We start from the raw sequence: 108,512 nt of genomic DNA, 5'->3' as shown, positions 1-108,512 counted from the left end.
GACTTTGTGCCAGGCCCTGTTCTAAACACTGCGCGGCTCAACTCATTCACTCCTCACAACGGCCCCACCATGCAGGCACTATTTTTAACATCCCCATTTCACAGATGAGACGGCCAAGGCACAGAGAGACCAAGGAACTTGCCCAAAGTTGTATAGTTGGCAGGTGGTGGGGGACAGCTTCAAGCCCAAATCAGGTTCCAGAGCTCACCGTCCTTCTGCCTGAGGAGCTGCCCTCCCCTTCAGGGGCAGAAATGTGGGCACTGGGTCAGCAGTGAAAGGCATGAGCTCCCAGGACTCTGGGCCTCACTCCAGCTACTCCTGGCTGGGTCCCAAGGGCCGCCTGCTCCATCATCCAGGGAGAGAGCTTCTGGCTGGAAGCCATCTGGAGCACTTTGGCCGCAGGTGCCTCCACCTGGCCGCCCCTGAGGGAGAGCAAGGTCTCCTGTACCACCAGGAGCACAGGCAGTGGGCCAGACCCTGAGGTGTCAGAAGGGTGCATGGCAACCCCCTGCCCTGGGAGCCGGAGTCCCACTGCCAGGGGGCCCAGGCTGGGAGGGGAAGAGGGTGAGAGGCTGGGCAAATAATGAAAGGTGGGGCTTTGCATTTCTTTTTGTTTTTTTTTTGAGACGGAGTCTCCCTCTGTCACCCAGAGGAGTGCAGTGGCATGATCTCGGCTCACTGCAACCTCCGCCTCCCGGGTTCAAGCGATTCTCCTGCCTTAGCCTCCCGAGTAGCTGGGATTACAGGCACCCGCCACCATGCCCAGCTAATCTTTGTATTTTTAGTAGAGATGGGGTTTTGCCATGTTGGCCAGGTTAGTCTGGAACTCCTGACCTCAAGTGATCCGCCTGTCTTGGACTCCCAAAGTGTTGGGATTACAGGCATGAGCCACTGTGCCTGCCTTGCATTTTTTCTTTTATTATTATTATTCTTTTTGAGATGGAGTCTCACTCTTGTCACCTAGGCTGGAGTGCAATGGCATGATCTCAGCTCACTGCAACCTCTGCCTCCTGAGTTCAAGCGATTCTCCTGCCTCAGCCCCCTGAGTAGCTGGGATTACAGGCGCCTGCAGCCACGCCCACCTATTTTTTATATTTTTAGTAGAGACGGGGTTTCACCTTGTTGGCCAGGCTGGTCTCGAACTCCTGACCTCAGGTGATCCATCCACCTTGGCCTCCCAAAGTGCTGGGATTGTAGGCGTGAGCCACCACGCCCGGCCTCTCTTTTATTTTAAAAGGCTTCCTTTGATAGTCTAGATACAATGCTAAGTTTTATATAGCAGGCTAAAGAAGGATGTGTATACAATGAGGCCATTGTTGTTAAAAATAAATAAGATAAATAAATAAAGGGAAAAAATAAAATAAAAAAAGGTGCAGGGCTGTGTAGCCTGCCCAAGAGAGTGCATTTGAATCCTGGCCTCTGGCTCTTCCTGGCTGTGCGACCCCGGGCAACTTACACACCCGCTCCAGGGTGGACATTCTTTCTTTGTTTTCTTCCTCTGGTTGAGGAAACAGAGCCCACCCCCCTTGCTGGAGTGGGAAATGCTGGACTGGATGGTAGGGGCTGTGGTGGGGAGGCTAGCAGGGGGTAGCGCTTGGGGTGAGGGCTGTGCCCAGGGCAGCATCTGAGGCTCTGGCTCTCCAGCCACCCTGGGCGGGATACTGGGTGCCCTTCCTGACTCCACTTTACCTCCTCTTTTTTGTTTTTTTGTTTGTTTGTTTTTGAGACGGAGTTTTGCTCTTGTTGCCCAGGCTGGAGTGCAGTGGCACAATCTCGGCTCACTGCAACCTCCGCCTCCCAGGTTCAAGCGATTCCCCTGCCTCAGCTTCCTAAGTAGCTGGGATTACAGGCATGCACCACTACGCCCAGCTAATTTTGTATTTTTAGCAGAGATGGGGTTTCTCTATGTTGGTCAGGCTGGCTCGAACTCCTGACCTCAGGTGATCCGCCCACCTCAGCCTCCCAAAGTGCTGGGATTAGAGGCACGAGCCACTGAGCCCAGCTGTTTGTTTTTTTGAGACAGAGTCTTGCTCTGTTGCCCGGGCTGGAGTACAGCGGCGTGATCTCGGCTCACTGTAACCTCCATCTCCTGGGTTCAAGGGATTCTCCTGCCTCAGCCTCCCGAGTAGGGGGGACTATAGGCGTCTGCCACCACACCCAGCTAGTTTTTATTTTTATTTTTATTTTTATTTTTTTGAGATGGAATCTTGCTTTGTCACCCAGATTGGAGTGCAGTGGCGTGATCTTGGCTCACTGTAAGCTCCACCTCCCAGGTTCAAGGGATTCTCCTGCCTTAGCCTCTCAAGTATCTGGGATTAGAGGTGCCCACCACCACGCCTGGCTAATTTTTGTATTTTTAGTGGAGACAAAGTTTCACCATGTTGGCCAGGCTGGTGTCGAACTCCTGACCTCAGGTGATCCACCTGACTTGGCCTCCCAACGTGCTGGGATTACAGGTGTGAGCCACCGCGCGGCCCACTTTCCCTACTCTTACCTTGTTCTCCTGACACGTGTCTGAGGGGTCTGTGACCCTTCAAATAATCTCCTCTGCCTCTTAAATCACCTGGTGTTTTGTTTTGGTGCTTGTGGCGAAGGTCCCTGGCCAGGACGCTTTCAGAGCCCTGGTGTGTGGAGCTGTAAGATGGCCATATTATCTTAATTGATCCCACGCTCAGCATCACTGTAGGGACCCTTGAAATAAGGCATGTCCAGCCTCAGTGCTAGGGCTTAGCAAATGCAGGGGTGGGGGGCGATGTCTGAGTGTGGGTTTTATTTTATGGAAAAACACTAGAAATATCTATCAGAAAACATTAACAGTTATGCTGGGCGTGGTGGCTCACACCTGTAATCCTAGCACTTTGGAAGGCTGAGGAGTGAGGATGGCTTGAGCCCAGGGATTCGAGACTAGCCTGGAAAACATAGTAAAACTCCGCCTCTACCAAAAATACGAAAAATTAGCTGGACGTGGTGGTGCACAGCTGTAGTTCCCGCTACTCCGGAGGCTGAGGTGGGATGATGGTTTGAGCCCAGCAGGTGGAGGTTGCAATGAACCGAGATCGTGCCACTGCACTCCAGCCAGGGCGACAGAGTGAGACTCTGTCTCAAAAAAAAAAAAAAAAAAAAAAAAAAAGTATTAATAGTTATTAGCTCTGGATGAAGAATTATGGGTGAGTTTAATATAAAAATTATTGTGATTTTGCTTTTCTGTATTTTCGAACTTTCCTACAAGTTGTGACATGTGATTTAAACGGAAAAATAAATAAGTAATGTTTTTCTTCCTGGGGCCTTTCCCTTAACTCTTCTGGCTGGGATGTGCCTGGATGGACCAGGTCCCTGGGGAGACAGGGAGGCGGGCTCAGGTCTGCCAGGAGATGCTGCTGGCTGCTCCCCAGGCTCCCATAAATGCCTCGTAACCCATAAAAGCCTCGTAAGGCATGAGCTGGGCAGGAAATGCTGATGCAGCAATTCTGCTTATTTAGGGGAGTGGGTGGGGCAGGGGAAGGGGACAGGCCATGCTGCCGCAGAGGGCCAGGGGAGGCGTTTCCCCTGACAGCAGAGTGGGGTTCAGATGAAGCTGGGCTCCCCAGGGTTCCTTGCTCAGCCTGACCTGGCTGTGGGCGCCAGAGGAGGCAGGCAGCTGGAGGCATGGAGGTGGGGCAGTGGATGCCTGATGCCTGCCCAGGGCTGCCTGGCCTGGGGGTGAAACACCGGGCTCTGGAGTCAGGCAGCCCTGGGTTCAACTCTCCCCTCTGCTTCTTAGAAACTGTGACCCCAGGCAAGTGACTTTGCCTCTCCCAGCCTCCACTTACCCTCTGTAAAATGGGCATGACCATCCTTTCCTCCTGAGGCAGCGAGTCTCAATCTAGGACGATTTTGCCCCAATTTGGCAATTACTGGAGGCACTTTGAGTTGCAACAACTGGGGACAGGGCACATTGAAGTGCCACATGGAAGCCAGTGATGCTGCTGCACATCCCACGTGCACAGGGCAGCCCCCACCCCCTGCCATGGAGAATTACCCAGCCCTCAAGGTCAATGGTGCTGAGGCTGAAAACCTCGCCCTAGGGTGCAGGTGAAGGTGAATGCAGTAATGTAAGCACGGCGCCTAGGGATGCGGTGATGATGATCCAAGCAGCACAATGGGAGCCTTTTCCTCCTCACCTCCCAGAACCAGGTGTCAAAATATGAGCTCTGGGGACAAGGGTGTGCCATTTGAAAAGAGGATGGTCTAGGACTTTTGGCTCCACTGACCTTGCTTTCTCCTTTTCCTGCTGCCTGGAAGATGTCAGAGTTTTTCCAAATGGCCACTGGCAACATTCCCTCCACCCTCCGGGGAGGTCAGGGCCGGAGTGCGTCCCCGGGAACTGGGGCTGCTATTCTGATTTACAGCGAGCTCCTCCTCCCCGGCCCTGGATGCACAGGCCGGTGCCAGAAAAGCTGACGCAGTGTGGGCCCAGCTGACGGAGGTCAAGGAGGACAGAGTGACTGCCCACAGAGGCCCCCCACCTCCCAGACCCCTCGAGGGTGTTTGGGGACACACCCAGGGTGACATAAAGAGGCATGCCCTCTGCACCACCGTGTGGGCCTCTTCACAGCCGCCAGCTGCCCACCTTCTGCACCAGGGGCTTCTACTGCAGCCTGCATGCCAGCCTGGCACTGGTGCCTGACAGAGGGTGGCCCACTTGCCTCCAGACAAGAACAGCGCTGGGATGTCATTGATGCTCCAGGGCCCCCAGCCTCGTGGATCTGGCCAGGGCTGGCCATTGGGGCTGGGCCCTGCTGGCCCTGTCTCAAGTTCTGCCTCTAGTTCTGCTTCTAGGTGACATTTTATCATCTTGATGACTAGGAGGAAGTGCCTACTGTTTACCGACTGCAGCCAGCGCTGCTGTTTCTCTGGGGTGAGTTCTGCTCGGCTGCCCTGTGCTCACTGGAAGGCAGGGGCAGTCCTGTTCTGGACAGAGGTGGACTCCTCGGCCTGACTCATGGACAGTCCTCTTCCTGGTGACTTGAGGGTCACCACAGGGGGCTGTGGCCAAGGAAGGGTGGGTTTCAGTCTCTCTCTGGCCTTAGAGGACTCAGGGGGCCTGGATGCCAATCAGGGAGGGCCAAGAACTTGGAAAGTGTGCATGGAACAGAAAACCCAAATTCTAGTATTTTAATCACATCAACGTTTATTTTTTTTCTCACACAGTAAGACAGGCAGGCGGTGCGGTGGCTCACGCCTGTAATCTCAGCACTTTGGGAGGCCAAGGCTGGAGGATCACTTAAGCCTAGGAGTTTAAGACCAGCCTGGGCAACATAGTGAGACCTCAACTCTATAAAAATAAGTAGATAAATAAAAGCAGTGCAGAGGTTGCAGCCAAGGCTGGTGTCCCAGGCTCTGCAACTTCCACCCGCTTCACTGTCCTGAGGGTGACACTCTTATGCTCAGTGTCTCAAGAAGGCTCCTTCCCCATCCTGCTGACTGAAGAGCAGAGGGAGGAATGAGAGAGAAAAACCAGAGCCACAAACTTGGACAACTGAGGCTTTGTGGGGCGTGGAGGAAGGGATGACTTTTAAGAACTTTCTGGAAGCCCACCCATCACTCCTGCTTACATCTCACTACCCAGAGCTGTATCCCCTAGCCACTCCTATCCACAAGAAGCCCCAGAGAGGTGTTTGATTTTATCTGGGCACTTTGGGTCCCAGGCAGTGGGGTTCTGTGCGTAAGGAAGAATGTGAGGGTAGAGATGGGCCAGCTGCAGGAGGATGCAGGGCCTGGAGGAAGGCACTTCCAGGTCAGCAGGGTGCTGGGGGTGGCAGCAGAGAGAGGAGGCCAGGAGGGGCTGGTGTGTGGGCTCGGGACCCTGTGAGTCCTATGCAGTGTCCCGCTGTAATCTCCTTTTCTGTGTTGTAATCTCCTGCTGTCCCCAAGGCCAAGTTTGTTCCACTTGGTCTTAGCTTAGCTTTGGGGACTCAAGGGAAGGACCCAGGTCTAAACCTTGCAGCCGGGAAAGAACAGGTGTGGTGGCAGAAGCCAGTGCTGGGAGCACCTGCAAGTGGAGCAGTGGGAGAAGTTAGCAACCGGGACCAGACCCCCGGCACTGCTCTGAAATACACATAGGTGGACAGGAGGCTGGACCGAGGGGGAAGTGTGGCCCCAGGGCTGGAGACACCAAGCAGGGCTGGGAGAACTGCTGGATCCCCCGAAGCAGAGGCCCCAGGGGATGAGCCCCGAATCTAGGAGCTTCCTCTCACCACTCCCAAGCTGCCCCTGTCCCCTCTAGCACCCCTCCCTAATATTGAGAAGGTAGGGAGGACAGGGCCAGCACGCCTGGGGTCTCTGCACTGCCCGCCTCTGCCCACCTGGCCATCTGAAACTCTGGAAGGAGGCTGTGGCTGAATTGTGGGTTCAGCTTCACCTGATATTGGACTTGAGGCTCCGGCTGCAACAGGTCTGAGATGATACATCCATCGGAGGTGGCCACCGAGACAGAGTATAAATCAGAGCATTGGATTCAACCTCTGCTAGGATCCTCCCTGAGTCATTTCCCTTGGACTTCTGTAGAAAAGGGCCAATACACTCCGGATTTCTTTTTTGGGAAAGGAGGGAGAGGCAGCCTCTCAGTGTGGGGAGGCTCCTAACAGGTGGGGCACCTGCAGCCTGGCCGCGGGGTGGAGAACTCTGCCAGCCAAGCCTGCGGGGAGGGGGGACTGCCTGCTGGAATCCACAGAAAGGCCCAGGGAAATGGTGGCCCCAATAGGGAAACCGTTTCTTTAAGGCTCTGTTGTGGATTCCTCTCTAAGCCCCACACCTGCCCAGCGTCCCCAACACAGAAAGAAAACAGGCCGTGGAGGCAGCAGTGAGCAAACTCTTTACTCCTCGGATTCTCCACCATCGGCCCCCGCGGTGACCAGCGCTCCCGCCCCGTCCCCGCTACAGGGGACAGTGAATACAAACAAAAATAGTTCTCTACAGAACGAAGTTTCCAGGCCCCCCACCCCTTCCTTCTCTCCTCCTCCCCCAGACGGTGAGTTCCGTGGCCACCGGGCGTCCGGTGAGGCCTGGGGTCTGGTGGGTTGCAGGAAAAATAAACAATAGAAAACAGGACCAAGTCAGCGACTGGAATTGTAGGCAACTGGAGGTCGGGGTCCGCCGCCCCCCGTGAGCCTGGCACAGGCCAGGGGCCGTCGGCCACAGTCCCGTGTGTGCAAGTGTGGTGGGAGGCAGGACGGGGTGTGGGGCCAGCAGCGTTTCTCCCGACCCTCTGGCTCACCGCCAGAAAAAAAAAAAAAAAGAGAGAAGACAAAAAAGGAACTGGGCGGCGGATAATACAAAAGAAAAACGAAACCAAATCGCAGGCGCGGGGACCGGAGTCCCAAGGCGCCCCTGCTGCGGGGGGAGGGCAGTGCGGGCGGGAGCGCGGGCCGGGCGGGGGGCCCTGCTGAGTAGCACCTGGGAGCAGCTCGGGCCGCACCCTTCTCGCCGCCCGGCCTCGCACGCCGCCCCCGCCCCGGGACCCCGGGACCCCCGGCCTCCGGGTGCAGGGAGCGTCCCCCGGGCGGGGCTCAGCGGCCCAGGCGGGCCGCCAGCCCCAGCAGCAGCAGGCAGCCGAGCAGGGTGGCGGGGCGCGGGGCGGCCCCGGGCGCGCGGTCGCAGTCCAGACCGCCGTCATCGTCGGCGGGGTCGCAGCGGGGCTGCTCGCAGCGCACGCCGGTGTAGCCGCGCGGGCAGGCGCAGCGCTGGTTCTGCAGGCAGGTGCCTCCGTTCTGGCACAGCAGCTGGTCGTCGTCGCACACGTTGGCTGCAGGCGGAGTGGGCGGTCAGCACGGGGCGTGGCCCGGTCCCCCCCCCCCGCACCTCCGAGCTCTTGCGAATCAGGGTCTGCGAGCTCCCGGGGGCGCCGTCTGGGCCGGGGGTGTAGGAGGCTCCGGGCGCGCTGAGTGCGAAACGTCCCCGCTCGGAGGGTGACGGCGCCCGGGCGAGATCTAGCCCCCGGCTGCCTGCCACCGCTGCCCCTCTCTCCCCGCCCCACTGGCCTCGGTGCGGTTCTTCAGAAGCGCCTGCAGTCTCCAGAGCTGTGCACGTGCTGTTCCATGCGCCTGGAGCCTCCTTTCACCCTGTGCCCGCGGCTAAGGCCGACTCGGACAGCCTCCCTCCCTCTATCCCCGCAAATACCTTTCCAACCAACCCCAGCTCTGTCTTTCTCGTAGTTCCCACCAGGCACCACCGTGCCCCGGGTCGCATCAGGCCCCGCCCCGAGCTCTTGGACCCGCCCCTCGGCCCGACCCCGGACCCCAGCAGCATCCTGTCCCCGCCCACCTGCCAGCTCCGTCTCGCTAGGCCCCGTCCACCGCCCCCGGGTCGGCCCCATCTCACGAGGCCCCTGCCAACTTCCCCAACCCTACCCTGCTCTCACTAGGCCCCACCCACTGCCCCGGCCCTGCCCCGTCTCGCGAGGCCCCGCCCACCGCCACTTCCCCTTCCCACTAGGCCCCGCCCACTTCCCCGGCCCTGCCCCGTCTTGCTAGGCCCAGTCCACCACCCCTGCCCCGTCCCACTAGGCCCCGCCCACTGCCTCGGTCCTGCCCCGCCTCCTTTCCGCAGGCCCCGCCCACGTGGGACCGGCGCGCACTCACGGTAGCAGCCCTGGCGCCAGTAGTGCGTGGGGAGGCAGTCGTCGCACTTGGGGCCCGCCGCGCCCTCGCGGCACTCGCAGAAGCCGGTCTCGTTGCACCGGTCGTGCACGGAGCCTATCTGGTTGCAGTTACACTCTGGAGGGACACGGGCACGGGCGCGCGGTCAGGGCTACCTGTGGGCGCCGTCTGCTCGGACCCCCACTCTCCCGGCCTCGCAGGGAGCATCTCCACACTCCCCAGAGGATGCTCCGCACACTGGGTTCACGTGAGCCCGCGGCTGGACGGCGGGTGGGGACTGCCCAGGGTGTCCAGGCCTGGAGAGAAGACTCCGGCTTCCTTCCTTGGGATCAAACGTGTCCCATCCCCACCTTCCCCTCCCTGGCAATGGTGTGGCCTGGGTCAGCCCCTTCCCCTCTCTGGGCAACTAGAGAGGTCGCTGACCCTTCCCATCTCCAAAGAGCTATGACTCAGACAGGTGGCAGAAGCTCAGCAGAGGCCACTGAGCATGTCTGGGGCTGCTGTGTTGTGGGGGTGGCCCCCCTCCATAGCTCCTTTCCAGGGGAGTGGAGGAACAGCCTATTCCTGCTCCCGGGGTGGGCCCAGTTGGTTGCCTTGGGTCTCTGTGGTAGAGGGTGAATATCCTCCACCCTAAGAAACCTTGCAGCTCAGTGCTGGGTCTGGGGGTGGAGGAAGGGAGAGGCAGGGAGAGGAGGAGGGTGCCAGGGTGGGGGAACCTCTAATTGGATCCAAAGGCCCTGCCCTGTCCCTGCAGCTGGCCCCCTGTGACGTCAGCGGCTTTGATCACTTAGAGTTGATGGAATTATCTGAAAGCTGCCGCCATAATTCAGACCGACAGCTCCAGCTTTGCAGGAGCCCCTCCTCTGTGCAGCCAGGGCTTCCTGCTGGGTGGGGGATGGGCGATGGTGTCCCAAGGAGCCTGGCTGGGCAGGGTTGGGGGACAGCCCCTGGGGCCAAGACCTGGCCTCTACTGATGACAGGGGCAACCATTCCAGGCTGGTGCGTTTTGGTTGGTGGCCATGGCTTTGGTCTTTGCCCAGGCCCAGGGCCCTGATGGACTTCCTTCTCTACCCCAAAGCCAGTCCTGGAGTAGAACTTGGAAGAAAGCAGACCGGGTGCCCACCAGGGGTGAAGAGCAGCTTTATAGCTGGACCTGGGCTAGTAAAGCGTTTGAAGAAAAGCTTCAGCCACAAAAAAGAGCTGAAAACCTTTGATCTGATCCACCTCCCGATTTGATGAATGAGGAAGCTGAGGCCCAGGAACGGGAAGGGACTTGCCCAAATGCACGCAGCAAGGCCATCTTTTGGCCCCCAACTGGGCCCCCCCAGGAGGAGGGATAGGCTGCTTCTCCACCTTTCTGGAAAGGAGCTGTGGAGGGGGACCACCCCCACCACCCCACCAGCCCCAGACAGATGCTCAGTGGCCTCTGCCACCTGCCAGAGTCACAGCTCTTTGGAGCCAGGAAGGGTCAGTGTCCCCTCCAGTTGCCCAGAGAGGGAAAGGCCACTGGGAACTTTTGCAACTCCAGTGCCTGCCAGAGAACCACAAGGGGAGGTTACTAATAGAGCAGCTTCTGGAGCTGGAGTGAGAATTCCCACAGCCTCCCCCAGGGGATTCTGATGCAGGGGGCCCCAGAGGCCACCTCGCAGTGCAGTGCACCCTGCACGCATTCCGGCAAGTTCCCTGTGCCGTGTCCGCTCCCTCTCACCAATGCAGACGTTTTCATCGTCCAGCTCTGCCGAGCCGTTGCGGTAGTAGCCCAGCCGGCAGTGCTGGCAGTGCTGACCTCGCGTGTTGTGCTTGCAGCTGACGCAGGTCACCACGTTCAGGAAGTCAATGTAGCTGCAGCGGTTGGAGTGACCATAGCATTCGCAGTCTGGGCCGGCCAAGTGGGAGAAATACCAATGGTCAGTGAGCATTCAGGGAAACTGAGGCACAGGGTGAGGAAGGACTCACCCCAGGTCATGCAGGGAGGGAGGAAGTCATCTTTGGAAAAGGTACCGGAAGGTGCCCTAGGCCTCCGACCCTTCTATCGGATTCAGGGAGAGACAGGCCTCCCTGCTTTGAGCCCGGAGGAGAACCTGAGTAGGCTGAGCCCAGGGATTCCCACCTGGCCCTGTGGGCAGGGAACCAGGGAGGACCAGTGGGCAGCACCTGCTAACGCCTGGCTGGGCACCAGGGCCAAGCGCTCGCTGAAGGATGCCCGCGTGCCGGGGTGATTAGAAAGTGATTCATGCAAGGAGGGCAGGGTCATGCCACTTGGCTGTGCACTGGGGGAGAGAGCGGCACCTGGGTTCATGGCGCTCACCGTGGTATCCTCGGGTGGATGAATGCATGGATGGACGCTGGACAAGAAGCAATGGGCCAGGAGCTCCTGCCCATGCTGCTTTGGAAGATGGTTGGGAGGAAAACGCCCACCTGCCAGACCCTTTCTTATTAGCCTGAGCTTTCTGCAAAGTTTGGTTGTTTTGCAGGATGCTAAGAGTGAGTGCTACTTTAAAGCAGGAGCCCTGGGAAACTGCATGCCTCCCCCTGGTCCTGGCCCAGCTTCTGACTCGCTGCTCCTGGAAGCACATGGTTTCATACCAAGGACCACCACCACCATGTCGTGCCACCTCCTGCACCCCACCCCTACGTGGTCCTCAGGCTGACCCCTGCCTAATCAGCTCCGCTCCGAGGACCAGACAAGCATGTGACTGCCTGGGGCAAGACTCTCAGGGATTGGAGGTGAACCCCACATTGTCAGTGGAGGATTTGGTGAGGAAGGTCACCATCCCTAATAATGGGGGGGCATCCCTAGATGTTCCTACGAAGGGACACAGTACTCACCCACCCACCCACCCTCCAGCAAGAAAGCCAATGTGGCTGCCCCTGAACAAGGAAGGACACCGGCCACCCTTTTGAAACACCATCTGTGTTATCTCTAGAGGACCCAGCTTCCCTTTTGTGATGGGATAAGGAGGGACTGACCCAGTGGTCAAGGGCATGGGAGACCCTGGAGAAACAGCCTGTGCCCAGGAGAGACGGTGGGCATTCCCACCTGTGGGCCACCTGGTCCTGCCCCCTTCACTTTGTCCCTCCAGAGACAATGAGGAGGTGAGGCATCCTCTAAGTGTCCCAAAGAGCAGCATCGGTGACCCGTGTGTCCCAGATTCTGCTTCAACCAAGATGAGCCCCTGGGCCACACCTCCCAGGGAAGCCGGGACAGGCTATTTCTGGCATCTGCTCTGCCTGCTGTGTGGCCTGCCCACTGTGCCCAGGTTGGCTTCTGACTCATACCTGCTCCCAGCTCCCTTGGGGAGAGAGGCCTGTAGGGAAGAGAGACTCAGTTTAACCTTGACCCAGCTACTCCGGGAGGGTTTTCTGAGCCAGGCATTGGTCCTCTGTCCTGCACTGTCTTTTTTCAGTGGCGGTTGGGGAACAGGTGTCGGGGAGGGCTGATGGGGCCCCAGGTCCATCCTCTTACCTTGGAATTCTTCAATAGGCATCACTTGAGGAGATTTGGGCTTGAGCTGGAAAAGTTTGTAGCCCTTGGCAGGGGCAGGGGCAGGGGCAGCGGCAGGGGTGCCCACAGCTTGGAGAGATGAGAAACAGGTTCTTTTGTCTGTCATGGTCCCGCTGCCCAGGGAAGAGCCCAGCAAAGGCTTCCAAGCCACCCTGGGCCAGCTCTAGGGCAGGCAGCCTTGTCGCCTGCTAAGATGTGAGGGAGGGAGAGGCCCCTCTGTTCTCAAATCACACAGCCCCTCTCCTCGAAGAGCCCAGGGAGGTGGGGCCCCTTCCTGAAGGAAACACAGCACATCCCGAGCTCGAAAATCAGCCCTGCCCTTGGTCCGCTCTCTGAGACCAGGGACACATCTAGCTGGATTAATCCTCCAAATGACTTCTGTAACCCCTGACACCCCCCGTGCCCTGCTAAGGCCTTCTTGGAAGCCAAACTGTTTTTAGATGGATTGACATCGCGTTGCACATCACACCCGTCTCTTGCTGTCCCCACCTCCTCTCCAAACTTCCTGGAGCATCAAACCCAGAGACTAAACCTGGCATTTAAGGACTTCGGCATCTCCCTTCCTTTCTGAAACAATCTTCCTGTTCCAGCCAAAGTGAATCCTTCGCTGTCCCTGGAGTCCCACTCGCAAGTGCTGTCAAGCCAGGAACATGGACGGCACCTGCCTTCCACTGCCCAGAATCCCACTGGGACCCCAGTGCCCTATCTGTGGGTGAGCAGGCCATTGTCCCGGGATCGTCACTGCCTTGGCTTCCCTCTGGGGGTCTGTGGTGCCGTGGTTGGCCTAGGGTAGGGAAGCGATGGCTCCCGCCAGCTCTGTCTCCATCACCACAGAGGACACCAGGCCCAGGTCCTCCAGGTTTCTAGGAACTGAACCTCAGACCCTCTCTAAATATGCGTCCAGCGCCAGAGCTTCCTGCCAGTAGAGGGCGCACAAAGCCCTGCTCGCTGCTCAGAGATGGGGCTGGAGGAAATTTGAACATGTGAGCTGGAAGAAACAGCTCACCTGTTCCCTAGACCTCAGGCCCTAATTCCCCACCCAGGCTTGGTGAGCTGGGGCCAGGGACAATTTCCCTTCTGGAGAGTCGGGCAGGCCTGCGCGTTTCCTTGGCATGTCTGTGTATGGCTACAGATGAGCTCTGTGTCTCCTCCCATGTAGCAGGAGGATGTCAGCGTCTTCTGGGACCCCGCCCTCCCTCCTTTAACCCACACATTTTCCACTTTGTCAGGCTCCCTGCCACCCCACTGCCAAGCCTTTGCCCCAGCCCTGCGGCCTGGAATGTGCCGCCTTCTCCCTTCACCCGCCACGGTCCACCCTCCGAGGTCTCATGGCCCCAGCTCCTGCAGGAAGCCCCCTCTGACTCTCTCTGATCCAGCAACTGCCCAGGTGTCCTGTGAGCAAGGGCGGCTGGAGAGGGGGGTTCCTGTCGTGGGAGGCAGGGTCTCTACCAGACTCCGAAGCCCTCGGAGGGAGTGCTGGTGGAAGGGCTTGGCATGGGGGTGCCACATGGAATCTCTCTAAGCAGGTAAGTTTTGGGGGCAGAGCCGGTAGACCTGCTCTACCAGGCCGCTCCCTCACCACTGTGCCCTAGAGCTCCCCAGGCACCGACATTCTACACCCGTGCCCTCGGTTGGTTCCTGCGGCCCCCCTCCAACCTCAGGTCCCCACCATACACACCTGCTACTTCCACTACAGAGGGAGGGGCCTATGAGTCTAAAAGGGCACTTCCCCGGGGTCTCAGGCCCATCACAGGCCTTGCCCCCCATACCTTCTGCACGGGCGGCCACCTGGGACCACCTGCTCGAGAGAGGGGCAGCTGTAGATGGCCTGGTCCACTCTTAGGGGAAAGAAGAGAAGAAACCAAGTTATGTGAGGGGGTGGTGCTGAGGGAAGCTGGGTACATACTGAGGCATCACAGCCTCGCACCCCACAGGCCCCTTAGAAGCAGCAGCACTATAAGGAGAGGCTCTGTCTACACTGGCCAAAGGAACTGGGTCCAAATCTACTACAGAGGCAGCATCTACACTATTGCAGCCTGTGGAGGGCACATGCAGACTTAAAGCCAGATAGATGAGAGGTGGCCCCATGCCTGAGAATCTGCATATTCTTCAGCGAGACCCTTCTACACTCCCTGTGTGGTCCCCATTCTGACTGAAGGACAAAGCTAGACCAGGTCCCGCCTCTGGGCCCAGAGCTCTCTGAGCTGATGTCTCTGGCTAACAGCTGCAAAGTGGGACATGTGTTCCAGCCAAGATCTTAGATGTGTCCAGAAGTGTCCTGGAAGGCCTCCTTCCTGTCCAGCCCCAGTCAGGGACCGGAGCCTCCCCCAGCATCTGACCCACTTCCCTGATCACTGCCCTTCTACTGTCCTGACCCCTGGCCTGGGCCCATTTTCACCAGGGACCCCAGCATGAACCAATGCCACAACACTCAGCCCCTAGACTAATGGGACACACAGCCAGGAAGGCAGGCAGGGCTGACAAAGAACTGCCCTGTGCCCAAATTTCAAAGGACAAACCCAGAGGGACAGGGGAGCGCTGCTGTTTTCCGCTTCTTGAAGGGATTATACACAACGGTGGCTGTGGGGAAAGTAAAAGGAAAAGCTACCAGCTAACAAGTGCGGAAGACTTTCCAGCTGGGAGCGGGGAGCTTCGGTCATCAATTGACTTTAATATGATGTTCAGTGGGAAGATGAGGCCGCCAGGCCCAAATTGGCAAGGGCTTAATTAGAGCCACGAGAAAGCCAGCCCTGAAGGCATTTGCTTCGGAGCCTGTCTTCCTCCAGCCCCCGTGGCCCAGCCCAGGAAAGGATTAGAGTCTCCAGCGGCGTTTTCTGCCCGCAGCGCTGTCCTCCAGACAGCTTGACACTGGCAGGTAGGAGAAACATCTGGCCCAGGAGTTCAGAGGCCCAGCTGGACTCCGGTCAAAGAGCCCGAAGCACCTGTTGGGAGGCACCCGGGGATATTCAGGATCTTTCAGGAACCAGGGTCTTGGGGAGGGAGAGAGTCCTGGCTGGGCTGCCCAGGGAGGCACTCAGGTGTGTGGGAAGCAAGTTCTCGCCATGGCCTGTGTGCTGTGCCAAGGCCCCATGGAAGCCTGGTCTGCTCCTTTGGAACTGGGAAGCTCTGCAAGCCAGGCCTTAGAGACAGCACTACCTGGCCAGGCGCAGTGGCTCACGCCTGGAATCCCAGCACTTTGGGAGGCTGAGGCGGGTGGATCACTTGAGGTCAGGAGTTGGACACCAGCCTGACCAACATGGTGAAACCCCGTCTCTACTAAAAAGACAAAAATTAGCTGGACATGGTAACGGATGCCTGTAATCCCAGCTACTTGGGAGGCTGAGGCAGAAGAATCGCGTGAACCTGGGGGGCGGAGGTTGCAGTGAGCTGAGATTGCTCCATTGCACTCCAGCCTCGGTGACAAGAACAAAACTCCGTCTCAAAAAAAAAAAAAAAAAAAAAAAAAAAAAAAAAAAAAAAGATAGCTCTACCTCATAGCCCCTGGAGGCCTCAGGGCAATAGCTTTGGGTGGCTGAGTTGGCGCGCCCTGAGTTCAAATCCTGCCTGTGCCTCTCCATAATCCTGGGACCTTGAGCAGCTGCCTCTTTTGTCTTCTGAAACAGCTTGACTGAGGTGTAATTTACATATCATAAAATCCAGCTGCTTCTTCCTAAGCCTCGATCCCCTCACCTGTGGGACTAGGAAAATAACGGCCTCCATCTCACGGAGCTGTGAGCCCAGAATACAATGATATGATGATACGATGATACGAGCACAGCCCAGGAGAACTCACCCTCAGCTACTGCAATGATCGTTTTTATTAATGGGGGCTCTGGACAGGGGCTTCAGTTGCTGAAGAGGAGGGAGGAACACCTAGATGTGGGCTGTGGGGGCCACTGCCTATCACATTGGAGCCACCTCCTCCCCTAATGTCCCGCTTCTTGACACAGGGCTGAGGGTGCAGAGCAGCACTGTCTTGCCGAGAGGGAGGGTGTGCCTTCTGCTCACTGAGGGGGTCCTGGGGACCCTCACCTCCCCCACATTTACCACTCCAGCCTCTGACATTTCCTCTTTAATTCCCAACTTTGCACAATTTGCCCAGCCTCCCACACGTGCCCTGGCACCAAGTCAGAAGCAGCTCCGCAAATGGATTAAAGGTTCCTCTGTGTGTGTGTGTGTGTGTGTGTATGTGTGCGTGTGCATGCATGTGTGTGCCTGTGTGCACTTGCACATGTGATATGGAGAGTATCTGGCCTCCCAGCCAGACCACTGTTTGGAGACAGGCACAGCACCCACCACCACTGTTTTTGCTTCTGTCTGCCCACCACAGGCTCAGCAGCAAAGCACAGGTCCCTTGTGGCTGGGCCAACCTATGTCTGAAGTCCAGAATTCTCAGAGTGACCCATGTCTTCCACCCCAAAGAGGATTCCTGGGCCAGGAGGCTTCCCCGAAATCCTCCAATCTTTTGGCTAGCCCCTGCCTCCTATAAATGCCTCCCGCAGAAAAGGAAGGATGTAGAAAGAGGCGGGGTGTGCTGCCCCCAGGGGAGCCGCTCTGGACGGCCTAGGAAGGAGGTGGTCTTCCTCTCAGCATTTGCCCCTGTCTGGGGAGCCTGAGTGTCCACCCAGCAACAGGCCGAGGCAGGAGCTGATGGAGGGGACTCTGCCCTTTAGAAATGCCACCCCTCCAGGGGGAAGGATCAGTGGGGCAGGTCTCCTTGGATCAGAGAGATGGAGGGCCAGGGCACTACCCAAGGGGCCAGGAGTCCCCACCAGGTCCTCCCTGCAGGGTGGTGGGGCACAGGGTGTGGCAGGCTATTGGAGCACCCCTCCCTGGCTGGGACCAGGAAGAATTCCCCTTGGTCATCGTCTTCCTGGTGCCCTCTGGGAAGGATAAATCCTTTCAGACCCCTGGCCCCTTCAGTGCACAGAGTCCAGGGACACTCCCCAGGTGAGTCCAGGCGAGAGCAGAGGCCCACCCCAGCACCCCCAGCCTTGAATACACACGAATCCCTCCTTTGGAGGGAAGTGAGAATCAGGTTTCCATGCTTGTCTGTGGCAGACCCCTGAAGGGGCAGGACGTCTGGCCCTGGCCTGGCCTTGCGCTACACACACAGCCCCCACATTCCCAGTAGCCCATGGTGTCCAAACCCAGCTCCAGAGGCTCCCTCTGCCCTGTTGATCAGAGACATTTGCTTTCTGGGCTAACCCCGCTCCATCCGTCCCACTGGTGTGCTGCTGAGGGGTTAAGGACAGAGAGGCCCTGGGGGCCAGGTGGGGACAGGGTGTGGGCGGGGCTCCAGGGACCATCGAGGCAGAAGCACCACTGGGAGACAAGGCCGGTCTTTGGCTGTCAGGATGGCCTCGCTGCCCCCAGCACCTTTCCTCCCAGTTCCTGCAGCCATCTGGCCACACTGGTCTGGGAGCCCTTCCAAGCAATGGCTTGAAGGGCAGGAGTAAGACGATTTTGGAAGCTGAACTGACCCTTGAATCCCCTGGCTGGGCTCAGGAACAGGTTGACCCAGGTGACCTGGAAGCCCCTTTGGCCTGTGGCCTCCCAGCTCTAGGATTCTAGTGTCTCCTATTCTAAGAGCCAAGCCCCTACTCTCTGCCCAGGGCTGCTGACTCTCCCACCCCAAGAGAGGCAGGGACCCAGGCTAGAAGCAGGAGAGGGCGGGATGACAGGGGTCACTGTACCCTGGCACCCACCTGTGGGCTGTGGGGTGCTGGGAGTCGTGGGGGCCCAGGCAGTGGACGTGGAGGGGACAGGAGCAGTGGGGGCCCCTGTCATGGCTGTGGTGGCCGCAGTGGCCACAGGGCCTTTGGGGTCAGGGTCTTTCTGGGACCTGCTGATGCCTGGTGAGAGACGGGAAAAGCAAAAGAGGGTTGGGGGGTTGCCGGGGTGGGGACACCACAGAGAAGCAACTTACGACGGCTGTGCAGACCGGCGTCCCTGCAGGGTCAGGCTTCTTTCTGGCGCCCTCTCAGCTCACTGGCTTCCCAGCCAGGGGCCCTCTGGGTCCGGAAGGGACAACTTGGGTGGGATGTGGGGCCCCACAGAGCCCTGGTGGAGGGTGATGGTGCACCCCAGAAGCATTTCTGAGATTTGGGGTCTGCTCCCGGCTGGCTCTTTGACATTGGCCAGTCCTTTCCTGCTGCCTCTCAGAGCAGATGGTGACCTTCCAGGGGAAGGGGTTTGCAAGGCTGAAATGAGAGACTGTGCCTGGCGCCCTGTGAGTGGGGACAGTCTCGATGACATTTACTGATAACCTGTGGGCACCATGTTGCCCTCACCCTCCTGGGGAACTCTCAGGACCCCCACCTCCTGCAAGATGCCCCTCCCTGGTCCGACTCCCCTGGGACCTGAGCTGACCTGGACGAGCAGAGCCCTGGGCCAAGCTGGCTGCAGAGGCTTCCCAGAGGCTGTCCCCACGGTTAGGCTAGGGAGAGGATTCTGCCCCTGGTAGGGGAAGCTCACCCCACTCTTGCCTGGCAGGAGAGACTGCTCTCCCAGATCCAGGTGAGAGAAGAGGCGTGGGTGGCAGGAGGAGCAGGGAGCCCACCCAGGGGCCAAGGGACCTGCAAAAAGTCCTGTCCCATTTTCCAAAGCAGCACTGATGGAGCTCCTGGGAGAGCCTGAGAGTTGCTGGGCTACAGGCCACAGCAAAATGACACATGACACATGGCATATGATGTGGAGGGGGTTGGAGGTGGGGAGAGGTGGAGGGGGAGAGGTGGAGAAGCAGATGGGGTGTAATTAGAGGAGGGAGTGAATAGGCCCAAGTCCCGGAGGGGCCACTGAAGCCCCTTTTTTCTCTCCTGCTTTTTCCAGGACATGCAAAGAGGCTCGTGCAGTGGGGGCCCTGGCCGCCCTCCCCGGGCGTGTACTTACTGCCAAAGGAACCTGCAGCAGCACCTGCGGGAGAGAGAGGGGCGTGAGCTGGCTGCCCCAGGGGAAGGGGCCTGGCTGTCACCTCCCTGCAGAGGGGCCAGCAGGGCAGGGTAGCACCTGGAGGTGTCCCTCCCTCAAGAGCACCCTCTCCACCACACAACTGCTAGCAGTGATAATGATCTGCAGGGTGTGGGGACAGGGGTGGATTATCCCGTTTCATCCTCACTGCAGCCCTGGGAGGGAGGAACCACTATTGGTCCATTTTGCAGATGGAGACACTGAATCTCAGAGCCGTGACTTGCCCTTGGGGACATGTTGACAGGTACCAAACGCTCCACTGGGAGCTTCACACGCACTCCTCCTCTTATTTTAGATTTTTGGGCCCTCCAGTGCGGGACAAGGACATTGTATGGAGTGTTCCTGTCTAAGAAGTGCAGCGTGGCTGGAAAACTCGCTGAGAAGTCATGGGAGCGGCTGCCGCGGGTGGAGTGCGTCCCACGTGCCAGGCACGGTGTCAGCATCCCCTACATGAACCGTGCCGTCCTCACAAGAACCCTATGAGGGAATTTCCTTACGGTCCTGATTGTACAGCTGAAGACACACGGCTTGGGGAGAAATATAGCTGGGAGTGGGCGAGGCCTGACCTGAATCCAGGTGTGTCTCTGCGTGTCCAGGGGATGGGGGAGGCCTATGATCCTGGTGTGACCAGGGGCCTTGAAATCCCGGGGTGAGATTCATCACAGTTGCAAAAGGAAGGACCTGGTGCCACAGCTTTCCCCACGGTGTTCCCAAGATAGGACGCTGTGGGATTGCCAGTGGGATGTGTGGCCCATGGGCTTCTCCTGGGCAAGCCAAGGCCGTGGCCAGCAGGACAGGCAGGGAGGCCTGGGAGGACAAGCCCATCCCCACCCACTCCTTCCTCCACCTCCGTGTCTGGGCAGGCACCTGCTAGACCTTGAGGACACCTCGGGGTGCAGCCACAGTAAGCAAGGGCCAGGACTGGGTGGTGACCAAGTGAGGCTCTGTGGGGACAGGCGGGACATCAGGCAGGGCACAGGGAGGTCCTGGGGGCTCCAAGTTGGGCCCTGGAGGGTGATGGGCTGGCCAGGTGGGGGCAGAGTGGTGAGGAGGTGGGAAGACATCGGGAGTGAGGGCTGCTGCAGGGCTGAGGATGGCACTGGGAGAGACTTGGGGGGGATGGAGGGAAGTTCAAAGAACACGGCGGGAGGAGGGTCTCCAGTCAAGGCGACCCCCAGACTTGCCCCGTGGGTGTTGATGCCACTTACTGAGGAGGGGTCACGGTAGGGGCAGGGTGAGGGCAAAATTAGCCTCTGTGTCTCCTTGGGCTGTTTCCTGCTGGCACCCCAGAGAAGGCAGGAGACGCGGGTGCTGAGGACAGCGGCGCCTCCAGCCTCACCTGCAAATGCCAGAAGAAACCCCTCCTTCCTGGGGCTTGGGGGCCTCAAAGGCAATTCCTGGGGACTCCCAGGGAAGCAGGAGGTGGGGCCAGCTCAGGAGTCTCCCCTAAATAAGGAAGCCCCAGCTGCCCAGCCCCTATAGGCCTGTCTATCCATCGCTGGCTAGACTGGAGGTGGTGACTGGGGGTGAGGGTGGGGACAGTCGATCCTCCTAGGTGTGACTTGCAGGTAAGAGTCTCAGGTGGCCAGAGATGGGCAGAACACTCCAGGCGCAGGGGGCAAGTGGAAGAAAAAAGCCAGACATGGCCAGATGTGGTGGCTCATGCCTGTAATCCCAGCACTTTGGGAGGCCAAGGCAGGAGGGTTACTAGAGCTCAGGAGCTCGAGACCAGCCTGGGCAACATGGCAAAACCTTTTCCCTGCAAAAAACACAAAAATTAGCTGGGCCTGGTGGCGTGCACGTGCGGTCCCAGCTACTTGGGAGGCTGAAGTGGGAGGATCGCTTAAGCCCAGGAGGTTGAGGTTACAGTGAGCCATGACTGTGTCACCGCACTCCAGCCTGGGCGACAGAGTGAGAGACCTATCTCTAAGAAAAAGAAAAAAAAAAAAAAAAAAGGAGGCGTGATGATGGAGAGAACAGAGGCAGAGAGGAGGGAAGAGAGAGAGGCCCTCAGGACAGACAAAGGGGCAGCAAATTTGTGAGTCAGAGAGAGTGACGGCCACTAAAGAGAGACCTCAGGCAAGGGTTTGGACCACAAACAGATGGGGACAGGAAGCTGGGAGGAGGCAGCGGCCGGAGTGGGCTGTCAGCCCCCGGAGTGTTCTTTGTGCCTTTGAAGACCCGAGAGTGCTATTGGGTGCCTGCCAAGTCACCCCTTCAAAGGCCTGTCTCACCGCCTGCTGCAGCACATGCGTGACATGCCTGTCATGGCCTCTGCACATGGCTCTCAGCTTTGATCAGCCTAAAGTCACATAAATCTTTCACCCGTCGAGGGAGGATGCCTAGATGGGGTGCAGGAGCCCACTGCCCAGGCCTGGTGTGGGCATCAGATCCAGTAGCTGCCCTAAGCCCTGGCGTCGGCATGCAACTCACTGTGAAACCTGGGAGGGCCCTGAGGTTTGCTGGGCCTCGGTCTGCTCATCTGGAAAATGGACCGTAATAAGGACTCCACCCTGCAGGGCTGCGTGAGGGTGAAGCAAGATGCACAAAGTGCCTAGGAGGGCCTCGGGCACCAACCACACACTTGAGAACGGCCGGCATCCGTAAAGTGGCAATGGTGGGGGTCAGGGAGAGCCCACCCCAGGGGCAGTCTGTGGTCTTCTCCATTTGTAGCCCAGGGGCTTCCTGGCATTCTGATTTCACGGAGACAGCGTGGACTACGCTGGGGCCCCCCTGAGTGGGTGGTCCTCCGAAGGGGGTCTATGATGCAGATGTGAGTGGGCAGGCCCTGAGGATGGTTCCCTGGCATGGCTGGGCGAGGACAGGACAGGGGTGGGCAGAGAGCACGTGCGGGGGGGACTCTGGTGCAGGCCATAGAGGACACATCTGTAAAAAGGGATAACAGAAGCTCAGCTCCCAGGGGTTGCTCTGAGGATGGAGGTGAGTGCTGAACACGCAGCACTTGGCCTTGGTGGCTCGTTCCAAACACCCCAGGGATGCTCATGATCAGGGATGATGCTACTGATCCCCTCACCTGAAGTGGGGGTCCCACCCCATCATTCCCTGCCATCCCACAGGAGCCGCCTCCCAGCCTTCAGGGTCAAGAAGGGGAAGGGTTGCAGAAATGCTGCTGAGCAGCTCATCTCGGGTTTCCCTGCGGACCAGGGCTGGAAGGGCAGCTTAGCATTCGGCAGGATGCAGGTATGCTACAGGGACTTGTTATAAGACCTGGCGTTTGGGAGCTGTAGAACCAGGTGTGTGTGTGTGGGGGCATGCATGCACGTGTGTTTCTGTGCATGCACATGTTTGTGCATTTATATGTGTGCCCATGCCTGTGCATGCATGCTCGTATGTTTCTGTGTGCACGTTTGCATGCATGTGCACACCTATGTGCCTGTGTGCAGGTATGTGTGCGTGTGTATGATCCACAGCTCCTGGGATTGACGGGCGGGGAAGACTATAGCCACGTGGGCTCGTGGCCCCGGGGCATGGCACGTACAGGCGTTGGGAGAGCCGTGGGGCAGCGGCAGGTAGGAGCCGGCCCGCCAGGACCGGGTGCGGAAATTCTTCTTGCACTTGCCGCAGTCGGGGCCGGTGGTGTTGTGCTCGCACTCGCACTGCAGGCTGCCCTCGCGCATGGAGCACAGGTTGGCGTGCAGGTTGCACTTGCACCTGGGGAGACACCGAGAGGGTAGAGATGTCAGAGAGCTTGCGGGCAGCCTGGCCTGGCCTCTGGGGAAAGGAGCGCCTCCCAGGAGGGGCCCAGGAGGGTGTTGGGCTGCCCAGGAAGAAACCCTGGAGGCCACCAGCCCAACCTTTAGGACAGAAACTCCTTGATTCCCCTTCCTGCAGAGAGATCAACGCCGTGTTCCGAAGGCCACATCTGCACTCACTGAGCGGCTCTCCTCTCTGCTCCGATGCTGGTTTCAAGGATTCCTCACATCTTAGTTGGGGAAAGTGATGATACTGCCTTGTCCCAGATGCTAGATTCTCAGTAATACAGCTTCTGATCACCCTAGCTTTTGACTGAGGTGGGTTGATGGGTGACAGAGGCTGCTGCCAGCACCTGGTGTAGACAGGGACCTGGCCATGGGCTGCACCTCATTGTGTAGAAAGGCACCTGGCTTCAGGCTGGACCCCTGCTGTCAGCTTGTGGTCCATGGCCACGACCTTGAGGGCAACAGATAGAACCCCCAACTCCCACACCCCTGTCAGTTCATTTACACGTGTATTATGCATCCATTCATTCAAATATTTATAGGCGATTCATTATTCTGAAAACTGGTAAATAAAGGGAAAGAATCAAGCATTTATCCTGCCTGTCCTATATAAACTGTACCTCGGGGTAACCGAAAGTTGATGAGGGGAACCTTCTTTTTATAGAAGCATTTCACGAGAGAATTCACAGTCCCTGATGAATGAATGGCTCCAGGCACTGAGCCACACTTGCCCAGAACTTCCCACTGAGAGGCCAGCAGACAGTGAGCGTCTCTAGAAGAACACACCCCCATCCGAAGCCAAAGCAATTGAACCTGAATCAGATCAAGCCTCTAGACCCAGCTGTGAGCACACAGGAAGGACAGAGGACAGAGCATCACCCTGAACAACACCAGGGGACGCCATCCGCAAGATCCGGACTGGAGGAAACTCCGGCAGTAATGACCCAGTTTTTCCAACGGATGAGTTGCATGGAGAAAAAATTGATATGGATAAAGGATGGACCTAGAGCAAGAGAAACCTCAAAAGCATACCAATTAATGGCAGACGTGAAGCTCCTCTGGCCCTTGGTTCAAACATCCTGTAAAATCGAACACACAAACAAATGGAATATATATTTATGAGATAACTGGAAATTTGGACATTGCCTATATTAGATGATATTAATGTTTACTAGGTGTGATGATGATATTGTGGTTATGTTTTTTAAAGTCCTTATCTTTTAGAGAACCACACAGGCCAGGCGTAGTGGTACACACCTACAATCCCAGCACTTTAGGAGGCTGAGGCAGGAGGATCAACTGAGCCCAGGAATTTGAGGCCAGCCTGGGTAACATAGTGAGATCCTGTTTCTACAAAAGATAAAAAAATTAGCCAGTGTGTTGGCACATGCCTGCAGTCCTAGCTACTCAAGAGGCTAGGGCGGGAGGATCCCTGGAGCCCAGGAGTTCGAGGCTGTAGCAAGCCATGTTTGCACCACTGCACTCCAGCTTTTGGGAGACAGAGCAAGACTCTGTCTCCGAAAAAAAAAAGGGCCAGGCGTGGTAGTTTATGCCTGTATTCCTAGCACTTTGGGAGGCCAAGGCAGGCAGATCACTTTAGGTCAGGAGTTCAAGACCAGCCTGTCTAACATGGTGAAACCCTGTCTCTACTAAAAATACAAAATTAGCCAAGTGTGGTGGTGCATCTGGTAATCCCAGCTACTGGGGAGGCTGAGGCAGGAGAATCGCTTGAACCCAGAAGGCAGAGGTTGCAGTGAGCCATTGCACCACTGCACTCCAGCCTAGGAGACAGAGCGAGACTACATCTCAAAAGAAAAAAAAAAAGCAGAGAGAGATACACACAGAAATATTTACAGATGAAATTATCTGACGGGCAGAGGTACAGATGAAACAAGAAGGCTCACTAGTTGGTAACTGCAGTCGGGTGAGAGGTACACAGAGGTTCATCATAGCAGACTCCGTCTGCTATGTTGGAAATTTTGTGTTGGAAATTCTCCATAATAAAAAGTGAAAGACAGTGTGCTCTATATTCTGATATGGGAAGATTTCCAAGATACATTATCAATATTTGGAAAAAGCAAATTGCAGAACAATGGGTTTGGTAGAATCCTATTTTTATTAAAATAGCAAAGAAAAATATTTATCAGGCACCTGTTATGTGGCAGGGGCTCTGAGCTGGGAACAGTGAGTATAATGTCAACAAAGCAGATGGCTCCCTGCCCTGATGGTGCTTCGGGTCTAGCAGGGAGACAATGAACAAAATCAGTGATTGGAGGGGACAGGGAGGGAGGATAAATAGGTGGCACACAGGGATTTTTAGGGTGGTGAAACCATTCTTTGTGATGCCACAATGGTAGATACGTGGCATTATGCATATGGCAAAACCCACTGAAGTGTCCAACACAGAGTGAGTCCTAATGTAAACAACAGGCTCTAGTGAATGACACTGTATCAGTGTTAGCTCATCATTGTAACAAATATACTCTAAAATAGGGGAAACTGTGCAGGGGTGGTGGGGAAATGGGAACTTTCTGTACTATCTGCTCAATTTTCTGTAAACTTAAAACTGCTCTAAAAATAAAGTCTATTCATTATAAAAATAAGAATCACACACCTCTTCCAGTGTTCAACTGTTAAAAGAGCCCACGGGTTGTGCAAAGAAGAAGCCATCACGGGAGTCCAGGGTTTCCAGGAAGAACAGTTTTAAACTAAGACCTGAAGGAGGATCAAGAGTTGCCGGGCCAGAAGGGGAGAACCTTCTAGAAAGAGGCAAGAGCATGAGGAAAGCCCTGGGGCTGAAAGGAGTTCCACCCCTGAGGTCTGCAATGAGCCTGGGGGTGGGGGAGGCCAGATCAGGAGACGGAGGCGGGATTTTACTCTGCAAGCCTTTGACTGGTTAGGCGTGTTCTGCTCTGGGCCATATTTTATATCGCTGTGGCTGCTTCATGGAGACTGGTTTGTCTGGGAGACAAAAGCCTGGGCAGGCAGAGACCAGTGAGACCCTGCGAATAGAGGCCTGGACCAGGGCAGGGCACCTGGGCCCACCCATCCCGCCTGGGGTGTGCGGCATCTTTTTGTTTTTTGAGACAGTCTCACTCTATCACCCAGGCTGGAGTGCCGTGGCACAATCTTGGCTCACTGCAACTTCCGTTTCCCCCTGACTGGCTCTCATCCATTCAGAGATTGTTTTGAGGATGTGTAACTGGCATTTTCTTCTCTCTTCATGCTCCCCTTCCACTGGGAGGGGTGAGGCTTTTTGTTTTCTCACCTCACACTCCCCAAATCCTCCCGGACACCACAGGCTGCAGAGCTCCCTCCTCGAGTCTGGCCTCCCTCATATATCAGTCCTGCCAGGCGCTTCATCTGAGCCCTCCTCCCTCAGCTCTGCCCCGCCTCTGTCCCCGTCTGACTGGGAATGAAGGGTCCCCTGGGGGCCGCCTTCCAGAGCAAGGATCTGGGTGGGGAAACAGTGGCCCCTGCGTCCACCAGCCCTGGGGCTTCCAGCTAACCCCCATCTGCCAGCTTTGGTAACCAGGGCTGCCTTCCTCCTTGGGGTCTTCTCTCTGTCCTCGAATTATCCTGCAGAATGGTTAGGGAAATTATGGTAAATCCAGGTGATGGAGTCTTTTTGTTTTTTGAGACAGAGTCTCACTCTGTCACCCAGGCTGGAGTGCCGTGGCACAATCTTGGCTCACTGCAACTTGCGCCTCTCGGGCTCAAGCAATCCTCCCTCCTCAGCCTCCCAAGTAGCTGGGACCTCAGTCGCGTGCCACCATGCCTGGCTAATTTCATTTTTATTTTTTGTGGAGATAGGGTCTCCCTGTGTTGCCCAGGCTGGTCTCAAACTCCTGGTCGAAGTTCAAGCAATCTGCCCACCTCACCCTCCCAAAGTGCTGGGATTACAGGTGTGAGCCACCGCGCCTGGCCTAAAGTCCAGGTTTTAGAAATGTTATTTAGAAACATGAGGTCAGGCCAGGGTGGAGAAGGCAGTGGGTTTCTGAGCTGACACCTTTCCTCCCAGGAGGAGGAGAGAATCCTGTAGGCCCTGGGTGGGCGGTGGGAGAGGGGGCACTCAGGAACCCACCGCTTTAGGTTACATGTATCCACTGTGCCGTGATGCTCAGTTCCCAGGATGAAGGACGTCTCTGGAATTCTCCGGAACAGAATTCCGAGGCAGAGCAAGAGCCCTGGCCAGCAGTGCTAGCCACCGCTGAAGTCTGTGTTATTTTAATTCCATCTTCCCCTGAGAGCCTGGAAACTAACCCTGCCGAGGTTTTACTGCAACACCAAGCTGAAATAAATAGAGCATTAAAAAGCTTGTTCACTCTTTCCCTGGCATTCCCGTCCCTCCACTGCCACATGCGTGCCACAGGACTGCTATGTGCTTAGCTTTGGGAAAGGCACAGAGGGGGACAGCAGGCACCTATTGGTACGGGTGTCCCTTCTTTCTGGAGATGCCAGATCCCAGAGATGGTCCTTGGCACAGAAAGTTCCTGTGCTTAAACCTTTTTGGTCAAGCATATGATGCTCTCCAAATCCCCTGATATCTGCTCCTTGATCCCACCTCACTCCACTGAGGGTCATAATACATCTCAGCAGATTAAAGGCTCTGACAAGATCTGCAGGGAAGAAACCTGTCTGACTTTGTCTAACAAGAGTTTGTCTGCAAAATCTGACCTGGGGAGGTTTTAATTCTCAACTTCTGAATTCCTGTCTAACACCCCCCTGAGCTGGCTGGAGAGGAACACCTCAGCTGTACGGAACCAGGGATGTGCTCTGCACTGCTGGCCTGAGGAAGGGATATTTTTAGATATCAGCTACAGAAAGAAAAGATTGCCATCAACTTTGGGTGATAACATTGACCTTGGCTTAGTAAAGATGCATAGAAGACCGGCTAAATCCAAGAAGCATATTGTAACAGTGATAATAGGTAGCCACTGGATGTCAGCTGGACAGGCTGGGTGGTGCAGGTGGGGAGAAGTCGCCCAAGGTCACACAGTTGGTTTCTCCTGACCCAAATCCAGACGTCCCTCCCCAGCTGGCTCTGCCCAGGCTCCATCCTGGCCAGCCCCTCCTATCAGTCCTGTCTTCCTCGGGAACAGGAGAAGGTATCCTGGCCTCTTCAACTCCCTGGCTGAGCCCCAGAACGAGCACAGTGCCTCCTCTTCCAAAGGAGAGAATTGCCCTGTCTAGCGGGGCTGCAGGGAGGAGCTGGCACTGTGTGGGGAGAGGCTGGCAAGGCTGGCACAGACATGGCACCTGGTCAATGCGGGTGCTTCTGGTCTCTCTGACTTTTGCAGGTCACTGTGGGTGGCACTGCCTCTGTGTCTGTGTGTGTGGACATGGTGTTTGTGTATGACCTCTTGGCCTCTGGCTCTCTCGGTGCCCCTCTCTCCATGTCTCCGTCTTCTGTCTCTTTGTCTCTCTCTCCATGTCTCTGTCCAGCAGATGTTCTGATCTTGCTTTCCTCTGGGCCTTTGTACATGCTGTTCCCTCTGCCTGGAATGTACTACAGGCTCCGCCCGTTCTCCTAGAGCTAATATTTAGAGGTGGTGTCAGATTCTAGGCCAAATGCCACTTCTTTGGGGAGGCCTTTCACAACCCCTACCTCAAATCAGCCCCTGCTACACTCTCCCTCCCCATAAAACTCATCATGATCAGCACTGGCTCCCAAAGTGGGGTGTACCAGATGACTGGGGGAGATGGGCGCATGGACTGTAAAACAGTTCCACAGGCTATTATTTGTTTTTGAATACACAGTATGTTTTTTTAAATGTCAAACTCATAAGACCTGGGATCACAGAACTACTGCCTCAGTGAGGCCAAATTTTTAAAGCATATTAATTTAAAGAAATTATTAGGTAAACAAATAAATCAATAATATGGGAGACCCACATAAAAAGAATGAAGTTGGACCCTTCACATCACATATAAAAATTAACTCAAAATGGATCAAAGACTTGCAAACTAGAAAACTCTTAGATGGAAACGTAGGGAGCCAGGTGCAGTGGCTCACGCCTATAATCTGAGCACTTTGGGAGGCTGAGGCAGGCAGGTTACCTGAGGTCAGGAGTTGAAGTTGGTCAACACAGTGAAACCCCGTCTCTACTAAAAACACAAAAATTAGCCAGGTGTGGTGGTGGGTGCCTGTAATCCCAACTGCCTGGGAGGTCTTGAGGCAGGAGAATCACTTGAACCCAGGAGGCAGAAGTTGCAGTGAGCTGAGATTGCACTTTGGCCTGAGCACAGATGAGACTCTGTCTCAAAAAAAAAAAAAAAAAAAAAAGAAGGAAACATAGCGGCAAATCTCCATGACCTTGAATTAAGCAATGGTTTCTCAGACAGGATGCCAAAAGCAAAAGCAACAGAAGAAAAAAAATAGATAAATTAGACTTCATCAAAACTAAATATTTTTGTACTTCAGAGGACACTGTCAGCAAAGTGAAAAGACAACCCACAGAATGGGAGAAAAATTTGCAAGTCATGACATAGCTAAAAAGGAACTTATATCTAGAACATCTAATGAACACTTAAAAGTCAATAATAAAATGATAAATAATCCAGTTTTTAAAATGAGGAAAGGATCAGCACAGACATTTCTCCGAAGAAGGCATACAAATGGCCAAGAAGCAGATGAAAAGATGTTCAACATCACAGCCATCACGGAAATGCACACCAAAGCCATAATGAGATACCACTTCACACTCGCCAGGATAGGCAGAGTCAAAAAGACAGATAATCACCTGCCGGTGAGGATGCAGAGAAATCAGAACCCTCATACGCTGCTGATGGGAATGTAAAATTGTGCAGCTGCTTTGGGGAGTGGTCTGGAAGTTCTGCAAAAGGTGAACTTAGAGTTGCCCAGTAATTCTACCTGGGTATATAACCAAGAGAAACAAAAATGTGTCCACACAAAATGTGTACATGAATGTTGATAGCAGCATTGCTGATAATAGTCAAAAGGTGGGAACAACCCAATGTCCATCAACAGAAAAACAAAATGTGGTATAAGCAGGCAATGGAATACTATATAGCCAGAAAAAGTAATGAAATACTGATCCACACTATCACATGGAAGAAACTTGAAAACATTATGCCAAGTGAAAGCAGTCAGTGATGAAAGACCACATATTGTATAATTTCTTTCTTTTCTTTTCTTTTTTTTTTTTTTGAGGAGGAGTCTTGCTCTGTCACCCAGGCTGGAGTGCAGTGATATGATCTTGGCTCACTGCAACCTCCACCTCCTGGGTTCAAGTGATTCTCCTGCCTCAGCCTCCTAAGTAGCTGGGATTACAGGCGCCCACCACCACATCCAGCTAATTTTTGTATTTTTAGTAGAGATGGGGTTTTGCCATGTTGGCCAGGCTGATCTTAAACTCCTGACCTCAAGTGATCCTCCCAAGTTGGGCCTCCCAAAGTGCTGGGATTATAGGCATGAAGCACCGTGCCCAGCCATATTGTAAAATTTCATTTACACAAAATGTCTAGGATAGGTAGATTACTTTTTCTTTCTTTTTTTTTTTTGAGACAGAGTCTTGCTCTGTCACCCAGGCTGAGTGCAGTGTCACGATCACAGCTCACTGCAACGTCTGCCTCCTGGGTTCAAGTGATTCTCCTGCCTCAGCCTCCCAGGTAGCTGGGATTACAGGCATGCGCCACCACACCCGGCCAGAGTGTCTTTTTAGGGTGATGGAAATGTTCTAAAATCTGCTGTGGTGATGGTTGCACAACTCTGTGAATAACCTAAAAGCGACTGAATTATATGCTTTACATGTGTGGATTGTACAACGTGTGAATCACATCTGGGTAAAGCTGTGAGTGAATGAATGAATGGGGTATGTGGAAACAGTGAAGGGCTTACAGCTTCCAGGCTTTTCTTGCAGTATCTCTCCTAAAAATCTTCAGAGATTTGTTTTCCTATTTGTATAAACCTATCACATTGTGGCCGGGCGTGGTGGCTCACGCCTGTAGTCCCAGCACTTTGGGAAGCCAAGGCGGGTGGATCACCTGAGGTCAGGAGTTCGAGACCAGCCTGGCCAACATGGTGAAATCCCGTCTCTACTAAAAATACAAAAATTAGCCGGGTGTGGTGGCAGGTACCTGTAATCCCAGCTACTCGGGAGGCTGAGGCAGGAGGATCACTTGAACCCAAGAGGTGGAGGTTGCAGTAGGCCGAGATCGTGCCATTGCATTCCAGCCTGGGGGACAAGAGCAACACTTGGTCTCAAAAAAAACAAAAAAACAAAAAACTAAACGCTATCACCTTGTGCCTCAAAGGAAGGCTCCTGGGTAGACAGCTGATGCGTGAGTGCTCACTTTGCATGAGGAACTGTTCTGAGAGTGCCACCCGAATGAGCACATCAGCCCTTCACAGCAATCCTCCAAATGACATGTCATTATTATCTCCGTTGTGCAGATGGGGAAATAGAGACTTGGGATGGTGAAGTGAGCTGCCTGAGGTTCCACAGCTGGTAAGGGGCAGACGCAGGACTTGAATCCAGGCAGCTCGATTCAGAGCCACACTTAGTGTCTGTGCTCCCAGGTGGCCCTTGTGGCAGGAGCCGGGAGCCCCCATGGCGCTGGTGGGCAGGGCTTCTGCCCAGCTCATGGTGCACACAGCTGTGTGGCCTGCACAAATTCTTAGCCAAACTGAGTCTCGCTTTTCTCACCTGAAGAGCGGGAAACAATATCTTGCGTATGCCACAGGCTGCCACGCACACCAGTGACACTGGCCCTGAGGAACGATATGGACCGCAGCGGCCACATCACCCACACTCATCACGGTTGGGGTGACACAAAAGCCCTGGCACAGAGCGGTGCCCACTGGGGTTTGTGTGCCTTCCTTTTGTCTTTCTGGGTGACTGAGAGATGGTAGCCCCATCCCCCAGGCCCCACTGGCCTGGGGTGTTCTGCCAACGACTGTGTGACCTCAGGAAAGTTGCTGAATTTCACTTGGCCTGTTTTGTAATGTGTAAAATAAGGACGGCAGTAACACCTGCCTCATGGAGTTGTTGGAAGGATCAGCTGTGAGACAGTCTATAAAGCTCTTGCGTGAGACAAACAGGTGCCTAGGACATGCCAGTTTTCCATTTCTTATACTGAGGAGCTCCTAGAGCCAGGGATCCTCAGAGCTTTCAATGAGTGAAGTTATCACCTCTTCATAGGAAACTTATGCAGAGTATACTATGACTATCTCTATTTCACAGACAAGGAAATGAGGCAAGAGAAGTTAAGCAACTTGCCCAAGGCCACATAGCTGGTGAACCCCACTTTAGGAAGTGGGCAGGCAGTGGGCAGAGCCTGAAGAGTCTCAGTGTGCTGGATCTTGGATAGACTCAGGCTCCTGGAACTGCAGCCACCCCACAGCTCCCCCAGACACAAGCACAACCTTCCCCTCCCTGCGTCAGGCTGCCGGCCTTCTGTGATTTCTCTGCCCTATTCTGGAAGGCCCTCGGGAGATGAAGTAAATGACATAAATAAGCAAGCACATAGAAATAATTTGCTGAGTGCTCCTACGTGGACAGACGCCATGCATTATTAAACAAATCCTGGTGAAAACCCAGAAGGCACTGTCCTTCCCACTTTACAGGTGAGAATGTGAGGCTCAGATGGGTCAAGGGCCAGGGCTGTGGGTGGAAGAAGCAGGCTTGGCACCCGGGGCTTCATGGCACTAGAGCTGGATCTCACAGCCACCTGCCCCCTGCGTCTCTCTCGGAGCTGGCTTCACGTCCATTCCATGGGGACAAAGAAGGCCAGGAAAGGGGCCACTAAGCCAGATGCCCCCATGCCTGCTGCCCGTGGCCCTGTTTACCAACCCTATGGCCCAGCCACGGCCAAGGAAATGCAGCCAGAGAAGAGGAAAGAAGCCCCCTTTGCCACGTGCCCTCCCGGTACCAGCCACTGCCTGGATCTGGACCTGGGTGAGCAGTCTGGGCTCCTGCTGCACTCCAGCCCAGATATTTCCCCTTCTTCTGTAGGATCAATTTTCCCAAGGGATCGCTCTCTGAATTTGACCCTCAGGAACCATCAATCTCACCAGAAAACCATCACCTGGGCCACCTGATCCCCGACAGTACTTTTCAGCTCATCCATCAGAAAGGATGATTTAATAATGAACATAGAGATAGGGCATGCTGGCCAGCCCATGAGGCCAGCAGACCCCTCCCAGGCCACCAGGGCTGTTCCCTCTCCACCCCTGCCCCATTGTAGAATCCCACGGCTTTAGCTCTTCAGACGGCAGCAGGAAGGTTCCATGGGACACACACAGACACACACAGACACACACACACACACACACACACACACACACACAGAGGCTGAGTCAGCAGCCAGATTCTTACCCAGGTTTTGCTACTGATTTGCTAGGTGACCTTCAGCAAGTCACTTCTCTGGGTTTAATTTTTGGTAAATGTCTAACACACTGCCTGGCACACAGTAGGTGCTCAATGTTTGCAGAAAGAAGCAAGGGAGGAAGGGGATAATGTATGGAAGCTCTGTGTGCAGCATCCGGCATGGAGCACCTGCTGGGTTAAAGACCGGTGAGTGTCACGGCTGGGCTGCAGCACCAGGTTGCGCAGTGGCCAGACAGTTGGGTTCAAATCTCTGACCCCTCAAGCTGGGCAAAGGCAGGAAGGTGACCAGCCTTGGGGAATCAGTTGGTGTCCTGTAACCCTAGGAAGTGGCTGTTTCCGTGTGGCAGGACTGTCAGGGGTCGGGGAAGGGCAAGCTGAGCTGGTACCCTCGAGGGCTCAGCACTGGGTCTGGCACAGAGCATGCCCTCCGGAAATGTCAGCTATTATTATTGTTGCTATTGTCAACAGCCAACAGGTGATAGAGGGAGGGACGGAGACGAGAGTGCAGGGGCTCCCAGGTGCCAAGATCGGCCTTACCTGGCAGCCCTGAGGTGCCTGGCCCCAAGGGCAGGGCCCTTTATTCATGCTGTCCCGTCCAACACCCACCTCAGAGCGTCTTTCAGAGCCTGCAGCTCCCCAAAATAGAGATAATCAACCTATTCTCCAGGCCCCTGGGACCGCCCACAAGGGGTGACACACCCCCTGGCCTCTTGGAGGATTCAGTAATATATTGCCAGATATTTATACTTTATTTACTTATTTTGAGATGGAATCTCGCTTTGTCATCTAGACTGGAGTGCAGTGGTTCGATCTTGGCTCACTTCAACCTCCACCTCCTGGGTTCAAGCAATTATCCTGCCTCAGCCTCCCGAGTAGCTGGGATTACAGGCACCCGCCACCACACCTGGCTAATTTTAGTATTTTAGTAGAGATGGGGTTTCACCACGTTGGCCAGGCTGGTCTTGAACTCCTGACCTCAAATGATCTGCCCACCTCAGCCTCCCAAAGTGCTGGGATTACAGGTATAAGCCACCACACCCGGCCCCCACTGGCCTCTTGGAGTCATTTCCCCACAGAGCCCCATGCCACAATGGTTGCCAGATTTCCCAAATAAAAATACAGGACACCGAGTTACATTTGAATTTTAGGCCTGGTGCAGCGGCTCATGCTTGTAATCTGAGCACTCTGGGAGGCCCAGGCAGGAGGATTACCTGAGAACAGGAGTTCGAGACCAGCCTGGGCAACAAAGTGAGACCCCTCATCTCTACAAAAAATAAAAAAAAAACAAAATTTATCAGGGCATGGTGGTGAGCACCTGTCGTCTTAGCTATTTAGGAGGCTGAGGCAGGAGGATCGCTTGAGTCGAGGAGGTTGAGGCTGCAGTGAGCCGTGATTGTGCCACTCTACTGCCCTTCAGCCTGGGTGACAGAGTAAGACCCTGTCTCTAAAAAAAAAATTTTTTTTTGAATTTTAGATAAATAATGATTTTGTTAGTACAAGTATATTCCATGAAATATTTGGGATATACTTACCCTAAAAAACAATGATTCCCTTGTTTATCTGAAATTCAGGTTTAACTGGGTATCCTGTATTTCATTTGGCAGGCCCACCTGTTACCCTGCTCACCCGTGTGACTGTCTGGCCCCTCTGCTCAGACCCTGACTTCTCTCACGGCCTGACATGGGGCGCACTCACTCGCTTGCTGGAAGCTGGCCCTGTTGCCAGCAAGGACAGAGCCACAGCCACCTTCTCAGCTAAGTTTCCCTTTTTCTTGAATTGATGAGTCCCTAGTAAGCCCCCAGAGACCACAGCTGTTAGTAGGCAGCACCGGGCCTCACCTCCAGGGGAAAGTCCAGCCCAGATAACACCAGTTCTCTGGGAAACGTTGCAGGCCCAGCTGGGGGCCCGACAGCCACACGAAGGATGACAGGGGCCCTGGCCCGTGCCAGGCAGGAGCATGCCTTGCCCTGCAGGGAGGGGCAGGCAGCTCCTGGAGCTGCTGCGGGGGCACTATCTGGACCCGGGCCTGGCACCGTCACTCCACAAAAATCGTGAGCGGGGCCCTTCCCTCCTCCCAGGGAGAGAGGAGCGGGGGATGGGGGGGTTTGGAGAGTCTCCCAGACTGGAGGGCGGGTGGAATGTAGGTCAACTCCTGGCTGCCGGAAAGAGTGATGTCATCCACTCCTTGGGGGGAACGACGGAGGAAGCGGTGAGTTTGGGTGAGCAAGCCAGGGACGGTGCTGGAGCTGGGCAGGGAGGAGGAGGCCCCAGGGCTGGCTCCCTGCAAAGGCAAAGCCCCATGGGGATTTCAGAGTGTTCACGGCCATGGCTCTGAACTGGGGTGGGCAGGTGCTGGGCTGGGAGAGCTAGTCCCCAACTTCTCTCAAAGCACCTCCTTGCAGGACCATGGAGGTTCCTGGTCATTAATCACATTGCCTGGTCCTTCTTTCCTGGTATGTTACCACCAGTCCCCACATTATTACATGTCACGTATACTGAGACTGGCCTCGCAGAGCTCTGGTACCTTGGGGGCTAAAGTTAGACTACTATTTTAACGCAACCAGCAAGGTTTTCCAATTTCTCTTGCCAGATAGCGCATTTATCTTTGGGTGAAGAGTATTCTTTTGTTTTGGGAAAAACATTTTTCATGAGCCTCTGGGTTATGGGCAAAATAACCTAAAGCAAATCCCAGATCTTACGCTGGCCTGGAGATGCTCGCAAGGGAGGCTGGTGTGTTCTGCAGGATGAAGGAGGAGGCTGAAGCAACAAAGGTGCTCCCTTCCTGAGGACTCACAGAGCTGGGGTTGGGGGCCTGGACCGCAGTGAGGAAGGATGCCGCCCTGGGAGGGGGCTGGGGGCTTACATGGCCAAGGGGTTTCTCCTCCCCAGCCAGTGGGTGGCTGTGGCCAACGGATGGACGGCCTCAAGGTTGGTGATGGCTAATGGAAATCCTCTCAAGTCCTTCTTTTTTTTTTTTTTTTGAGACAGAGTCTTATTCTGTCATCGCCTAGGCTGGAGGCTAGAGTACAGTGGCACGATCTCAGCTCACTGCAACCTCCGCCTCCCAAGTTCAAGTGATTCTCCTGCCTCAGCCTCTTGAGTTTCCAGGATTACAGGCATACATCACTATGCTTGGCTAAAAATAAAAAAAATTTTTTTTTATTTTTGTATTTTTAGTACAGACGAGGGTTTCACTATGTTGTCCAGGCTGGTCTCGAGCTCCCGACCTCAGGTGATCTGCCCTCCCAAAGTGTTGAGGTTACAGGCATGAGCCACCGTGCCTGACCTCAAGTCCTTCTTTTCTACATGGTAATTCCCATCTGCTATGCTCAGGCCTGAGTCAAGATGTCATGAAACACGGTGGCCTGGGGATCTTGGTCTTCTTTGGGGGGTTGGGAGAGATGTGTCCTTGGCTCGGGCAAGCAGTGTGGGGAGACGGGCAGCAGCCGGAGAAGCAACAAATGGTCAGGAGGGAAGCCTGCAGAGGCCAGCTTGATTAAGAGGTGACAAGTGACCAGAGGACACAATGGATTTGAGGATCATGGTGAAAGGAACGTGGTAGCAAACTGGACTTCTAGCTAATTCATGGGATGGGGAAGCCTCGGGCACTAGAGGGAAGGAGGCTGTTGGATGCTGGAGAACTTGGGACTGTTTGGGTCAAAGGACTGCCATTCAAACCTGAGACCCTGAGAAAGCGGGGAACCAACAACAGAGCCGTGGGGACACAGGGGAGGTCTGGGCGGTCTGGGTTGGTCGCCTGGCGCAGTCTGGCTTTTCCAGGGTAACATGGACAAATGCTGGCTGCTGCGCCTCCTGGAACGCAATCAGGCCGGCAATTGAGTTCATTGGCTAAATCAAATTTGGGCTTCTGTGCGAAGCCCTTTTCTATTAAGTGCTTTAACATACCTCACCTCCTCAGTCTATTGATAAATTCTATTACCCATTACAAAGCCAGAGGCAGCTTCCTTGTATACAACACAGAGGCTGATGGGCGGGTGCTGGGAGGTTTGGGTGTGCGGCTTAGGGGTGACACGGTGGGTATGGCCAGGGCCTGCAAAGGCACCCCCAGCCCGAGCAGCCTAGCTGACTTCAGCGAGGTTGCTTCTTTCCCTGTAGGAAGGCCCAACACCCCCGAGGGAAGGACCAGGCCCAGGTGGTAGCCCAGAGAGGCCCATTTCTCACACAAGGAAAACAGGAGAAGGAGCAGGGTGTGATGGTGGAAGGGTGGGAGGCGACAAGGGTGGGTGCTAGCAAGCCCAGCTGGTCCTGCCTCTCTGCCTCCTAGTGCCTATATTCCAGTCTCTTTCTTCTCTGGAAAGAGTTCCAGATAGTAAGACTTCTTTGTTCATGTAAGTTCATTTGTTCATGAATGAATAAATGAATGACTGACTGACTGAATGAATGAATTCCACACATATACAGCACGCCTACCTGGTTCTGGGTGCTGGTGCTAAGGTGAGAACAAGCCAGACCCCATCCCTGCTCCCTTGGAGCTCAGAGCCTATGGGGGCGGGTGTCAGACGTGTACGTGCATAGCTATGGTAGCTATGGCAAGGCTGTGGGATTGCCGCAAGCCGCCAAGGCAGAAGAAGGGGACCGAGGGGCTGGTTGCACAGGTCTCCAGCCTTCAGGAGCTCCAGAGAGGTGCTCTCTGAGCCAAGTCCTGAGGGGTGAGGAGTCTGCCCGACAGGAAGGCTGGGGAGGGCTAGGTCATGTTCCAGACAGAAGTACTAGCCCCTAGGCCAGCCTGAGAGACCCAACCTTTGGGGTGGCTGATCTTGGGAGTCTCAGAGCCCAGGCTGCAGAAGGAGGTGAGAGGGAAAGTCTGTGGTCACAGAGCACGGACTTGAGTCTAAGGTCAGTAGAAGACCACTAGAGATATTGTGCAGAGAAGTGACTGGGTTTGTATTTAGGGACAAAAAACTACAGAAAGAGCAAGACTGAAGGGAAGAAGCAGTCATGTCCCGAAACCAAATCCTGATGCCAGCCTGCACCTCTCTTCTAGGGGGCAGGGCTGCTGATAGGGGTTCCACCTTGGGACCTAGTTCAGGCTGAGAGTGGGATAGAGGGATGGTTAGAAGCCCAGAGGGGTCTTTGCCCCACAGAGTGGAAAGAGGCCTTCAGGAACCCAAGCATGAAGTGGGTGCCTCAACATGGGGGAGAAGCACAGAGAAGCCCCGAGCCCAGGGCAGTCAAGCCAAGGCCTCTGGTGAACCCCGGGCTCCTGCGGAGGCCTCCGCTCACCCTGTGGGTCCGCGTCTGTGAGCAGGGGTGCAAGGCAGCCGTGTGGAGTGTGAACGTGTCTATGACTGGGTGCTTCTGGAAGTGGATTCATGTGTGTGGGTGGGGCAGGTGTGTGTTTATGTGTGAGTCAGGGGCACGTTACAGATGAGTGAATGGCTGCGTGTGTGTGTGACTTGGCGGGTACATCTAAGGGAGCATCTGTGAGTCTAAAACAGGCTTCACATGGGATGAAGGGCCAGGGATCCTCTACAATGACCCACCCCACGCTCCCTCTGCTGAGATGTGGAGGGAGGCAGCCCAGCCCAGGGGCAGAACAAGGCCTGAGGATGAGCCTGGATGTGGCCTGTCCTCTCCCCACCCAACTTCCCCTCTCCAGCCCCGTCTGTCCTGCCCAATTGCAGCTGGGAGACCCAGCAAGCCACAGAGCTGGGGTGGGGGGGACAGCAGCCTGCCAGGTGTCGTGGCCACAGACCCAGAGGAAGTGGCCCAGGCAGAACTAGGTGGGGCTCAGTCCCCCGTCTGCTGTTGGCAGCAGCACTCTCCTCCGAAGTCCCTCTGGCTACACCTACTATGAACTGAGCTTCTCATTCCTGCTTGACTGTTGACTGATGAAGGGGCAGAGGACAGAGCTGGAGATAAAGCCAAGGAATTCCACTCGGCCCCCAGGCGAGTGACGGAGGAACATGGTCTGTGTGTTCAGGTGACAAAATACCGACTCCTTCAAGGGATCAACGGCTCCCCTTCCTCAGGCACCTCCTGAGTATTGGGACTTGAGCCGGCAAGTCTCAGACAATCTTTACAAGAGCGGGATCCCATTTTACAGGTGGGGAAACTGAGGCCTGGAGAAATGGAAGAAACTTGCCAGAAAAGAGCAAATGGAAAGAACTGGAATCTCAGGCAGGCTGCTCGCTGGCACCGTGATGTGCCACTCTTTAATCAGGACAAAGGGACTTCTGTGAGTCACCAGGGTGGGCCACCCTGGGTTGTCAGGATGGACATGGAGTCTCTAGAAGGTGTTAGAAGCAGGGTTTCTGACCTAAATATGAAATCAGTCAGCCTTTCCTCCTTACACATGCTGGTGGGCCCTCTGTCCTGTCAGCTCTCCGCCCACCCCGATCATTTCCTCGGCTCCTGTCCCGAGCGTCCCTCCCGCCCTCCCCACAGCTATCTTCAGTCCTGGTGGATTCTTCCCATCCCAACGCCAACGCTGAGGCGCCTCCCGCCTTTCAGGAAGAGCCCTCTCCCCTCCCCATTCCCCCAGCAGCTCACACCCCATCTCCTTGCTCCCCTTCTGAGCAAAACATTTTCAAAAGCTTGCCTACACCCCCCCTTTTTCACCCCTATTTCACTCTTTTAAAAGTGTTGGCATTCACCCTGAAACCACCCCACGAGGGCCTTCATCCCGGACTCCCGGGCTCTGCTCTGGGTGCGTCTGCTGTGACCTCCATCTTCCAGGTCCATGGGCCCACGCTGGCCTCCTCCACTTGGACCCTCGGCAGCACGGACACAGGTGGCCGCTGCCCTGGAGGCACCGCTCCCGCGTGGCTTTGGGGCACCGCCCTGCCAGATTTCCCCTGTCTCTGATCTCAGGGCTGCAGCCCGCCCGGCTCCCCGGCTCTCCTCTCGGAAGTCTCGCACGCCCCCACGGCGGGCGTCATCGTCACCGCGGAGCTCAGGACTCCCCGCGCCCAGTCTCGCCTGCGCTTCACACTCAGAGGCCCAAATGCTCCGGATGCCTCCAAAACGCTCACAACCAACAGGTCCAAAATAGAAGTCAGGCTTCCTCCAGTGCACAGCCGCGCTGGAAGACGGCCCGGCAGTTTCTCATAGAGTTAAACACGCTCACCAGACGACCCAGCCGTCCACACCTGGGTGTTTACCCAAGAGAAGCGAAAACTTATGTTCACCCATAAACCTTTCCACGAATGTTTATAGCAGCTCTACTCATAATCGCCCCAGACTGGGAGCCACCGAAACGTCCTTCCACGGAGAATGGGTAAACAGACCGTGGTGTGCCGTGCACAGGGCACAGTCCTACTCAGGAGTGAGGAGCCTGAGCCACGCAGACGGCCACGCCATAAGCCTCAGAGGCACGGCGAGGACGAAGGAGACCCCTTGAAAAAGCCACCTGCCGCACGACTCCACTTACAGCAAATTTTCAGGGACCAGACTGGGGGCTTCCAGGGGTCTCGGGACGGGGGAAGGGGGTGGCTCCAAAGGGTAGCACAGAGAGTTTTTGGAGAGACGGGCTGTTGTGGACCCAGGCTGTGGTGGCGGTTGCATGACTCTATCCACGTGCTAAAATTCCTAGAACTGTACCCCCAAAAGGTCCATTTTGCTGTATGAAAATATAAAAATAAAAAATTAAGAAATTTAAAAAAAAATTCCCCTCCAGAAAATTCCCTCACCTCTGTCACCATTTGACAAGGCAAAACTTCCATCCACCCAGTGTCTCAAAGCCAGACGCCTCCCACCGCCTGCTCCCACCAGCCACTCAGCAACACTGCCACCAAAGGCCACCTCCAGGCAGCCCACATCACAGCCCCTGTCCCTGCCGGAACCCGGCCAGGCTGCTGTCAGTCTTGGTAGGACCCGCCTGGTCTCCTGCGGGCCTCCAGCACCACCACCCCCAACTCAGATTTCCAAAACCGGAAATCAGATCACACCTCTCCCCTGCCTGTAGCCCTCCCACCAAACTTCAACCAAAACCAACTTCCTCCCGCCGCGGCTGCAGGGCTGGCGTGATCTGGCCCTGCCTGCTCTTCTTTGGAATCTTACTCACCCACCACAGCCGCATCACATTGAGTCCTTAGAAGGCACCGCGCCTGTCCCGCCTGCTGTCCCCCTGCCACAAATGCCGTGCCCCCGTTCCCCCTTCAGGTTTCTTCTTCAAAGCCCCCTCCCTGGAGGGCCTTCCCTGACCCCCGGGTCCAGGTCTCAGGTTGGTTCCCAGCTCCACTCCCATATTGCCCTGGGTTTTGAGATAGGGTCTCGCTCTGTTGCCCAGGCTGGAGTGCAGTAGCACAGTCATAACTCACTGAAGGCTTGACCTCCTGGGCTCAAGCAATCCTCCCACCTCAGCCTCCCAAGTAGCTGGGACCACAGGCACACACCACCGTGCCTGGCTAATTTTTGTATTTTTTGTAGTGACGGGGTTTCACCATGTGGCCCAGGCTGGTCTTGAACTCCTGCGCTCAAGCAATCCGCCAGCCTCAGCCTTCCAAAGTGCTAGGGTTACAGGCGTGAGCCACTGTGCCTGGCCTTGCCCTGGTTTCTTTCTCACCGTGCACCTGTGGGCACTTGGGGGTACTGGATTTGTTGATTCCTGCTCTCCCACTATGGGAGCATCAGCCCCTCCATGCTCTTGGACCCTGGCACCCTGCTGTGTCCAGCACATCACAGGTGCCTGCTGTGGGCCAAATCGTGTCTCCCAAAAAGATATGTTGACATCCTGACCCCCAGTGCCTATGAGTGTGACCTTACATGGAAACGGGGTTTTGTGGATATGATGAGGATGTAAGTTAAGCTGGGGTCATGCTGGAGGAGGGTGGGCCCTTATCTGATGTGATTGGTGTCCCTGTAGGAAGAGACACGGGGAGACAGCATGTAAGACAGATGCTCAGGGAGCGGACAGCCGCAAGACAAGGCAGAGACTGGAGTGACGCAGCTGCAAGCCCAGGAACGCCAGAGGCTGCCGGCCCCACCAGGAGCAAGCGGAGGGCGGAGGGTGTGGGACAGGTTCCCCACTGCAGGTTCCACAGTGAGCCCAGCTGCACCCTGATTTCAGAGTCCTGACCTCCACCCAGTTTGTGGTACTTTGTTATGGAGGCTCCAAGAAACCAAGGCAGTGCCCATTAGAAATATGTGTTAATTCATCCCTGCAAGGTCTGAGAAAAAACATCTGTTGAGTGAATTAATATGATGGCGAGAAAGCTCGCAGAGGAAATGCCTTCTCAGGCAAGAGAAGAGGAAACCCCGATTCTGCCCAGTGCCGCTGGGAAGGCGTTGCTGTGCGTGACTCTCTCCCAAGCACCTGCAGGGCTCCCCGAGCCTCCTGTGACCCTGGCCAAGGCCAAGATGCCCCTCCTGCCCTCTCTGCCCCACCCAGCAGTGGAGCAGAGCCAAAGACCAGAGGAGACCCCAGGCCCAGGGGTCAACCACCCGCCTTGGCAGTGGACCCCCCAACTCTTTAGCACAGTCTGGCCCCTTCCCAACACCGGCACTTCTCAGTGGAGGCCGACGTGGTCTTGAATCGTGCATGCCTGCTTTTTGGTGGGAAGCAGTAGCTCAGGGGGCCTGGGAGATGCAGTTGAAGGTGTGTGAACTGTGCTTAACAAAATGTCTGTCCCCAAAGAGCTGGGTGTCCCCAAAGAGTTGGGTTTATTTTATTTATTTATTTATTTATTTTTTATTTTTTTGAGACGGAGTCTTGCTCTGTCACCCAGGCTGGAGTGCAATGGCATGATCTCGGCTCACTGCAATCTCCGCCTTCTGGGTTCAAGTGATTCTCCTGCCTCAGCCTCCTGAGTAGCTGGGATTACAGGTGCATGCCACCATGCCTGGATAAATTTTGTATTTTTAGTAGAGACAGGGTTTCACCATGTTGGTCAGGCTGGTTTTGAACTCCTGACCTCAGGTGATCAGCCCGCCTCGGCCTCCCAAAGTGTTGGGATTACAGGCGTGAGCCACCACGCCCGGCCAAAAGTTGAGTTTAAAAAATGAAAAGCAGAACACAAAGCTGCCTTTCCAGGGACTCTCCAAATATTTTGGGATCATGGACCCCCTTTGAGAATGGAACAAAAACTAGGGGCTCTCACCAACTGACTGCATACACACGACACTTAGCATATATTTCAGGGAGTTCATGGATGATTGAAGCCCACCCTTTGCACTCCTAAGAGCCCATAGGCCCCGGTAGAAGAACCTCCAGGCCCTCTGTGATCTGCTGTTCTTTCTCCGTAACCCTGACAGTCGTGGCTCCTTTCCCTGGATGGTCTCACTTAAACTCCAGGGTGATTGTCTCCATTTTGTGGAGGTGGGAAGGAGGCAAAGACAGGTTAGGCAACTTGCCCAGGGTCACACCTAATCTAGAATTTGCACTTGGACAGTCTGACATGGAGACCACCCATCCATCTATTTCCTTCATTTTTTAGTGTGCTAAAATATACATATATATTTATCACCTTACCATTTTTTTTTCCTTCGATATGGAGTCTCTCTCTGTCACCCAGGCTGGAGTGCAGTGGCGCGATCTCAGCTCACTGCAACCTCCACTTCCCTGGTTCAAGTGATTCTCCTGCCTCAGCTTCCCAAGTAGGTGGGATTACAGGCACCTGCTACCACACCTAGGTAATTTTTGTATTTTTAGTAGAGACGGGGTTTTGCCATGTTGGCCAGGCTGGTCTTGAGCTCCTGACCTCAAGTGATCCGCCCGCCTCGGCCTCCCAAAGTGCTGAGATTACAGGCATGAGCCACCGCACCCGGCCACCTTACCATTGTTAAGTGTACGGTCTGGTGGCATTAGCACATCCACAGTGCTGTGCAAGCACCGTTACCATCCCTCTCCAGAACTTTAAATCATCCCAAACTGAAGCTGTCTCCATTAAATACTAACCCCCATTCCGCCTTCCCCCAGCCCCTTGCAGCCATCACTCTACTTTCTGTCTATGAATTTGATGACTCTGGGGACGTAGGGTAAGCAGAATCATATGGTACTTGTCCTTTTGTGTCTGGTTTATTTCACTTAGCATCTTGTCCTCAGGGTTCATCTGTGTTGCAGCGTGTGTCAGGTTCTCCCTCCTTTTTATGGCTGAATCATATTCCATTGTATGGATGGGCCACATTTTGTGTCTTCATTTGTTGATGAACAGTTGTGTTGTTTCTACCTTTTGACTACTCTGAATAAAGCTGCTATAAACATGGGTGTACAAGTATCTGTTCAAGTCCCTTCTTTCAATTCTGTTGGGTCTATACCTAGGAGCAGAATTGCTAAATCTATATTTAAGTTGTTCAGGAGCCACCATACTGTTCTCCACTGTGACTGCACCGTTTTTGTTCCCACCAGCAATGCATGAAGGTTCCGATTTTTCCACATCCTTGCCAACACTTGTTATTTTTTGCTTTTCCAATAATAGCCATCCTCGTGGGTACCTCCACCTATTTTGTTTTCATTGAGATGGGGGTCTCACTATATTGCCCAGGCTGGTCTTGAGCTCCTGGACTCAAGTGATCCTCCTGCCTCAGCCTCCCAAAGTGCTAGAATTACAGGCACGAGCCACCACACCCAGCCCTTCCATCTATATCTCAACCTCCTGGCCTCAGTTTCCTCATCTGTGTCATGGGGACAATGATCCTCACAGGATAGGAATTAATGAGGAAATGCACATAAAGGACTCAGGATGCTACCTGGGCTATGGGAATTCTCAGTGAATGACAGTTAATATTGCTGAGGGAGGAGTCTCTGCCTTCCCAGAATTTCAAGGAGTCAGTGCAGGCAGAATAACATCATAGAATTCCCTTCTTGCCCCTGTTTTTCCTGTCGAGCAGCTGAGAAAGAGATGCAGGGAGGGTGGGTACAGGAATAGGGTGGCTGAAATCGCCTGTCTCTGTGCTCCCCTCCCCGCACCCACCTGCCCACCCTCCATGGTTTTCTTCCCTCTGCTGTTTCTATTCTAGTCCAGTGTCCGTCCATCTCCAGTTATGGGGCGATCAATAGGGACAGGATGTTTATGGAAGAAAACAAGAAGGCAAGAAAGAGGGGAGGGTGTCAAGGGGGGAAAAACCAGGTTGGGGGAGGCCCAGGGACATAGAGCAGCTAGACCCCCGCAGGGTCTGGGGAAGCTGGGTCTGCAGGAGCTGGGCTTGGCCAGTCTGGAGCTCAGATATGCCCATCCAGGCCCAGCTCAGCCTCTTGGAACTCACGGGTTTCCTCTCGCTCAAGGACTTCAGCCTCCTCCTGGGCAGAAAGCGGGTGAGGATGCAATGCCTGGCACGTAACCCATAGGTTCCCAATAAATGGTACCTGCCTTTCCTGTTCCCTTAATCCACATTTATTCCTGTTTAACAGAATGGGCACACAAGACCTTAATTTGGTGCAAAGGACCTCCTTTCATCATCTCCCACAAACACCACACACTGGGCTTGAATACCTCCAGGAATGGGGAACTCATTCCTCCTTTCCTGTTCCTGCTGGCAAAGGACCCGCTAGGCTGCCTCCCCGGAGCTTCCTGGGTTTTCCGGGCAGAGGAACTTGTGTGGGATGATGCCCCCTTCCCTCTGACTCCCAGGTCTGGAGTGGGCAGGGCTGGCTGGGTTGTTTTCTGTCTTGCCCCTGCCCTGGCTCCAGTGTGTTGGCCCTGCCTTGGGCCCTTCGAATGCAGCTGCTACCACGGCTGCAGGAGGACACTGAGCATTTCAGAGCCGGGGTGTTCCCTGGCAGCTCATGAGCTGCTCTGGGCTGCAGCGGCATTTTGTTTTCCTTGCACAGAGTTTAAACAACTTTTTGAAGTAGGTGCCAATATTTTTGAAAGCAAGAGACTTTACATAGATACTTCTGTGCACCTTCCTTTGTAACCGCAGAAGATCTGGAATGTTTGGTCCACTGTCTTGTGAGGAGCCTGCTGTCTCCATTTCTCCCCAGGCCACACCCTTCCCTATCGCTTCTGCTGGTACCATAGGTACCCATATACATTATCTTCTTCTCTTATTTTTATTATTCATTTGAATTTATTATTATGTTTTTAGAGACAGGATCTCTCTCTGTCACCCAGGCTGGAGTGCTGTGGCACCATCATAGCTCACTGCAGCCTCAACCTCCCAGGCTCAAGTAATCCTTCTGCCTCAGCCTCCCAAGTAGCTAGGACTACAGGCGCACACCACCATGCCTGGCTTCCACGTAAGTTGTGTTCCCAGCCTCTGCAGACATTTGGGATTGCAACCCCTATGAACCCAGAGGCATACTTCCACACTCCTTCTAGTACCTGGGGTAGGTGCAGGAATGGCCTCATATCTAGGCAGCCCTGACCCCAAGCCTCCCCCACTTCCCTTTCCCACCGTCTAACCAGAGGAATGAGACACTGGGATAATCTCTTTGAATATAGCATTTCATCAACTCCTCACAACAGGCAGCTGAAGTCATTACTATTTCTCCATTTTGCAGATGAGAAAACTGAGGTTCCAACAGGTTACAGTCATCCATCTCCATGGATGCAGCAGCTTCCACCTCTCCAGCTCACTTGAGGAGCTTTGCAAAGACACAGCCTTCTGGACCTCACCCCAAGCCTCCCGGTCCCAGAGCTCTCAGTGGTGGGGCTGGGGAACCCTGTCTTAAATGGCTGTCCTGTGAGATGCTGGGTCAGGTTTGGGCCCCCCTTCTCTTAATGGTTGTATGGAGGGTGAGGGCGGAGGCCCCTCCCGCTCCAAGCACCATAAAGGGATGATCTCATTCCTCCTCAAATCCAGATTCTGCCCCAGATTTGCTGCACAGTCTGAAGCCAGCCACTCTCCAGGCTCCGCACCTGAGTTTCCCCATGTGTGGAAGGAGAAAATAGCTCCCACCCCCTGCCTGCCTTCCAGGAATGGGCACGTGGAGCAGGCTCCGCGGGAGGCAGGGAGGGGGCGTGGCTGGGACTTGCGGGTGCTTGTGCTTCTCTCAGAGCCACCGGCACCCCACCTGCCCCCTGTGGGGCTGCAGCTCAGTCTGTCCCCACCTCTGTCCCCCTCACCATTTGTACCAGTCCCTCCTTCCCAGGGCCCTGGGCTGGCTGCAGCTGCTCCAGCCCCTCCTCCGCAGCCAGGTGCCTCTGTCCTCCCCCTCCTGCCTACATCACTGCCTGCCACTGGAGTCCCCCCTTGGAGCTGGAAATCGCTGATTTGAGTGGCAGAGCAGGGAGCCACCACCTATCAAAGAACCTTCAATTCAAAGGGGAGTCCCGTGGGATCGCCCCATCATACAGGCTACCTGAGCTCCAGGTGGGCTCAAGTCAGAGTTGGGACCAGAAATGAGGCAGCCACTGGGCCAGGGCTAGGGACTGCTTGGTGGCTGAGTCTGTCTTGAGCCCGGACATGCTTGTGTCTGGATGTTAGCTGTCTGCCACGTACTGGCGCTGTGCAATCTCCTTCTATTCCCTGACCTCAGAGTCCTCGGCTTCTTCATCTGAAAACATGAGGCTAGGAGAGCGCTGTCCCTGCAGGGAGAGCTCCAGGGGGCGGGGATCAGGTCTGGCTTGCTCAGTGCCGTGTCCTTGGCTTGTGGGATCCAAGCCATTCAATAACCATTGGGGAATTAAACGGCTATTGATTAAACAAGAAAATACCCATGAAGCCATTAATAACAGCGCTCAATAGCAAATGAGCCCGTAGCAAATGCTCGATAAACATTTGCTGTTCTTGTTAGTGGACCACAGCGGAGGCACTGGGCAACATGGCGGTCATGAAATTCTGAGGGAATCCTCAGAACAGGTTCAGTGTAAAATCCCAGAGCCTGGGAACCCCCAGGGGTCCCTGGTGCCCACTCAGGAACTTCGGGTCCCACATCCCCCTTTGCCACCAGTCCTGTGTCTCTGGCTTCTCAGCACGGCTGGACTTTCCCAGGGGAACTGAAGAGGGAAAAGGGGAGGTAACCTCAGTCCTTCGCTGAACCGTCTAACCCGACCCAATTCAACAAGCCAAGCTGCCGCCTGAAGAGTGTTTACTCTCTCTGAATTGATTGCACACTCTCGCCACCACCTCAGCTCCTCCCCGCCGCCCACAGAGGCTGGGTGCCAAGGGGAACCACCTCCAGGGAGACATGGGCTCCAGGCAGCCTCAGGCCTCTTGTCACAGATGGGAAATCGAGGCAGGATGCAGACAGGCAGGGTTTGAACCCCAGGTCACCCTGCTGGGGTTGAAGGGGCACCACCAAGCCCTGAGCATCACAGTCCCAGTCTGGACCCTTCAGCTGGCCCAGACATGAGGGCCCCACATGAGCCGCCTTATGAAAGGTAAGGCAGGGTCCTTGAACAGTTGCCTGAAGATGAGGGTTTCCCTGAGCAGTCCAAGGTCAAAAGACAAGCCAGGAGCCTGCAGGGCCTGGGGAGCTGGTTCCCAGCCCTGAGCTGCTAAGCCCAGTGGGACTGCGGGGATTGGCGGGTGTCTAGTAGCAACAAGACAATTGCATCCCGAGGGCAGAGGTCACGGAGATGCCCAGAGGCTGAAAGTCTGGACACCATTTCCACAACAGTGCCTATATATGGGGTGGTTTCCAGAACATTCCTGATTTTGAATATCCTGTCCCAATTGGAGGTGGGTTAGAGATCACGGGTGTCAGAACCACGGGCCCCTGTCTGCACCTGCTTCACTCCCATCTGCCAGACTTGAAGCTGACTCCAGCTTCATGAACGACCTGCCTTTGCCTTTGCCCACCTGGAATCCACACACACCGTCAAAGTGAAACAAAATGCAAATACAAGCTGGAAACAGCAGCACCACAGCGGCCTGCCCAGCCTCACGGCGTAGGCATCACCACAGCACATGGCTGGCAAACGGGCTTCCAGCCTTTCTCCCCAACCCATGATGTTTTTTCCCAGTCCCGTACACACTTACAGCCAATGTGTGTTCAAGACGCAGAAATGATATACAAGGCATATTATATATTTTCAAAAACAGGATTATACTCTACCTGCCATATGGCAAATCACTTTTTCCACTTGTCAGGAATTACAGATTTGGGTGGGCATTGAAAGCCTGCAGTGGAGAGATGCCCACAGTGATCATCCCAGCTGGGCTCCCCAGGTGCAGCCCCTGCCTGCACCTGCCTAAGCCAGGCTCCTGGCCCGGACTGCCCCAGCACCCTTGGGTCTCAACTCTCTCCTCCCTCAGCCCGCCCCAGCCCTCTCACTCCATTATTTTGTCCAATTTTTTTATTAAACACTTTTTTTTAGCGCATATTATGTGCCAGGCACTGTTCTGAGTGCTTCATCAACTTTAACTCATTTAACCCTCACCACAATCCAGCAAAAGAAGTATGCTTGTTACCATCCCCATGCTACAGATGGTCCAGGGAAGATGGCATTGCCCCCACAGACTGGCATATTATCTGCCAAAAGAACAAGTGACCCAGGACAGCACAGAACCGTTTAATCATCCACAGTCTAAACAGTTTTTGGGAGGTAAAGGCTGCTTTCATCTCCTATGACAGTCTTTTGCCTTCCTCAAAGTTTCCTCAAAACACATTCCCCTCCAGAGCTGGGCAAGAAAGAGCTGCCGCAGCAGGCCTGGGTTGTCCACACCCTGCACATTCCAAAGAAAGATCTGACTTTGGCCTGGTTTCTGCGAGGTGACCTCTAATCCATAAGCTGTTGGAGTGTCCTGTCTAGGAAGTGTCCATGTTTGCCTGCGGGTCTTGGGCCACATCAGAGAGCCTATGCTAATGATGAGATTTATTGGGGGGCCTTGGGCCATGTAGTATTAGCTCGACCTCTGGAGGGATTGGAGCCAAAGGCCAGCCACATCATCAGCAATGCCTATATCATCAACTCCCAATAAAAACTCTGGACACTGAGGCTTCAGTAAGCATCCCTGCCTGGCGATAGTTCACAAGCATTGTCCCATGTCACTGCTGGGAGAATCAAGTGCTGCCTGCACAACCCCACTGCGAAAGAACAATGAGAAGCTCGCACCTGGTATCTCCTGGACCCAGCCCTGTGCACCTTTTCCTGTTGCTGATTTTAATCTGTATCCTTCATTGTAATAAACCATAACTGTGAATATAGCAGCTTTGCTGAGTTCTGTGAGATTTTCTAGTGAATCATGGAGCCTGAGGGCGGTCTCGGAAACCCCTGAACGTGAGAGCCCATTCACTGAGCCCAGCTCTGCCCAGACAGGCTCCACTCCCGCCCTCCACACCTCCAACACATGCACTTCCGTCTTCCAACACGTGCACCTTCTTCTGTGGAAAAGCTCGGGCATTGGGTCTGTGCAGCCCCAGCCATCTTAGGCAGTCCCTATGATGTAATATCAGGTAATGTCCTGGGAACCAGGTAACGTCCCAGCTGCTAGGTAACCTCCTGGAAACCAAGTAACATCTCAAGAATTAGATAATGTCCCAGGCACCAGGTAACATCCCAAGAACCAGGTCATGTCCCAGGTACCAGGTAACATCTCAAGAACCAGGTCATATCTCAGGTACCAGGTAACATCCCAAGAACCAGGGGATGTGTCACATACCAGGTAACCCCCAGGGAACCAGGTAACGATGTATCACATACCAGGTAACCCCCAGGGAACCAGGTAACGATGTATCACATACCAGGTAACGCCCAGGGAACCAGGTAACATCCCAAGAACCCAGTCATGTTCCACATACCAGGTAACATCCCAGCTATCCAATAACGTCCCAGGTAACAGATAGCATCCCAGGTTGCAGGTGACATCCAGGGCTTCCCCCGGCCTTACCTGCCAATGACCTCGATGTTGGAGATGGCGTAGAAGTACTTGTAGAGGTTCTCCCGCTGCACATAGGTGCCGCCCAGTGCCGGGCGCAGCAGCCGCATGCGCAGGTCGGTGAGGGTGAAGAACTCCTTGAGACCCTTGGCGCTCTCCAGCCGCGTGTAGAGGTTGTCCATGTTGCGCAGGTCGGGGCCGGCAAAGATGGCGAAGCGGTCCCGCACCTCGAAGCGCACGTGCTTCTCCTTCTTGGAGCCCGCCCAGCGCGAGTACTCCTCGGTGCAGAGCACGCGGTGCGCGCTGGAGGACGACATGTCGCGGGCCCGGCGGGCGGACATGCCGAAGGCCTCCATGCAGTCCTCCGCGTAGAACTGGTAGGGCTGCCACGTGCGCCCGTTGTCCAGGGACTTCTCCAGGACCATGACCGTGGGCCGGCCGTACTCGAAGGTCATCACCACGTCGTCGGTCAGCTCCACGGTTTTGTTCCACGAAAGGGTGATGTTGGCTTCCAGCGGGCTGGGGTAGCGGCTCCAGGTGATGCTCTGCCAGTAGGTGGCCAGGCCCTCCTCCTCCTTGTCGAACATGAGCCTGGGCGGGTGGGCCAGGTCCGGGTTGGAGGCGTCACACTCGTTGCTGCATAGGTAGGGATTCTCCTGCAGCGGGGAGAGGAGAAGGGAAGGGTGGGTGCTGGATGCTCGGGACGGCCTGGGAAGCCTCCGCGCGGCCTAGCCCCTGCCTGCGAGCTGAGACACCTGCTCTGTGGCTACAGGGCCTGTGCTCCGGTGCTCAGACACAGCTGGGGGATTTGTGCCCATTTCCTCAATGCGTGCAGAGGTGTGCAATCCCGTGGCTTCCAAAGGAAATGCATACTTGTTCCTGATCTAAATACAGACAACCAAGAAGGCTGGGTGTTAGTCCCCTGCTCTGAAGCCCTCCATGGCTCCCCGTTGCCTGGAATACACAGACCTGACTCTGCAATATACCGACCCCAACCTGCCCTCCCACACCTGGTGACACTGTGCCTGGGCCTCCCCAGGACAGCTGTCCTCCTGCCCCTGCCTGGTTGTACCTCTGAGCCTATGCAGATGGCATTCTCTCTCCTTCATGTGTCCTTCCGTTCTCTGTCTGCCTAAAAAATTCCCATTCACATTCTCGACTCTGTAAACATCTCCTAAGCCGAGTCACCTTCCTGAGCCTTTTATTTTTTAATTTTAATTTTTTTTTTAATTGTGATGGAGTCTTGCTATGTTTCCAAGGATGGAGTGCAGCGGGGCAATCTTGGCTCACTGCAAGCTCCACCTCCCAGGTTCCAGCAATTCTCCTGCCTCAACCTCCCAAGTAGCTGGGATTACAGGCATGCACCACTCCCGGCTAATTTTTGTATTTTTAGTAGAGACAGGGTTTCACCATGTTGGCCAGGCTGGTCTCGAACTCTGACCTCAGTTAATCCACCCGGCTTGCCCTCCCAAAGTGCTGGGATTGCAGACGTGAGCCACTGCGCCCGGCCCCTGAGCCTTTTTACCTGTACCCTTAGGATTGGTGAACACATTGAGGTGCTCAAAGAGGGCCTGGAAGCTCTGGGTCCCTCCCCGATCCCTTACTCTGTGAGTCTCTTCTATCTGGCTGTTCCTGAATTTGATAAACGGGTAAATGTAGGGGAAATGCCTTTCTAAGTTCCGTGAGCTATTCTAGCAAACTATCAAACCTGAGGGAGGGGTCGTGGGAACCCCCAATTTACAGCCAATCGGACAGAAGTACGGGAGGCAGGAACTTGCAATTGCATCAGAGGTGGGGCAGTGGGGTGCGACCGAGCCCTTCACCTGAGGGTTCTGACGCCAGCTCTGGGCAGTGTCAGAATTGAACAGAATCATTGGACACCCAGTGGTGTCCAGAGAGCTAGAGAATAGGTTGTTGGTGTGGAAAACCCACACATTTGGTGTGAGAAGTGTCATTGATGGAAACAGGCCAGAGGGATCTGAAAATGTCACTAACGTAGTGGTCCCCAGGGTCAGAGGGATAACTAGGCCGAGCACAGGGCATTTTTAGGACAGTGAGGCTATGCCGTATAATGCTGCAGTGGTGGATGCGCGCCATTATGCACGAGTCAAAACCCGTAGACCCGGGCCGGGTGCGGTGGCTCACACCTGTAATCCAGCACTTTGGGAGGCCGGGGCAGGCAGATCACCTGAGGTCAGGAGTTCAAGACCAGCCTGACCAACGTGGAGAAACCCTGTCTCTACTAAAAATACAAAAAAATTACCCGGGCGTGGTGGCGCATGCCTGTAATCCCAGTTACTGGGGAGGCTGAGGCAAGAGAATCACTTGAACCTGGGAGGCGTAGGTTGCAGTGAGTCGAGATCGTGCCATTGCACTCCACCTGGGCAACAAGAGTGAAACTCCGTATCAAACAAAAACAAAAACAAACAAAACCAAAACAAAACAAACAAAAAAACCCATAGACCTGTACAACACAGTAAGTGAACTCTCATGTAAATTATGGACTTTAGTTAATAATAATATATCAACAATGGTTCATCAGACATGACTAAAATGGTGGCTCACGCCTGGAATCCCAACACTCCGGGAGGCCAAGACAGGAGGATCACTTGAGCCCAGGAGTTTGAGACCAGCCCAGGCAACATAGAGAGATGTCTCTACAAACAATAAAAAATAAACTGGGTGTGGTGTGGTGGCACGTGCCTCTAGTCCCAGCTACTCAGGGGGCAGAAATGGGAGGATCACTTGAGGCCAGGAGTTTAAGATCAGCCTTGGCAACACAGCAAGACCCTGTATCTACAAAAAAATTTTAAAAATTAGCTGGGCATAGTGGTGCACACCTGTGGTCCTAGCTACTTGGGAGGCTGGGGCTGGAGATTGCTTGAGCCCAGGAGTTTGAGGCTGCAGTGAACTATGCAGCACCACTGCACTGTAGCCTGGATGACAGAGAGAGACCCTGTCTCTAAAGAAATTCCCCAAAACAAAGGCCGAGCGTGGTGGCTCACGCCTGTAATCCCAGCACTTTGGGAGGCTGAGGCGGGTGGATCACGAGGTCAAGAGATCGAGACCGTCCTGGCTAACAAGGTGAAACCCCATCTCTACTAAAAATACAAAAAAAAAAAAAAAAAAAAAATAGCTGGGCGTGGTGGCGGGCGCCTGTAGTCCCAGCCACTGGGGAGGCTGAGGCGGGAGAATGGTGTGAACCCAGGAGGCGGAGCTTGCAGTGAGCCGAGATTGCACCACTGCACTCCAGCCTGGGTGACAGAGCGAGACTTTGTCTCAAAAAAAAAAAAAAAGAATCCCCCAAAACCCCAAATATCCCCCACTAATGCAAGATGTGGATAATAGGCAGGGAAAGATGGTGGGTGGGGGAGAGTGGCATGGGATTTTAGGTACTTTCTGTACTATCTGCTCAATTTTCTGTAAATCTAAAATTGCTTTAAAATATAAAGTCTATTAATTAAAGAAAGAAAGAAAGAAACAAACAAACAAATGAACACTGTCATTAACGACCACCCAGTGCTCCGGACCACTTGTGGCCCTTTTTGATGAATATTTCAGGCGTCTGGTTTGCTCAGAGACAAAATGGCTTGGATCTAAGTTAAAACCTCTCACTCTCGAATGAGCTGTTTGTCCCCCATGGGGGAAATGGGGCCTACCGCCTTCTGAGGGGCTGAGCCACACTCCCGTGGCCCCCACCAGGCGCCACTGCAGCAGCCTTAGCCTGTGGGCTTCGATCCTGTAGGGTGGAGGACAGGTTCCCCGGCTGCCTGGGGTTCCTTGGTGGCAGGGCTGACCCTCGGTTCATTGAGGCAGGTTCCACAAATCCCTCTTTGACCCAAATAGCTCTGTCTTCAGGCCCCCAAGCAACCTCAGGGTGGCAGGAGCTCACCATAGAGTTCAATATCTCCTTAAGCAGATGGGGGGACTGAGGCCCCGGCTCAGGGCAGGACTGGACCCAGCCTTCTCAAGAGCAGACGGCACCTCTGAGGAGGAGTCTGCTGTTACCATCAGAGATATCCACACCACTGGCAAGCCCACCGTGCCAGGACAGCAGAGGGACATGGGGCGGGGGGTTCCTAGCTTCCTCACTCACTGGCCAGGTGACTCTGGGCAAGACACACCCTGTCCTGGGCTGTTACCTGGAATGGCGAGGGGCTGAGAGGCTGCGGGGATGGCCCAGTGGCCTGAGTGGGTAGCAGGTGCTGGGCTGGAGGAGGCAGGCTTGACCCGTGAGGGAGCCGGCAGCCGGGAAGGGTGCTCTGAGCCTGGACGCAGAATGAGGTCTGTCTGTGCTGCTCGGGAGGAGTGATGGGCAGGTGCTCCAAGAGCTTGCACCTGGGCTCTGGCACCCAGGCACATGCCCCCCTTCCCCCAGCCCAGCCATCACCCCCTTCCCGAAGTCCCAGTGCTGCTTCTGCTGCCCCTGGGGCCTTCCTAGGGGCTGAATGGTGTCCCCCAGATTTCTATGTTGAAGCCCTAACCCTAGTATGTGAGAATGGGACTGTATTTGGAGATAGATTATCTTTCGAGAGGTGACTGAGGTTAAATGGGACCCTCAGGGTGGCCCTAGTCCAATCTGACTGGTGGCCTTGGAAGAAGAAGTTTGGCTGCCGGATGAGACGCTGGGGCCCATGTGCACAGAGAAAAGGCCGTTTGAAGGCACAGTGAGAAGGCGGCCGGCTCCAAGCCAGGGAGAGAGGCCTCTGCAGAAACCAAACCTGCCAACAACTTCGTCTTGGACTTTCAGCCTCCAGAACAAGGAAAGACATTTTTGTTGTTTAAGCCACCTGGGTCTCGTGTGGTACTTTGTTATGGTGGCCAGAGCTGACTAAGACGAGCCTCATGCCAGGTGAGCAAAGAGGGAACAGGCCGGGAGGAATGGCTCAGAGGGGTAGAGACGAATTGGGAGTTTTTGATGATTTCCCCAGAGGCTGTCTCTGGGATCTCCTCCACCAGCCTGGTTTCTCAGTACGCTGGCACCAAGCGGTGTCAGACTGTGTCACCTACCCAGAAAGCTCTTATCAACCCAGCACTGAAGCTGTGCCATTTCCCAGGCCACTTCGTCCCCTCCCACCTCAGAGCTTGTGCTCCTTTGGTCACTCTCTGTCCTCCTGGTTTTCAGAGCCCTCCCACATGTGCCTCCTCCAGGAGGCCCTCCTGACTTGAATCAGTCTTTGAACCCAGTTCTCTCATCATCCATCATAGAGTTGTTAATGTGCTTATTGGGGACAGTGTAGTGAGGCCTGCATATTGGGCCTGGACCTCAGTAACCACTCACTCAATTATACTTATTATTATTATCATCATATTAATAAACTATTAATAAAATGACAGTGATATTGACATATCGCCTATTGAGTGTTGATAGCATTCCTGTCAACCCCAACTGCTGAGCCACCCACACTTCACCTTTTCCCTGGTGTCTCTTCGTCTTCCTACCTTACTTAGCCCTACCCTGCCCAGGCCCCTGATGGGTTCTATGGGGTGGGGGCGTTGCGGGGGGGACAGGGTATCCCTCAAAGCCCCCAGGTGCACCCGGCCTGTCTGTCACTGGGAAGACTGACACAGCTGGCTCTGGCAGGAGATGGGGGCTCCAAGCTGGCTGCTCCAACCTATGGGGCCCTCCGGCCCCCGCCCCGGCCGGGAAGCAGATGGTCAGAAACTAATGAATCAGCCTGTGTGTTTACAGGCCCCTCGCCTGCTGCGGAGCGGGCTCAGTCAACAGCAAGTACAATAAATAAATCTCGAGCCGCAGCCAACACAATTCTCTCTCCCTCTTTCTCTTTCTGTCTCTCTCCTTTTCCCCCTCTGAGTTCTCTCCCTAAGGTCTCAGAATTCCACTGAGCTGGTCAGGAGTGCGGAGCATCCCAGCAAAGGCACTGTTGGCGCTGACCTGACCTTCCTTTTCCTCTACAAACACAGTATTGCTTCCCCTCACTTTCCTTCTATTCTTGTTTTGTTTTGTTTTGTTTTTTGAGACAGAATCTTGCTCCGTGGCCCAGGCTGGAGAGCAGCGGCACAATCTCAGCTCACTGCAACCTCCGCTTCCTGGGTTCAAGCGATACTCCTGCCTCAGTCTCCCAGGGAGCTGGGACTACAGGCGTGCGCCACCCCGCCTGGCTAATTTTTGTATTTTTAGTAGAGACAGGGTTTCACCATGTTGGCCAGACTGGTCTCGAACTCCTGACCTCAGGTGATCCGCCCGCCTCAGCATCCCAAAGTGCTGGGATTACAGGCGTGAGCCACTGGACCTTCTATTCTTCACTGGGGGAATTCTGGGGACCCACTGGGGTATTAGAAGCCCAGTTTACCCCAGTCCCCCCTACCCCAGTCCCCAGTCAGCATCTGACAGCTGATAATGTCGTGGGGGCGGGGCTGAGACTGGGAGTGTCTCCTCTGAGCGGGGGTGAAGGTTTGCCAGCCTCCTCCGGGTCTGCCCGTTTCCACCCATCTCCAGGACAGCAGATCAACTAATCACAAAAACAGCAGTCAGAACAAAGTGGCCTAATACAGGGAGAGATTGTTAGGCACACCTCTAGCCTTTCAGGATGGCTCCAAAGCCGCCCTTTGATAGTATCAAAAGTAGTAGCTGCCTCTTTAAATATTTCATGAAAATTAAAACAACAACAAAAATCATACCCCTGATTTTTAAGAACAGTCTTGGGATTTTCTCTAGAAAGATGCAGTAATGGCCAGGCACGGTGGCTCACGCCTGTAATCCCAGCACTCTGGGAGGCCAAGGCGGGTGGATCACGAGGTCAGGAGATCGAGACCATCCTGGCTAACACAGTGAAACCCCGTCTGTACTAAAAAATAAAAAAATTAGCCAGGTGTAGCGGCGGGCGCCTGTAGTCCCAGCTACTCGGGAGGCTGAGGCAGGAGAATGGCGTGAACCTGGGAGGTGGAGCTTGCAGTGAGCCGAGATCGCGCCACTGCACTCCAGCACTCCAGCCTGGGCAACAGAGCAAGACTCCATCTAAAAAAAAAAGAAAGAAAAAAAGATGCAGTAACATACCCATTTTCCATACAGTTTTGGACCCTGGAGTCTGAAAGCCCTGAGTTCCCTCTCAGCTCTCTCCTTTGAGGCTCTGTGACCTTGACGAAGTCACTTGACTTCTCTGAGTCTCTATTTTCTCATTGATTGCCATGTGAGATGGTCTGTGTCTCACACTACCTAGAATCCCTAGGAAATGTCTCCAAACGGGAGCGATTATTTTGAAACAGCAGCTTCGTATTAACTCAGGGACACTCCACTCCCAGCAACCTTCCACAGGAGGAAGGGGTGAGGCTGAGACCACCAGGCTTGTGCATGAGAAACCCTGGAACTTCATGGCATGGACCGTCCCGGGAACGGCTGACTCAGAAGAGTGTGATGATTGTAACATTCAGTGAGTGCCAGCCCTGTGCCCGGGCTGGGTTGGGTACTTCGCAGCCGCTCCTCCCTGCACCCTCTCAGCAACCCCCAGGGAGGTAGGTGCTACAGTCAGCTCCACGTCTCAGATAAGACACTAAGTACCCATGGCCGGACGTCACTTACCCATCCTCTGGGCTCCACGGGACCCAACCTTGAGGAATCTTGGGGAAACCAAGCCCGTCATGTCTACAGCTTTCCTATGTCTCTGGACACACAGGCAAGTCACCTGAAAGATCAGGCAGTGTGGCTAGAAGTCAAAGGAGGGTGGGCAGAGGGAAGGGAAGGCAGCCAGCCAGGCCCATAGCACCAGAGAACCGGGTGAGGAGGAGCCTCCTACACAGATGCCAAGCCTGAGCTCCTGGCATGAAATATTCCATGGAGAAACCATTTCATGCCATGCTTTTCAAGCCTCGTGATGGGCGCTTAAATGCTTTTCCTTTTATGTTGTTTTCTGTGCAAAGGGTACAGTCAAAGTCAGAGGCCAGGTTGTAAACATCATAGGCAAGCTGCAGGCAAAAAACATAATTGAATGGGAAAGTGAACTGTTAGCAAGAATGGAGGTAAATGTGCCCGTGGGAAGCCCAGCCATTTGAACCTCCAGGCCCCTGATTAAGGAGCCCGTGGAGGGGCAGTCACTGGAATGGTCACCAAGTCTCAGGAAGAAGAACAGACAACGTCATGCAGCTGGCCTTGCACCCAAGCCTGCGCTGGGATGAAATCTCACAGTTGGGATGAAATCGCCAGGGTGTCCCAGGCAGGGCTCTGTGGTTTGTGGAGGGATGCATTGGCTCACTCCCTTAGCCGCTCCCCAGCTCCACAGGCTTGGGCGAGTCCCCCAATTTCCTTGAGCCCAATGAGGCCCAGGACATGCTACCCTAAAACCTTCTTTTTTTTTTTTTTTTTTTTTTGAGATGAAGTCTCACTCTTTCGCCCAGGCCGGAGTGCAGTGGTGCTATCTCGGCTCACTGCAAGCTCTGCCTCCTGGGTTCATGCCATTCTCCTGCCTCAGCCTCCCAAGTAGCTGGGACTACAGGCGCCCGCCACCATGCCCGGCTAATTTTTTGTATTTTTAGTAGAGACGGTGTTTCACCGTATTAGCCAGATGGTCTCGATCTCCTGACCTCATGATCCGCCCGCCTCAGCCTCCCAAAGTGCTGGGATTACAGGCTAAAACCTTCTTAAAATATTTTAGGCTGGGCACAGTTGCTCACGCCTGTAATCCCAGCACTTTGGGAGGCCAAGGCGGGCCAACCACCTGAGGTCAGGAGTTCAAGACCAGTCTGGCCAACATGGTGAAACCCTGTCTCTACTAAAAATTAAAAATAAAAAATAAAAAATTAGTTGGGCATAGCGTTTCGTGCCTGTAGTCCCAGCTACTCAGGAGGCTGAGGCATGAGAATCATTTGAACCTGGGAGGCAGAGGTTGCAGTGAGCTGAGATCACACCACTGCACTCCAGCCTGGGTGACAGAGTGAGACTCCGTCTCAAAAAAAAAATTTTTTTTAAGCTGAAGCGATTTGAGAAAACCACAGAAGCGGAAGGTCACTCTTTGACCTTCCCCTTCCCTTCTTCCCTGAAGCAGGACATGAGGCTCATTTGAGAGGTGCCCTCCCAATGCCCAGAGGAAGGAACATTCTCATCTCCAAAGATGCAGGGTCACAGAGAGGGACCTGGACACACAGGCCTTGCAAAATTCCTGCCAGTTTTCACCAGGAGATGATACTTTTTTTAAGCCAATCATACTTCTCCATGACTATTTCTCCATTAAACCTAGCATACAAAATAGATGTTCACCAACGTGTTGGGTCTTCATTCCTTATGAAAGCTCCCATGAGGCCAGGCAACACAGGGAGATGCCATCTCTACAGAAAAAAAACCTCAAAAAACAAAAAATAAAACTAGCCGGGCATGTCGGCACACACCAGTGGTCCCAGCTACTTGGGTGGCTGAGATAGGAGGATCCCTTGGGCCCAGGAGGTCGACGCTGTAGTGAGCCATAACTGTGCCAACTGCACTCCAGCCTGAGTGACAGAGCGAGACCCTGTCTGAAAAAAAAAAAAAAAGAAAAAGAAAACCTTAAAGCCTTTTTCACATAAAACTTATATTAAATCCACTCGTATGCTTTGGTCGTGTTAATCTGTCATTTATGATGTGGCCTCAGCCACTAACATAGGATGGGTGAGGAAGAGATCTTTCTCCTCCCTGAGAGCCTCAGCTTCTCAGTTGGAGGGGAGGCTTCATGCGGGCAGCGACCACATCTGATCCTGTCCCCGCTCCAGCCCCAGCCCCCAGCCCTCCTCAGGGACTCGGGAAATCTTCGGAGAATGAATGAATGCTCAATGAGGTTACTAGCACTGGCTTCACAGGGTTGTCATAGGAATGATGCTAGGTGCACCATGGCAAGTGCCTCGGTGGTGCCGGCTCACGGGTGATGAATGCTGGGAGAACATTCATGGCCACTGTCTGGCCTGGTGCTTCAGCAAACAGCAGGCCCCACCGTTAGGGAGCATGTCTTCCACCTCGGCCCTGTGCTGGGCGCCCTGTGTGCGTCAACCCCACCTCTCACGCTCCCAGGGATCCTGGAGAGTGCGATCCTTAGGAAACTGAGACTCGGAGAGGCTGAGCAATGTCCCAGGGTCATGTGGCTTGGCAGCAGCTGAGGTGGGACAAGAAGCCAGGGGATGGCCCGCTGAGCAGGGCCCTGAGACAAATTGGGAAATGGTGCCCTTCACCCAAAAGGGAAAGGACACCGCTGCCTGGGCCACACTGTGCTCCCGCAGACTCGGGTTCCACGGGGAGGCAGGCGGCATGTCTCTTGACACCAAGGGGCATGGGCAGGCCTGGGGAACAGTTTAGCAGCTGACAGATTATTTTGAACCTGTCTGCTGATTTGCCAGCGGAACCCTTCTCATCCTCAGCCCCTCAGCCTCACGAGGACGGGAGGCTGCTGCCGCATCCAAGGTGGAAGGCTGGAGGCTGCCCAGAAGAGGCCGTGGGTGTGGGTGCCCAGGTAGAGGGCCAGGACGCGAGCACCGGGGAAGCAATCGTGGGGGAAGGCAAGGAAAGGCAGCCGAGCTAGCCCCACCCTACTCCTTGGACGTGGCCTCTGCCATCTCGGGGGAAACCCTATGGCTTGGGCAGGTGCATAAATCAATAGGTGCCCTGACCCGTGGGGCCGTGGAATTAGGACTCAGGGGACTGACCCAACACCATGTGTGAACTTGATCGGGTCCTTGCCCTGTCTGTGCCTTGGTTTCCCTATTCACGAAATGACCAGGCAGGAGTGGGCTGTCTGCCTCTGACCCTGACATCCTAAAGTCTCAAGTTCTGTGTGTTCCTCAGGCCCCCGTGCTGCTAGGGAGGAAGGGCACAGAGACACATCCTCCTCCTTTGACTCCATGGAGAAAGCCGGGGTGCTGGGGGAATTCTCCTTAACAGATTACTTCCTATTTATTGGTAAGAAAAGTTGCAGAGGGGATAAATTATTAACAAAGTGGAAACGGAGATTCTGTTCAGAGGTGATTCTAATCCTAGCGGCCCTGACGGTCTCCAACTCTCTGAGCTCTCCCTCCCTCCCTCCCTCTCTTTTTCTGTCCCTCTGTCTCTCTCTCTTGCTCCCTCTCGCTCTCTGTGTGTGTGTTTCTCGTTCTCCTTCTCTGGTTTCATTGATCGCTGTTCCTCTTGCTCTCTGTGCTGCTAACTCCTTCCCCAGCGTACAGGCTTCTCTCTCCTTCCCTTTCCGGATTCTCTTCGTGCACAGGCCCTGGACGACAGACAGCAAGGTCACCCTCCCCGCTCGTGAATCAGCGTAAACTGACCTGGCATTTTAGGGCTGGAGCTGCAGCTGGCCAAGGCGGCTTTTCTGTTTTGTTTTCTGGTTGGAGCAATTTTCCTCCCAGCTCCAAGCAATTACTCGGGCAAGGGCAGGCAAGCGAGCCTCCGAGCCTCCACACGCTGCCTCCCCAGGGACTCGCTCGTCCCAGCAATGAGCCTCCCGAAGCCACGGCGACCGCCCCCGCTCCTCCCCCAGGGGGGCCACAGTAGGCATCACCTGGGCACAGGTCCACCTTGAACCCAGAGTCTCTGGCCGCCTCTCAAACCTGCCTTGGCTCAAAAGCAGACCCAGAAAATGCATCTCAGTTCCTTGGTTGCTCAGAGTGGCTCTCGTCGCCGCCCCTCACCCCGCATTATTTGGGAGGAAAGGGAACACTTTAGGCCTTTCAACCCTGCCCACAGTGTTCCTCCTTCCAGAACCTTCTGTGACTGTGAACTCTGGGAGAGCAGGGGCCTCGCCCACCTTTGCGCCACACTCCCAACAGCTGTTTGCACGCAGCGGTATTTGACAAACATTCCCTAACCGAGCAAGGACCTTCTGCAGTGGCTCCAGGCAGTTCCATGCAGGTAGGACGCTGCCTGGGGGAGAGGCGATGGGCACCCGCGGGCCTCGCTCCGCTTTGGGGATGCTGTTCCAGCAGAACGACTGCTTAGTCTTCTTACCCCAATTTGGGTTGCCCCCACAGAACGCCCTGAAATCCTTTCGGAGGACCTGAGGGCATTGGGCTGCCCTGATGGGCGAGCTGCCCAGGAGAGGGTCTACTGGGAAGCCAAGGTCAGAAAGCAAGGATGAAATGCCAGGCCTGGCGTGGGCACCCACTGCTCATCAGGACCGCAGACCCCTGAATGACTGATCTCCTCTGTCAGCTGAACTGCCAGAGTGTGGTGCCATGGCTCTGGCTAGACAAGGGCTAATCTCTCCAGGAACTTAAAAATGTATTATTGTTTTTTTAAAGGACACATTCTGCTTTGCCCTGGGCATATGTGGATTCTTCCCACAGCCAGATTTCCAGGAATGTTTGGGGCAGGAAATTCCATCCCAGCTGAAGAGTGCCCATGCATCCCTGGGGCCCCCCACAGGCGACTGACAAAATGGACCAGACACGTGGGCAAGGCTCCCATGGACCAGACATATGGGCAAGGACAGACACATGTCTGTCTCAGACAGGGCAAGGCTCCCCTTCTCTTGCATACCTCTAGCGACAGGGGTTTTATTACCACAGAAGGTAGATAGGTCAAACCCCACTGCTCCCTCCTTGGAGTGTGGGGCTGAAATTTGGCGGATGCTTTGCATCTTTTCTTCGTCCTAGGTTCCCTATTTTTCTCTGGCTATGCTGTAAACATTTTCTAATTGATTAGAAAAAGGAGAGAGGGAGGCTGGGTGAGGCTAGGCCCTCCTCCTTCCCCACACCAGGAGCTCAGTGATCCTCAAACACTTCCCTACCAGGGCCAGCGGGAGTGCTCAGCCGCTGCTGCTCCTCCTCCTTTCCCTCCTCCTCCTCCTCCTCATTGCACACACAGGGGCTCAATCTGGCGCCTCCCTTCCTACCCGCTCCCTAGTCAGGGCTTCACTGGCCACCCAAACAGCTCAACACTTTCATACTTTTTTAAAAAGTAAATAAAAGGAAAGGAGAGATGGAAGGACGAAAGAACGGGAGAGAAGAAAAGGGAAAGAAAGATAAGGGGGCGGGTGGGGGAAGGGCACCGGGAGGAAGAGGGCTACATCCGGAGAAGCCCAGGAAAGTGCATTATTGATTCAGGACTTAGAAAATGCTTAGAGAGTAGGAACAGCGCCCTGCTCTTTAAAAGCTTGTGCAAAGCATAAGCTAGACCCAGGCAGCCTTCCCAAAGAGGGCCCACTCTGCCGCCATGAATATTTTATCACGGAGGGAGGAAAAAAGTGGCTGTGAGGGTTTCAGTGCTGGGGTGGGGTGAGGGGCAGGCCCCCCTGGCTGGGGCGCTTGGTAGCTGCCTCTCCTCGGATCCCCTCCGCAGATCCTGGGGGCCTTTTCTGGGCCCCCTCTCCTCTTCTCTGAGAGCTGCCCTGGGCTTTCTTGCTGATCAACAGGGCCTCAGCCAGGTTCCAACAGAGGCCCAGGCTGGGGAAGGGGGTCGGGGGGAAGCATCAGCTGAAAGAGGTTTCCAGATGGGCTGAGAGTGAAGCCTGGTCCCCAGCAGTGGTTTCTCCTAAAGGCTCACTCTGTTCTCCCCTGCCCCACCTTGGTTGGGGCCTCCACCGACCCCTCCAGCCTCCCCACCCCCAGCCCATTCTCAGCCTGCAGCCAGACGCCCTTCTCTTCATAAAACATCCACGTTGTCTCCTGCTCCTCCTCAGAGCCCCAGCACCTTCCCCTTCTTAAGTCCAAACCCTGGGCCTGGCTCTGCCACCAGCTCTGCCTCTCTCTCGTGTCTTTCCGGCCTTGTTTTCTTTGAGACAGAGTTTCGCTCTTGTTGTCCAGGCTGGAGTGCACTGGTACGACCTTGGCTCACTGCAACCTCTGCCTCCCGGGTTCAAGTGATTCTGCTGCCTCAGCCTCCCAAGTAGCTGGGATTACCGGATGTGCCTCCACACCTGGCTAATTTTGTATTTTTAGTAGAGACTGGGTTTCACCATGTTGGTCAGGCTGGTCTCGAACTCCTGACCTCAGGTGATCCACCCGCCTCGGCCTCCTAAAGTGCTGGGATTACAGGCATGAGCCACCATGTCTGGCTTCTGGCCTCGTTTTCTACTGGCCAGTCTCTCCCACCTTTTGGACGCCCCCTCCACCCCCCTGAGCTTTCAGGTTGAGCCACCTTCTGTCTGCAGCTCTCCCTCCAGCCTTTTGCAGGTGTCTGCTTAAATTTCTCTTCCTCAGGGAAAACACCCCTGGCCACTGCCCCCCAGTCCCAGGGGAACGCTGGGTCACAGTTTTCCCCAGTGGCTTCTTCGGTTAATGACGGGTATGTCCCTTCCCCACTGTGTGCTCCAGGAAGGTAGGGGCAGAGCCTGACACAGCCGAGTGACTCCCCCTCCTCAACCCCTTCCCTCTCCAGGTGTTCCATACTCAGAACGAGGTCTTAGGAGCAGACACAGCACCCGATGGACGGGGCCTGCCCCTGAGAACAGCCAGAAGCTGTGACTTCCGAGGGTTTCTTCCTGCTGGTCTCTGAGGAGTTAAGGGGCAGCGGGGCCGAGGAAAGAGTAAAGTCACTGGGTCTGCCCACACCTGGGGACACCTGGACAGGTACACCCCTCTGTGGATGAACCCTGGCCGGCGGTGGGGGGTGGGTGCGTGTAGTGAGGCTGGGCGGTAAGTTTCATTGATTATTCATTCACTTATTCATCAACTATTTGTGAACATCCTTCGTGCGCCAAGTAGCCCCAGAGAAGCAGCTCTTAGATTTGGCCACCCATGAAAACATGACAATACTTGGGGACGGGAGGGGTGTGTCAACATTCCTGGGCCCTAAGGTCAGAAATTCTACTCCAGATTGAAAGCTAACAAACAAACCAACAAACTAACCAATCGAGTAATTAACCAATCAACTAACCAAAACCCTCAGCAGGTGACTCATATGTGCGACCAGGTTTGAGAGGCTGGTCCAGGTGGCCCAGGGAAGGGCACCCACACGATGACACTGTTCCTATTATTTTACCTACAGGTGGGGAAGCCAAGGGCCCCCGAGCCAGGCGCTTGCTCAAGGTCACACTTCTGGTGACTCGGGCACTTTGCTCCCTTTTGGGAATGTCGACCATTCTGCTGTGTCCACCAGAGAAGTCACCTGTGTCCTGGTCCCCATGAGTGGCACAGATGACAAGCCCTGGAGGTGACGGGCTGGGGCAGTCAGAAGGCTTCCTGGGGGAGGTGGGATTTCATCCGGACTCAGGACAGGTGGAGGGAGACTTGACTAGTCTGGGAGGATGGTGCTCTAGGTCGACTGAGCAAAAGGCCAGGCCGGACACACAAAAAACTGCAGGGAGCAATGGGTTAACGCATGCACGCTGCTGAGCCAGGAGCTTGGTGGGGAGCACAGGAGAGAAGGCCAAAGGGAGGCTGGGAGCCAGATGGGCAGCTTGACATTAAGCTGCACCAGGGAGAGCCCTAATGCTGGCCGGCCCCCCTCCTTCCAGGAAGACAGGTGAAGAGCCTGGGAACAAAATGTGAGGGCTCAGGTGGCCCTCTCCCAAGCCTGGAGAGCTGGCACCCCTTGGCACCCAGGAAGCCAGAAGGAGGACGGAGCACCTGCAGCTCAGATGTGAGAGAGGCTCCGAGAGAGCTGAGGTAGGCCATGGAATTCTCTTCCTCCTGGTCTTTCAGTTTTAAGACGACAAGATACTTCAGGCTGGAAGGGCTCCAGGGCAGGCCCAGGAGAGGTTTCAATCCGTGCTTCTCAAACTTGGCTGTGCACTGGGACCACCTGGGGAGGTTTAATGCCTCCTCCTGCTGGGCCGCCCAGAGAGGCTGCTGAAGCTGGTCTGCGGGGCAGCTGAGGCAGGGGGGGAATGAAAAGCTCCCAGGCAAGTCCAGTGTGCACCCCGGCTGAGAGGCATCCAAGTGGCTCGGAGGGCAGCCCGGTCCCTGCCCGCTCTGCTCCTGGTGGGGTCATAGCTGCCCACTGGGCTTGAGGCCTTCGAGAAGACTGCCCCAAGTGTTGGGAGATGGAAAAGAGCCACAAACCCTGAAACCTCCCTTTCCTGCTGGGAGACAACCCATACCCCGTACCCAGGGCTGCAGTTCTCAGCTGATGCCTGAGCCCCTTGGGGGAGGGTCCTGGGCATCACGGCTAGTCAGGGCTGATGAGGCACAGCGTCCACCCGAGGTCGTGGCTGCTGCCTCCAGGACCCCCTGGGTGGGACAGTTTTCCACTTTGGAGTGGGCAGAGACAGCAAGGAAGGCCACCCAGCCCCCCACCCGCTTGGGCCTCCTCCTTCCCGTGTCCCTCCTCTAGGCTGAGAGGCGGCCAACCCAGTGCAGGGGCGGGGAACTGGGCAGGAGGGTAGGGCTGCCCCGTGCCAAGCAGACAGGCCTGGAGCCCTCCCTTGGCAGACACCACACTCCTCCACCCCCTGCACCCTCCACCCTCTATTTTTAGGCCCATTATTGTCCATTGTTGGGTACAATTTTTTCCCCACTCCTTCCCCAGAAAAACAATCAGGTTCCTCCAGGCAAAGCCATCTCGCCTTCCCCAGAGCTGGTGCGTGGGAGCACGTTCGCTGCCAAATAGACATGAAATAAGTGAATTATCAAGTAACTGGATTAGCAGACTCCATCGTGTCTCAAAGGGCAGGGGGTGGGGAACACCACCGTCACTCCTCCGGGCCCTCCCTTCTCTGGACTGCCGGGGTGTGCTGGGGGAGGAGAGGCTGACAGGGACAGTATGCTCACCAGCACACATGGCTGCACGCACGCACACACACACAGATGACAGCCGCCTCCGTCTATCAGGCGCTTTCTGAGATCCAGAGCGACTCGTGTCAGCTGAGCAGCCTGTTTAGGAACCTGGATGCCGGGCTGGGCGGCCCAGGCTGGAGGTGCCAGGCTCCTCTACTTAGAAGCTGTGTGGCCTTGGGCAAGTGGCTTAACTTCTCTGAACCTGAGATTTCTCATATTCAAAACAGGTCTAAATACAAGCTCTACCTTAAGTCTTCTGTGAGAGTTCAATGAGCTATAGCTTAGGTTAAGGGCTTGGTATACATGAGGCACTCAACAAATGTTCAATGTTTCTGCTCTGAGGAGGAGAAGGATATAGAATCAAGAAAGTCTGGCTATGGCCAGGCATGGTGGCTTACGCCTGTAATCCCAACACTTTGGGAGGCTGAGGTGCGCAGATCACTTAAGGTCAGGAGATCAGCCTGGCCAACATGGTGAAACTTTGTCTCTACTAAAAACACAAAAATTAGCCAGACATGGTGGCAGGTGCCTGTAATCCCAGCTACTTGGGAGGCTGAGGAAGGAGGATTGCTTGAACTTGGGAGGTGGAGGTTGCAGTGAGCCAAGATCATGCCGCTGCACTCCAGCCTGGGTGACAGAGCAAGACTCCGTCTCAAAAAAAAAAAAAAAAAAGAAAAGAAAAGAAAAGAAAAAGAAAAAGAAAACAAAAAAAAAAAAAAAGAAAGTGAGCCCAGGAGTTTAAGACCAGCCTGGGCAACATGGCAAAACCCCATCTCTACAAAAATACAAAAATTAGCCAGGCATGGTGGTGCATGCCTATGATCTCAGGTGCTCAGGAGGCTGAGGTGGGAGGATCACTGGAGCCCAGGAGGTTGAGGCTACAGTGAGCCAAGACTGCATCGCTGCACTCCAGCCTGGGTGACAGAGTGAGACCCTGTCTCAAAAAAAAGAGAAAGTCCTCAGACAATTGGACCAGACAATTACAGGAAACCAAACCCTGATTTCCCTGAGGGTAAAAGAGCCCCCAGAGGACAGAACCTGCTCAGGCCAGGTGATTGACCGAAAGTGACCACGGATGCACTCAGAGTAATCTGGGAAGTCCCTGAAAGTGTTTGCAACCTTATGTGTGTGTGTGTGCCTGTGCATGAGCCCAGTGTTTGCACACACGTGTGCACACGCGTGGTTCTGGGAAGAGCACCGTGGATTCTCACATGGGACCACGACCATTAAAAGTGAGAAGCTCCCACTCCAGGGTTTTCTGGGTTGGTTCCCTGCATTTCTCCCCTCTGGGTCTTCCTGGATGCATCTCTATCTTTCTCTCTCTCTCTCTCTCCATCTCCCTGAAGCAGAATCTGTGGGTACAGTGGGACTCTGAGGTTGACCTTCAGACTCCCTCATTTTACAGGCAGGAAGTCTATACCCCGAAATGGGAAGAGACTTGCCCGGGGCCACCCAGCTCCTGGCAGCCAGTGCCCGGGGTAGCCCCGTCCCTAGGAGCTGAGCCCCAGGACAGTGCCAGCCCCAGAACTGTGGGCAAAGGTTTTGGATGGTGCCTGGCTGGGGACAGGGGCAGAGACAAGGTACGCTCTGGATAACAGGCTTCTCCACGTGCTGCCACCTGCTTTTGGCCATCTCTTGATCCCCCAGAGGGAGGGACACCTCCCAGAAGGACACCGCCCCCGCTGCAGGCTGGCAGCAGAGGATGGCCTGCCTTGGCGGAGGGCAGGAGCGCCGTGGTCTCATTTCTCATTGGTCTCTTTTTCACCTTTTGCCCAACAGCAGACTTCTGCTCCGGCCAAGGGAAAATGCCTGGTCGTGTTTCATTTCCTCTTATTTCCCCAGCCGACTCTTGGAGTCAAGTGGACGAATGACTTGGGCAGCAGGAGGGAGGTGGAATGAGGGGCTGAGGAGGCCCAAACGGTCCCCAAGGGACCCAAGACAAACTGCCCTGGGAGAGAAGGATGCCAGGTCCTTGAAGACAGGCCTGAGTCCCTTTCCACAGGGTGGGCAGTTCTGGAACACTCCAGGGTTAGATTCATAGGGATCCACACACCTGGATATTCCAATACAATTCCCTCCTGCCAACGAGACCCCAAGAGGTCAGGGGACCCCTCTGTGGCTGCCCAGTGAGATCCCAGCCCTGCTAGCTCTCAATTTCAGAACGACCATTTGGACTCCTGTCTGACAGAAGGCAGGACAGGACAGTGACGGAGGCCCTGGAGACCGATCCTAGTTTTGGCTGTGCAAACTTGGGTCAACGTCTCCACCTCCCTGCACCTTCCTCTCCTCATCTGCACTCTGACCTGGCTCCGTCCTGTTACGAGAGGGCAAAAAGCTACACACATGGGGTGCTTTGCACAGCGTCTTTCTCTGAATTGCCACCAGTGCATGACACTACGGAAGCACATGTGCCCCAGCCTCTCACTCATGAGCCTCCCAGGCGTCCAGCACACCACTGAAACCCAGCGCCATGATTGCTGGCATTGCAGCGATGGCCAGCATTCCAGCCACCATCCTACCCGGCCTTGCCCTCCTGGCACAGAGCACTCTTTCTGTCCACTTTCTGTGATGCTGCCACCACAGAGAAGACCACGGCTGGCAGGTGGGCTTAGGGGACACTCTTGATCCCCTCAGGGCCCCCAAGATCCGGCTCTGAGCCATGCCAGAGTCACCAGTAGTGACACATAGGTGAGAGCTCACCTAAGCAGGCTGGGAAGTGGATGTATCACCCTCACTGACCCTGAAGAGGCAGCTCCGGCCCCCACTGGCTGCAGGTGGCATTCAGGCAGGTATCCTATGTCCCCCACCAGATGCCATCACGTGAAGTCAGATCCAGGGCATGTGTAGATGGACAGAGACCTGGTTGGGGAGGGCCCCTGTCCTGATGGCTCCAGTCTACCTCTGGGAGAGCCCTTGGCCTGGGGTGGAGCCTCCAGGGTCTGAAGTTCCTCATGGTGGGCTCAAGGAAGTCACTCTAACCCTCTGGGCCTCAGTTTCTCCTTCATAGGAAATGAGAGGGGATGGGCCTCATCAGTAGTTTTTTTTTTTGGAGACCGAGTCTCTCTCTGTCGTCCAGGCTGGAGTGCAGTGGCACAGTCTGGGCTCACCGCAACCTCTGCCTCCGCCTCCCAGGTTCAAGCAATTCTTCTGCCTCAGTCTCCTGAGTAGCTGGGACTACAGGTGTGCACCACCACACCCAGCTAATTTTTTTTTTTTTTGTATTTTTAGTAGAGACGGGGTTTCACCATGTCACCCAGGCTGGTTTCGAACTCCTGAGCTCAGACAATTCACCCGCCTCGGCCTCCCAGAGTGCTAGGATTTACAGGCGTGAGCCACCACACTTGGCCTAATCAGTGGTTTTATATTGTCTTCACAGGAGCCCAGGACTTCCTAGTGGTGGACTGGGGAACTCAGCGGCCTGGGGCAGGGCAGGGGGACACCAGCCACTTGCTTCTGGGGTCCCCTTTCCCGGGAGCAGTCAATTTTACTGTAATATGCTTATTGACGTTGGGGTTTTTCTGGCCTTAGACAATCTCCAGCATGCCTTCTAAGTTGTGTGTCTCTATTTGAAATGCTGGATAATTATCTGCAGCATTTATTAAGTACCTACTACATGCAAGCACTGACTGTGGGACAAAGAAGAGGACAGAACAGTGCCTGGCTGCGTGGGAGAGGGACGGAGGTGGAGTGGAGGCTGAGGAGGTATTTGGAGGCCAGAGAGAAATTACAGCATCTCCTTCCAAGGACCCTGCTCTGAGAATCCAAGTGCACATCCCAGCCTGAAAGAGGGAGAAGAAAATGAGGGTGCGGAGAGGGAGGGGAGGATAACCGTTTGGGTTTTTCCCCTCCTCAGGCATCACTGTGGCCTAGTCATTAAATGACTGGGATCTGAGATTGAGCCTTGACTTCACTCAGTTTTGGAGTCTCAGTTTCCTCATCTATAAGATGGGCACAACAGGAGAGTAATCGTTTCTACTGTGCAGAATATCCAGGAGGGTTTCATGAAGTAGTGCACATAGAATGCTCGATGCTTCAGAGGAATAGATTTGAGGCCAGGCGCGGTGGCTCATGCCTGTAATCCCAGCACTTTGGGAGGCCGAGGTGGGCAGATCACTTGAGTCCAGGAGTTTGAGATCAGCCTGGCCAAATAGTGAAACCCCGTCTCTACTAAAAATACAAAAATTAGCTGGGCTTGGTGGCTGGTGCCTGTAATCCCAGCTGCTTGGGAGGCTGAGGCAGGAGAATCGCTTGAACCCGGGAGGGGGAGGTTGCAGTGAGCTGAGAGCGCACCACTGCACTCCAGCCTGGGTGACAGAGCAAGACTCTGACTCCAAAAAAAAAAAAAACCAAAAAAAAACCCAGAGATTTGAGAGTCCAGAAGTAAGTGCATAGATTATGCTCAATTGATTTTTGATGAGGTTGCCAAGAACATTTAGTGGGGGAAGAATAGGCTCTTCAACAAACAGTGTTGGGGAAACTGGATCTCCACATGCAAAAGAAGAAAGATAGACCTTTTCTCTTACACCAGATAAAAAAATTAACTCAAAATGGATCAAGGACCTAGATGTAAGAGCTAAAACTATAAAAGTCTTAGAAGAAAATATGGGGATAAATACTGTTGACCTTGGATTTAGCAATGGTTTCTTAGATATGATACCAAAAGCACAAGCAACAAAAGAAAAAAATACATACATTGGAGTTCATTAAATTTAAAATAGGCTGGGCACAGTGGCTCATGCCTGTGGTCCCAGCACTTCGGGAGGCCCAGACGGGCAGATCGTTTGAGGCCAGGAGTTCGAGACCAGCCTGGGCAACATGGTGAAATGCTGTCTCTACTAAAAACACAAAAATTGGATGGGTGTGGTGGTGTGTACCTGTAATCCCAGCTACTTGGGAGCTGAGGCAGGAGAATGATTTGAACCCGGGAGGTGAAGGTTGCAGTGAGCCAAGATCGCAACACTGCACTCCAGCCTGGGTGACAGAATGAGACTCTGTCTCAAAACAACACAAAACAAAAACAAAAACAAAAAAATGACTAATAAGCACACTGACATCATTAGCCATCAGGGAAATGCAAATCAAGACCATAATGAGATACTGCCCCACACCCACTAGGCTCATCCTAATAATACAAAACAAAGCCAGAAAATAACAAGTGTTGACAAGGATTCGGAGAAACTGGAACTCTCGTACATTGCTGGGAACGTAAGAGGTGCAGCACCTGTAGAAAACAGTTTGGTGGTTCCCCAAAAAGTTAAACATAGAATTACCTTGTGACCCAGAAACTCCACTTTTAGGTAGACAGCCAAGAGAAATGAAAACATACACACATGCAAAAACTGAGACCCAAACGTCCACAGCAGTATCACTCCTACTAGCCAGAAAGCAGAAGCAGCTCAAATGTCCATCAGTTAGGAAACGGATACACAAAATATGGTGTGTCCACATGATGGCATATTATGCAGCCATAAACAGGAATGAAGCACTGAGTCATGCGACAATGTGGACAGACCTTGGAAATATTTTGCCAGTGAAGGAAGGCCATCACAAAGAGCCTCATATTGTCTGATTCCATTTGTATGAAATGTCTAGCATAGGTAAATTCATGGAGACAAAAAGTAGACTCGTGGTTTTCAGGGGCAGGGGAAGGAGATGGGGAGTAACTGACGGGTGCGGGGTTTTCTACTGGGGTGATGGAAATGTGTTGGGACTAGGTAGAGATGCTGGTTGCACAACATTGTGAATGTACTGAATTGCATATTGTAAAATAGTTTAAAAGGCAAGTTTTATGTTAGACACAATAAGACTTTTTTTTTTTTAAGAGATGGGGTCTCACTACATTGCCCAGGCTGGTCTCAAACTCTTGGCCTCAAGTGATCCTCCTGCCTCGGCCTCCCAAAGTGCTGGGGTTATAGGTGTGAGCCACTGCACCCGCCAAAACGTTGTTTAACTGGTTAATTTTATGTTATTTGAATTTCACCTGAGTTTAAAAAATGTTTTAAAATCTTTTTTAAAATGCTTATTGCTACGCTGAGGCTGGGGTATACATCTAGGACCCCTCTGTCTGCACTGGAGTCCACCGTTTTGTGTGGTTTTGTCTCTGACCAATCTGGATTTCCCTAAACTCCCAGAATGTACCTGGCAATCAGCAGGGAACATTGAATGAACTGGTTAATCCAGCCAAACCCCCTGCTGCTCAGTTGGGGAAACTGAGGCTGGGGGCGTAGCCTCGGTCTCTCAGCAGCCAGGGCCTAGAACTCTGGCTCCCGGTGGCTTTCACTCTGCTCCTGTGCACTACTCCCTCCCCTGCCAGCAGTTGGTGTGTGCTCAGGGAATTAGAAACACATTTTCATATATTTAAGCAAATCTGCTGCTGATGAAAAACAAATCGGATCCTGCAAACCAAAGCCGAACAGAACCGGTTCCTGCATCATCTGCCGTTTCTCCCGTTCCTCATCGCCCGGCCCCTCTAGGAAGGAGCCCTGCATCAGCGCTGGCCACAGGGACTCTGGCCAGGTCAGCCCCGGTCAGCGGCCACGGCTCAGCATCCATGTGGTCCAGCCTGGTGAGCTCTGGACCAGCCCCACGGCGCACGGCTGCCATGTTCTGGGTTCCTCTCAATTGCCCCTCAATTGCCCTCTTGGCCCTCTTGTTCCTTCAGAGCCCGTGGCCTAATCCTTCTTAACCCTAGCGGGTGGTCAGGAGCCAGACACAGGAAGGCTGAACCCCAGCCCCTACGCTCAGTGGACTCTGAGAAGTCTCAGAATATTCACCAGTCAGATGCACAGTAACAGACCTACAGGGGCTTGGTTGAGGTGGGCAGGGGGAGTGGACTGTCTCCTCTCTGTCACCCACGCACTTTCCCCTCGAATCACCCGGCCCCCTTCCCTGCGTCTCTGCATGAACCATTCCTTCTGCCCACATCCTCACTCTCCTGCCCCTTCCCATCGTGTAAGGCCCACCTCTGAGCCCACGGCCTGTGCCTCTGGCTGTGGGTTTGGCCTATGGGGTCCTCTTCTGTCCCTCAAGCTAAATTCTAGAATTAAAAAGGATAAAAATAAAAATATGCTTTTTTTTTTTTTTTTTTTTTTTTGAGACGGAGTCTTGCTCTGTCGCCCAGGCTGGAATGCAGTGGCATGATCTTGGTTCACTACAACCCCCACCTCCCAGGTTCAAGTGATTCTCTTGCCTCAGCCTCCCAAGTAGCTGGGATTACAGGCATGCACCACCACGCCCGGCTAATTTTTGTATTTTTAGTAGAGACAGGGTTTCACCATGTTGGTCAGGCTGTTCTTGAAATCCTGACCTCAGGTGATCCACCCACCTCGGCCTCCCACAGTGCTGGGATTACAGGCTTGAGCCACCACACGCCCGGCCCTTTTTTTGAGCATTCCTTTTGTGCTGGCACCCAGCTGAGGGCATCACATGCCTGGTCTCATCTTATTTGTACACACTTCCTTCGAGGTTGTGTCCAGCGCCATGACCAGCTTCAGATGAGAAAACCAAGGCTCAGGGTCACCAGGGACTTATCCCAAGTCCCACATCCCAGAAGTGCGGGATGCGCCCGGGCCCCATCTGCTCCCCCAGAAGCCCAAGTTCTCATCCACAGCATGGTGCGGCCTGCCTGTCTGTCCGTCCATCCGTCCGTCTGTCCGTCCGTCCGTCTCATCCACAGCATGTTTCCACCTGCCTGCCTGTCTGTTCGTCCGTCCATCCATCTCATCCGCAGCATGGTACAGCCTGCCTGTCTGTCCGCCTGTCCGTCCATCCACCTTGTCCACAGCATGGTGCAGCCTGCCTGTCTGTCCATCTGTCTGTCCATCCGTCTCGTCCGCAACATGGTGCGGCCTGCCTGTCTGTCCATTCGTCCGTCCGTCCGTCCACTGCCTGCCCCATCGCAGGTGGGATTAGAGGCAGCTTGTCATCATACCCACAGTAAATGAGAAAAAGGGAAATGGATTAAACATCCGGGTTAGGAAGCATAGAGGAAGACAGCCCGGGAAGGTGGGGATGTGCACACCGGAAAGGTCTGGGGTCTCTAAGTCTCCGACATTCTTTGGAAAGACGTCCCGTCTGGGCCCTTTCGCACAGCTGCCTGCCTTCCATGGGGTGTCTGGACCCAACCCCATTCCCTCAAGGGAAGTCAGAAGCAAGGATCTCACTCCGTGGGCCCCGGGCCTCGGTCTTCTCATTGTCTACTGCCCAGGAGGGAGACTTCATTGTGCAACAAGATGTCATTTCACGGAACTATTCTTGTCCTAGGCTGGGCCCTGCCTCGGGCATTTCAAGAGACTGAGTGGCTTTAGCGGCTGGTGCAGCTCAGGCGCAAAAGTCACTTGCAACTGACTTAAGGACAGAGTTGTGCAAACCTCCCGGCTTCATCCAATTGCAAATCCCACAGAACAGAGACTGCAGTGGAGAGAAGCAGGGGCTTCCAGGGTCTCCTCTGTCCTGACCCAAACCCCAGTTTTTCCTTCAAGACAGCCCTGGCCGAGCACGGTGGCTCACGCCTGTAATCCCAGCACTTTGGGAGGCTGAGGCGGGTGGATCACGAGGTCAGGAGATCGAAACCATCCTGGCTAACACGGTGAAACCCCGTCTCTACTAAAAATACAAAAAATTAGCCAGGCGTGGTGGCAGGTGCCTGTAGTCCCAGCTACTCGGGAGGCTGAGGCAGGAGAATGGCGTGAACCCAGGAGGCGGAGCTTGCAGTGAGCCGAGATTGCGCCACTGCACTCTAGCCTGGGCGACAGAGCGAGACTCTGACTTAAAAAAAAAAAAAAAAAAAAAAATACAGCCCTGATCCTACCTCCTCTGAGAAGCGTTCCTGGATCACACCATGCTTCCTCGCATGCATCCATCCATTCAGGAAATGCTTACTGGGCACAGATCAAGCCCAGAAGGAGGTGCTGGGGACGCAAAGATAGCGAGACAGCCCTGCCTTTGAGGAGCTCACAGTCCAGGGGGAAAGCAGACATCTAAAGTTACAGAATTGGTCCCAACAGCCAGCACGCAGTGAGCACCTACTATGTGCCAAGCACCGTGCTCATGACAGTCTCCTATGCACGTTCTATTAATAGCTCCCATTGAGAAACTAAGGTTCAGAGAGGTTAGGTCTCACATCAGAGATCACACAGCACGGGATTCTAAACTCTCCGTTCCTAGGGCCAGAGCTCTTCACTGATAGGCCAGTCAGTAAGCAGGATGATGACCAAATGAGGGCCTCCTCACCCCACTGGGCAAAGGAGTCAGAGAAGGCCTCCTGGAGGAGGAGGTAGGGTCCAACCTGAACCTTGAAAAAGGAGCCAGGGTTATCCAGGTAGAAGCGGAAGCCTTGAAAACAAAGGAAGGAGGGGGCAGGCATTCGGGTGGAGGAGACAGCACCTCCTCCTTCCCCAGCACCTCCTCCTTCCCCAGCTCCTATCATATCAGGCCCCGGTGTCACCATTTGTTGTTAGCTGCATATTGTCTTCAATGTCTGTTGTGTTTTTCTCTTGTTTTTCACTTAATTTATCTCTAGTCTTCTCACTTTCCCGTCACAACTGTGCCTGGCATGAGGTCAGACCTGGAAACATCTGCCGACTGGAGGGGTGTGATGGCGACAGGAGGGAGGCTGGGGCCAGAAACACAGAGAGGGAAGGAGGCCAGAGCCATCGGGCTGGTCAGCTCTGCATTGTTGGATGAAAACATTTCATGATCCTCGAGGTCTGGCAGGAGGCAGAGCATCTGTGACCTTGATTCTGCGTGTGGTGTTCAATGTCACAGTGGGGAGTGGCTCGAGGACTCCAGGACCTGCCTGCCGTCTGCATTCAACAGCCCAGCAGACCCCCTGGGGGAGGAATAGAACCATTTGCTCTGCAGCTGGGTAAACTGAGGCACAGAGAAGCTAAAGCAGGCTCTAACTGAGTAAGATGTGTGTTCAAAGATGCACGTTCACAGCCTGCCCTTGGCTTTCCTGTCCACCAAAGCCAAGGTGCCTCTGTATGCTGGAGACTCCAACATGGCCGAAATTTGAATGTTCACCCATGTCAATGTAGAAACGTCAAGCTCATCAAGATTGGATAAACAATAGTACTCAAGCCTCACACTAGAACAGAACTTACAGTCTCTGCCAAGCACCTTCCGTTATGTTGTGAGAGGCATTTCCTCTCCCAGGAAGTCAGTGAGGTGGGCAAGGCAGTCACGATCATACCCCTTTTACAGATAGGGAAACTGAGGCTTGGAGAATTTGAATGACTCACCTCAGACCACCCAGCCCCCAAGTGACAACACTGGGATGTGAGCTCAGGGCTCCAGATTCCAGGCCTGTAGCTCTTGTCAGGAGGTAGTGCTGCCTCTGTCTGGAACCTTCCACCGGCTCCTGCTCAGAAGCACAGACCCCCTGCCTTGGCAAGCAAGGCCCGCATCTGGGAATCTCGGCTCCCAGCTCCATCCCCCCATTCCCAGGACCCCCTGCTGCTCTCCTGTTGGCTCCTGTCTCCCCTCAGCAATGCCTCTCCCCTTAACCTGCACAGACCCCATGGGACCCACAGACCTCTGGCCCCTTCGTCAACGACAGGCTTCATCCACCACCCTGGACCAACCCCACCCCAGCGCTCCAGAGACTTCCTGTTAAAAGGCAGAGTCTGGCTCAGCAGGTGTGGGGCAGGGTCTGGGATTCTGCACCTCTATCAAGGTGAGGCTAGCGCTGCTGCACCGAGGCGATTGCTCTGAGTGGGAGTGGCAGGATTCCCTTGGCACCCTGCTGCCTGGGCAGTAGTTCTCTCCGTCTCTCTCTCCTGCTCGTCGGCTCACTCCTGAGTCTCGGGTGGCTAGCTTTTGTCTCCAAGGCACAAAGGAAGGGTTTCCCCCTTCCTCTCACAGGGAGCACAGGTGGCCGGCGGGAGACCTGCCTTGCAGAGTGCTAAGGGGCACCTCCCAATGCCAGTCATGCCCTCCCCATCTCCAAGGGTCCTGCAAGCAGCAGTTGCCCTGTGAGGGGCTGAGACGCCTTTGCCCGCCACCCTTCCTGCCTCCTCCCCAGCCCACAGTCTTGCCGGGCTGACCTCAGGGGCAGGCCCTGGGAATTTGGATGGGGGCTGCCTCTTTTCTCCCACAGCCCTCATTGCAATTTTGTCCTTGCCCAAGAATCCTCGGTTGAGAGCTCATCCCTATTAATTCTCATTGTGCATTTAGAGCCAGTAGGTTTTTATTTATTCATTTATCTTGTCTTTCAGCCTCCTCCCCTTCCTTGCAAGGCTGGAATTTACAATTCAGTTCTCAGGTGGCCTTGCTGAAGGACAGGAAGCCTGGGAAAGAGAGAGGGTCTGCACCCCACATCTGAAAAGGCGTCCGCCCCTGGGTCCATCTTGTAACCTCGGAGTGCAGCCGGGCTTGCGCTCCCTTGGGCTGGCTGTTGGGACACACCTAGCACCTGCCGCAGAAGGGGCGAAGGGGAGCAAGGACCCATGGGCGACGGCAAGGCTAAGGGGGCAGTGGGCATCTGGCCGCCTTTAGGGCGCCCCCTGGTGGCTGGTTAACAACAGCTGCTGGGGCTGCAGGCGAGGAAGCTCCCCCAGCCTGCATCTTCCACCTGCTGCCAGAGACTAGCAATACAAGGCGTGGCGTCCCCAAGGCTGGGGAGAGGCAAAGGACCCTGGGGAAGAAGAGAAGCCAGGAAAATCACCGAGGCCATAATCACAACAGTAATAAGCCGGTGACTAGTATTGCACACTGAGTACCTACTATGTGTCTGTATGTACCACGGCAGCATGGCCGGGCTGTGCCGTCCCGCCAGCACCGTGACACTCCTACATTATGGTTTCTACTGGGCAGAGGAAGACAGTGAAACTCAGAGAGGTCAGAAGTTGAGAGAGGGGAGGCTGTGCCGCCTGATGGGTGGGCATGGGCCTTGGTTACAGGCAGTTCCCAGACTGCCTTCTCAACGGAGTGACGTTGGCAGGATTTAGGCAACACTTTCTAATCCCTAAAATGAGATTAGAATAGGACCCACCTCAGAGCATCCTACTGCCTGGACCCTCCCAGGGGAAGCCACAATAAACGGTGGCATCAGGGTTTGAACCCAGATCTATCTAGAAGTAACCACCCCCTCCAAAAACCACCCCTCCAAAAGCCAGCCCTCCAAAGCCAGCCCTCCAAAAGCCAGCCCTGCAAAAGGCTGCCGTCCACCTGCCACGGCGGCCTCCCCATCCTCATCGGACACACATTTGTAATCAAAGCAGAGCCGGATGGCAGCCCATGATGAAATATTTAAATCCATCAAACAGGTGGCGAGACGCCGAGGACCTGCCCATGTGGGAGATTGTGGAGGTACTGTTCTTTCTCCCCTGCCTTCCCCACCTGTCTGCCCAGGAGAGGAGCAGGGGATGGGGATGGGAGAGAGCACTCTTCTAGACCCCAGGGCTTGAGGATGGCTGCCTGGGATGAGGCTCTGCCGGCATTGGGACTGGGAGGGGTGACCACTTCCCCAGGACAGCTGCCCACTGCACTGGGTTCTCTGTCTGCGGGTGGGGGCAGGGCAGAGGTCCAGGGCCAATGACATCCTAGACAGCTTTGGCCAGGAGAGGGCCTCGGACTTGCCTCTGAGGGTCATCTCACCACCTCAAGCCCTCGACCCAAAGCTGGTCCTAGAATTATGATTTAGCGGCTCCCCCAAGCACGTTAAGGCAGTGATTAATATTTAAGAGAAAAAATACAGTCGAGACTCTAATACGAGAGACAGAGGTTGACCGTGCCCGGGAGTGTGTGGAGAACCCTCCCACTGTCTCTGAGATGTGGACTGAGCACTGGCCCCCATCCTGGCCTTCCTCCTGGCTTCCAGAGCCCAGCCCCCTTGCTCGGCCTTGCGGTCCCCGGGGCAGTTATGGCCACAGACTATCCAGCCCCAGCTCCTGGCTTCGTGCCACCTTCTCCTTCCCTCCCTCCCTCCCTCTCTCCCCAGCTGGCCCTGGCCCAGCCACCACCCACAGTGACAGCCTCATCACCACTGACAAGCCTGAGTAAGAAGCTACCTTCTCAGGCTGACTGCCCTGTGATGTGAGCAAAGCCGGCCCATGAGATCAAGTCCTCAGGACTCTGAGGTGGGGGCACCGGGTCAGCCCCACCATAAACCCAGAGACCTGGAGGCTCCTCCAAGGACACGCAGAGGTACCAGCTGCCTGGGGAATGGCATTGAGCCCCTCCTGTGAGCTCCTGCAGCCTGGCTGCCCTACCTGGCTCTGCCCTGCCCTGCCCTGCCAGGGACGGCCTCCAGAGCACTGCCCAGTGGGAAGCAGCTTAGCTCAGAGACATTGGAGCCACTCTAAGCTGGAATCACAGCTTCGCCACCTCCTGGGGTGTGACCTTGGCCAGATGCCTTTACCCGTCACCCCTGGGCTGCCTCAGTTACCCCACCTGTATGACCGGAATGACAACGGCTAACATCTGCGTGCACTTACTCTGTGCCAGATCCTATTCCGAACACTTTACCTACATTAATTAAACCACAAACTCCTCACAATGACCCTAGGAGTGTGTGCTCTTAGTGTGCCCATTTTGCAGATGACAGAATAGAAGCCCACAGATGTCACTGGGCCAGAGCCCTCCCCTGACACTCCTGCTTTATACAACACAGAATCCACCTGGCTAGCTGAGGGGAGGACTCCTCACAATGGCATCAGGCTTGGCCCACACACTCAGGCAGCTCGCATGCAACCATCTCTGCTGTTGTTGTTGCTGTTAACATTACTTGAGTAATGAAGTACTCCGTGCCCCTAGGACCCCTCCTTCTCTAACTAGGGAGGAAAAGGACAACACTTGAATGTCTGCCTTTCCCCGACTTACCCAGGGGCTGCCATCATTGCATGTATGAATGGAACTGGAAGGGGACCCAAGCTGCACTGTCTGTCCCAGCCTGACCCCCAACTTCATCCTGCGTGAATCCCCTCTGAGCCTCCGTCAAACCTCCCCATGCAAAGGGCCAGCTCAGTGCTTGGCACGCTCTAGCTTCACGGTACCGTATGTTAGATTGGATTGAGTGGGCTAAGAGGTTGCACCGCAGAAAGGATGAACAGAGGGAGCTTAGAGTATCACGTTGCAGGTAGCATCTCGCTCACTCGCCCAGAATGCTGACTTCCTACACAGGAGGTGGGGCTTAGCCTCAAGGCTGCGGAGCTGAATACTATGGGCTTCCCGAGGGAACTGATCTAGTGGCCAGCTGGCCGAGAATGCCCCTACCCCAGAGAACAATGTCACATGACCCCAGTGTCCTCAGGGTGTCCTCTGTTTTGACACATTTCCAAGGTGGGACAAAGACCTGGTCAAGAGGCAAGAAAGTTAGCCTTGCATCTCGGTCCCCCCGGCTCTGCTCATCCACCCCAAGGATCTACTCCAGACCTCCTCCCACTTGGCCTGGGCAAACAAAAGAGCGGTAAGTGGACTTACATGGGAGCAGAACCTCTCAGGGGGGTCTCCACACGTGATGCCTGAGGGCTCCACCTTCACCTTGACGTAGTCCTTCAGGCGCATCACCTTGGGCTGGCAGGCGTAGAACTCCCAGGTGGGGCCCTCATCTGTGGTCACCCAGGATTTGCAGATGTCGTAGTCCCCAGAGGCCAGAGGGAGGCAGTGCAGGAAGAGCGCCAGCAGGTGCAGCATGGCTGCACAGTCTGCAGGGGCGCGGCCCAGAGAAGCCCTGGAGAGGCAGCGACGGGGTCAGGTGGGACTCGCGGACTCAGCATGGAAATGCCACATCTACCAGGCGAGGGTGGCCGGGGTGTCTCAGGGACCCGAGCACTGAAGCTTTGCAAACAGCGAGGAACTTGTTGTTTCCAAAAGGCCAACACGGAAAATTCAGAGCCAGCGTTTCTCAGACTGCTGATGGACAGATCAGAAAGTTGCCCATAACTTCACGTCCTCCTAACCTTGGCATCACACCTCCCCCGGAGGTGAATCTGATCAAATCAGGCAGATTCTCAAATTGTGACAGTGGATGGAAATGGGATAAGGAGAAAATCCGCAGGGATCCTGCATGAGGCCAGATCAGATTGCTTTTAATTTTTGTCCTTCCAATCAATCCAGGTCTTTAAAGGGCTCTTAACGGGTGACGTGCTCAACACAATGGCAAAACAACCCTCCAGCCTGCGTTGTAAAGATAAAATAAAATCAGGAGGTGGACATGTTAGCTGGAAACATGTTCACTCTTTGGGACTGGACTTGGGTTCTCAGATCAATAAAAGAGATTTCTTTCATATGAGCTTAAGGTGGCAACAGCTGTGTGACTGGACTAGAATAAAAAGCTACTGAGGTGTTAACTGGGGAGAAGGCTGTTTGGTTCCGCTTTGGTGGGGGCCGGCACTAATGGGGCCCAGCTGACCTTGGCTGGTAGCCATCGGCAACTTATTATGAAGTTTCTGAGATCTCAGCTCTCAATCCATCCAGGTACCTGGGGTCTGACTTGTCTTTCATTGTAAGAGGGGAGGAGAGAGAGAGCTCATTAGCAACAACACCTGCAACAAATTAAAGAGGGGGAGAATAGAGACGTATAAGAACAAAAGCTCTCTGGCAAAATGTGCAAAAAACGAGGCTGCATTAGCAAAGTCTCCCGAGAAAACTGGGTTATTTTTATTAATATCAGAGTTGCACATTTGGAGATCGGGCATGTTATTTAAAAGGTGATGCATTTTTCTCTCATTTATGGGAGTGTTAGTTCAGCAGAAGTGCCCCTGCTTGGGAGTCAGAGACTTTCGAAAGCATCCCCAGGAGCCAAGATTTAATGGTTGCTTTAAAATACCATGACTGTCAAGTCAGAATGTCGAAGTTGTTAAAGGCAAAGATGAGAATGTAACTATAGGTGCAGATGAGCCCATACCTATATGTACAGATGAACAGAGTGCTCCACGTGCTGGCCAACCATGAAGAGCCAGGCACTGAGAAACAGCTCCCCAATCATAGGCACAATCTGAAATGGCAAATTTAATTTTTTTTTAACTATAAGAAACTAGGGATATTGCAGACTGCCAAAGAGGTGACAATGCTTTGTGAGTTCAGATTTTTCTGATCAAGGGCAGCATTTTGCAAATCATTCTTAGCGGGTATGTCTATAAATGGGTTACTATTACAATTATTGCTGTGCTATTTTAAGCTTCTGTTAATTATTTAAAATCAAAATAGATATAATTAATATATTATATCAAAATAGATACCAGTTACATGAATGTTACATTGGGAAATAACACGACTGCAGTACTGTGGTGTGTTCCAGACACTGGATACGTCACCCAGAGAATCCAAGTCCAGCCAGCATGGGATTCTGGCCAAAAATATTGGCCAATAGGGCAAAGGTTATTGCAATAAGTTACAGCAGAAGTGCCTGCATGATTAATTATTCTGGTTAATATGTCTCTGATGATTGCATTTGACTTCCCAAACCGCCCTAAATGTCCATTCTGGACCTGGCTCTCCCCTGATATCCTCTTCACCTCCTGTACATGCAAGGCCCCTGAAGAGTTAACTGTGTTTCCATGAAACTCCATTCTCCACCCAGACAGAAAAACGCTCCTGCCAAAAATGACAAACCGAAGTGGCGAACACTTGCTGCCCTGAGCACCTCAGGCTGGGAGCAGCCCCCAGCCAGGGCCCCAGGGCTCCAGGCATGGGACTCATTCATCTGAGTTAGGGCGACCCCTGCCCCTCTCTCTGGGTGAAGGGCTGCTGATGGAGATGAATGAGAACTCAGCCAGGACCATTTTCCCCGTCTCATCTCTGGCTGCTTAAAGGGGAACCTGTTACAGAGCTTGCCTGGCCTTGAAGGCGCTCCTTGCTAGAAAACTCTAAGAAAGAACGTGCCCGGTGTCTATTTTTGCAACCTGAGAAAATGTGGTAAAAATAAAATAGCGCGGCCGGCAAAGGTTTGGATGCCTCTACCAGAGCTCGCGCTGCCCAGAGCACAGCACGTTCCTAATTAATTCTTCCAGCAGTCGACTCCCAACTGTTCACTAACAGGTAGGGAGCTCCTGGCTGCTGGGACAACCAGGACGCCGGGCTGCGGCTTGCAAGGAGGGCGCAGCTGCAACCTTCCTTCAGCTGCAGGACCCGCGGCTGCTCGGGGCTTGCAGGGCGCTGGATGCCGCCGGGCGCGGGGAGGCAGCGAGGCCCGGAGGCCGGGAGGCTGGGGCGAGCGGGGCGCGCGGCGCAACTCGCAAATCTATTAATTGCAGTCCTGTTGGTTTAAATGCCACGCATTCCCTGGAAAATAAATAAATTTTAAAAACCCTAACAACAACAAAATCTGCCAGGGGAAAAATGTGTTTACAACTAGTCAATCAATTGGGCGTTGCTGGCATCGCAGGGGGAATTATGAGCTTAGCACACGAATATTACAGGCGGGTTCTGCCAAAAAGAAAAAAGAGAAGGGGGAAGAGAGGCAGGAGTCCCCGGATAACAAGGAGGAGCGCAGAGAGTGAAGAGTCGGCAGGGAAATTTTCAGAGTAAGAGGCTGCATCCCGGAGGATCGTTTTCTCCGTGGAAAATTTATCTACACCTGATATTATTAAGAAACTGCAGCTCCCAGAAACAAATAGAATCAATGTGCTTTATTTTCTTTTAAGAGTCCTCAGGAACCGAGGGGGGCTGATAGCCAGGGTATTAAAACCCGAAAATTAGATTTTATCAGGATTTCTGAACTGAGATTTCTCTGTCTTATTGAATTAGCGCCTCCCGAGCTGGCTGGGCTCGCCAGCAGGTTCCTCTTGGAGTTGCCGGCTGCGCCCTCGCCGTGTGGGAAACTTGCCGCGGCAGGCGCGGGGCCCCTGGGGGCACGGGAGGGAGGGCGCTGGGGGCTCCTGGGGCTAGGGGGGACTCAGACCACCCCGGGGTTCCCTCTCCCTCCTCGGCAGGGGCGGCAGAGGGGGGTGAAATCTGCTTTCAGGGGAGGGTGGGGGTTGCCGGGAGGGAAAGGGAGCTTGGCCGGCGGGGTCACCTTCCCGTCCTCTGCCCCGGGCGGGGTCCAGCGGGCGCCCCGCGCTCACTGCAGCCTCGGCGGGCGTCCTAATTCCGGCGGCCCCGGTGTCCCCCTGCTCCGGAGCGGGCCCTTTATCCGGCCCCTGGGTCCCCGCCCGCGGGAGCCCTGGAAAGTTGGGCGCGGGAGGCGGGGCGCGAGCAGCAGGCCCCGGGTGGGTCCCGGCGGGCGGCGGGCGGGGTCGAGGCCGGGGCCAGGGTCGAGTCAGTGCTTTGGGCCTGCTGCGAGCCCGGTGCCTGGGACACGGACGACCCGGCAGCCCCGCAGCTGCCTTTCGTCTTCCCAAAGTTGCGTGCAAGCCACCGGAGCAATTAATAATTAAGCCTGTAATAAAGGCCCGGCCGGGACTGAGGTGCCCCCTTTTTCGGCACTGCCTCCCTTAATTAAAAGACACAGAGCAGGGCGCCCAGAAACTGGTTGGATCCTTTGCCCCGAAGCTGCCGCCTGCGGCGACCCGGCCGCCGCCGCCCCCAGCCCAGACGGACAACTTACTCCGGAGAGGGCGGACCCCGCGAGCCCGCGGTCGTCTCTTCCCGCCTTCCCGCCGCCTCTGCTCCCCCTACCTGCGCGCCGCTCAGTTCCAGGTTCGACTCCACGCCGGCCCCAAACCAGTGCCTGGGCCCCCTCACCTCCCGACCCCCTCCTGGCGCCGGGAGAAGTTTCCAGCCGCGGCCGGGCTGGCCGGGAGTTTCTCTGTGCAACTCACGGGCTCCCAGTTTGCAGAGAGATGGGAGGGCACGGGATGGGGGTGGCTCTAAGCGGTGGCGGTGGAATTGGGGTGGGGGAGAGGCGCGGGAGCAGGATTAGTTTCCTTTTCCGAGACACATCCGAGCATCCTTGCAACATCCCTCCCCGACACACACACACACACACACACACACACACTCACACACACACACTCACACACACGACGGAAAGGACCCGGGGCAAGCCGGCCAGAAAGACAAGCTACCCCTTTAAGATGCTGCTAAGAACGCACCCTCACACACCCCTCTGGGGCGACTCCAGTCCTCAGCTCGTAGCAGCCGCCACCAAACAACTTTTGCATCCAAGCCTTTGCCGGGCCGCTGTAAGTGGCTCCCGGGCCCGGGCAAGCCTGCATGGTCACCGAAGCCCTTTAAAAATGAAACCAGCCTGGCCAAGCTGCAGCCTCTCCCCCCGCCCGCCTCCCGGGCTCTCCCCGCCCGCCTTACCCCGGCTCGGAGCGGCTTCCCGGCGCGGAGACCCGGGAGGGCCAAGGACCGCCACCCTCCGGCGCTGAGCCTCCCCCCTCGGGCTGGCGCTGGGTGGGGGCGCGGGCCGAGGGCTGCGAGCCGCTGCTCCTTCCCCGCGCCGCTCCCGCCGCTGTGGCCGCCGCCGCCGCCGCCGTCAGATCGGGGCCGGGGAGCCCTCCGGCCGCCGGGGGGTCCGCCCGCAGCCGTCCCGGAGACGCGGGCCGGGGGAGGGGGCCGCCCGCGCCGCCCGCATCGCCCGCCCGGGCCGAGCGGGAGGTCGCCGCTAACAAGTGCAAACTTTTTGGCCCCCCTGGGCGGCCCGGGGAGGACCCGCGCTCGGGCGCCGGGCAGCCCCCGGCCCGGGTGGGCTTCGCGGCGGCTCGTCGGGGAGCCGGGGCATCCCCCCGGCGCGGCGTGGGCCAGATGGCGGGCGCTTCACTGCCCCGCTGCACTCCGCTCCAAGTTAATGCCGAGGCTAAATCCTCTTGCCATCACTCACGATCACCATCGGGGCTTTTATCTCTCGGTCTGATCCGGGCTGCGTAACTTCCTCTGTGTGGCTTTAACACACCATCCCACCACGGAGCAACGGTCTTCTTAAAGGTGCAGGAAGGAAATACTGCGCGGCTCGGGGGACGCGCCACGGCCCGGGGAGGGGCGCGGCGAGCAGGGGCGTCCCGGCGGGCCCGCGGCCAGGGTGGCCCCGGCAGCCTCTGGGGGGTCGCTGCCTAAACATCGCCTCCCGGCCCGGGGGCCAGCGGGTCCCTGCGCCCAGAGCGCATCCTTAGCCGGCTCCGGTCAGGCGCAGCCGGGCTGCAGCTTCCTTTTCCAAAACCCGGGGGCCTGCCGGGGTGCCAGCGCCCATGGGTGTGGGGGCTGCCCCATCGGCACGAGGGAGGGGGGCCAATTGAGTCAGTTCCCCCACCCCCCACAGCCAAGGGCTCAGGGCTGCTCCTCGGTCTCTCTCTGTGAAGTGCTGCCACCCAGAAGGCCCCAAGCAGTGGGTACCGGGGTGGGTGGGTGGATTTGGGGAGATGGGGAGGGGGAGCGATCTGAGCGCACAACCAGAGCCTGAATACCAGCTGACACATCGCCGCCTCCACCCTGATGGGCCCTGCTTTTGACGAAGCCAAGCCAGCTCTGCAGGGAGTGCAGAGTAGTGGGGCAGGAGGGACCTGGCTGAGGGGTTCTCTGTCTCCCTCCCCTGCAAGCATGGGAGGCAGGTGTGGGAGGGCTCCCGTAGCAGCAGCCCCGGGCAGAGGCCACCCGAGTTGGCAACATCACATCCGGCAGCCCTGGGCTCTCTGACCCCCGGGAGGTTTCCTGCCAGCCTGCCTCCCAGGGCTTCTGGGAGAGTTTCCACATCTTCCAGAAGCACATGTGGTTTTCGAACACTCCTGGCCTCCTGGGGTGGGCTCACTGCAGCCTTGAGCAGCCAGCACGGTCATTTGGATGCATCAAGAACAAAGGGCCTGAGGACAGACAGAATGAGAGGCAGAGAGAGAGAGACCAGCCCAAGGTCACAGAGGGTGTTGGGAATGGAGCAAGACATGGCACCTCAGTGCCCCGCCCTGCTGCCACCCTTCACCTCCACCTTAACCCTTCCCTGTTCTCGGCTGCCCTGAAAACTGGAGAGGGAGTTATACTGCTGAATAATATTTGGAATCTTGTGACAAAACAGGAAGAGGATGCGGAATTAAAGACTGTCATCTGCTGTAATAATAATAATAATATATTTATCGAACACCTGTTTTATGCCAGACTCCATGCAAACCAGTTTGTGTGCATTATTCACTGAATCTTCACCAAAGCCCGGTGACTTCACTGCTAGTAGCAAAGCCTCAAGTTAGAGATGTTAAGTAACTTGCCCAAGGTCACATAGCTAAGGACTGTGGCTGGGGAGGCAGGGCTCTTGGGTTCCTGGGTGATGCTCTGTCACTGGCCTGGCTAGCTGGTGAACTTGGAACATGGCCCAGATTGCTTTGGGGCTCAGTTTCCCCATATGTGAGATATGAATGGTAAATCCTTTTTTCAAAGAGGGGTCAAAACAGGGCCATTGTGTGCCTCTACCTGCACATGCTCTCAGACTACCACTGGAGATGGGCCTGTCTCACCAAGCAGCCCAGGAAGGCAGACATGGGCCTGCCCCTCGTTACCTGTTCTATGCAGGAGGAAGCTCCTCGGGAGAAGAGAACAGATCTTAGTGGTTGATTTTTAAGCATTCAGCCTGCAGGCAGCAGTGAAGGGCAGGATGTGGGGCTCCTGCACAGGGTGAGTGATGACCAGGGTCAGCCCTCAGCCTGCTGTCACCCCGGGCAGGGTCATCTATCCCTGGGAACCGCCCTGCTCCTCCATCATCACTGTGGACTGGATGCTGTCAGGCATGGCCGAAGAGAAGGAGGGGCTGCTTCTCACTTGTAATTCATCTAAACACAGTGGAGGGACCAGGGGTGCCTCCTCCCTAGCACTGCCAGGATGGTTTCAGTGACCCATATGCAAAGATATGTGCCACTAGAAACAATTTTTAACATGCCTCCCCGCCAGCCCCCACCTCCCCAATACTCCCTGCCTCTGCAACAAGCTGATGCCAACAGACTTTTTTCAGGGACCTATGCCAGAAGCTGTCTTCTGGTCTCCTCATTTCCAGACCCCAGGATAATGGAAACAGCACCGCACTGAGAGTTGGGATAATGGGCTTTTCTTGGCTCAGCCCTTACCACACTGTGTGGCTGGGGGAGATCCCTTCCCTGCTCTTGGCTTCAGTTTCCCCATCTGTACGATGAGGGGATTTGTCCAGGAGGGTGGTCCCTCTGCTATGATCCTGAGTTGACCGCACTCCACAGCAGCCTCCAGGAGACGATGTTCCTTTCAAGTGAACCATAAAGCACTTATTTTCCAAGATAGGGAACAAATAGGATTTCAGCCTTGCGGGGACCAGGTGGTTGAGGGACGTTCATTTTTAAACTTCATTAAGGTACCTTCTGACAAATGACCTTTTTCTGGCAAGGAAAAGAAGCTCAGCACCAGGGGCAGGAAAGTGTTAATGAATCTCCCTGAAAATAACCGCTGGCTCCCCTCTCACCAGCAGCCTAATCATCCTCTTCACTGGTGGGATTTTGGCTCCAATGCACAGTTTTAATTTGAATTGTGTATGTGGAATTTGCTATCAAAAAGCATCTGCAGAACAATGCATTTAATTTTATTCTATCTATATTTTCAAAAAGGATTTGTAGATAACCATACATATATATGATTATATACATATGATTGTATACAAGTCCACTATATATATGGACACATCCATTATATATGTGGACAATGAAGATATACACCAAAGTATGAACAGGGGAGATGAGGGGGGACCGATGTGCTTTATTGTAGATACCCTCTCTGGGTTGCTTGACTCCTTTACAATGAGGAAATTTGCATGGTATAGATGAGTAACAGGAAATTATAAAGTCACAAGCAAAAATAATCTATTAGCTTTGTAATGAGAGGTAACAGATGAGGTCCAGGCCCTCTGGGGACTTCCAAGAGAAGGCAAGTCCTGATGCAGACTGACAGACAGAAGAAATGAGCTCACATTGCTGATTTAAGTCAAGTGCAAGCTCAAAGGACACCCCCCACCAAGTTCTCACCCCTCTCCTTGCTCACTCTGTTCACTTATGCCAGGCCAAGATTTTGATTCTTCGACAAACTCTTTGTCCCCTTGACCTTGAGCAGTTGAGATGCAGCTGTTAAGGAGGTGGTAAGATCCTGTGCCCAGGACCATCTAGGGGTATTCAAGACATCCTGGGGCCCCTTCTACTGCCAAGATAGGGGCAGGGGGAACCCGCCTTCCCCAAGGTGACACCTCTAGGCAGTGGCAGAGGCTACTGGAAGCACTCTGACCCCTCCCTATCAGTCGTCAGCTCTAATCTCTAGACCATACTCCCATTAATTATTATTACCGTATTAATCATACATGTGATTAATTCAGTAATGGTGATTCATAATTGATTGCATTTTATATGGCGCCTTTCATCCACACATCTCCCAAGATGTGCACTGCCTACAACAAGAGACACATAAAGCGGAACGTGTTCTTTGCTTGCCTGCATTTTGTTGGATAAACTTCTCTTCAGAGACGCAGGGGGCTAATGGCCTTCGAGCACACTGAGCTTGCTAGTCCCATCTCCGTGCCCATCTCCCTGAGTACTGCAGCTCAGCGGCACCCTGCCTTGCCCGGTGGCGGCCACACTGTAAGAGTCGTGCAGACTCCACCCCCTTGGCAGGCAAGTCGACCTAGGCCCCAGGCTGCCGGGCAAGGCCAGCCTGCCCTGGCTGGGAGGCAGTGCCACAAAGCGGCTTGGATGAGGGCCCTAGAGCCTGACTCTCTGGGTATGAGTCGTGCCTTTCCTGCTAATTAGCTGTGCAACCTTGAGTAAGTTACTTCCCTCTCTGCCTTACTTTACCCAAATGAAAAATGGGATTGTAATAGTCTCCGTCTTCCTAGAGTTATGGTAAAGATCAAATACAATGATGGACAGAAAGCAGTTCGAACGTGGCATACAGTAAGTGCTCGATAAATGTGAGCAGCAATTGTGGAAACTTAGGCCTGGTTCCAGCACCAGCAGCTCTGTGACTCGACCGCGCTCTTCCCTGCTCTGGGTCTCAATTTTCTCAGCTGTGAAATGGGATGGTGGCTGAACCTTGTTGGTCCTTCCAGATCTTAAATGAGCACTTAATACAGTCACAGTTGAAATTTGGGGCTTCAGAGTCAAGCAGCCCTGGGGTCCCATTCCCGGCTGTGTGACTCACCTTGCCAAGGCCCAGTTGTTTCACCTGGAAAATGGAGGTTAGAATGGTCTCCAATACCTAGGCTTGGTCTAAGGATTTAGTGAACTAATGCTTGAGATCGATTTGGCTTCTAGAAAGTGCTTAACACAAGGTGGCTCTGGTATTACACACTCAGGCACCAAGCACAGCAGTTTACTGACGATCTCCAATTTCTGCTTTCGCCACCACTCTGTGAAAGAGACTCATCCTGGCCATTCTTCAGCAGAGAATACCGAGGTTGAAGGATGTGTCCTAGGTTATTCCGGGAAGGCAGGGCTCCTATTTGAATCCAGGCCTCACGGCTGGGCTCGCTGATATATGGTCTCAGTCCCAAGCTTATCATTCCAAGATTGTTTCTTCCCAACAGCCCTGGGAGGGAACCGGCATTGCAGTCTCCACTTGCCAGCAAAAGATACAGGGACTAGCTGGGCGCGGTGGCTCACGCCTGTAATCCCAGCACGTTGGGAGGCTGAGGCAGGTGGATCGCTTGAGGTCAGGAGCTTGAGACCAGCCTGGCCAACGTGGTGAAAGCCTGTCTCTACTAAAAATACAAAAATTAGCCAGGCGTGGTGGTGCGTGCCTGTAATCCCAGCTACTTGGGAGGCTGAGGCATGAGAATCGCTTGAACCTGGGAGGTGGAGGTTGCAGTGACATGAGATTGAATGGCACCACTGCACTCCAGCCTGGGTGACAGAGCCAAAAAAAAAAAAAAAAAAAAAAAAAGATACAGGGACTAAGAGCTGGGAGTGAGTTGGTGCCTTCTCCAGGGCTCATGGCATGTGAGCCCTGGGCAGGTAAGAACAGCCCCTGTGGACTGGGTGGAAATACTACTGAGCCACTGTGCCTTTGTCTGCAAAGTTTCTTCCACCAGAAGGCTGGCTGGGATCCCTCCAATCCGTGAGTTCCCATGGAAATGTCTCTTTCCTGAGTTCCAGCAGCATGACAGGGAGAGGAAAGCAGCAAAGCTCAGCCTGGAAGAGCCCAGGCTCCTCCAGGCAAAGCTGCTCAGCTCCCTGGCGAGGGGTGGCTGCAGTGAGAAGGAAGCCCACCCCCTCCACACTCCATGGAGCAGCAGAGAGCCAGGGTTTGCAGGCAACCGGTCTCTCATCTGGAAGCCCCAGGGGCAGGACCCATCGCTGCTCACTGCCATAAATTCTGGAGTCCCTGAGGACTCCTCAGGCTCAGGAGACAGGATGCAAAGGAGCATTGGCACTCCTTTCTCAGTGAGAGCAGGTAACTGCCCAGCCCTGCCAGTTTCGAGCTCAGAGGGCATCTTCTGGGCAATTGTGGCCTACCCACTGAGTACCTACTGTGTGCCAGCACCCCCCAGCCCTGGGGATGCCCATGGTGACAGATCCACTGGGTCCTGCCTTTGGGGTGCAGCAAGTCTAGTGGGATTATTCACATCGCATGGACCAGGCTGCCTGTGCACCTCACAAAGGTTGTCTAAGCACCTACTATGTGCCAGACACAGGCCAAACCAGGGAGGCGGTGCAGTCTGAGGAAGTGTGAGTGGGTATGTGTATGCTTATGCACACACACGTGCATGCAGGCAGAGTGTGAGCGCGCTGGCCTGGCAGTGTTGCCAAAAACACTAGACAACACAAAGTCAATGGTGGAGGCCAGTCCTACCTCTCAGTATAGGAGACAAGGAAATCTCAAACTAGGAGCGCCAAGAGCAATCCCCAGGCTTGGTGGGAACCCAGACCTCCACTCCCACCTCTCTGGGCCTCAGCTCCCTCATCTGTCAAGTGGTGATAGTCATGGCACCTACCTCCTGGGACTGTTGGACGGATTCACTGAGAAAATGCGTAGGAATTATTTCACGTAGTAGGTGCTCAAGAAATGTCGGCTCTGATTAGTCTTCATTGGCCGAGTCTCTCCTCTGTTCCATGATGATGCGGAGTCCAGGGGAACACTGTCAGAAGAGCAATGGGGTTAGACTAACCAGTGTCACCTGGCCATCAAGCCTGGGAAATAAATGGGAACACCAGCCCCAGCTCTCCTCCCAGCCACAGTGTCTCTTTTCACACATAAACAATTCAGAATCCGCCCTTGGATCTGAATCTGAATTTCCATCCTCACCCCACCCATTCCTCTCCTGCTTTTGGGACAGTTTCTCCCGACTCCCAATGTGGGGAGCAGGAGAAGTTGTGGAAGGAGCCACAGCTGGCCGAGTCATGGAATCTTTCTCCTGGGTCCGCCTCATCCTCTCGCCAGGTGTGCAGGCTTCTCACAGCCTCCCACTCGGGGCAGCAGGGGTGTGTGGAGGTGATTGGGAAGAGGTTTGCACCAGCAAGGAGAGCAGGAGCTGAGGAAAGGCTGCAATCAGAAGGGAAAATGCATTATCAGCAGGAGGAAGCTACCTCCCCTCCCACCCGGCGACTCCTCCCCTAGAGGAGAACATCTTTCTTCCTTACTGGGCAGGGGATCTGGGCCTCCAGGACAGCAAAGCAGATGTGGCCTTCCTCTCAGACATGTGCTGATCACTAAATAATTGACCCACTTATAGAACTACCTGCTCTGCACCTCAGACCTGGGCCTCCCACTGCCCCGGGGAGCTCACGAACCCTGCAGCGGCCTTCAGAGCGCTGCACCCCCACCCCCTGCTCCCTCGATCATTGTCGTAGATCAAAAAGAGCCCCAAGTAGGCCCCACCCCAAAAGCACCCATTTGCAACCATGCAAAGTCCTGCACAGATGAACGACAGCTGTAGGCAAGCTGGGCGCAGCAATCTTTGTAACGAAAGGCAGCTGAAAATTCTGAAAGATGACCCACGGCAAGAGAAACTGATCAGCAGAAGGGTATTCCCTGGCTGCCTCCTTCCTGATCTCATGTGCACATTCACACCCGCTGTGTTGTGTGCAACCATTTCCTCTTTAAGTTGTCACCATTGGCATACAAACTCTTGGTCCATCAAAGCACTGAATTCTGAGTCCTATGGCCTTGGCCCTGTCCCTTGTTCTGAATCCTGCCAAAAGGAAACACAGTGATGTTTCCCCAAACACCCCCACGTCTGTGCTTTCTAGCAGTCCAGGCTGTAAGACACGGTGAGACAGGGTCCCTCCCTCTTCCTCATCCTGCCTCACTCTTGGTCGATCTTTTCTATTCAAAGGAAGGCCTTGGGATCAGGGCTCCCTAGAAGGTGGCAGGTACCATCGCTCACAAAGTCAACTTCTGATCTTGGGAACCAGCTTGGATTTCTTGTTTCATGACACTCAACCTCATGGATGGAGACAGCTCCAGCTGCCACTGGTCTGTCGCTCCGTGGACTTGGCTGGCCATTGCCCGCGACCTCTAGGATGTCCACACTTAGCCCATGCTGCTCCCATTTCTGGGGGTGGGACTCCTTCCCCTCCTGGGGGTCCTGGTGAGTTGTCCCCCCTGGAGATTCCTCGCAGGCTCTTCTGCCTCCCATCCCTACCCTTCACTCCTTTTTCACTGAGTTCATTTTTCTTCTACTGGTGGAGTAAACACAGACGTGCAGGCTGGGAGGGAGAAGAAGCCAGGGTCACTTGGCCACATGCTTTGCTTTTTGCGTCACCTGGGAGTTGGAGGGACATGGCTTCTCACATTCAAAAGGACTCCCATGAGATTTTTCTGTTGAATCTGGGAAAACAAAAGTTCTGTGCCCGACTTCCTGTCTTCTTGGTCCTGCGGGTTCTGGAGTCCACTTGGCTGCACGATGCAGTTCTGTGGTTATCTGGCCCACTCCCTGCCCTGCCCAGGGGCTCCTCCGGGACCCCTCTCTGTAGCTCTGATGACCCCAGCTTCTTTCACTGCTTTTGGAGTTCACCTTGAGGCCTATGGGGCTCTGAGCCAAGCACGTGTGGCGTGGTCACCTGGGGACACTGAGACGGCCCCAGGATGGTCCTCCAGTGGCCTGTATGATGGTCTTTGGCCACATTTGCGGTAAGCCTGACATTTATGAGCCTGGCCTCAGAACCTGACAGCCCAGGCTGAGAGTCCCTGTGCTGCCACTTATGTCCTTAGGCACGCCTTCTCACCTCAGTTTTCCATCTGTACAATGGGCACAGCAGCACCACCTCTCAGGGTTGTCGTGAGAAGTTAAGAATGCAATCATGACTGCAGAGTGCTCAGAGGGGTGTAGGAGCCCCGCAGGGGATCAGCCTGCCGGCAGCAGGTGAACCCTTGACCCTGGAAAGTGTCCCCAGCCTGAGCAGAAGGGCCTCCCCTTACCTAGCACAGCCTTTGGGCCTCTAGCAACAGGGAGTGCTCACCCCACCTCAAAGGGGGAAAGGCCACCTTTGGCTTTGAATTCATAAGACAGTGAACTAGGGCGACATTGGAAGGCAAAGAAAATATGCTTTCCTGTCAAATAGAGGGACATATCCCTGAACTCCTATTCAAATGAACTCATTCTCTGAGGTCAGCTTACAATATCTATCCACCGTGAAGCCAAAAGCACCACCTCTCTCTTCCAAACCCCTACTCGTGCCCCACATAACAGAACATGTGCCAGACCTGGAAGCGGGGGCTCTTCCTTGTCCCCACCTTGCAGATAGGGAAACTGAGGCTCTGAAAGGTGAAACAACTTGATCCGAGTCCTATACCAGGATCCAAACACATGCCTATGACCCCATGGCCAGTGCCTTGACCCCCTCCCACATTTCTCAGAATTTCTTGCCCAAATTCTGTCCCCTGAAAGCTTTGGGACCGTAGCTGAGTCCCTGACTCCATTTCTGGGCTTCAGGATCTTCATCCATCAAGGGAGGAGTTTGAGCTGGTGGCACCTGAGGGTTCTTCCAGTGCTAACATTTTCAGATAAGCTGCTGGCCTCCCAGGTCCTCTCCTGACACAGGAGACTCAGCTCACCCAGTACAAATGTTTCCCTGAACGATCAACACAATGACAACTCCCTAAGGAGAGGAGAGACATGTGTCAAGAACAGGATTGTTAGAAGCCTGACATTAACACACCACACACACAGCACAGGTGACGCCCTGGGCAGCCAGCGGCGCGGCCACTGGGGAACGCAGAGGCAGCGGGCCGGGTAGACGGGCCTGAGCTTCTGGTCTGCACTTTGATTTTTAATTTTTGTCAATGTGAGCTCCAGAAATGCCTTACGGTACACTGGGAAAAACTCTCCTTTTGAAGCTAAATGGCCAAACATGTACCGAGCAACCGCTCTGTGTCTGCAGGGCCTTCGGAGCCCAAGGGTGAGGCTGGAACCTCTTAACCAGGTATGACCAGGCAGTTTCCAGAAAGAACCTCTTGGCATGAGGCATGCACACGCAGGGCTGCTGCTGTCCGGCTGGTCTGCACGAGGGCCACCGCTCCCACTTGTTGAAACATTGAAATGCTTCATGCATTTACTGTTGGCAAAGAGCCACTATTCTGGGCCCCTGGAGGGTCTCCCCATCCCACTTCCCAGGCCACTCAGCACCCTTCCTTGGAAACCTCTAGATAGCTAGACCTCTCCCAAACCCAGCAGCTACCTGGACTAGTGCCTGGCACAGCAGCAGGACCTCTAGGTCTCACTCCTGTGCTCACCTGGTACCTGCCTGTCCCCTTGGGCAGCACCCATGGCCTGCTGGGTATCCTGATAATCACTGCTGACCTCAAACATACATGTGCACTTGCCCGCAGCCCAGAGTTTGGGGTGATGTGGTTCTCTGCTGTCCTATGGGATTCCCTAGGGTGTTTTCAGGAAGACCCTGCTCCCAAGCAACCCCCTCAGGGCCCAGGTCACTGGGGTTGGGCCATCTTGGGGTCCTCCCACAGCAGAACAAGAAGGCAACTTCTGGTCCTATAGAGCCTATGCTTTACTGTCCCCAGAAAGCTTCCCCCAGCTAAGCCCACCCACCAGTCTGCATTTTATAACCAGAGAGGAGAGTAGCTTCTGCTTCTGGAAGAGGGGACTCTTCTCTGGCTGCCCTTGTCTGTGGTCTCTCAGACTCAGATGGAGAAGTGCAGCAGGCAGAGAGGGTGAAGAGGGGGAAAATTGCAAGTATCAGTGTTGACCCGGGGCTGTGTTGAGCTGGACCCCAGGTTATCAGGACAGAGTGCTGTGATTGACTAGTCATGGCTGACTGGCGATGGATTTGTCATGTCTGTCTGGGATGGGGGAGAGGCACATTGGACTCCACGTTCTCCCTGTTCTAGAGGATGAGGATGAGTCTCTACCCACCCTATAGACAGCCCAGGGCCACACCAGACACACACAGTGCTTGAGAAATGCATTCAATTGAGGGCAATGTTAAACATGAACCAAGCAACCTGTGTGTATTATTATTATTATTATTATTACTATTACTATTTGAGACAGGATCTCACTCTGTTGCCCAGGCCAGAGTGCAGTGGTGAGGACATGCCTCTACCTCCCAGGTTCAGGCAATTCTCCCACCTCAGCCTTCCACATAGCTGGGACTACAAGTGTAAGCCACTATGCCAGGCTAACTTTTTTTTAATTTTTTGTAGAGACAGGGGTCTCACTGTGTTGCCCAGGCTGGTCTCAAACTCCTGGGCTCAAGTGATCCTCCCACCTCAGCCTCCCAAAGTGCTGGAATTACAGGTATGAGCCACCGCGCCTGGCCAACCTGTGTTCATGGAGCACATATTATGTGCAACTAGATGATAACATAGGGAGAGGAACTGGGAAGGATGTTTCTGGGAAATTTGAAGCTTCGTTTATGTATCCGTCCATCCATTCATTCATTCTCTCCACAGTTATTTATTAAGTGCCTTCAGTGCACCAAGCTCTGTGTCAGGGTCTGGAGATACAGACCAGCATCTGCTCCAAGGAGCTTCCAGGGAGCTCCCTGTGTGGGGAGCCAGACAAGGTGAGCACAGTGGAGTGTGAACCACCGGCAGCGGAGAGGGCGCACAGCCATGCTGTTCTCCTCCCTGGCAGAAGTGCCCTCCCAGGACCGGCCAGGGTTATTAATATCCTGCTGAGTCAGGGGGCTCTTGAGTTTCAGCATCACAAGACTCTGAGACTGGGCGCCGCGGATATTCCTGACTCCAGACTGCCCTCTCCTTCCACCCTCCTTCCCACCTGCCCTTCCTTCCCTCATCTCTACCTGGCGCAGGCTGTTGAGAAGGTGGCAGGTGCTGATGGAAGCAGGTCTGGCTTTGGGAAAAGGGGGGAATGGGGGGAATGAGATCTTGGGAAAGAAGTAGTTCCAATCCCCACTCTACCACTCTGTCACCATATAACCCGATGCGAGCAATCTCACCTCTCCAAGTCTCCTTATCTACAAAAAGGAAATAGAGACAGCAATTATGCAGCATGAAACAGGCTGGTCATGCCAAGGGCTGTGCCTGATTAGGTGTTAAAAAGTGATGTCTATTCATCTAATAAGTACCCACAAGGGCTGTTCCACGTGCCTTATCCAGAAGAATGACAGAGAGCAAGACTGATATAGTTCTACCCTCCTGAAACCCAGCTGGGTCGGGAGGCAGACAGTCAAAGGGTCAGAGGGAGCCTATGCTGGGGGCGCCCAGGACTCTGCAGCTCCCACCTGATCTGATGTTTCCCTTAATACAGAGCCCTGCCCACACCATGCTGTGACTTTCTGGTTACTGGGGCCCCCTCCTCACACCTCCACCAGACTGCAAGCTGCACATGGGAAGGCTTTGCCTGGCTGGCTCAGTGAAGGAGGTCAGTGAAGACCTCCTGTGCCTTGCCCACAGTAGACACTCAATACATGTGTGCTAGCTTAATGACCCGACAAGCAATGAGTAAGAAGAGGGGTATGTGCAGTTTATATTAAATGACTCCTGTGTGCTCAGGTAAAGCTAAGTAATTAGTGGATTAATAGGATCAGCATAGATGCTAATTGGCATATTTAAAATCAAATTTGGCCAGACAAAGTGGCTTGCACCTGTAATCCCAGAACTTTGGGAGGCCAGGGCGGGAGGATGGCTTGAGGCCAGGAGTTTGCAGCCAGCCTTGGGCAATGTAGCAAAACCTCATCTCTACAAAAAATAAAAATAAAAAAAAATTAGCTGGGCATGGTGACATGCGCCTGTGGTTCCAGCTACTCAAGAGGCTGAGGTGGGAGGATCACTTGAGCCCAGGGATTCAAGGCTACCTAGTGAGCCATAATTGCACCATTGCACTCCAGCCTGGGTGACAGAGCGAGACTGTCTTAAAAAAAATAGTAATAAAAGTGCATTTCCTTCTAGTTCTTGCTATTGCACACTCCTCTCTCTCTCTCCTCTCTCTCTGTCTGTCTCCTGAATAGGATTGTCTTACCTGTCAGCCTTTCCCCCTCACACACATAGTGAGACAATCATAGCTCTGAAATACATTCTCCGTGTTCAGATGAGAGTTGTGGAGGTCTGTGTGTGGGTTAGCGGCTATGACTCCTAATGAAAACAGTCTGTCCAAGTTCTTCCGAGCCGCCTGGAGTTCCCACAGCGGATGGAGGGGCACTGAGAACCCCCTGCCTGACTGGACAGCCCGCAGGGTGCCCCCCTCACCACCCGCTTTCCACTTCTCCCACTTCCAGGTATTCCTTGGGGTTTTACCTGCCCTAGAGGAGGAAGAAGAAGAAAAAACCATGGCAACTGGAGACAAGGGGCCAGGTTGGGGGGAGGGGGTAGACGGTGCTGACAGCAGCGAGCCACCCCTAATCGCCGAAACTCCCCACGGCCCCCTGAGCACCCACAACATACGCTCCTCCACTTGACCTCAGCGAGCTTGTATGTTAGTTGGGAAGAATGTAACAGTTCAAGGACACAACAGATGAGTAAATGGATGATCATGAACGCCCCTTAGCAGACAGTCCAGTTCCTGACTTGTACCTTCGATGCCATCATCTGAGCCTCACACCCTTTCTCCCCCATTCATTCCATTCCCTGGCCACCCTCAGTTTCTCATTGCCTAGAGAATGAGGTTTGCAAGTGGCCCTAAAGTGACGCTAGCCCAGCTTCCCCCATCATCCCCTTCGTGTTCCTCCCTCCTGTCCTCCATGCTGCAATCCAGGGGTCCAGGCTGTTTCCCATACACACCTGCGAAGCTCCTGGCCTGGACGTTTCTTCCTTGGGAACAAAATAGTGGGAACTGAAAATGATGGATTCTGGCCCCCAACCCAGGCCTGCAGTCGCCATAGGTCTCCAGGACATCCTGCGGGGCTTCAGGGGCCGACCCCGCTGCTCCTCCTCTGAGGAGCCGTCCCTGGCTCTCCCACCTGGAAGAGCTAATGCCAGCCCCTGACCCTGAGGCCCTGGACTGCTCTTGTGGGAAGGGCGTGGTAGTGACAAAGCTTACAACTCTGCAGACAACCAGCTTGAAACCCCAGCCCCCACCCTCCCGTAGACGTGTGACTTCGATGTATTAGTGAATCTCTTTGAATCTCAGTCTTCCCATCTGCAAAATGGGAATAAGAATAGCCCCTCCCCCATGGGATTGTTTTGAGGATTAGAAGAGATATCATAGGCTGGGTGAGGTGGCTCACGCCTGTATCCAACACTTTGGGAGGCCGAGGTGGGAGGATCACTTGAGCCCAGGAGTTTGAGACCAACCTGGGCAACATGGTGAAACCCCGTCTCTATAAAAAAAATACAAAAATTAGTGAGGCATGGTGGTGCACACCTGTGGTCCCAGTTACTCAGGAGGCTGAGGTGGAAGGATCACCTGAGCTCGGGGAGATAGAGGCCACCGTGAACCGTGATTGCGCCACTTAACTCCAGCCTGGGCAACAGAGTGAGACTCAAAGAAAAGAAAAGAAAGATCATGCACAAAGTGCACTTAAAGCCACATGTACCAGAAGTGCGTGGTCTTGAACGTGGGAGGTGGAGGTTGCGCTCAGTGACCACGGGCCGTGAGTACAGTCTCATGGGCATTGCAGCTGTTTGGAAATATGTGTTGTGCCCTCTACTAGGCTAAAAGCACCCATTTAGCCTTTTACCCACCCCTTCACCACTTCCCCAACCTCATGCCCTGTCCCTTTGTCCAGGAAGCAGGAAGAGGGGAAGGAAGGAAAGAAGGAAGTAGGGAACGGTCATGGGAAGAAAAAGCAATACCACTGCCAACTCCCATCACCGCGCGGTTAGTTTGTGCCGGGCGCTGGGCTTTACAGCCTTTTTCTTTATCCCCCAGCTCTGAGCTGTAACCAGTTGTTTCCCTTGTTTACAAATGAGGAAGCTGGCCAGGCACAGTGCTCACGCCTGTAATCCCAGCACTTTGGGAGGCTGAGGCCGGTGGATCACCTGAGGTCAGGAGTTCAAGACCAGCCTGGCCAATATGGTGAAATCCTGTCTCTACTAAAAATACAAAAAATTAGTCAGGCGTGGTGGCGGGTGCCTGTAATCCCAGCTACTTGGGAGGCTGAGGCAGGAGAATCACTTGAACCCAGTAGGTGGAGGCTGCAGTGAGCTGAGATCACGCCATTTCATTCCAGCCTATGCAACAAGAGCAAAACTTCGTCTCGAAGAAAAAAACAAAAAACAAATGAGGCAATTGAGGAGGGCCAGAGTAGTTAAGTCACTGGCCCAAGGTCACCCAGCTCGTTGGAAGCTAAGTCCAGGTCTGCTGACGCGGAAGCCAGGGCTCACACAACCTCCACACACCGCACAGCCGAGAGGGCCGCTGGTTTGTGTACATGCCCAGCTAAAGACTCCTGGGAGTCCCAAGCCCCTCTTTTCAAAAAGCGACTTTTTAAGCCAAGTTTTAACAGGAGTGAAGGGTGTCTGAGGAGCAGTTTGGGGACTGCTGTCCTACTGAGAAGGAAGAGCTGCTGTTTGGCATGTTGGACCAATCCTGCCCCACGCTGTACTCGGATGCTATTTTCACACACAGTGGGAAAATAACAATTTCGTAGGCCTCCCTTCTCAGAAGTGGTGGCTTGTAAACACATGGGGACTGGGGACGATAAAGCACAGAGCGCCTTGACTCAAATTGTCCTCCGTGTGCCAGTTTTCTGTGCAGACTAAAAAGATAATCAGTGGTGGAACCCACAGAGGGAAATGAAATTTGGATAGAGGGAAAAACACAGCCCAGAGCAGCTTCTCCTCTCGGTAATTCCTGTACCCTGGGTATAAGGCTGCATTCCATGGCAACAGCATTCACACGTCGCTAAAATAAAAGCTGGCACCAGCTGGACCCGTTATTAAAGTGGAGCCCTTGGATCAGCCTCGTCCCTGTGAGTGACAGGGTGGCACCGGCTGCCCAAGGCACAGGAGTCCCTGGGAATCATGAGCGGTGTCGGGCCTACCCCAGAGCCTCCGCAGCCATTCTGTCCAGCGTTCTCCACTGCCACTGCACTAGGACGCACAAGGACAGTGGGAACCCTTTCATCTGGGAGTGAGTTGAACCTGGTGGTTAAGGACGAGGCACTGGGGACAAAGGGAACTGAGTTCTAATCCCTGCTCGGCTAGTAACTGGCCGTTCCACCTAGAATGAGTCAGTTCTCATGTCTGTGACTCCATTTTCATATCTCTAAAATGGGCGTGACAGCACAGCCCATCAACAGTTGTGTACTGATCAAATGAAGAAATACATGCAAAGCATTGAGCCCATAGCGGGCAAGGGATATACATGGTTATTTTTTTTTCTTTTTTTTTTTGATGGAGTCTCCGTCTATTGCCCAGGCTGGAGTGCAGTGGTGTGATCTTGGCTCACTGCAACCTTCGCCTCCTGGGTTCAAGCGATTCTCCTGCCTCAGCCTCTGGAGTAGCTGGGACTACAGGCATGCACCACCATGCCCGGTTAATTTTTGTATTTTTAGTAGAGATGGGGTTTCACCATGTTGGCCAGGCTGGTCTTGAATTCCTGACCTCAGGTAATCCACCTGCCTCGGCCTCCCAAAGTGCTGGGATTACAGGCGTGAGCCACCATGCCCGGCCGATACATGGCTACTTTCTAGTGAGCTCTTCTACAGAACTACAGTCAACTTTTTGGGAATATACCTGTTGGATAAACTGAGGGATTCTTTTAATATTTGAAACATTGTTAAAATTGTTTATGTTAGCCAATTGCTAAATACGGGTAAAACGCTGTGTGTGCACCTCTGTGTGAGTGTGATGTATGCATAAGAGCGAGAGACAGAGGGAGAGATTCATGATGCAGATGAAGTTAGAGCTAGCTTTGGAGCCAGGCTGAGGGCTTGAGTCAGCCTTTTCCACTTACTAGCCATGTGACCTTCGGTGAGTCATTTCACCTCCTCTCATCTCAGTTTCTTCGATAACACACTGTCTTTGCAGGGTTGTTGAGGAAGTTAAAATGACACAAGTTTGGAAAGAACCTAACGTCCATCAGTCCCTTGAAAGATCAACAGCTGCTGCTGAGTGCAAAGTGAGATCCTGGAACAGAAAAAGGACATTTGTGGAAAAACAAATGAAATCCAAAGTCTGGAGTTTGGTCTGTAGTGCAGTAACAATGCTCTTTTCTCACTTTTGACAGGTGTACTGTAGTTACGTCAGATGATAACATTAGGGGGAACTGGATGAAGGGTTATGGAGAACTCTCTGTTCTATCTTTGGAAATTTTCTGTAAATCTAAAATTTTTCCAAAATTAAAAAAAAATACATATATACACACACACATATATATGGTACACATATATGTATATATATGTATGTGTGTGTGTGTGTGTGTATATATATATATATATATATATATATATATATATATATATATATGGGCTGAGGAGCTGTTCTAGACTACAGGGGCCAAAGAGGCACAACCCAATGTAATGTGGGGTCTTGGACGGGACCCTGGGTCAAGGGAAAATATAAAATTACTGAAAAGAGGAGTACTGGGAAAATTAGCAAAACATTCACAGGGACCATCTCCCACATAGGGCAGTAGTATGCTATCAGTATTAAATTTCCTGAATCTGATCATTGTCCTGAGGCTGTGAGTGTCCCGTTCTTAGATGACACAAGCTGCAAGTAATTCGTGGTGAAGGGGCATGATGTCTGCAACTAACTCTAGAAGGAGTCAACAAAACTAAAACAGTATAGACTATGTGTGGAGAGAGACAGCAATGTGGCAAGATGCTCACAAACTGGGAATCGAGGGAAAGGTACACAGGAATTAATTTTGCCATACTTGCATAGGTTTGACATTTTTTCAAATTACAAAGTAAGGCCAGGCATGGTGGCTCACACCTGTAATCCCAGCACTTTGGGAAGCTGAGGTGGGAAAATCACCTGAGGTCATGAGTTTGAGACCAGCCTGGCCAACATGGTGAAACACCATCTCTACTAAAAACGCAAAAATTAGCTGGGCATGGTGGTGGGCACCTGTAATCCCAGCTATTCAGGAGGCTGAGGCAGGAGAATCACTTGAACCCGGAAGGCGGAGGTTGCAATGAGGCAAGATCATGCCATTGCACTCCAGCCTGGGCAACAAGAGTGAAACTCCATCTCAAAAAAAAAAAAAAAAAGTTAGAATTACGTTTAAATTAAAAGAACCTGGTGCTTGCTATATAGGAAGAACATTGAATATTATGCACACAATATTAGAATTTTATCTTAATAGTTATTATTCAAATATGCCTTGAATCCTTCTCCAAGAGGGGCTCTGAGCTGGAGGCCCCAGAAAAGGCAGGGGTGAGTCAGCCAGCCCCAGCTTCAGTCAGGGTGAAGGCCATGTCCTGAGACTATAGCCAGGTGACAGTAAGACTTCATCTCTGATGCCCAGCCTCACACAGGAGATGTCCGCTTGGGAGCTGCAGGATGATTACACAAAACAAACCAGTGGATATGGAGCCAGATGCTTTGGATGCCACAGAGCGGTCCAGGGGCCCAGCCAGGGCAGGAGGAGGTCTCTCAGATGGATGTTCTACCCTCCCTGTCCTTTGCAGCCACTCAGGAGCATTTAAGGGCAGCTGAAGCTCCTGCCAGCTGAGGTCCCGGCCAGCACAGCCATCAGGTTCTGGGCTGTTCATTATTTAGGACAAGGTCTGGGGTTGCGTGGGGTGGGAGAGAGGAGTGGCTTGGGGGTCACTGCTGGTTCCCATTGAGCCCCATAGACACCTGCTTTGCCAAGTCACTGGTGTTAACGACGGCAATCGGGTTAGGAGGGCATAATTAGATAATTCAATTGCTTTCCGCGGAGAGTTGCTGTTTAATTAAAGGGCACTGAAGACAGAGCTGGGAGGCTGGGGAAGACCAGCCTGATTGTCTAGAGGGACTGGGGCAATCTGGCAAGAGGGGAGTGCCGAGCCAGGCTGAGCTGTAGCTGCCCCAGGCAAGGGCGGTGCAGGGAGCATCAGCTTGCTTCCACGACAGGGGTCGAAGCCAGTCACGGTCACGTAAGAGCAAAGCGGGAGATCCCGTTTATGTGCAGCAGAAGATAGCGGGATCCTCTTGAATGAAATTCTGGCCTCAGAATCAAAAGGTTTCAAATACATTTGCATTTACACAAACATCATATCCTATAGTCTGCCAGTCTCTAGCTGTGTGAACCTAGGAAGTTGCTTCACTTCTCTGAGCCTCAGTTTCCCCATCAAGATCACAAGGCAAAGAATGTACCTGCTGGGTAAAGTCAGCTTTGTACAAACTTTTTTATATTAGCTAATCACTAAACATGGCCATGAAGCTCTGTGTGTGTGTTGTGTGTGTGTTGTGTGTGTAGTGTGTGTGTGTGGTGTGTGTGTGGTGTGTGTGTGGTGTGCGTGTGTGGTGTGCGTGTGTGGTGTGTGTGGTGTGTGTGTGTGGTGTGTGTGTGGTGTGTGTGTGGTTGTGTGTGTGGTGTGCGTGTGTGTGATGTGTGTGGTGTGTGTGTGCGCGTGTGTGGTGTGTGGTGTGTGTGTGGTGTGTGTGGTGTGCGTGTGTGTGCGTGTGTGTGCGTGTGTGTGGTGTGTGTGGTGTGTGTGTGGTGTGTGTGGTGTCTGTGTGGTGTGTGTGTGCGCGTGTGTGTGATGTGTGTGGTGTGTGTGTGTGATGTGTGTGGTGTGTGTGTGGTTGTGTGTGTGGTGTGCGTGTGTGTGATGTGTGTGGTGTGTGTGTGGTGTGTGTGGTGTGTGTGGTGTGTGTGTGCGCGTGTGTGTGGTGTGTGTGGTGTGTGTGTGGTGTGTGTGTGGTTGTGTGTGTGTGTGATGTGTGTGGCGTGTGTGGTGTGTGTGTGCGTGTGTGTGGTGTGTGTGGTGTGTGTGGTGTGTGTGTGGTGTGTGTGGTGTGCGTGTGTCTGCGTGTGTGTGAGTGTGTGGTGTGTGTGTGGTGTGTGTGGTGTGTGTGTGGTGTGCGTGGTGTGTGTGTGGTGTGTGTGGTGTGTTTGTGCGTGTGTGTGGTGTGTGTGTGGTGTGTGTGTGGTGTGTGTGGTGTGTGTGTGCGGTGTGTGGTATGCGTGTGTGTGGTGTGTGTGTGCGCGTGTGGTGTGTGTGGTGTGTGTGTGTGTGGTGTGTGTGGTGTGTGTGGTGTGTGTGTGGTGTGTGTGGTGTGTGGTGTGTGTGGTATGCGTGTGTGTGGTGTGTGTGTGTGGTGTGTGTGGTGTGTGCGGTGTGTGGTGTGTGTGGTATGCGTGTGTGTGGTGTGTGTGTGGTCTGTGTGGTGTGTGGTATGCGTGTGTGTGGTGTGTGTGTGGTCTGTGTGGTGTGTGTGTGGTGTGTGGTGTGTGTGGTATGCGTGTGTGTGTGGTGTGTGGTGTGTGTGGTATGCGTGTGTGTGGTGTGTGTGTGTGGTGTGTGTGTGGTGTGTGTGTGGTGTGTGTGGTGTGTGTGTGGTGTGCGTGTGTGGTGTGCGTGTGTGGTGTGTGTGTGCACGTGTGTGTGGTGTGTGTGGTGTGTGTGTGTGGTGTGTGGTTGTGTGTGTGGTGTGCGTGTGTGTGATGTGTGTGGTGTGTGTGTGCGCGTGTGTGGTGTGTGTGGTGTGTGTGTGTGGTGTGTGTGTGGTGTGTGGTGTGCGTGTGTGTGCGTGTGTGTGCGTGTGTGTGGTGTGTGTGTGGTGTGTGTGGTGTGTGTGTGGTGTGTGTTTGTGCGTGTGTGTGGTGTGTGTGGTGTGCGTGGTGTGTGTGGTGTGTGTGGTGTGTGTGTGGTGTGTGGTGTGTTTGTGCGTGTGTGTGGTGTGTGTGTGGTGTGTGTGTGGTGTGCGTAGTGTGTGTGTGGTGTGCGTGGTGTGTGTGTGTGGTGTGTGTGTGGTGTGTGTGGTGTGTGTGCGCGCGTGTGTGTGGTGTGTGTGTGCGCGTGTGTGTGGTGTGTGTGGTGTGTGTGTGCGGTGTGTGTGTGGTATGCGTGTGTGTGGTGTGTGTGTGCGCGTGTGTGTGGTGTGTGTGGTGTGTGTGGTGTGTGTGTGGTGTGTGCGGTGTGTGGTGTGTGTGGTATGTGTGTGTGTGGTGTGTGTGTGTGGTCTGTGTGGTGTGTGGTATGCGTGTGTGTGGTGTGTGTGGTGTGTGTGGTATGCGTGTGTGTGGTGTGTGTGGGGGGGGTGTGTGTGGGGTGTGTGTGGGGTGTGTGTGTGGTGTGTGTGGTGTGTGGTGTGTGTGGTATGCGTGTGTGTGGTGTGTGTGTGGTGTGTGGGTGTGGTGTGTGGTGTGTGTGGTATGCGTGTGTGTGGTGTGTGTGTGATGTGTGTGGTGTGTGTGTGGTGTGTGTGGTGTGTGTGTGGTGTGTGGTGTGTGTGTGGTGTGTGTGGTGTGTGTGGTGTGTGTGTGTGTGGTATGTGTGGTTGGCTATTATTTGGGACATACCTGATTAAGTCATGCTCTTAGTGCTGGGAAGTGCAGCTACTATTACACTTCCAACCCGGAGCATGTGAGGATGAAGCCCTCAGATCAGGTCCAGTGCATATGCAGCACCCGGTGAATGTCAATTACATTTAAAGAAGAAAAGTTATTTAACACATCTCAGACCTGGAGAAGAAAGTTCCTGCAAAATACCTGATGTAATCACATGTATTATGAAATACCAGCCCAAGAACCCCACTCCCAAGACAAATAGACATGTTTGAATGTTCTCGTCCCCTCCTGATCATTTTTAAAGACAATTGAGTGTTGCTTATAATTAAATAGGGCTAAATAACCAAATTATCCTTCATCGAGCATTTATTGAGCTCCTGCTGTGTGCTGGGCCCCAGCAAGCAAGTGGACGCGGTCTTCACCCTCATG

The 108,512-nt window shown here is 54.3% G+C and overlaps 1 protein-coding gene across 7 annotated transcripts; it reads right to left on the bottom strand.

Moving 5' to 3' along the window:
- Positions 1 to 4,672: 4,672 nt before the first annotated feature.
- NTNG2 (netrin G2) lies at positions 4,673 to 87,371 on the bottom strand. Of its 7 annotated transcripts, XM_054520748.2 has the most exons (14): positions 86,657 to 87,371; positions 86,443 to 86,559; positions 83,316 to 83,405; positions 82,821 to 82,953; positions 81,890 to 82,585; positions 50,858 to 51,501; positions 22,610 to 22,782; positions 19,033 to 19,056; positions 17,850 to 17,996; positions 13,911 to 13,979; positions 12,103 to 12,210; positions 10,345 to 10,512; positions 8,619 to 8,753; positions 4,673 to 7,783 (listed from the first exon to the last, which is right to left on the bottom strand). In XM_054520748.2, exons 5-14 carry the CDS (start codon positions 82,100 to 82,102, stop codon positions 7,548 to 7,550), a joined length of 1,917 nt encoding a protein of 638 aa, XP_054376723.1. In that variant the 5' UTR covers positions 82,103 to 82,585; positions 82,821 to 82,953; positions 83,316 to 83,405; positions 86,443 to 86,559; positions 86,657 to 87,371; the 3' UTR covers positions 4,673 to 7,547. The 7 variants fall into 7 exon arrangements, with proteins under 7 accessions (XP_054376723.1, XP_054376722.1, XP_054376726.1 ...); XM_054520747.2 differs by lacking the exon at positions 86,443 to 86,559 and having other exon boundaries at positions 86,657 to 87,367; XM_054520751.2 differs by lacking the exons at positions 82,821 to 82,953; positions 86,443 to 86,559.
- Between the last annotated feature and the right edge of the window lie 21,141 nt (positions 87,372 to 108,512).

The sequence above is a fragment of the Pongo abelii genome, chromosome 13 (assembly GCF_028885655.2).
Source record: "Pongo abelii isolate AG06213 chromosome 13, NHGRI_mPonAbe1-v2.0_pri, whole genome shotgun sequence".
Lineage (NCBI taxonomy): Eukaryota > Metazoa > Chordata > Mammalia > Primates > Hominidae > Pongo > Pongo abelii.
Note: the sequence above shows the minus strand (reverse complement) of the source record. Positions and strands in the feature narration are given on the sequence as shown.

Excerpts from the sequence above, each read along its gene's own strand:
- NTNG2 (XM_054520748.2), bottom strand. The coding sequence starts at position 82,102 with ATGCTGCACCTGCTGGCGCTCTTCCTGCACTGCCTCCCTCTGGCCTCT. Across the intron at positions 17,997-19,032 it reads TGCTGCAGGTTCCTTTGGCA|GCATCAGCAGGTCCCAGAAA; the intron begins GTAAGTACACGC and ends GTCTCTCACCAG. Across the intron at positions 13,980-17,849 it reads CAGCACCCCACAGCCCACAG|AGTGGACCAGGCCATCTACA; the intron begins GTGGGTGCCAGG and ends CTTTCCCCTAAG.